At 50.5% G+C, this 133,238-nt stretch overlaps 2 protein-coding genes across 4 annotated transcripts; one reads left to right on the top strand and one right to left on the bottom strand.

The window, feature by feature from the left end:
- Nucleotides 1-22,081: 22,081 nt before the first annotated feature.
- POMC (proopiomelanocortin) lies at nucleotides 22,082-24,927 on the top strand. Its single transcript, XM_037066873.1, has 2 exons — nucleotides 22,082-22,237; nucleotides 24,139-24,927. Exons 1-2 carry the CDS (start codon nucleotides 22,106-22,108, stop codon nucleotides 24,769-24,771), a joined length of 765 nt encoding a protein of 254 aa, XP_036922768.1. The 5' UTR covers nucleotides 22,082-22,105; the 3' UTR covers nucleotides 24,772-24,927.
- A 3,873-nt stretch (nucleotides 24,928-28,800) lies between these two features.
- Nucleotides 28,801-107,247, bottom strand: EFR3B (EFR3 homolog B). 3 transcript variants are annotated; one of them, XM_037066823.1, is made up of 23 exons: nucleotides 107,053-107,247; nucleotides 77,278-77,354; nucleotides 76,136-76,263; nucleotides 62,408-62,558; nucleotides 52,709-52,830; nucleotides 49,000-49,149; nucleotides 45,887-46,021; nucleotides 45,374-45,452; nucleotides 44,609-44,744; nucleotides 44,180-44,341; nucleotides 43,252-43,363; nucleotides 42,861-42,912; nucleotides 40,637-40,809; nucleotides 40,106-40,181; nucleotides 39,617-39,778; nucleotides 38,383-38,514; nucleotides 37,293-37,360; nucleotides 36,436-36,563; nucleotides 35,607-35,698; nucleotides 34,420-34,468; nucleotides 33,199-33,305; nucleotides 32,003-32,052; nucleotides 28,801-31,645 (listed from the first exon to the last, which is right to left on the bottom strand). In XM_037066823.1, exons 1-23 carry the CDS (start codon nucleotides 107,057-107,059, stop codon nucleotides 31,540-31,542), a joined length of 2,454 nt encoding a protein of 817 aa, XP_036922718.1. In that variant the 5' UTR covers nucleotides 107,060-107,247; the 3' UTR covers nucleotides 28,801-31,539. The 3 variants fall into 3 exon arrangements, with proteins under 3 accessions (XP_036922718.1, XP_036922719.1, XP_036922720.1); XM_037066824.1 differs by having other exon boundaries at nucleotides 44,609-44,717; XM_037066825.1 differs by having other exon boundaries at nucleotides 44,609-44,714.
- Between the last annotated feature and the right edge of the window lie 25,991 nt (nucleotides 107,248-133,238).

Genomic DNA, 133,238 nt, shown 5'->3' with positions numbered 1-133,238 from the left:
TTGACGTAGCGGAGTTTGAATAGTTGGTTGGTATGGTTTCAGGTTCCACACCGTAACTAATCCTGAAGAAACCACCACTTCCGAATTGGGGTGCAGTCCCTAAGACTCGCCCACACAATTGAAGGGGCTGTAAAAACAAGAACTAACATGGCAGGAAGGCTCGCTAAGAGGAGTAGCACAGTGCCCCTTCCCTTGATTACGTGTTCCATGTATGTAACAGTCAGGCTGCCGTCAGCCTGTAGATCCCGTGGTCTTGATCCTTCTGGTGTAAGAGCCGTACATGGATGTTCAGGACAGACTGAAAAAGACCTGAAACCCAGTCCTTAAAGAAATGCTTTTCTTGTAGGTCACCATCCCACCGTTTTGTGACCCTTTGAAAAAGGCACAGTGTGACAAAGATGAGGAACAAAGAACTCTTCTTCAGTGTGAGGCTGGTACTTCGTTTCTCATTGTTATGTGATTCCATGACCCAACAGCAAAATGGGAGTTGCATTCCACTGTGCTGATTTGTGTTACCAATCTTCTTATAGGCAAGATGCAGATAATGAAAGAATTTAAAGAGGTTGAAAAGGCCAAAATGCATTCCAGATTTCCAAGAATTTCTAATTCAGGGTGTTTTGTGACTCCAAACGAGTGGCTTAGAATGCCTACAAACTACTTAGAGAGTGAGTTTTGTAAAAGGAGCAGGTAACAGTTAATATTGTAGAAATTATGGAACCCATTGGAATTGGGAAACTTTTTCTTGAGAGAATGACGCAAATTTTGTTACAGTTATTATTTTTTAAATTTCATTTTGCCATGAGAAGTCTACTATAAGACTTCCAGCCAAGATGGAGGCATAGGTAGACACACTGTGCCTCCTTGAACAACCAAAAGAAGGACAAAAACAATTTAAAAACACAAAACAACCAGAACTGACAGAAAATCGAACTGTATGGAAGGGAAGTGTGACAACCAGCTAGTTAAAGAAGACAGAGTCATCCAGACTGGTAGGAGGGGTGGAGACAGGCAGCCGGGCGGAGAAGTCTCATGGCAAGGCAGTGGCTGGCGGACCCAGTGACGTGGTGGATTGTGGAACGGGGGTGCACAAGGCTGCAGCTGGCCAGCAAGGCAGCAGCTGGTGGACCAGGTGAGTGGGCAGTCCCACATTCCCCTGCAGAAAAACTGGGAGGAACACTTGGGGAGAGGGACTGCTCAACCTAGGGCTCCAGGGGAGAAATAAAACCTCAAACCACTGGTTGAAAACATCTGTGGGGATTGCGACAGCAGTGGGAGAATCTCCCAGCCTCACAGGAGAGTTTGTTGGAGAGACCTGCAGGGCCCTAGAATGTACACAAAACCACCCCCAGAGAATCAGCACCACAGGGGCCCACTTTGCTTGTGGGAAGCAGGGGAAGTGACTGAAATCCCGCAGAGAGTGGAGCAAGCACCATTGTTCCTTCTTGGATCCCTCCCCCGCAAACAGCATCGCAGCGGAGCTACTGGGTTGCCCCACCCTGGTGAACACCTAAGGCTCCGCCCCTCGGTATGTAACAGGCACGGCAAGACAAAACAAAAATGGCCCAAATGAAAGAACAGATCAAAGCTCCAGAAAAAAATACAACTAAGCAGTAAAGAGAGAGCCAACCTATCAGATGCGCAGTTCAAAATACTGGTGATCAGGATGCTCACAGAATTGGTTGAATTTGGTCACAAATTAGGTGAAACAATGAAGGCTATGCTAAGTGAAATAAAGGAAAATGTACAGGGAACCAATAGTGATGGGAAGTAAACTGGGACTCAAATCAATGAAGTGGACTGGAAGGAAGAAAGAAACATCCAACCAGAAAAGAATGGAGAAATAAGACTTCAAAAAAATGAGGAGAGGCTTAGGAGACCAGCAACCTGAAACACATAATTACAAAATAATTTAATCACACTGTATGTATTGGGGGGTTGCGGAGGAGTACTGGGGTTTGGGAGGTGTGAAACAGGGCCCCTCAATTCAGGAAGCTTTATTACATGTACGTGACAAAGTGTGAGGAAAGTTCACATTTTCACAGCACAGGACATGCCTTTCCATTTATTTGAGCCTTCTTTTCTGTCGGTAAAGGTGGAGCTTTTTAAAGAAACATATTACTCTTTTTACATTATCACCTGAGGGTGTTTTTAAATTGATTTTGGGGGCTGGGGTAGAGAGAGAGAAACATCAGCTGGTTGCCTCCTGTACTCACCGGACTGGGGATCAAACCCACAGCTGAGGCACCTGCCGTGACAGGGAATCCAACGCACAACCTTTGGGTGTTAAGGGAAGACATTCCAACCAACTGAGTCACCCCATCGGGGCACAGGTTTCTTGTTAAGTGGCTTTACTCTTACGAATGGGCTCTTCTTCCCAGTTATGTTTGTTACAGGGGATCTTTCTAAAAGGCCATTCTTTTTTTTTTTTTTAAGATTTATTTATTTATCTTTAGAGGGGAAGGGAAGGAGAGAGGGAGAGAAATACCAGTGTATGGTTGCCTCTTGTGCACCCCCCCCCCCCGCTGGGAACTGGCCTGCATCCCAGGCATATGCCCTGACTGGGGATCTAACCTCCATCCTTTGGTTCGCAAACCCATGCTCAATCCTCTGAGCTACACCAGACAGGGCTAAAAGGTCATTCTTGCTCAAAATGTTCAACCCCTTGCAGGGGCTTCCCGTTGCCCTGAAATAAACCCACACTCCTAACTGGCCTGCAAAGTCCTGTGCGGCCTGGACTCCAGGTGCAGCACCTGCCCTCTGCCCGCCCTTTGCCGGCCCAGCCTGATCGCCCTTTAAGTTCTGAGTTTAAAGAGACCGCCCCAGGGAAGTGGGCCCCTCCGGTGTCGTCAGATGAAGGCGGGGCGCCTGCTTGACACTTCCGTGCGTGAGAACGGAGTTGGGATTATTTTTGTGGTGACGTCTCACACTGCCTTCCCACAGGAGGCTCTGCCTGCCTCTCTCGCTGCTGCCTCCCCAGTCACTGGACTGTGAGGTCCGCAGGTGGTCGCTGTTGAGTGAAGGGGGCGCGGCATTTGGGTAGAAGCCATGCGCGGTGGCTTTGCAGGCCCGGAGCACTCAGGCATCCGTGGCCAAGGACGAGGAGACAGTAAAAGTTGCAGTGACTTTTATCATGAGTTCATGGCGACGTAGGTCATGATAAGGGTGAAGCTACCAGGATGAATACAGAGTGCTGACAGCCAGGGGATAAGTGGCACAAACACTGTGATTTTTACGTTTCCTTCGCAGTCCCCGAGCGCCCAGAACAGTGCCTGGGACATGGTGGGCTCTGTAGAAACATGATTGAGTCGATGCATCAGGCATCGCGCAGGCCCAAGACTGGAAGTGTAAATAGTGTCCAGGTGTTCAGATGATGTACTTTTTATCCTTTTATGTTTTCCCAGTTTTTAAAAAAAATTTTCCTGCCTTGGCCTGCGTGGCTCAGTTGGTTGGGCGTCATCCCGCAAACTGAAGGGTCACTGGTTTGATTCCTGGTCGGGGCACATGCCTGGGTTGCAGGTGTGGTCCTAGTTGGTTCATGGGCAAGAGGCAACCTATAATGTTTCTCTCTCGAGCCAATGTTTTTCTCTCTCTTTCTCTCCCCTCCCCTCTCTCTAAAAAATAAATATTAAAAAAAAATTCCCCTTTAATTTTTTCCACAATGCAGTTCACTGAGTGGCCACCAGAGGGCAGGGTTGTGCTACTGCTGGGGATTGTAACCACCAGACTTTCTTTAAAGCCTGTAACTGATGGCGGAGGTTTGGCGCATGCCTGGGAAACTTCCTGGTGACAGGAATCAATCCCTCTTCCCCCTTACCTAGATGTCAGCTCTCTAGACAGGGGCAAAAGCCTCTCCAGTGTGCTCTTGTGTGAAGAGCACGTTTGTTGAGTGCCAGGCCCCGTGAAGGGCCTTTTGTGGGATCAACGGGATCGGGACTATGCTCTCCACGCGGAGTTTGTCCCGGGCCTGCTAACCTTCAACTCACATGGACAACTCAGGCTGGGAGAGATCCAAGCAGAAAAGGCCAAGCACTTAATTTAGGAACCTACCCTGTTGACTTGAATGTTCCTTCCGAAAGCTCGTGGACATGGGGCTTGTGGGAGAATTCATTCATTCCCCCCACTACAAACCAAGTGCCTCTTCTGCACCGCACTGCTCCAGGCAGGGGGGCAGCAGCAAGCCCTGCTCCCTGGAAGCTCAGTTTGGTGGCAGTGGGGGAACGGGAAACAGGACACGGTGTGAAGGTCGTGATGAGCTCTACGAAGGAAAACCAGCAGGGTAAGGGGATTGAGAGCGGTGAGTGAGGGGTGCTGCTTTGTATAACGAGGGCAGGGAGCCTCCTCAGCTGCAGGTGGCTTTGAGTGGAGACCTTAATAAAGTAAGAGAGCAGGACCAGTGGCCGTCCGGAAGAAGGCAGGGGGAAGAGCATGTGCAAAGGCCCTGAGGTGGGTGTGAGCTCGGGTGGGAATGGGTGTGTGAGGTAGGGTGCAGGTCCCGGAGGGGTGCAAGATCCCACAAATGCTGTGGCTGTTGTTGATTTTGTCTTTTGCTCAGAGTGAGTTGCTGTGCTGGGAAGAATCTGCAGATCCCATCGCATCCTTGACCCTCCCCTGACTGGGAAGGCTGCAACCTTGCCAGCCTCGGGTGAGTGCTGGGGTTCTGAGTCCGTCATTTCAGGTGGCCAAGCAGGACCCTCAGGTCCCCTGCGTGGGCAGCAGGGGAGTCTGGTTGTGAAGGAGAGACCCCGGTTTCCCTCTTCCAGAACTTCTTAGAGGCACCCCCCTCCACCCCGACTCAAGCTTCCCTCCTGCCTTTCTCCCTCCCAGGTGGCCTTCACATCCCATTACCCTGGTCTGGCCATCATTAGTGTCTCAAACCTACGTGGGGCCTCGAGTCACTGGGCTCCGGGGCCTTTGTTTCCATCCACTCCACTTGGAGAGCAGCAGGGTGAAGGCTGGGGAACAATGGCAAATGGCTCCCCTGCCTCCGGAGGCAGCAGGTGGGCTCTGCTGAAAGCGTCTCCCTCCCGTGTCTCCCTCCCTGAGCTCCCCCCCCCCCCGCCCCCAGGGGCCATCGGGAAACCTCCCTCTTCAACCCAGGGCCCANCCCCCCCCCCCCCCCCGCCCCCAGGGGCCATCCGGGAAACCTCCCTCTTCAACCCAGGGCCCAGCAAACCACCTCCCCTCTCAGCTCCTCCAGCTTTTTAGAAGCAGAGCCAGAAGATGGAGAGGTGACCACCCCTTTAGTTTTCCACCACCTCCCTGTCTTCTTCCTGGTTAGAGCGCCAGGCCACCAGCAGCCCTGGGGTCCCATTGCCACAGATGGAAGGTGGGTGCTGCTTGGGGGGCTGGGTGTGCGGGCGAAGCTGCCCCAGTCTGCTGCTGGGGCTGGTAAAAGACTCAGAGTCTTTGAGGGCACACAGGGCCCCCTTCCCCTCCTTGACACGGGTGTAACTGAACTGCGGAGCACAACGTACACATGGTGAGTGTAGGGGCATTGGCTGCTGACAAATGTGCACACCCGGGGACCAGCTTCCCGTGTAGACACAGAAGATTTTCTGAACCCCAGGAAGTTCCTCACGTCTCCTCCCAGGCAACCCCCCACCGCCCCCTGGGGCAACCCTACCTGACTCCTCTCACCCTGGGTGTGTTTTGCCCGTTGAAGGGTTTGAATAAACAAAACCGTGCGGGTGGAATCCTTCGGACTTCTCTCCCTCGACATGATGTGTGGGGATTCATCTGTGTTTTGTGGGGGATTCCTGCACGATCACAACTGGTCACCACGGCCTCTGCCCTGGAAGAACAGTTTGGCTCAAGGTTGAATCCTTGGCTCACACTTTTCCACGCAAATGTCACCGAAGTTAACATACCACTGACAAGTTCTTCCAGGAGGCAGCAGGGCAGCCCCTTCAGCAGTCACCTCCAAGATTTGGGTCTTTGTGGGGCCTGGACTGGCGAGACCCGTGCCCTCGTGGGCCGGCTCAGCGACACCACTGAGAATGTGGAGCCTAAAATCCAGGACAAGGAGGGCACCCTGCGTGCCCAGCAGCGTCTGGTTTCTGTGGGCAAACAGCTGGAGGAGGGCCGCCCTCCCCCACTGTGACACTCAGAAAGAGTCCACCCTGCACCTGGCCCTGCGTCCAAGGTGGCACCACTGAGCTGTCACTGGCCAGCTCACCTGGAAGCACCTCTGAGACAGGACCATCTGCCCCAAGGGGTAGCTTGCCCGTGCCCCAGAGCCGCCAACTGCTGCGGGAAGTGCAGCCCTACCAGCAACCTGCGCCCCAAGGACAAGGTTAATGAGGCCCCTGTACCATCTCCTTGGCCGAAGGGCAGCCTCCGGCCTAAAGCCCAAGACCCTGGGGCCCCAGTAAAGATTTCTGTTCATTGACTGGAGCAGTAAAAAAAAAAAAAAAAAAAGGAAAGAAAACATTGCTGACAAGAAATCTAATGCCAAATGTCAATCTGATATCCTTTTGCTTTTATTTTTATTTATATGGATTTAGGCTCAAGAAATATCTTTTTTTATAATTAAAGCCCAATGATTGTGCTGGAATATTACGTGGTATTGAACATTTTGAGTCAACTTTTCCAGCTATGGAATGCCCTTTCAATGTAAATGTTAAAATTTGTATTTCCAAGTCTTTTATTTCAGCAGCATTTCCTTGAATTACAGTTTTAAATATGTGTTTGTTCCCTTGCTTTGGTTTTCTCTGCAATGGACTTCCTTACATACCAGCTCTTTCTGTCCGGCTTCTTTATCTACCTTTTTCACTGGAAGCCCGCTCTTTCTTTCTCTCTCTCTCTTTTTTCTTTCTCTCTCTCTCTCTCTCTCTCCTACTGATTTTTCTTTTACCCATGTCTTTTTGCACTTTATTCCTTTTCTAGGTTTTTAATTATGTGTATTTCCTCTAATGTTAGTTTTTGTATCTCTTCTAATATAATCTTTATCTCTGAAACGTCCTTCTTCCTGATACAAATCTTATTTCGGTGAGCATCCTCTCACCTCTTTCTGGCTCCACCCCATCCGCCACAACTCCTCGTGGTGTTTGAACGCGCCCCTTTTCTATTTTGCATGTTGAGACAGAGTGAGATTTCCTGGACCGGTATCAAAGGCCTTCACAGAAGAAAGGACACATTGGTCTCTGCGCCCAGCTCCTGGCACTGCCCTGTGACTCTGTAAGTGACCAGGGCACGAGGAGCATCTTTCGTTCTTGTGAGTGGCCTCCGGGTAGGCTCCTGGGTGGCTGCTGGGGAGGGCTGGTCACCAGCAAGGCCACCATAAGAAGCTTGGAATTTCTAGCCCACCCCACCCTCCTGAGAGGGGAGAGGGGCTAGAAACAGCGTTAATAATTGCTCGTGCCTCCGCGGGGAAGCCCTATAAAACCCAGGTGTACGGGGTTTGGAGAGCTTCCAGGCTGGAAGCATGAGGAGGGTGACCCTCCCCAACTCCACCGGCCAGGTGACCCTGTGCTTGGGACCCTCCCAGACCTCGCCTGTGTATCTCTCTTCACCAGGCCCTTCACCACATCCCTTTGTAAACAGGCAAGCCTGTTTCCCTGAGTTCTGTGATCACTCTGGCAAATTAACCGAACCTGAGGAGGGAGTCGTGGGAACCTCTGCTTTGTAGCCAACTGGGACAGAAGCTGTGGGTCACCTAGGCACCTGCGCCCTGTGCTTGGCATCCGAAGAGGCTGGCAGCCGGCCTGTGGGACTGAGCCCCGAGACTGCGGGACCTGACGCTACCTCCAGACAGACAGTGTCAGAGTCAGAACCGAGTTAAATTGCAGGATGCCCAGCTGGTGTCATGGAGAAAAGCTTCATCACCTTAGGTGACCTGGCGTGTCAGAGTGAAGAAAGACACAGGAGGGAAGAACTGGGTGGTTTTCCTTACACAGGGGAAGAAGGTCGGCCGGGGGGTCTTCACAGTTTCACACTGGAGGATTCTCTCCTCCACGGCCATACTGGAAGGCTCAGCACGGGGCTTTCTCTGCAGCTACTTCTCTCCTTCTCTCTATCAAGTCCCTAACAGTGTTATTGAGATATAATTCACATGCCACACAATTTGCCCATTTAAAGTACACAATGAAGTGTTTTTTTATTATATTCCACAAATCTTTAGAACATTTTCATCATTCTCAGAAGATACCCTGTGCCCAGTGGCAGTCACTCCCCGTTCTCCCCAACACCCCCAGCCCCCGGCAACCAATAATCTACACTCTGTCTCCATGGATTTGCCTGTGCTGGGCATTTTATAAAATGGGATCATAAGGGATGAAGTCTGTGTGGCTGGCTCCTTCTGATTAGCATAATGTTTTTAATACCCATCTGTCAGGACTTAATTTCTTCTTATTGCTGAGTACCATTCCACTGGGTGGACATGCCACATGGTGTCCATTCGGTCATCAGTTAGTGGACACTGGGCTGTCTCCACTCTGTGGCTGCTGTGGGTATTCACGTGTAAGTCTTTTTTCTTTAAGATCAGCTCTTCTTGATATCTCCAATTCTACTTTATAAAACCATATTTTATTGATTATACTCTTACAGTTTTCCAAATTTTTCCTCCTTTATCCCCTCTCTGCCCTGTACCCCCCAACCCTCCAGCATCCCCCCTTAGTCCATATTCATGGGTTGTACTTATAAGTTCTTTGAGTTCTCTGTTTCCTACACCATTTTTCCTCTCCCCGCCTATTTTATGCCTATGAGTTATGCTTCTTACTACCTGTACATTTTCCTCCCTATTCCTCCTCTTCCTCTCCCCAGTGAAAACCCCCATGTGATCTCCATTTCTGTGATTCTGTTCCTGTTCTAGTTGCTTGCATAGTTTTTGTTTTCATTGCTTTTCTTTTTTTTCCTTAGTTCCATTTGTTGCTGTCATTTTACTGTTCACATTTTTTAGCTTCTTTTTCTTAGATAAGTCCCTTTAGCATTTCATATAATAAGGGCTTGGGGATGATGAACTCCTTTAACTTGACCTTATCTGGGAAGCACTTTATCTGCCCTTCCATTCTAAATGAAAGCTTTGTTGGATAGAGCAATCTTGGATGTAGGTTCTTTCCTTTCATGACTTCAAGTACTTGTTTCCAGCCCCTTCTTCCCTGTAAGGTTTCTTTTAAGAAATCAGCTGACAGTCTTATTATGGGAACTCCTTTGTAGGTGACTGTCTCCTTTCCTCTTGCTGCTTTTTTAAAAAATTTTTATTTAACACCTCTTGCTGCTTTTAAGATTCTCTCCTTGTCTTTCATCTTGGGTAACTTAATGATGACGTGCCTTGGTGTGTTCCTCTCTGGGCCCAACTTCTTTGGGACTCTCTGAGCTTCCTGGACCTCCTGGAAGTCTATTTCCTTGACCAGACTGGGGAATTTTTCTTCATTATTTGTTCAAATAAGTTTTCAATTTCTTGCTCTTGTTCTCCTTCTGGCGCCCCTATGATTTGGATGGTGGAGCCTTTAAAGTTGTCCTGGAGGTTCCTAAGCTTCTCTTCGTTTTTTCCATTCTTGTTTCTTCATTCTGTTCTGGTTGGAGCGTCATTTCTTCCTTTTGTTCCAAATTGTTGCTTTGAGTCCTGGTTTCCTTTCTGACACTGTTGGTTCCCTGAATATTTTGTTTTATTTCACTTTGAGTAGTCTTCATTTGTTCTTTCATTTTGCAACAAAGCTCAGTCAGTTCTGTGAGCATTTTGATGACCAGGGCTTTGAACTGTCCATCAGATAGGTTGGCTGTCTCCTCGTGGCTTAGCTCTCTTTCTGGAGTTTTGCTTTCTTATTTCATTTGGGCCATATTTCTTTGTCTTAGTGTACTTGTTAAGTTGTAGGGGAGCAGGGCCTTAGGTACTCACCCCAGCAGGGCAACCCTCCTTGCTGGGGCTGTGGTGCTGCCTGTGGGGGAGGGGCCAGAGAGGGAACAATGCAGCTCGCCTGCTTGGCTCTAGCCCACTTTTCAACGAACCCTTGAGCCCTCAAGTGAGACTGGACGTTTCTCCCCCGACGGCAACCCCCGCTGTAGTCTACAGTCAGCTCCGAGTCTCAGTTTCCAGTTCAGCCAGTCCTGCCTGCATGGTCCACCACCTCACCACAGGTTCTCTCTATGCTCCTCCTACCGGTCAGCTTGGTCTGGTTGACTGTTTCTTTGGTTGTCGCAGTTCCATGCAGTTTGCTTTTCAGGCACTTCTGGTTGTTTATTGTTTTCAGATTGGTTGTTACCCTCCTTTTGGTTGTACTAGGAAATGAATGGTTTCTACCTACACCTCCATCTTGGCTGGAACTCTCCTCATGTGTGAGTTTTGGGGTGTATACCCAGGAATAAAATTGCTGGGTCATATGGTAACTTTCTGTTGTTAAAAGATAATCTCAGGCGTATTAGAAATATGCCTGAGTTTAAGAGTTTATCTGAGCAAAAACCTATTTGAATTGGGCAGGATACACTCCAGCTGATAAAAAATGAGCCTTGAGGAGCTATACAAAATGAAAGACTTTGTACAGGCAAAAGGGAGCAGGGACAAGGAAATTATATTAACCCAAAAATGGGTAGGTTATTGCAAAGTCATTCTCCTTCAGGGGAAGGCCAGGGCCCACCGGGCAAACGGCCTCACCAGTGCGGACCCGTGGTTCTAACCAGCTGAATTAACGTTCCATTTCGGGGAGCTGCACCCTCTGGCTTTGGTGGGGCTCAGCTTGAGAAGCCCCATTTGGGGCCTGTTGTCCTGTTTTTAGCGATGTTTAACTTTTTCAGGAACTGAAAACTATGCTCCAAAGCATCTGAATTATTTTACATTCCTACCAGCAGCGAATATTCTGTAAGATTTTATTTACTGTCTCAAAATGAAATTCATAGACAATATAACCTTCCCACACCCACCATTAATAGAAAAAAATTTCAACATAAAGACCTACTGTATTATAAAGGAGAACTAACAGGGACCTGATTGATACAATTTTTTAAAAAAGTGACCCTGGGGTCAGAAGACCGGCCTTCTTGGGTGACTCGGGAACTGGTTTGGAGGCAGCTTCCCCAGACGGCCCGCCAAGGGGTGGGCGGGCCCTTCGCGTTCACCAAGGACAACTGTCCAGGGGATGCTTTGAAGGGCTTTGGCAAGTTTGTTAGAAAACCACATCAAACCACTTTTCAGAAGTCCTTGCACTACTGACATCACACACGCACGCGCGCACACACACACAGTGCACAGGCTTGGGTGCAAATGCCGAGAAATGGGTTCTTGGAGCCGCTGCGCAGCAGGTCACCGTGCGCCAGCTCCGCCGGGGCCTGGCGTCACTCTCCCAGGGCAACGGGCGTTCGGCAGGCGTGGGCTCTCTGGCCTCCCGCTGGCTGATTGAATTGCCTGTCCTGGCTGCCCCATGCCTTTGAGCGGAAATGAAAAGGGAAGATGGGCATCCGGCAGGTGGGGCCCTGGGGCAGTGACTGAGCTGAGTGCTCAGGACAAAGGCCACTTCAAGAGCCCTCCACGCAGCCATTGTTGGGTCTGGAGGGGGAGGAGAGTTCCGGGGCTTCTGAATGCCTCTCCCGTGCTACACTAATGGATGTACATCATCCGTTCTTCCTGGGCACCACGTCAAGCTCCCTGTCTCAGTCCTACCTGGCGAACGTGCATCCTTCTGGAAGAGCAGCCGGTGTGCCCGGGGCCCTAACAAAGGCCTTTCCTACGGAAGGACATTCCGACTGCCACCACATGAGAAGGGCGGCGGCTGGGGCCTGAGGTCTGTCCGGCCCGAGCGGCTGCAGGGGCACCACATAGAAGAGCCTAGTGTATCCTTAATGTCTGTGACATCTTCATCAAGACCCCACCTCCAGGAAGTCCACTCTGCAAAGTGGAACAAGCACTCACTCTGAAGAGGGGAATTAGGCCCTTGCTGGTGTAGCTCAGTGGATTGAGCATGGGCCTGCGAACCAGAGGATCGCGGTTCGATTCCCAGTCAGGGCACATGCCTGGGTTGCAGGCCGGTTCCCGGCAAGGGACACACGATACATTGTGTGTCCTCGGCAGAGGCAACCATGCATTGATGTTTCTCTCCCTCTCTCCTTCCCTTCCCCTCTAAAGATAAATAAATAAAATATGGGAATTAGGATAAGGGAGTGGTTCTGAAAGAACACACGTGATTCCATGTGGCCTCACACCCAGGTACAGAATGCAGGGGAAAAGAACAATATGTTTATTGCTTTTAGAGAAAGAGGGAAGAAGAGAGAGAAAGAGAGAGAGTGTGCTAGAAACATCAATGAGAGGAAATAGGTCGATTGTCTCCCATACATGCTCCAAGGTGGGACTGAACCCACAACCTAAGCATGTTTCCTGACTGGGAATAGAACCCCCGAATTTCTGGTGTAGAGGACAATGCTCCAATCAACTGAGCCATACTGGCCAAGGCCAGAATCTGACGTTTCTAGTGCAGAATAGTAAATACAAACTCCCAGGCATCTGTTCCAGGGCTCCACATGGACATTGGCCCCATGCAGAGAAGCAATCGCAGGGGGCTCTTTGCAGGGGGCTGGCCATTCTCAGCCCACCTGGGCCCCCCCCGGGAAGCCAGCTGCCCGTTGAAGAAAAGGTAATTCATGGAGTGAGCCCGTGGGCTTCCTTGGGGAATTGGAGTGGAATGAAGAACTGGTGGCCCACACCAGGGGGCTGGAGCAGGGGGGTAGAGTGAAACAGGGTGAGAGGCCCGAGAGAGTGGGAACAGAGCTCAGCCCCACAGCGCCCCAGGCCGGGCTGCCCCCACTCGAAGCCACATGTTCCACCATAGAGTGTGACTCTAGATCTGAGCTCAGCGACAGAGACCCCTTCTAGATCAGGCCTGGAAGGGACCAGGACACCATCTGGTCTGCAAACACCCTCCCTGCCAATGCTCAGATGAAGAGACTGAGGGCCAGGTCTCAGCCTGAGGCCAGGGTGCCCGCCCGGGGCCCAAGGCCGTCTAGCAACAGAGCTGGGCGGCTCTGCCCCGTGGCTCCTTCCTCCCGTCCTGACTCTGCTGCGGACCCTCAGGGGCTGTGGACGGAGGAGCCCGGGGTGGCTCCTGGGCTCTGGGCTCTCTCTGGCCTTCCCCGCTCTGCCCTGGTCCAGACGGGGCCCAGGCAGTTGCACTAATGCACGCATTAGCTTAGTGGATAAAAGCAGTCTCAAGGGTCTCTTCACAAGGCCCCTTTGGCTGCAAGAAAGCAAATTAAAACCCCATTGAAAGGTCAATTGAAATCGCTTTTATTCCAATTCTTTGCACAAATTGATTCCTCTTTGCCCCTGGGGTCAAACCGAAGGTCAGTGAGCGGGGCCCAGCTGCAGAGCTGAATGGGAGCTGGTGAAAGGGGCAGCGGCTCCACTGGGTGTGTGTGTTCCAGGGGGGCGGAGGCACCCCCATTCCTGGGCCATCTGCGGCACCCGGACCTTCTCTACCGCACTTCTGGCCTCGGGGTCCTTTTCTGGAGACGAGCTGTATACCTCTGCCCCGCAGCCCCATCCATGTCCCCTGGGAGAAATCCTGTTTCTGTTGACAAGACTGCCATTGGTTCACATTCCTCACACCTGCTCCTGAGCCCAGCTTCGCAAGAATGCTCTTTAGGAAGAAACGTGAGGTGGGGTTTCGAATGTTCCTGGGGAAACTCAGAGAGGTTTAGTAAGTTGCCCAAGGTCACAGAGCTCACGGTTTCCTCTCCAAACCTGTGAGCCCCTCAGTCTTTTCCCGTGTCTCTAAATGCACCTCCCGCTGCCCAGCTGCTCAAACCAGACACCCGGAACCGTCTTTAAACCCTCCCTTTGCTTCACTCCCACCCCGGCTCCAAGTCCTGCTGCCCCAACTCCCAGCAGAGGCTGCAGGGCGGGGGCCCTCTGATTGGCTCTCCAGGCAGCCAGAGCACCTTCTAAAGGAATTCTCCTGGATCCCATCTCTTCCTTGCTTAAAACCCAGCAACGGGTTCCCTCTTCGCTGGGCATGAATCTCAGCTGTCCCCGTGGGAGTGCCCCCAGGGGCCTGGCACTGGGCTGAGAGCAGGTGAACAGGAGCTGCTTCAAAGTCCACAGGTCTCGGCCATTCCCACCCCGAGTCCTCCCGCCTTTCTAGTCCTCCTAGTCTGTTCCCCAGCCCCACACCCAAATCTTGCCCGACCTCTCTGTCTCTCCCTCCCTCCCCCACCAGCATCCAGGTAGACCCCGAGGCCTGGCCGTGGCCCTTTTCTGACCTTTCCTTCCCGAGGTCCCCAGCCTGCTGCTTCCCCTCCAGTCCCTGTCCCCACTGTGCCCTTCTTCCCTCCTCCCCTCCTAGGGCAGAAAGTGCCTGCCCAAAGCCCTGGTCCCTCCATCAGCCCCACTGTACGCTTCCCTGGGACCCCACTCTCTGCCGCTAGGGCTGGTCTGCCTGGGGCTGGCTCCCTTCCTGTGCCCTAGAGGCTCCCCACCTGCTCAGCTCCCTTGCAGGCAGCCCCTCCTCACACCCCTGTGCACTGGGCGGGGAGCAGTCCTGTGCCTGCCTGTGGAGTGACGTGGTGTCCTCCCGCCTTTCCTCTGAACCGGAGGTGACCAGAAGGCAGGAAGCCTGCAGTGACTTAGGTCGGGGTCATGGGGACTCAGAGCCACCCCAAAGCTCTCCCTGATCCCTCCCTGGCTGCTGCAGCCAGGGAGGGTTGACCTCCAACCCCTCCCGCCCTGCCATCCCAGGACACAAACACAGGGGCGAATGCTGGGCTATTTCTAATTCACACACACACAATGTCAGCAGGGGCTGCCTCTCTGTGTTGGGTCCGTATATTCTACTGGGGAAGTCTGGAGATAATTTTAGAGAATCATGAGCTCCTGTAAACTGAGGCTTAGGAGTGGCTCCCTTCCTCACTCACTCCCACCAGAGGAGTGAGGTACAGATATTTCTTGAACATCAGTTCTGTGTCAGTACCTTGCCGGCAACTCTTCATGCTTTGACTATGGGAACCAGAGCTTTGCAGACCGGGAGTGCCCACTGAGCAGGCATGAGGCCACTCTGACCCAGACCACAGCAGGGATGGAGAGCTCCCTTCGACAGAGGTGGCAGAGGCTTCGCTGGGTCCCCGGAGCCCTGAGGAGGGACAGTTGTTCTAGCTTGTCAGGGCCTGCAGCCCTCTGGCTCTTGTGTGGACACTTGGAGAGGGAGGAGAGGCCGGCTGGGATAGAGCTGGGAGACCTTCCTGCCCATCCCTTCCTCCCACCAGTAAGGCCTGAGTCTGCCTAACACAGGCATAAGGCAGCCTCATCCCCAGGTCTTCTCTTCTTCCAGTGGAATGTCCCTTATCACCTGATCCCAGTATCTGGAAGCTGAGGGCAAGGCACCCTCCTCTTGGCCCTCCCCCTGTGCTGGGCTCTCAGCCACCCCATCCTTGGGGCTGCCTTACCAGCTCTTCCTTCTCCCCTGCGCAGGAGGCCTCCCCTACACCTGTCACTGTGACGCACTCACACCTTGGTGACATCGCGTTTCCAATTAAACCCTCAAAGGCAAAAAGCAGGGATGACGAGAGCAGCCTGGGCCCTGTGCCCGCAGCCAGGTGTAGGTGCACCAACCTGCCCCCGGGACCCTCACACTCAGGGTCTCCAAATGAAGTCACCAGCTACCTGTCCCAGCGACCTGTGTCTGCTTCTGTCTCCTTTCTCCTCTCCCTCCTCCTCCTCCTTTTCCTCCCTCTCTCTTTCCCTTTCTCTCCTCCCTTCCTTCCTTCCTTCCTTCCTTCCTTCCTTCCTTCCTTCCTCTCTAGGCAGGGATCTCTTGGGGTCAGCAATTGAATGATAATGAGGACAAGCATTAGCACTCTATAGGGCTAACTAGAGGCCAGGCCCTGCTCTAAGACTTTGCAGGTATTATGTAAGTTTGTCCATGTGATAACTACATGGGTTGGTTCAATCGTTTCCCTCATTTCACAGAAGAGACAGCTGGGTACAGAGAAGCTGGGAATTTGCTTGCAGTCACACAGCTGGGTGGGGTCACAACCAGGCAGTCTGGCTCCGGAGCTGCGCTCTTAACCATGACCCACTGCCTGTGCTACACGTGCAGCCACATCAGCCTCGGACAGGGGCGTGTCCGTGACTCCTTCCCCCACACTGAGGCCGCCTCTGTAGTGTTTCATGAACCTGCCTCTGCCTCACCGTCCCCTCACTGTTCTCATTCTGGCTGGCCGGGCCTCCAGGCCCTGCAGCAGGGCACTGGGCTTCTGGTCACCCTCTGCTGCCTCCAGGCCGCTTCCCCTGGTCACCCACCTCACTGCCACCGAAACCGGGTCCTCTTGCTCCTGACTCATCCCTGAACCATCTCCCACTTTCTCCCCGGTTGTCTCTGATGATTTCCAGTCTTCTCTCTCTCTCCATCTTCCACATGCACACGTGAGCATATGGAGTTTCTTCTGCTTTGAGCCCTGTGCATATGCCGTTCCCTCTGCTTGGAATGCCTTTCCTCTCTTCATCCTGGCGACCTGTTGCATCGGGGTTCAGCCCGATGCAGCATCCCTTTCTCTGGGAAGCCCTTGCTGACCACCCGCCCCCTCTGCCTGGCTGGGTGAATCGCCTTGACATGCAAGTTTGGGAGACCCGAGCCTACGTGTAAGCCCAGCTCCTCTGAAGCTGCCGACTGAAAACATCACTGGAAGGCTGCACGGAGGCCCCAGCCCCGCTTGCCCTGCCTCGGTTTGAGTCCGCCCCCCAGTCCAGGAGCCAGTTACAGGAGTGACCAGCTTGAGACTATCGAACACCCCAGCCTGTGCACTGGCCGGGCTGGGCAGGGACGTGGGGCTTGGCGAAGCCCTTGGCCATACTGCAGATTCGAGATCAAAATAAATGTTTCAGACCATTCAATTTTGGAGGTGATTTGTGATACAGCAGTAGAGAACCATTTTGTCTTCATTTCTATCTCCATCACTGCCTATATTTACATCTATTATATCATCATATTTCCCCCACTTAACAACATATAGTGGCCATTTTTTCTGTCTAGAAATGAATATCTGCATTATTATTTTAAATGGCTGCCGAGTGTTTCATTGTACAGCTTTACCATAATTTTGATTATACCTTACTACAAATGCTTGATTTAATTTCAGTTTATTGCCCCTGTAAATAATGTTGTATGAATAGTCTCCTTTTTTAATATTTTTATTTATTTATCTTAGAGGGGAAGGGAAGGAGAGAGAGAGAGAGAGAGAGAGAGATATCAATGTATGGTTGCCTCTCGTGTGTCCCCCGCCAGGAACCGGGAACTGGCCTGCAACCTAGGCATGTGCCCTGACTGGGAATCGAACCTCGATCGTGTGGTTCCCAGGCCCGCGCTCAATCCACTGAGCTACACCAGCCAGGGCGTTGTATGAATAGTCTTGAAGCAGCATTTAGTACAACTGCTAGGTCATTTCCCCAGGATAATGCCCAGGAAATTCTGGGTTAGAAGGTAAAAAGGTTGGGGTACAGACGAAAGTCCATCATGCCGCTGGGGCCTGTCCCAGGGGTCTGGGTCTGCCCCTCCCCTCCTCCTTCACCGCTGTCAGGGTCGAGGAAGCCCCTCCTCTATTTGTAGGCCAGGCCCTTCCTCTGGGTCTGCTTCTGCCTGAGGCTCGGATTATTTGGTTCTCCCCACTCTCACCTGCCACATCAGTCTCCCCTCTCTGACTCCCAACAGCATGCAACCAAATTCTACCACCTTCTGCCACCTTTACCTCTGACCCTCTGTTACCTGCTGCCACTGCCCCGCATTCACCATTAGATTTCTAGGAAGAGTTGTTTTCATGCCAGGACTAAAGGAATAACTAAACCAATCCACAAAAATGATGGGGAGATTTCAAAAACATACTTCAACCAGTGACTAATGGAATAAGATGGCACACAATTACAAAAGATACAGGTATAGAAAGGATGTAGAATAATTGAGCAAACACAGGGTACCTACGCTTCTGAAACGCCCCAGAAAGCGTTCATCAAAATGGACCACACATCATCAGTTCATTAAGCAGCCCCTGCCCCCAGTTTCAAAGGACTGAAACCAAACGGAGCATGTTTTCTGACCACAGGAGACTTGGGCTAAATGTTAGTTTCAAAATAAAACCAGAACCGTCCCCCACCCACCCCCCGTGTTTGGAAGTGAAACAGAACACACCTCAATAACCCACAGGGTTTCCGGTGGAGATGCTTCCGCTGTAGGTCGAATGCGGCTTCTCCCTGACCTGACACCGGGGACTAGGGCCGAGCCAGCGCTCCAGGGCCAGGCTCCGAGAGGACTGAGAGCCCCCGGGCCACTGTGCCAACAAGGAGAGCACTTCAGCTGGTCTTCAAAGATCACCCCCTATTTATTAATAGTCTAAGGTTAGCAGCACCTTCTCCTTGGGGTTTGGGATACAGGAGGGGCCCGCCCAGGGCTAGTGCAATTCCCATCCCGACTGGAGAAGGCAACCTGTTCTGGGCCTCAGGTGAGTGACTCCTGACCTTCTCTGTTACTGCCCACTCCCCAACCCCTGGAACAAGGGATTGTGCTTCCTGGGGACATCAGTTCCCGAATGCTGGGGAAATGTGAGGTATCCCTGACGTCCTCTCAGTGCGGTGACATCTACCTGCAAACGCGAACCAGGCAGCCACCAGTCAAAGCCCGCACACAAGCAACTTCACCCTCTCCTCCAGGGCCTCAGCGGGCGCGCCCCGCACCGGGGCGCTAAGCCGCCTGCTCACCCCAACTGGAGACCCAACACCGTCCTTAATTAAGTTCGTTCCTGACAGCCGCCAGGTGCGTCCTTCTGCGGGACGGTGTTAATTCCAGCCTCTGGGGGCCGAGATCCAGCCCCCTTTCCGGCCACGTCTGCCCTTGCGCTCAGCCTCTACCTGGAACCCCCCCTTCCGCGCCCCACGCCCCCCTTCCCGGGGACGGGGGAGTTGCTCGTTACGCGGCCCTGCCGGGAAGTTCGCATCCAGCGCCCACTCCAGCGAACCCCGTATAAAAGGACCGAGGAGAGCGACCGGGAATAGGCGGGGAGGAGGAGAAAGGACGGAAGGAAAGAGACCCCTCGAGAGAGGCCGCCGATCATCCTCGCTCCGGTGCAGCGGGAGTCGCCCAGAGAGCGGTGTCTCCGCGACAGGTAAGGGCGCAGCGGCGCGGAACCTCGCCCTCACCCAGGACGCCCGCGCCCGCCGTCCCGGGTCTTTTGACAACTTTCTGTGCTGAGTGCGGCGAGGGCCAGCCGCGGGGTGGCAGGAGGAGAGCGGCTGCGACAAGGAGCGGTGCCCCCCGGAGCTGGCGGCCGCGTGTCCCCCCGAGGGGTGGGACCGCGAGGACCCCCGAGACTCCCACCTGCTTCTGGGGAGAGCCCGGTCTTAAGGCACTTCTTCCGCCTGATTTTCTGGGTAGATGTCACTGGCCAGATGCCATACACTGTGGCGCAAATTAACGTCGGAAACTGGAGTAGGAGAGAAAAGGCTAAAAGTCACAACCAAGTCCTTGCATTTCAGACTTTTTGGGTTCAGACCCCCGAGTCCTTGTTTCTCTGCCCGCATGAGCGCTCCCGACCAGGCAGCGCCGAGACGGGGCCGCGGGCTCCTCGACGAGGCCCCGTTGGGTTTTGAAGGGGAGGCGGGGCAGGAACTGTCCGAGGTCCTGAACCACCCGCCGCTGCCCTCGACAGATCGCGGAGGGGACCCTCTGTCCGCAGACCCGAGATTGCAGGGGGCCCGCAGCCCCTGGAGCTGGCCAGGCGCGGGCGCGGGCGGTCCCCAGTGCTGGCGGGAGAGCCCGCGGGGCATTTGGGTGAGCCCGATTCCTCGGGTCTAATGGGGGAGGTGGTGGTTCTCACAGAATGGCAGAAGGAACCAAGGAAAGTAAAAGTGTGTGTTTGTTCCGTCGATGGTTAAGATATGTTCAGATTAGGGTTTATTTAATGACTTAATTCATCCTTTGACGCTTCTGTTTTAGGACTTGGAGCGTGTGTAACTTGGTGCAAGGACAAAACTGTGCATCTCTGCTCAGCTGATCTTTGTAGAAGGACATGGCCAGGGTGCAGTTTCGTAGGAACACAAAATGCCCTGTTTGGCTCACAGAGAATTCACTTACACGTAGGAAGTTCTAGTAAGTGTAGTCCTATAATAAAGCTCATGTCAAGATGAACAAAATACAGACTTCTATTTATTTTTCCAAGGCTTTCCAAACACTCTTCCTATCTACAGAAAGCACTATATTTGACATCTCCTCATTGCTATATTGCTTTAAAAAAATAAAGAATGGCACAAGGCAATATTTATTCAGTGTAGAAAAATAAAGACTACACACAAGCAAACAGAAGACGAGGTGATTTCAGGAAGCAACCTAACTCTGGAGCAGTAGCCTGGAGCTCTGAGAGGGTGTGGGTGAGACAGAGCCCATGTGGGCCATGCAGCCAGCGGGGTGAAAGGTGAGGCCTGAGATCCGGAGGTAGGTTTTGAGAAACTGGAAATCACTCCAGAATGGCCAGTTCTGAGGAGACTCGAAATACAGTTGAGGAAACTGTCAAATCTGTATGATCTTACTTCTTTCTCTACTAATATGTTATTTTACATTTGCCACAGTGAGACGCGGTTGTCCTTTTTCTGCTTCTAATGTAAATCCTGGGCACCTTTCTGGCCCGAGTGTGCCGTGTGGTCTCACAGCTTTAGTGCGAATCGCCTTGTCCACCAAGTTCAGGCTTCACACTTGGACCGGAGCATCAAAAGTCCACAACAGGAGCAGCCTCTCCCTGGTCACTGGACATCAGGTTGACCAATGCTCTCTCCCAGTTGCCTGGGGCGCTGATGGGCCGGCTCACTGGCTGCCAGCACCACCTAATGGCTGCTCTGAAAACATTCAGGCAGGACCTGGCCACCATTCAGAAGGGAGCCCTGAGCTGGTTCAGCTTTGGGGGAAATCAGCTCAGCTTTGGGTGGGGCAGAGAGAAGGAAGTGGCTTCCTGCAGTAGACAACTGAGAGCCAGAGAGAAAAATAATTTGGCCCATCCCTCCACAAATGAGAGGTTTCTTTCAGGCAAGCGTTTTAAAATGCAAATGTCCATTAGGAGAGACCATTATTCATCCTCACCTTTAATGGGGAGCACTTGTCTCATCTCATTAGTAGGTTTCTCCCCAACAGCTGGTTGAGAAGATCTAAAGCACAAAGTGGTTGTGGGGTTGGTGATGAGCTGATGCCAGAACGTGGGGCTGCCCTGGGTGGGGAGTGGCTTGGCAGCGTGGGAGCCCGAGAGCTGGGGGAAGCGTGGGGCAGAGGCAGCAACAGGCGGCTTCACACAGCCTGACCTCTTGACCTCAGCATCTGCAGCGAGGTACTTGAAAGTATCTTTGGTAGGTGTTCGAATACCTTTGCAAGGTCATTCCCTTCTACACCTGCAGCACCAGAGAATCAGAAAGCACGAGGTCTGACACGTAATGTGTTCAGAAGATGATTTGTTTTTAAAAGAATGGGGGTTGCTTTAAAAATAAATCTCTCCAAAGTCGCAGGGGTCTGGAAATAGCAATCACAGTCATCAATGTACAGGGCAGCAGATCGGGTTGGCTGAGGTTTTGGCTAATTTGGCCGGAGGTTTTATTTGCCTTTATACAAACCCACACTATTCACAGGAAATAGAGCTTCTGAGGAATGGTAGGATCTCGGTGGGGGAGGAGGGGAAGAGACCCTCTGGAGCAGGAGTTTCAGAGTCCTTGCGTTTCCCAAGTTACTCCTTGGGTCTGAAGTGTTACAACTACAGCTTCATGAAGATGGTGAAATAGGAAAGCTCTGTGCTAGAAATAGGAGAAGTTATTGTCTCTCTCTGGGCCTCAGTTTCCCCATCGCTCAAATAAGAGGCTGAACCAAATGACCCTAAAATGGTTTCCAGCCCTAATGTTCTTTGGGGCCTGGTTCTTAACAGGAGATAAAGGGGAAATTGCACGTGGTTGCCTGGGTCCTACTCCCCTCTTCTCTAGCACAGTTCGCACCACCTCCCTGCACACCAGCCTTCTCCAACTGCTCCTGTCCTCAAAAAGCCTTGCGCTCCACAGGTGATTGTGTTGTTAATGTTGGCTCCCGGTCCTTCCTGGTGAGTGGCCAACATTGTTCTGCTCCTTGCAGGGGTCCCACCAATCTTGTTTGCCTCTGCAGAGCCCCAGCCTGCCTGGAAGATGCCTCGATTGTGCTGCAGCCGCTTGGGGGCCCTACTGTTTGCCTTGTTGCTTCAGGCCTCCATGGAAGTGCATGGCTGGTGTCTGGAGAGCAGCCAGTGTCAGGACCTCACCTCAGAGAGTAACCTGCTGGTATGTGGGCCACAGCCATCATGTCACTGTGGGGCACCAGAGGGAGCAGGGGCTGGGGCTGGGGCTGGGGCTGGGGCTGGGGCAGTGTTCGTGGAAGTGCCGTGGTGAAGAGAAGTTCCTTCCGAGAGATGTGGGTAAGCCCAGGTCAGGAATAGACCCCCAAGGCGAAGTCAGCGTGGGCCCGAGGAGGGGAAGAAGCAGCTATTCAGAGATAGTGTCATTAAAATAACACTCATACTAACAATAGTAATAACAATGATTGCTTCTCAGTTGAGCTTACATTTTTAGTCTTTTAGCTCCCAAATTACTCCTGTTAAAGTAACCTCATATCATTTGCCATTTCATTCCATTTTTCTTCCCTTTCTACTACCAGTTACAATGTGAGCTAGGTATTTCCGCAAATCGTCTCTAGGGGGAGAAAGAATACCATTGCCATTGCCATTTTTCTCTAACTGGTGCCAAAAGTGTGGCATTTCTATTGGAAGACAGACCCACAGCCTGTACAGAAGCTTGTAAAGGTCCTTTGGGCCAGGTTGGAATTCCCTCCAGGTCGCCACAGGGTGTGTGTGTGTGTAGGCATAAATGAGCAATTACAGCATGTCAAGGACTGTAAGACACACTGATGGCATCAGTGACTGAGTCCCACCCTGCTGCCAGCACCTGCCTGGTGAGGGTGGAATGCATGTCATTACATTCTGTGTGTTGTCAGTGGAGACACTGAGTGAAGGTAAGACAGAGACGTCCTCACAAATGCAGAGCAGGTTGCATGTGGAATAGAAAATAGAGACAAAGAGCCCAGGGAATCCTGAGGGCTCTATTCAGGGACTCACGACAGGATGCCCACTGCACAGCCTCTCCCGTGAAGAGCTCACTAGGGAAGGGGCACTGGTCATGGTCAGTAGCCCGTGGGTTCTAGTCTCAGTTCTGTCACCAGTGAGCTGGGGAACCTTGCCAAGGGCCTTCTGCCTCTTTGAGCCTCCTGTTTCATATGTCCAGGGGAGAGGAGCATGAGACCATTTTCATTTTCCTGTTAATATTCTGTAGTGTTATAATTCCCAATCTGTGCAGCATGAAATTCCCAACTCAGCAGGATGAGTGGGAGCTGTCTGTTTAACCCCCTGCAGTCTTGAGTAACTGAAAACTCCACGCTACAGGCTATTTTCCTAAGCAACTGTGTATACCACAGTCCACTCATCTGGTCACAGAGACCCGGGCTCCGAGACTCGTGCAAGGGAAGTAATCCTGGCTTTCTCCCCCACCTCCAATCTGAATGAGGTGACAGGGAAATGAACCACTCCCTCCCAAAGTCTACTGATTGGAGAAAGCACAGGATTTTAGCTCAGAAGACTTGAAAGACACAGAGGAAGTGCCAATGGAGGTGGGAAAATTTCGAGGCATGGTAGGAGGAGGTGGCTGGGGTAGGGCATGAGGTAGGCCTGCAGATCACTGGGGTAAGGTTGAGGCATTACTGAAAATAAAGTTAGATTTCTACTTTTCCCACCTGGCGATATTCTTCCCCTAATTTCAGCCGTATGCTCCACTGAGACTCGTATGGAACCCTATTTATTTATTCAATATTTACTGAGTGCCAACAAATGTCACCTCCTGCCACTGACCGACCGGTTCCTATACACGAGGGTAAAAAGGTAGGATGTTGGCACTGCTCACAAAAGCTACAGGACCGGTAAGCCACGGAGGGAACGCTGTGTGCGTTGTAGTTGCCGGGCAGACAAAGGCACACAGGAAACAAGAGACGGTGTCCGAGCTCCTTCCCAGACGTCTGCGGGTGCCAAGAAGGCAGGCGGGCAGGCGCCCCCGGCCGCCCGTGGTGCAGGGGGGTGGGGAGGTGGCGGGGCTGCGCGGCGCCGCGCGGCGCCCTCACGCCCTTCGCTCTCCAGCAGGCCTGTATCCAACCCTGCCAGCCCGACCTGTCGGCCGAGACGCCCGTGTTCCCCGGCAACAGCGAGGAGCAGCCCTTGACCGAGAACCCCCGGAAGTACATGGGCCACTTCCGCTCGGACCGGTTCGGCCGCCCGAATGGCAGCGGCGGGGTCGGCGCGGGCCGGAAGCGGGAGGAGGAGGAGGTGGCGGCCGCGGGCGTTGGCGCCGAGCCGGGCCCTCGCGAGGACAAGCGCTCCTACTCCATGGAGCACTTCCGCTGGGGCAAGCCGGTGGGCAAGAAGCGGCGCCCAGTGAAGGTGTACCCCAACGGCGCTGAGGACGAGTCGGCCGAGGTCTTCCCCCTCGAGTTCAAGAGGGAGCAGGCTGGGCTGCGGCGCGAGCCGGCGCTGAGCCCTGAGCGCTCGGCCGAGGGCGCTGCGGCCCGGGCCGGCTTGGAGTACCGCCTGGTGGCCGGGGCGGAGGCGGCGGCGAAGGAGGAGGGGGGCCCCTATAAGATGGAGCACTTCCGCTGGGGCAACCCGCCCAAGGGCAAGCGCTACGGCGGCTTCATGACGTCAGAGAAGAGCCAGACGCCCTTGGTGACGCTGTTCAGAAACGCCATCATCAAGAACGCCTACAAGAAGGGCCAGTGAGGGCCGAGCAGGGCATGGGGCTTCTCTCCCTGGGAAGTTGACCCCAAAGCCCCCTCTCCTCTCCTGCCCTCCGCTACTCGCTCCGGTGATGGGAGCGGCAGGTGTTCAGTCTGTTAAAGCTGCCCGTAGTTAGGAAATAAAACTTTTCAAGTTGCACATCTGCCTCTGACTTGGAATGTTGACTGAGTGAATAAAATAAAAATACGTATCCATCGAAAAGCAGCATATAGTGGAGGAGAGACATAATGGTTTCCATGTGACCAGGCATCGTCGGTATATTTCATAAGACAGAGTGGGAATGGGAAGGAAATGTGCTTTCCTATCCCCTCAATTAAGTGGGTCTTAAAGGGGCCAGATAGATTGGTGCACAGGTGGCAAACAGAGGCCCCAGGCTGGATCTGGCCCTCCGCCTTGTGTTATCTGCCGCCATCTCCCCAGCTGCTGCACTGAGCTCCTTGCCCCTAGTTAAGCAGTTATATTTACACGTCCTAAAATTACATTAGGCTCTTTGAAGGTAACCGGGAGGCTGATGTGGCCCCCAGTGAGAATGAACGTGACACCCCTGATTTAGGGAACAGCTCCAACCTGCGCTGAGTGTGAAAAGACGCTCAGCTAGTAGATGCATCAAAAAGCACGGTTGCTACAAGTGACCCTGGCACCTGTCCAAGAGTCAGCCTGCCAGGCCTGAAGCTCAACAGCAACTGGAAGGGCACTCTGGGGTGCAAGGTGGGAAGCTGTGCTAATGTGCCCCAGATCTAGCTACCCCTGTGACCTTAGGCAAGCCTCTGACCTTCTCCAAGATTTAGTTCTTCCCCTCCCTTCCTAGTGTGAGGGCTCTTGTGCAAATTAATTTTTGAAATGAATTTGATTAGCCTGTTGTCACTGAGAAGCTAAGTGTGAGTGCTGGTGGTTCATGTCAGTTCCTATCTGGCTTCCTTCACAGACAGACATTCTCAAACACAGGGGCTCACTCACGTAGATGCACACCCACAGAGACACGCCTGTACAAATAACACACAACGTGCATGGAGACTTCCAGCCCCGTGGGCTCAAGCCTTGGGGTCTCTGTCCCCCCCACCCCCGGCCCAGCTCTGTCCACATGCTCCCCTCCCCATGTTGCCAGCCTAAGCCCTTCTCATCCTTCTCATGCTCCTGGCTCAGGCCTCCACTGTGGTAACAGCCTCCTCACTGACTGGTCTCCTTGTCTCCAGTCACTCTCCTCCCAGCCCATTTGATACCAATCCTTCATGGTCATGAATGCAAAATCTTGCTTTCCCCACAGTCCCTGGCTCAAGAGATAAAAAAGTCCCACCCCAATTTTCCACCAATCCAAATGAGAGGGCATGGTGTACTGGGAGCGCTTGTCGATGAAGTTCACGTCCCTCACTGAACCCCCTTCTCATGCCCCCACCTGCTGATCTGCTCCCTCTTCTCCCATCCTCCTTCACCCTCTGCCTGGAACTCCCCACCTTCCCCCATCACTCTGAACATTACCCCTGTTCCAACATGAGCCCAGGCTCAAGTCCACTTCCACTGGGAAAGTCGTGATCTCTTCCAGCTGCACCCGCTCATTTTCGGTGTTCATGCAGCCAGCCCCTCCTCAGTGGGGGGCAGGCAGTCAGGATTGGCTAGCAGCGTTCTTGCTGTGTGTGTGTGTACTGTGATCCCCTCAGGGAAATCATTAGGGCAGAGGCCATGGGCTGGGGTTCTGTTACATGTCCCCAATACGTTTTAACAATGCTGAGGCCATAGGTTTGCAGCCACACACATTTCTGATTCACAGGAGACTCACGGATACTTACACACACACAAAGAGAAGTACACATACATGTCAGCTGCATCAGACATACAAGTGGGCGGTATGATCAAAGTGGCTGGGAAACATCTGTGTACAGTGCTTACGCATGTTGTGTTCATACCACAGGAGTTCACAATGAAAGAAATGCCCTGATGTAAGAGGAGTCGGACGCCAGATTCCTAAGATAAAGTCTCCCCCACGATAATGAGGAAATAAATGGCCCCACCTTCCCTGGGAAGGTGCCCCCATGCTGGGAAGCCTGGGCTCACGTTGACTTCTGGCAGCATCCTCCCCCCACCCTCCTTCCTTTTGAGGCAAGTAAAGTAATGGCAGGTGGGGGTGGCTAAATGTCAATAGTTAATGTTGGTATTTTCAGATCCTGTTTGCATCTCAAAAACCCATTTACTTTAAAGAAATCAAATAGACAAGCATGTGGTGACAACATTAACATTTATTTGGAAAGGGCGTCATAACGGCTCCTAGGGAAATCACAACTAATCGTCCTAAATAATGCTTCCTACACTCGCCGGCCCCTCCCACTCCTCCTTCCCTTTCCTTAAAACTAATTTGACTCCACAAATGTAAAACACACAAAACTGCCACAGGCACTAATTCTTCACTCCCATATAAATATGTCAGCTATTATATACACATATCGTCAACTAGGAACCATATTGCACACACACGGGCACACACACTCTCAGCCAGGCCCTGGAGGTCAAGACGGACACAGACGTGTTACACTGTGTGAGCGGCAGCATCTGTGGAGCGAGGGCTCTGCTCTTCCCAGGCCAGAACCAACAGTCGAGGAGGAGGAGCTAACAGGGGAGGAGGGTGAGGCCCTAGGATCTCCTGGAGGAAAGTGCTGGTCATCCTGGCTGGTGCAGAGAGAGCACAGAAAGCTGCCTTCTGATCCCAGCAGGCCACTGAGTCCCAGCCACAGCCCCTGTGTCTTCTCCCCACTTCCCACCTGGCCAGGCCCATGACCACCCTTCTCCATGCAGCAGATGAGGCCACGTTTGGGACGAAGGGCCACTTTAACCAGGAGATTTCTAAGGTTAATATGGTGAAGAAGCAGCACACTGCCCTAAACTGTCTCCCAGAGATAAGGAAGATGTTTTGTTTCAGCACAACTGCCTGCTGGGTCTATGGGTCAGGGAAAGGGGGCATGGCCTGCCCAGATCAGCTGACGTCCTTGTCCATCTTCACACTCCACACTCAGCCTAACAGCTCTGGTCTAGTTCTTCCCCACGGCCCCCAGCTGACCAGATGCCAGTTCATGGTCATGAAGAGGAATGGGGAAAAATAGCCTTGCTTCTCAATGATAGTCTTTACCCAGGTCATAAGGACTGGGGACAGTGAAAGAGCAACTGGAAGGTATGGTGACCCAGAGGCCTCCACAGGAGCCTGGAGGTCTGGCCTTGGAGCCATTTAAAGGGACTCTAAGGCTGTTCCAATTCTTAAGCCAGCTGAAACACGTTCTCTGGGACCCAGAACATCTAGGGCAAAGGGCAGCATGTATGTGGCCCTCAAGTCTCGTCTTCAAGCACTTCAGTCAGTCCCAGCCCCACCTTTCCCCGGCTCATCCATTCGCACTGGTGTATGAAGTGGAGGGCTGGACAGAGGAGCGTATCTGAGGACTTTTCTAGTTCTTCTCCTGCCCCACTTGGGCTCCTTCTCTGGAGAGGAGGCATTTAGGAGTCAAGAAATCACTTATTTCCACTTTCAGAGAGAGGAAAATGGGAACAGGCACAGGGCACTGGGGACCCCACTGTGAGGCAAATGAGAGGAGCCTGCAGGAACACATTGGTGCTTCCTGCTGACCTGCTTCTTATGCACGGGCATGACTCAACCAAGTTAATAGAACTTCCAAATCTCAAACGCTTTCGTGTCTCTTAAGTTCTGCCAGCAGAGTGCCGACCCAGCCTACCCCTTGCTTGGAAGCAAGAGTGCTCAGGGCTTTGGGGAGCAGCTGGTCTGGATGGGCTTGCTGGCTCAGGATCACAACAGAGGAGGGTAGCAAAAAAGGGCCAGTCAGCCCTGGCTCGTGTAGCTCCGTAGACTGAGCACCGGCCTGCGAACTACAGGGTCACTAGTTCGATTCCCAGTCAGGGCACATGCCTATCTTCACAGGGTTGCAGGCCAGGTCCCCAGTTGGGGAGTTGTGAGAGGCAAACATACATTGATATCTCTCTCCCTTCCTCTCTCTCTAAAAATAAATAAATAAAATCTTTTTTTTTAAAGGGTCAGTCAAAGACAGTGCTGTCTGACGCTACGGGGCCTGGAAGGCAGGAAGCAGCGATGGCTGCGAGGCTGAGGGCCTGGGCACCCGCACACTCTGCTTTGCGTCCCTTCCCAGGGCTTGTGGAGGGGGGAAGGATGCTGCTGAAGGAGACTGCTTAATTTACTATTTAACTGCCTGAGTTAACACGCACCTTAAACCTTCTCATTCTGAGGTGTACTTGGCCAGAACCCAGGCTCTGCCTTCTGTTGGCAGGCAGCCTAAATTCTACTGCGTGCAGATTTAAATTGAAACTAGGAAGAGGGCACTCAAGAACAAAAACAAAAACAAGAAAATGGCCAGTTCTCCCAAAGAAACACTTCTTTGCTAGGTAGCTGTGATGAAAAAAAAAAAAGCTGCTTTGGACAGAGGAGAGAGAAGCTGAGTGTATGAAGAATGCACCCCATTCCCAGGGTGGGGATGAGGGACAGGTGCCTGAGTGGACCTGCAGGTCTCTGGTCCTGCGGCCGGCTCTGGAAAGAGGCTCCAGGGCCATGCCCCCCATGTCGCAGAGCCAGAGTCCCTAGGGTGGGGCTCAGGGGGAAGTGGCCATGGAGGTGGCCCCTACGGTCAAGGAGGCGCAAGAGAGAAGCAGGTTTTTCTCATCAAAGCCGAGCAGGGGATGCAGGTGGGAGGATTTGCGAGGAGACATGTTGGTGGCTCAAGGTTTAGACTTCCTGTGAAGTTCCTTCCCAAGGTTATTTGCCTTCCAATCTGCTCCAAAGTTATTTGAAATGTGATTTCTTCATAAAGAGATATTAAAGTAAGGAGAATTCTCAGTTCATGCTTATAAAGTTGGGTTGAGAATTAGCTCAGAGCCACGAGGGGAGCAGAAGCTGGGCCCCTGGGTCCTTAAATCACGACAGCCACGCAGAAGCTGCAGGCACAGAGGCAGTGACCAAGGAGCAAAACTCAAGGAACAAGAGCCAGAAAGCCCCCTTACTGCACAAGTGATGGGAAAGGCATATGTTAAATTTCTCCCGACTGGCGAAAATCCACCCATCTGCCCAGATCACCAGGCCCTCGCTGTGCATCTGTGCATCTCGCAGAGGTGTACCCCTCGGGCCCTGCAAGCCTGGGCCCTCTCAGCAGAGAGCCCATCCCTTCTGACCCCACCCACACCGCCTAAAACTGTACCCTGTAAGGGATTCCTTTGGGTCAAGAAATCAATTTGCACTCCCTCTTTTTGAAAAACAAATTCTCCACAGAAAAATAACTTGGCTATTCCCACCTCACTGTGAATGGAGTTTCACTGGAAGAGAGGAATTATTTGGGGCCGTAGGGCGCTGCCTCACTGCAGAAGAGGGGGCAGGGAGTGGGGAGAGCCCAGGTGGGGGGTCCTGTTAGAGACACGAAAGCCCCAGGGGGGCAAAGGGGAAGCAGAGGGCACAGCAGGCAGCCTCCCAGCCCCTCCTCCTAACCCAGACAGGCCAACCGGACTCAGGGGAAACGCGAAAACCCAAAGGGGCCTCCACCGCTCTCCCCAGGCCTGAAGCTTCGGCAGTGGGCACTGCGGTCAGACTTTGTCCAAAGAGTAAAAAGAATAAAAATAAAAAATCATTCCAGTATCAGGCGCCGGATCCTTCTTTCCTCAAATGAAACATCCAAAAGGTTGACTTCTGACATCCTTGAGTCCCAAAGAGCTTCACCGCCACTATCATCCCCTCCCCCCTGCAGCCCAGCCAGGCCAGGAGCCTCTTTGGTGGGGGACGTGGCGGGCAGGCCTGGGGCCGGCTGTTCCTCCTCTTTTTGAGTCATTAGAACCAGATTCGAGGGCGCTGCCCTCCCTCAACCCAGAGGCTGTAGAAACACGGTGGGCTCCCCAGGAAGAAAGGGGACAGAGAGAGAGAGAGCTCGACTCAGAGAAACATCCAGAAAGGGGAGAGCCATGGGAGGGCCAAGCCAGCTTCCTCCGAGCAAAAGAGGTGGGAAGACCCTGCACAGGGGTCTGCCCCCTGCTGCCCCTCTGGGGGGGGGAGCAGGCAGGCCCAGCCTGGGGAGAGCCTGCCCCCACCAGCCGCTGCCTGACCTTCATTCTCTCCTTTGTTACCACCCCACCCCCACCGCCCCACCACAGCTGTGATATCTCTACCCCAGCTCCTGCTATAAGGGCTCAACATTAATTAACAACAGAGAATCACAAAAAGACAGCTGGCAGGGTGAGCAGGAGAGTGGAAGAGACACTGGGGACTTGAGGGTCTTGGGACTGGAGGGAGGGGGTGCTCTGGGGAGACAGTCACCCCGCTCTCCAGCTCCCACAGCAGGACTCCCTCCTGACAGCAGCCCAAGGCTTCCTCTGACCACTGCGTCTCCACTTAGTCCTGTCGGGGTGGGGGAGAGGGCACCTGTGCCCTTCCCGCCCCGACACCGCGAAAGCCGTTCACTTGTCATATCATGTGGAGCTCTTGGGATCTCAGACGCTGCACAGTTATTGGCCCCGTGGCACAAAGGAGGAGACTTCAGGGTACAGGTGAGACACTTATGAGCCCTAGAGGGGCAGGTCCCCTCAGGGAAGACAAGAGGCAAACGGGAAGGCCTGAGAGTCCACCTTGCTTGGCTGGGAAGGGGCTGCCCTTGCCAAGATGACCTTTTCTGAGATCCCAGTGAGATGTGCACGCAGTAGGGGTGGGGGTGAGGGGGAGCCACTCCCTCAGACCCCACCCCTCTGAGAAGCTCCATGCCTGGAACTTCAGTACACACACAGATCTGGAAACTTCATCTCGTAGACGGGGATGGAGTGGTTCTGAGGCTGGCCGTAGGCTGCAGTGATGGTTCCTGATGGGCTTGGCGGGGGCCTGGGGTAAGGACACACGGAGGGCAAGGGCTGAGGATGGGGTCCCACCCCATGCCTTTGAAGTTGTTCTAGAACCTAGAGCTTCATGGCAGGCTCTGCTGCGACACTGTTACTTGAGAAAGTAGAGTCTCCACCTGGGAAACAAGGACCCCTGGCTCTCCTCCTCAATTCACTGAACTGTCTCTTGTCCCTCCCTAGCCTGTGATTTCTTTTTCTGGGGAGAGTTGGCTGATTCCAGCCCTGGAGACAGAGGCGGGAGAGAGGGAGGACTGCAGACCAGTGTGAGAGGAAGACTCAGGAGGGGGTGCCCACGCTGGACCGCAGAGGGAGGGGGCCCCCACCCAGGGCTGCCACTTACCGGATGGTGATTTCAAAGATCTGATTGAGCTTGCTCTGCAACAGCGATGCCTAGGCACAAACAGAGGGAGCGTGAGCCAGGGCGCCCCACGCCTCCGCCGGCTGTCACCAGCCTGCCTGTCCGAGGCTTGTACTGCAGATCCGGGCAGTGCAGCCTCGGGAAGGGAACGCTCCCTGTATTGTCTGGGCCCCTGGCTGTGGGGTCAGGTCGGGCAGAGCCACCCAGCCAGCCTGCCAGGGACAACACAGAGACCGGGGACACCAGGAGGGCTTCAGGAGGCGGTTCCTGAAGGACCCTTAGCTCCTCCAAGTGGGAAAGCGGGGCCTGCCGGGCCTGCAGTCAGGAGGCTCGGGGCTGTTTCCAGGTTTCCTGAACCCCAAAGAAGGAGTGGTGCAAAACTGGCGGGTTAGGGCGGATGCTCCCTCGGGTCCCTCCGGCTCCCATTGAGTCCTCTCGCAGAGTGCGCTGTGCGCATGTCCAGTAACCAGGCCTCCGCCCTGAGCGCCAGGGATGAGCGGCACCGGCCTCTCGAGAGGGTAGGGGAGCAGAGGCCCCCAAATCTGCCTTATACGTACATGCATTTATATATAATTATTATAGTGCATTAGAAATATATTAAGTATGTATATTAGAACATACATAATAGAAAAGGCTGTTACACGCATTTTTATGGAGAAGAAAAAGTATAGTAACGTATGAGTTAGTTGTAAATTTTGGACGTTAATAATTGTAACCCATTGTTACGAAGACGAGCACCATGACTAACCAACCCTGGCCCATACAATCAATTTTGAGAAACATTTGTGCTCCTCCGTCATGGCTGGTACCATCGTCACGGAACCAACCTGCAGAGAGGTCACCACTAGAATGAAATAAGCGGATAAATGCAAGATGTCCCGGTGTACGGTCAGTCCTGTTTGCATACTTGCTACTTTGATGATAGCTATTAGGGTCTGCCTGTCTGGCGCCGGAGATCCTGGGGCCGGGACTCCTCCCTCGGGAACCGTGAGGAGTGACTAGTAGCCACATCTTTCTGTTCAGGGGGAAACAGTGCAGAGCCAGGACACTGTCAGCATCTAAACCCTAATTTCTGGTCGACAAAAGTGCCAAGATCTTCTAGAACCTCCGGTCCCACCCTGGGCCCAACTCTGGGTCCCTGTGGTCCCCAGGACGCACCCTCACTAGGCCCCGCTTACCCTGGCCCCGCAGTGGGCTGCTATCTCCTCAAACGGCGCCTTCTGGAACTTCTCCACCACCTGCCGCCGCCGCTCACGCTCCTGCTCCTCGACGGCCACACTGTCCACTGCAGCACAGAGTTTGGTCAGCCTCCAGTCCTTCCCCCACCCCCATGAGGGCAGGGGCCGGAGAAGACAGAGAGCTGGGGGGACCCCTCCCTGGAGCTCCGTCTGTGACCACAGCTGGGCTCTGCCCTCTGCCCGTGGGCATGGAGAGCGTGGTGCTGTCCCTTGGCTCCCGGAGGGCCGAACCTTTCCCTGATTCCGCCTGAGGGCTCAGCCTCCTTCCTTGTGTGAGAGTTTGACAACCAGCAAAGCTGGCCCTTCAACTGGGCTTCTAAAGCCCCAGGTAGCCTCACTGCCACCAGGACTTGTCACCAGAAGTTCCCGGAACAGGAAGTACTCTAGGGGGAGGAGGCGGGATTTGGAAAGGGGCATCAGCAATGGAAAAGCCACAAAAAGTCCACAAAAGCCAATGCAAATCCCCTATGGCAGGGCGGTGTGTGGCCATTTAGGCTCCTACATACTCCTCTTGGAATCCAAAATGAGTTAGGAAAAAAGGGGAGGGGCCTCAAACCTGTCCATCATTCTCCTCTTAAGAAGGCAAGTTACTCTTAGAAAGGGTACCATCGATGACAACAAAAGAAAGAAAGGTTTGGCATTTGAAGATGTAATTTGTCATCAGCATCCAAAGAGTTCTCTCTTTTGGAATACTTCACTGTCCAGTCATTCAGACAGAAGACATGATACTGTATTTCAAAATCTATTGCCATTATGAAATAAATATTAATATGATTTGTTCTTAATATTCCTCATTGGTCAACTTGTTGTTTTGTATGAAATTCTATCAAAAAGCAGTCAAAGTACTTTTATGCAATTGCTCATTACCTACGTGGCTGTGACCCTCAGTGGGTCACTTTTAAAGGCCGCTGTCAGGAGAAAAAGGGCTTCCTGACCTGAGACACATGGGGCGCCCTGCTGGTCCCCAGCAGGTGAGCAGGGCTATTCACTGTGGCTTTAGACATTGGGATGGGTTTGGACGGAGGAAGCCACCAGGCTGTCCTCACGTCTATGCTGAATGGCCCTCCGTGGGCAGCAGATGGGGCTGCACACGCCCATTTGCAACCAGGACCCAGCTCTGCCCCGCCCCCCATCTGGAACCCCTGGGGGCCTCTCACTCACCAATGGCCTTTTTCAGCGTCTCATAGGTGATCTCCTCTGCAGGCACTCGCTGAGGGAGAGGGGACAAGCATTCAGTAAGGTGAGGCGGGGCGGGCGGGAGGAGGCAGCCCTGGCCCCCTCAGTTTCCTGGCAGCTTGTCACTTCGCAGGAGAACGTCCAGGTGGGCCGACACTCCCTTGGGACACCCACCTTCTCACCAAGGTCTCCTCTGGGAGCCCCCCAAGAGTAGTAAGGTGGGGGTGGAGGGGCTAATTCTCCCTCAGAGCCTCACCAAAAAGAACTCTCTGTTCCCTCCCCCTGGCTTGTCCCATTAAGCCTGGTGGGAGGAAAATGCTATGATTCAAAAACGTTTTCGGAGACCTAACAAAAAATATTGAAATCGAGAGGAGATTATTATGGCCATCTGCAAATATAATCTCCAACATAGATTTCAAGAACTGAGTAACATTTCTGAGGACTTAGGATATTAAATTACCCATGATGGGATGTGAATATTAAATTAAGTAACAAATGCTGAGGTTGGACCGAGGATCTGGGCCACAGGACCCCAGGCATCTGGAGAGCTATGAAAGGTAGTGGAAAATAATAAAACCCAAACAAGGGTGCTCTGTGGATGTGTGCCCTTAAGTCGGGTGCTGAAAACAGGGAAGGAGCTTGGACCAAACCCCAGGAATTCCCCAGAAGACTGTGGGCTCCTGGAGGGAAGACCCGTGACTCACTCATGTTCTACTGTTCCTGTGTGATCCTAAGTGGGAGAAGCCGGCATGGGGGAGAACGACTTCATTGACAAAAAGTCTGATGAGGGACATTAGTCAAGCTACTGGCTCCCGTGGTGGGTGGTGGGTGGTGGGGAGTTGGGGGGTAGTGCAAAGGTGGGACACCTGGCCAATGACACTGTTCTAGCCCCTGATCAAGGTGTGCACGCACGCGTACATCACGGGAGTATAGCAAGGAGGACGGTGGACACAATTATCTTTTCCAGACGGAAATGTCTACAAGGTATATGACGACACTGAGAAAATGGGACTTCCCTGGGAAACCAACTTTTTGTGCGACCTTAAATGTGCTGTGTAGGTGTGGGGACTTGGTGCACGGAGGGTCTGCCTGCACAGGGGGCCGGAGCGGGTTCCCCCCCCCACCCAGATGCAGGGCTCCCCCCGACAGTGCATGGAGAAGGAGACACTCACCTCCTCCTTCTCGGGGCTGTTCCGGGATTCCACCTCCACCTGCAGGGAAATGGTTTCTCCAATGCTCTTCCTCTTGGATAAGCGGTCCTCATCTGGGGAAGGAGAAGCCAGAAGCTCACGTTCCCAGCCCTTGGGAAGGGGAGCCTGGTCACGCCCCCAGTGCCACTTCTCAAGCCTGCACCTCTGCCTGGCGCATGGTCTTCCAAGGGCGCAGCACACATACAGGCTACCAGTGGTCTCTAGAGAGGGCCACAGCCTTCCCTGCCCACCTTTCGGTGGGGCGTTCTGGTCTTTAGGACTAAGACTCTGAAACCACCAGTGGGCACAAAGAAGCTGCTTCCGACCAGAAAGCCCATCTCTACTCATGTCAGCACCATCCACACTGAGCGCCAGGGGCTGTCGTTTCTGCAGTGGTTACCACGTGCGTCCACCTTCATCGTTTCCTGTGACTTTCCCGCCAGCCCTCTCGGGCAACTGCTGCTGATATCCCTGTTTTACAGTTGAGGAAACTGGGACTCAGAGGGGCCACAAGCCTTGTCTAAGATTTTCCAGGAAGTCAGTCACAGAGAATGGGGTCTCTGTAGCCCACACGTGGCACCATGGGGCCTCTCCCACCCACCAGCCAGGCTATCTCGTGGGCCAGTCGCTTCTCAGGACCCTGCATGGAGGAGGAGAAGTGGGGGGATGCAGAGGGCCTCCACTGTGTCTGCCAGCTCTCGTGTGACACCTGAGATGCCTTGGAAGGCGACTGACACGCCTTACACTCAGGCCCTTACCTGGCCACGAAAAGCCAGAGGCAGGCTTGGAAGTCCCTGAATAGAGCCCATACCTGTCAGCTGAGGGATGTAGGGCAGGCAGAGCCTGTCTGCATTGTAGCCGCTGCCCCCCAGGACCTCACTGATCTTGCTCTGGCGGAAGAGGAACTCGATCACCACGCCATCCAGGTTCTGGGACAGCCTGGAGAAGAAGGCGGGAAGGGGCAGGTGAGAACCATGGGTAACTAGGATGATTCCCTAAGGACTTTCCTTATCACAAAGGTAATGTTCATTACGCAAAATGACAGAGATGCAAGTGGAAAAAAATCACCCAGAATCCCACTTTCCAGAGATATCCTTGAGGGCACAGAATCCTCCAGCCGCACACACGTCTGTGATGCATGCACATGGCCCCACCGCCGTGCTCCTGCCCCAGCGCCCAGTTCGTGTGCCTATTCTACGTGACTATTTCACAGTAGCTGCTCTTCCAGGCCACTGTCAACAGCCACCAGTCGCCTGTCGCGTGGGTGGGTGCTAATCGATAAAGCCGTCCCTGCTGTTGGACATTGTAATTTTTTCAGGATAGCTTTTCCTCTGATGCTGAAGCGAGCCTGGTCCAGGGACTCTGACAGTGCCATGGGGACTGATGGCAGCGTCTCATCTGGAACAGCTGCTCCAGCATTGCTTCCCATGGGTGTGGCCAAAGCTCCCAGAGGTGGCTTCGAGTGCCCTATACGGTCAAGATGGCTCAGGGTGTGTGTTCCACTCACCTAATGAGGATCAAACTCGACCCAGGACCTACGAGCCACAGGCAAGGTCCACTTTTGGCTTTGGAGCCCACAGAAGCCTGAGCCCCTGCCTCAGACTGCCCGCCTTCCTACTCAGCTGCTGCCTTGGGTGCCCCGGACCACGCCCCAGGTGCGCTCCTCACCTGGGCCTCTCCACAAACACGTCCTCAGGGAGCATGTACGGAGCCTCTTTCTTCCTGGTCTCTATCACCTGGAGTTTGGGAGGAATCACAAGGTGAGAGCTGGGTTTGGCGGAGACAGGGCCTAGCGAGGAACAGCAAAGGAAAGAGCTGCTGCCACCTGCGCCCCAGAGTTACCCCTCCCACAATCCGGAGGCAGAGCACCCTACAGCTGGGCTTCTGAGGGAGAAACTCGGATCAACAGTGACTCCCAGAGCAGCCTGAGACGCCCAGGCAGTCTGTGCAAGCTACACCAGTGACACATGGGCACTAAGTGTCTTCCAAATGCAGGGGACTCCGCTCCTGAGGGACTGCTCTTTCTTGGTTCTGTGCCCATTCCCGTCTTCTCTGCAAACCCGAAAACTGGAGCAGAGGTCACACCACTTCCCGAGCCCTGGCGAGGTGCACACACGTCCTGATGGACGGGGGCCTGCTGCGTTTCCCTCAGTATCCTTTGCAAATTTTTGACAAGGAAGGTGAAAGCTATTGAGATTGTGAGAAGTGGGAGGAGAGTTGACAGGCAAGTATATGGGGGAGTCGAGTATGCGATGCTGCTACTGTTTTCACTGAGAGGGTGTCCGGCCTGGCCCTTCCCACACTCCCGCAGCAGCCCGGAGGTGGGGGCTCCTGCCCTGCTCGGGTGGTCTGGGGCACACGAACACAGCACGTCCCCCACGCCCCCAGCTCAGGCCAGCTGAGACCTGAGGCTTCTTGTTTCGTTTCATTTTTTCTAGTGCATTTTCCAGTGAATCCTAGACATCATATCATTCCACTTAGAAACACTTCATTATGTTCTAAAACGCCTTTTGTGACAGATGAGAACATTGGACTATAGCCTGAGTATTGGGTCATACTAAGGCATTGCCGATCATTGGGTTAAGCATGTCAATAGCAGGGCAATCACGTGGGAAGCTGTCTGTTTTTTTGGATATAAATACTGATCTATGTAGGGGTGAAACGACATGATAGCTGAGATTTTTAAAGTTTCAGCAACAGAAAAGAAACAGGGAAGGAGATGGAGGTGGCCCTTGTGGAAGAGACCTTCACAGCCCACCTCGTGGACGTGCTGGCAGAAGGCGGGCACGGTCGTCAGCTGGCTGATGAGGTTCAGGTAGGCAGCGCCCAGCGCGTAGAGGGCACAGCGGTTGTACACAGGCAGGTTCTCTTCGTTGGCCTGGGCCAGGTCCTGTGGCAACACAGAGGGGCCTCTTCGGTTTTTAACGAACAGTCATACAGGAGCTGCAGCCTCCACCAACCCTCTCCCCCATCATAAGGAGATGGCCCATCGCTCTAGGCTAAGCCTTTTTTCAGCATCTGCTCCATCATCTCTTGGAAGTCAGAGGCCATTCTTATTAAAGCTGAAGTGAACGGTCCCTGGAGAAATCCAGGGGAGCGACGGCCTCAACCCCCACTTGGCAGTCACAGCTTCAGTGATGTTGCCTGTCCCAACCCTCGTCACCTGCAGGACGCTGTTGCTGTCACTTCAGACCTGGGATGAGGCCTGTAGCACAGGATTGGCTTGCTAAATTGGGTTCACATGTTAACCCGAGAAAGATGTGGGAGTTACCAGGGAATTGGATATCAAGAAATCTCAAGGTCTGGAATGAAGACAATCCTGGCATCTGGGCTGGCCTTGCAGGATTCAGCACCACCAGGCAGGTGGCACTGCCAGGCAGGTGGCCTATAACTCGCCACCACTGAATTCCCAGGCTTGCCATGAATCAGGAAACAATGCCTGTCCAGCTTCAGGACCGAGGGACCCCTACCTTTGAGGTCTGAAGGGTGTACGCCAGTGGCTAGAGCAGGCTTCCACCCAGGCAGACCCTGAAAGCCTAAAGCCCTATGTAGTGCCCCACTGCCTGCCGACGAGTCACAGGGAGGCCTGTAGGTCCACAGGCCCTAGGCTTGGGGGCAGAACCAGGAATATGTATTTTTAATAAGTGCTTGAGGTGAAGCAGAAGCACAGCCAGGTTTGGGAACCTGGCGATTTGCTTTGGAGTCACCTGGGGCCTACAAGCACCCTCTTGGCAACCCTTGGAGTCCCAATCAGACCCTGCTGGAGGCTTTAACTACTAGGGGCTAAGGGGTATGTTTGAATGACTCTCTCCCCTGGGTCTCCATTAGCCTGAGAATGGGCTCCAGCCATGAATGAAGCATTTTTCACGGTTTGTGGTCTTTGTGGAGGAATGGCCAACTGAAGGCACTATTTTCCTGGGCTCCCAAACACATGTTAAGCAGTTGCTCCTCAGTGCTCTGATTAGTCCTCTCCCCTGACCCCACGTCCTGACCTGGACGGCCAGCACCAGGCGGATGAGGTCCACCACCACCTCCTCGTTGGCCAGCTCGATGCTGATGAGCGCCAGCAAGCTGTAGAGCGCCTCGTAGTGCTTCTGTAGGTTCGTCTCCTCCTTACAGCTCAGGTAGATGTGCCTGTAGAGCTGCTGTGAGTGCTGGAGACACGAGAAGGGTGCGGGCAAGGCCACGAGGCAGGGCGGGGCAGGAGGGGCCAGAAGGACAGAAAAACCAATCAGTGGGGGTGGGGAGGCCTTGTGCACCCCACTTCTGCCATCAGGGAGAGGCTGTCTTTAAAGCCCATGCCAGGGGGTGTGAACACGGGCAGGGGCTTGACCCCCACGCAGGTCTGCTGACATGCAGTGAAGGTGAGAGGAGACCAGCTCTGGGGCAGAGGTCAGCAGTGACATGGGTCCTGGAAGGTCAGGGCCAACTGGGCCTGGCCGGCCCAGGGTTCTCTGTGTCTTGAGGTCACATTCGCTAACCTTCTTCATGAAGACGGTGTCCTGTCGGGAGCACTTGTCCACTTTCAGCTTCAGGACAGAGATGTCACCCAGGGTACTGGAAGGGGACAGAGGGGCCACTTTAGCCCTTGCGTGAGGCCACTCAGAGCTCATGTGGTGTCACCGGGCTTTATCCCGATGTCATTAGTTGTCCCAAAGCCTCCTGGTGCTCCTCCAGCCCTGGCTCCTAGCCCGCTCTCTACTTTGTCCCATCTTCTCTAGTTCCTGTCCCTTTGTCTTAAAAGTTGTTTGACTCTCTTCTCTTCATCCTCACCTGAAAACTCCCTTTAGAACGTGCTCTTTATCTCCCAAATCTCCAATCCACCTGCGTCTCCCCCAGGTAAGCACCCTTTCTTTTGGTGGCTGCTCCCCTCACGGGACCCCAGGTCCATGCTGTGACCGGTTCTCCGGGGGCCTCACTGACTCTCCAAATCGTGCTCCTGTCTGCACGCGTGGCCCTGTTGGGAGTCTTCTCCCAACACACATCAACAGGGAAGGAAACCTCAAGTTCACCTGATGGACGAGAACTTGTGGCGGTTTCCGTGGCGATCAATGAAACTGATAAGGATCTCTAGAACGAAGAGACGGATCTCCGCGTCGTCCATGAGGGCGGTGGACAGGAGGCGGTCCAGGAAGTTGCTGGGCAGAGCTGACATCATGTTGTTGCACTGGAAACCTGTGGACACCTGCAAGGGAGCCCAGCACGGCTGTGCTCGGGAACGCTGGCCCTCTCGGCAGCCCGCGGAGGCTGGGTCTGAGGCAGCCATCGCCTCTGGCATCTCCCAGTCCAGACTCCCCAGTCCAGACCCACCCCAGGCCTGGGCCCTGGATGCCTTAGGCGACTTTTCTGAGCATGCCGGCGTCTACCTAGACAACCTCAGCTAAGCACAGTAGACATGTGGTTGGATGGGGAGCGTGTGCAGGAACACCATGTTGCTGAAAGCAAGCAGGGAATGAGTGCTGGTGGGGAGCAGGAGCCAGGAAGCCTCTGAACTTATTACATTCTGGGCCATCAGGGCCCAGCTGATAAAGACTCACTGTAAATACAATGCTTGGCTAAGCAGGCCCTGGAGGGCCTGGCAAAACCCAGCGCCATCAACAGTAAACCTCTGGGTTCCCCGAAGGGGGATGGATCGGAGTGTGCCCCAAACCACCACCTCGATAAGATGCCGAGTACAAATCAATGAGGGTAAACTCAGTAAAGAGTTGGCAGGGGTACCCAGGTGGAGGAGGCCACCAGATGTGGGCAGCGTTAGCATGAAAAGCTTTATGACAATAGATGTGAGGGGCGTGGGCTGGGAGAGGGGAGGGGAGACACACAAGTGGGAGGGAGGAGGGGGCTGGGCAGAGTGCCTGGGCTGGAACAGAGACAGTGGAGGCATGTGATGGGGGGCCTGGGAAGGGAAGGGGGACTGGAGACCTCCTGATGTCAGTCTGAGAAGACAGGCACAGCTCATTCTATCATGCTCCCCCTCCACACTTCGCAGATGCCCCAGTGTTTTACAGGTCGGGGGGAAGACCCTCCACCAGCACCAAGATCATGACTCAAAGGCTCAGGTAATGATTAGCATTTGTAGCAATACAGTAATTAATTAATTAATGAGAGAGGGGAAGGGGAGGAGAAAGCGAGGGAGAGAAACATCATCGTGTGAGAAAAACATCAGTCAGTTGCCTCTCCAATGTGCCCCAAATGGGGACTGAACTCAACGACCAGGCATGTGCCCTGACCGGGAATCAAACTGGTGACCTTGACTTTGCATGATGATGCCCAACCCACTGAGTCACACCAATCGGGGCACAATAAAGTGTTTTTTAAATCAGGTATGTATGTTGGGTTCTAGACATAATGCAATTGCATACTTAACAGACTGCCGTATACATAGTGTAAACAGAGCTTTCATATGCACTAGGAATCCAGAAAACTCGATTTCCTGCGATACTCGCTTCCCTGAGGGCTCTGGAACCGAGCCCACAGTGTCTCCTAGGTGCCCTGTGTGAGATCTGACTGTGTCACTGAAAACTGAGACCTATTCTCTAACAAGGAGCAACATGTGGGGAGCAGCATTTCTAGAAAGTTCTTGTGGTTGTATTTATGATAGGTGAGGAGGGATGGGGGTTGCCCAGAGTTTACAGCAGGCTGTGCATGAGTAGCTGGGGAGCTGGTCACAGACTCAGAGTCAGGACTCCACGCAGGCTGGCAGCTCAGAGTCTGCGGTTTAACAAGGTGGCTGTAGGGACAACACTTGAGAATAATGCATCTAGACTCCAGTCACAGCTGCAAAGATGTACCTGTATTTTTCCGCTTATAAAAAAGTGCACATTTATGTACACTTTTTGCCTAAATGTTTGAGGGAAGAATGAGGGTGTGCATTGTACCTGGGTACGATTGTTCGGTACCACAGCTACAATAATCCCGTGTCTGATGCACCCGCAAAGGCGGGTGCACATTATACTCGGCCAAACACGGTAAAAAGAGGGATTTAAAACCCTGGTGAAGGGGAAGCTTATGGTTGGGAGACTGAGTGCCAAGGGGGAAACAGAGCGGGGAAGGATCTGGGCAGGTCCCTAGAGGGGCTAGGGGCGGGAGCCAACAGATTCTGACTCAGTGCAGAGATGACAAGGCTCTCAGTATCCGATAAGGAACCTTCGTGCATATTTGAAACCGGCAACATCCCTAGACCTTGGAAGGAGCTTCCTCTCGCAGGGGCAGAGCGGGGGAGGGACAGGAGGAGCTCACCTGAAGGAGGGATTTCAGCAGCATAATCTGGGTCAGCCGGTTCCGGTTCTCCCTGCAGACCAGAGACACACATGCTCACCAGGATGGTGATTCGGGCGGACACTCCACACTTGCCTGCACAGTTCTCCCTCATGATTAGATAGATCTCCATGCGGCTTATCTTGTTGGGCTGCCCAGGGCAGTGCCAGGAAGCAGGCCAGGGAATTAATGGGTCCCCCCAAGGCGGGAGGTAGTGACTGGGGGGAGGTGGCAGCCCACGGAATTGCTGTGGGACCCAGGAGTAGAGAAAGAGAAAAGTGGGGGCAGAACCAGGAAGGCGAGAGCGGAAAACACGGGCAAGGGCGGCTGGGCCGGGAGAGGAGGAAGCGGGAGGGAAGCCTGGTGGACTCACCCCGTCCTGCCTGTCTCCACGGGGTGGTGCAGGGAGGGCAGCGGGACCTTGCTCATGATGAAGAGGATCACCTCCGAGCGCTGGTACGTGGGCAACGTGCTGGCGAAGGAGCCTGCGGAGAAAGGACGGTGGAGAGGGCTGGCTCAGGCAAGGCCACAGCTGCCGAGGTCTCTCAGCTCAGGCTTTCCGCTGAGCGAGCTCCTGCAGGGAGTGTGGGCTGCTTCTTTGGGGGTGGGGGGATGACAATCAACAACCCGAGGGAAAAACGATTCCGAGGGACTGGTCCAGGCTCCAGTTCTTCCACTTGTTACTCCTGAGCCTGAGGATGGAGAACCTGGACACTGGGACCCGGGCAGCAGCCCAAGGTGCCCACCTAGGCATGGTCCCTGGCTGCTCTGCAGGGTGCCCTTGGGTAGGTCACACTTCTGTGGATCTCAGTGGCTTCATCTGTGACTCGGGGATCAGGCCTGCCGGCCTACTTCTCAGAGCTCGCACTGGGGCAGGAAGGCCCTGGAAGTGATGACCCTCACCCGTGGGTCAGTTTTATAATTCTCTTCCACATCCATGTGCGTACACGTTTCTCACACTTCCTCCATTCCTTCTTCCCTTCCGTTTATTCTCCTCATTCCCCGCCCGCCGACCCTCCAACCCCACCAACCTGGAGGCAGGCCAAACGGAAGGGTTCACCTCTCTGAGCCTGTGATCTGCAGTCTCGGCGGAGAAGCCCATGAAGGTGGTCTGGGCTCTCACTCAGGCTTGACCCGGGGAGTCTGGGAGCTGCACACACCCGGGACTGACTCCACCCCACACCATGTTGGTGAGTGATGAACAGAGGACGACCTTACAATGGCCTGGACTGAAGTCCTCATGGGGGGCTGTTTCTGGGCCACAGCCCGCCCCAGGTCCCGCCCCAGCCCGAAGCCAGCACCTATGGTCTTGATGACAGCCTCCTGGAACATGCATTCCTCGTGCTCCTTGATGATCTTGGTGCCCAGGCTGATGGCCCCGTCGTAGCTCCCGGTCAGGGCGTAGTCGATGCTGAGCCGCAGCTGCCTCAGCAGAGTGTTGAACATCTCCAGCACCGTGGGCCCTGAGTGCAGCGCGGCGGGAAACCCAGAGTTCAGGGCTGGCACCCCTCGTTCATTCTTCCCTTGTTCATTCATCCCTGCCCTGCACTTCCAGCCGGGGGCTTGCTCTGCCCTCACCCTCCCCGCTGACCTCTTCAACCCAGGAAAGCCGGCTCTGACACCTCCCGAGCAGGTGCCTTGCCCTCTTCTGGGAGGGGAGGCAGCCTCCCACCAGGGGCAGCTCCTTGTCCTTGCAGGGCCCAGCCCCACTCCTTTCAGGGCCACCTTACCCACGGAGCCGGTGGCTGCGATGACGGCAGCCTCCGACAGGACCTCCACGATGCCCGCCCGCACGGTGGCCGCGCTGCGGCTGTTGGCGTCCAGGTGGCTCAGGAGCTGCTGGATAACCAGGTGGGAGTGCTGCGGCTGGGGGGAGGAAGACGTGCTGGCCCCAGACAGCCACCCCCACGTGGCCTCGGGCCGGGGCAGCCCTGGACAGGCAGGGCTGGACCAAAGTGAGACGGCCCCCCATTCCTTTTCCTGCGCCCCTCCCCCCTTGGCCCAACAAAGAACAGAGGCCAATCCCAGCAAAGATGTGGATTTCCACCATTTTCCTGGGCTTTTCCATCCCAAAGGGGTCAAAAATCAATTTGAAGATATCATCTTCCTTTTTATTTTCCCATGTCTTATTTAAGAGCCACGAGAGGCCACATGGTTTAGTCTAGTGCTGCTCAAAGTGTGGCCTGTGGTCTGGTGACAATCTGAGGTCTGACGCCCTATTTTTACTCAGAGCTAAGTGCAGCCACGGAGAGCGAGTGCTGAGTAAGCAACGCAATACCATAGCGGCAGCCAAGCCCGGTCTGGGGACTGTACTCTGCACGGATTTCTTGCCTAATTTTTCTATGCATTCTTTGAAATTGTACTTTGTTGGTCTGTGATGGGTTGAAAATAAGACTGAACTGGCCTTAGACAGCTGGCTTTGTCTATAGGGCCCTGACCTGCTCCTAGAGGTGCCCTTGGCCAAGGGACACGTGGGACCAGGGGAGCTGCCGTACCTGAATTGAATACATGATGATTTTAAAGCAACGGATGGCGAACACCTTGGGTTCCCACAGACAGTGGTTGTCCAGATGGCTGTGAGGGAGACAATATGGGGGAAGGGCTGTGAAATGCAAAGTGATTCGAGGGAGGAGAGCCTGGGGGGAGAGGGGCACCTCCAGGACCCGGCACTCACACAGGTCTCGGTAAGCGGGAGAAGGGGAGCAGGAGGGACCCGGGCCAGTCCCAGCCCCAGAGCTGGAAGGAGGTCAAAGAACAGGGCTCTGCAGCTGTGGATTTCGGAGTGAACCAGGTTTCTTCCTTCAGCTTTGGGGGCCCTCCTACCAACTCCTCTCCCCTAAACTGCACTTGGCCACTGTGTGGTGGCTTTTGTTGTCCCAGTGCAGGGGACACAGGCACAGAGAAGGACACAGCACCACAGCAAGAACACCTCCTTCCCTCCCCACCAGTCAGCAGGTAGATGCCAGATGGAAACCGTTCGCTTGGGGGAGGGTTGGGGAGGGACTCACATGAGAACAGGCTTGATGGCATTCTTGATGTTGCCGAAGGCGGCCCGGCCCAGCAGTTCCCGAAGGCACCTCTCAGCCAGCTCCGCAGGGTTCTCCTTTTCTTTCTCAGGCGCTTGGAGGGGCGAGGGCGAGCGGCTGTGGGGACACACAGCCCGGGGGTGAGGGGTGCAAAGTGAGGTGGGGAGCAGGCTTTGCGCGTGCCTGGGTCTCGGTGCTGCAGCCCTGCAAACCGTGATCTGACGCAGGTCACAGAGCAGACAGCACGCCTGTCAGAAGTTAAACAGGGTGAAGAGGCCCAGAGTGGAGGAAGATGGTGGGCGAAGGGATAAAGTTTTCTTGGAAATCCTGAAGGATGGGCCTGATGCCCCTCTGTCGGGAAGACAGACTCCCTGAGTGCCATGTGCCCGGTGAGGTACAGACCACGAGTGTCTCCAAGCTCCTGGGACTTTGGAAGGACAAAAAGAGGTGTGGTGCGAAAAGAGAAGGGCAGGATAGCAGCAAGCAAAATAAAGTGGGAGACAGGAGACAGGAGAGGGAAATGGGGAAAGAGAGAGGCACAGCGGCTGGTCCAGGGGTGACTTGGTGGTACTTGAGTCACTGGAGGTGGGCTCAGATCTGGTCAGAAGGATCCCTAAGACTCATCACCCTGAAACCACAGGGCGATCTTGTCAGTGAGGTGCGATTCCAGAAACAGCCACCAGAGGACACACGTACTCTCCCTGCCTGTGTAGCGGAAAGTGAGGGACCCAATCCAGCCAAGATGCAAGGGATGGTGAACACTTCCCTCCATCCCATTCTCGGAGGGAAAGAACAAGGGGTGGGGACAGGTTGCATTCCCGGTCTGGGGGCTTCCGAATTAAAACCCAATGCCTGCGGACTTCCACCAAGATGGAGGCATAGGTGGAAACACTGTGCCTTCTCCCACAACCAAGTTTGAATAAAACAAAGGTTTGGAGAAACAAAGACACAACCAAAGGACAGAAAATTGAATTATACGGAAGTCCGACTACATCTAACCGTTCAACGGGGACGGTAAGAGGGGCGGAGCCAGCAGCGAGCAGGGTCGGGCAGGACAGGGCCCCCGACCCAGGCGCGCAGGCAGACGAGAACCAGTTGGGGTGCGGGGCAGACCGCGGGCACATATTCGCGCACAGTGAGACAGACCACGCAGGCCCCAGGGGGCGAGGGCTGACAGCGGTGGCACACTCCCGAGCAGTGGGACGAAACGCATGGGCCAGGTGACGGCAGCAACTGCGGCACCGGTGAGGGCTGTGGCAGCAGGCTGCGGACAGGACGCCTTAGTCCCTCTTTGACCCTGCCCCCACATACAGCGTCACAACCCAGCGACTTAGTTGCCCTGTTCTAGTGAACACTTTAGGGCTCTGATCCTGCTATGGAACAGGCACGAACAACCCGAAAGATGGCACAAGAAGAACTCAAAGTCCAAGAGCCAATTACTCTAAGGGACCAAGAAATTGCCAGCCTCTCAGAAGCACAATTCAGGACACTATTTATCAGGATGCTCACAGAACTGGTAGATTATAGTCACAAATTAGAGGAACAAAATCACAAATTAGAGGAATATATGAAGGCTAAACTAATTGAAATGAAGGGAGATGCACAGGAAACCAATAGTGATGGAAAGGAAATGGGGACTCAAATCAATGGAATGGACCAGAAGGCAAAACAAAATATCCAACCAGAAAGGAATGAAGAAATGAGAATTCAAAAAAATGAGAAGAGGCTTAGGAACCTCCAGGACATCTTTAAACGTTCCAACATCCGGATTATAGGGGTACCAGAAGGGGGAAGAAAAAGCCACGAGTGAAAAACATATTTGAACAAATAATAAAGGAGAACTTCCCCAGTCTGGCAAAGGAAATAGACTTCCAGGAAATCCAGGAAGCTCACAGAGTCCCAAAGAAGTTGGACCCAAGAAGGAACACACCAAGGCACATCATAATTACATTAGCCAAGACCAAAATGAAGGAGAGAATCCTAGAAGCATCAAGGGATAAGGGGACAGTCACCTACAAAGGAGTACCCATCAGACTGTCAGCGGATTTCTCAAAAGAGACCTTACAGGCAAGAAGGGGCTGGAAAGAAGTATTCCAAGTCATGAAATCCAAAGACCTACAGCCAAGATTGCTTTATCCAGCAAAACTTTCATTTAGAATGGAAGGACAGATAAAGTGCTTCTCAGATAAGGTCAAGTTCAAGGAGTTCATCATCACCAAGCCCTTATTATATGAAATGCTAAAGGGACTTATATAAGAAAAAGAAGATGAAAAATATGAACAGTGAAAGGACAGCAAACACACAGTTATTAACAACCACACCTAAAACAAAAGCAAACCAAGAGGACAGCTAGATCAGGAGTGGAACCATAGAACTGAAGAACACATGGAGGGTTAGAAACAGGGGGGTGGGAGGGGGAGAAGGGGGGAGAAGGCACAGAAAATAGCATAGGCAGTAGGTAGAAAATAGATAGGGGGGAGGGCGAGAATAGTGGGGGAAATATAGAGTCCAAAGAACTTGAGACACGTGGTTATAAACTAAGGGGGGCAGAATGGTGGGGGAGGGAGGGTGCGGGTGGAAGGGATTGAAGGGGGGGAATAGAACAACTGTAATGGTATAATCAATAAAATATATTTAAAAAAATAAAAATAAATAAAACCCAATGCCTGCGATCTGTGTTGTGGGGCTGCTGGAGGGCACATTTTAGGAAGTGAGGGGGAAGGAAGGTCAGGGAGGCACAGTCCTCAGTCACTGGAGCCATCCATGCAAAGCATTTTAAAATCGCCTTGGCCTGCTGCTTCCAGAGAGACAGCCATCACCTCAAGACATGGTTCTTTGCTCTCACCAGCACACTCACCCCTGCAAAGCCGCACCATTACGGTCCTTCCTTCACGAACTCAGACCTTAACAGGTACAGCAGGCGGGCAGAAAGCCAGCCCTGGAGTCTTTGCAGACAAGCCACCCAAAGCCAAGACCCTCAGCCTCACAGCTAGGTGCCTGCAGGCAGCTGGAGCCCTGTGAGGCCAGTGTGGCCGGCAGGCAGTCTGCGGGGAGCGCGTGCGCCTGTGGCCCGGATCCTGCCCTGGGCGGCCTACCTCTCCGCCTCCTCCACGTGCTGCAGGTTGAAGAGCAGCGATGGGACGATCTTGTCCATGTGCTGAGGGTCCCAGATGTTGGCCTGCAGCTCGTCGTTCACTGTCTTCCTCACCACCCCTTGCAGCCCTTTGATGCCCGACATTCGGATTCTGCAAGGAGAGGGTGAGGTGAAGCCAGGAAGCCCTCCTACTCCGGGAAGTCCAGTTTCTGTGGCAAGTGCGGGGGTGAGGGATGCATGCAGAGTGGGGCCCACCTTCTACTCTTCCTGCAGCTCGGGCTTCTGGCCGGCTTTGTGTGCCGGTGGGCGCAAGCCCAGGAGACCATGTTTTCTGGCCGCCTTTGCCTGGGTACCACCCAGGCTTCACCCCTAAGGCTCCCTCTCTTTAGTGCTCAGTTGGGTTTGTTCCAGCTCGAGCCCAAGACACAGGAGCTCACAGCGATGAGGCCGATCCAGGGTGAGTGAGGCACACGGGGGTGGGGGCTGGAGCGGGAGGCACAGGGCTCCCAGGCTCTCCTGGCACGAAAGAGTTTTGACTACGGCCAAGCTGGCTGAGGAACCACAGGGAAGCCGAGTCACAGCACAGCGGAGGCCCTTTCGCACACACCCCTGGTCCCCACTGCGCTGGCCCAGGGTCAGCGCGGCTCTGCAGAGGAGTCCCTCTTGGCTGGCCTTTTATTTCAGCCTTATGTTCCTTTTTTAAAAAATCAAACTGCTTTTTCTAATTATAAAGTAACACAAGCAAATTATAGAAAAGTATAAAGGAGATTCACCGCTACCGTCACGACTCATCCATAACCATTACTGGCCTTCGGGTGCCTTTCCTTCCCTCTGCAGGTGATATACAATAGCCTTGAGAAGCTATGACATGTACGATGTGTATTTTCCCCATAACATTTTATCGTAAGCATTTTTCTGTATCGTTAACTCTTCATAACAGGCGAGACGTAGTGTCATAAGAACTTCCTGAGCGGGTCCCCTCCTGGTCCTGTAAGTTGTTTCTACATTTTTTTGCTGCTGCAACAGCAAGACGAGGGACGTCACTGGATAAAAGGCTTTTTATCCAACATTTCAGATCATTGCCACGAGTGGAATCACTGAATTGAACCTGAGGAACGGAGGCCTCTTGGCGCTGCTAAATTCCTCTCCAGCGCCGCACACGTAGCGGGCCAGTGCCAGCCTCACTGCTGTGCGTGGGTCCCGGGATCTCATTTCAGCATCTGCTCTAATTTTATGGCTCAGAAAATTCCTCCCATTTTGCAGCTACTTCAGTTTGGATCTGTTTGATGATTAGTGGAGCTGAGCAGTTTTCCTAAATATGCAGTTGCCATTTGCATCTTCAGCTTCAGTCTGAAGTGCGGTTAGCAGGGTGCTCCCCGGTCCTTACCCAGTGACCGTGCCTGGGTGGTGAGAGGGCCTGACAGCACCAGGGACCTTGGCCCAGGACCGGTCTGGGCTGCTGACAATGGACAAGGAGTCCCCAGGGAACCCTCAGCCACTCTGACCCTGACCCTGACCCTCTAGTCAAGACCCTGAGGCAGAGGCTGCCCCGGCTGGGGAAGGAAGCAACTGGAACAGTATTCCACTAACCGTCCTGGGCTCTGGGTCAGCGGGGCTCCCTGACGCACTATAGAACAGATCTCAAACCTGCTGGACACCTGTGCCACCCCAGACAGCCTGGCTGGCAAGAAAGCAGGCCCAGTGGGTGGAACATTTTCTTCCCAGGGCTTCCTCATGCATGAGTGTGAATTAAGTTTTCTTCTTGCCTTCAGCCTCCCCAGAGCTCCTTCCACACGTGTATACAATTCACTCCACGACACACAGAGCCGACTTACCCTTTCAGAGTCAATTCCTAAAGACCAGACCTGGGGGACAGGAAGCCTCTCACTTCTCCTTGTCAGGGCTCAGTGCAGGCCCACACCTGCAAGTGGCCCAATGTCTCCGAGCCCCAGGGGACGACGACACACAGACACACACACCTATTTAAGGGACCCAAGGGTGGTTCTTGGAAAAAGGCTCTGGGCTCTGCAAAGGCTGAGAATGAAAGGGGGGGCCTCTGGGGAAAGAGGCTGCGGGAGGTTGTAAGACAGACAACAAGAGGTAGGGAGAGGGCCCATGCCAGGACCTCAGCGCCCCCCGCCGCCCCCAGACCTTCCTTGCTTGCATGGATGGCAAGTGCCAGGCTGTGGGTGCAGAGAGCACCGCCCGGCGGCTGGGAGCAAACCTGAGCAATGCTTCCCCCGACCTTCCGCACGCTCCCAACACTCAGAATGCAGCACTGGCCGTGGCTGCTTCTGCGCTTCTGCACCTACCACTGTGGACTGCGTGAGTGTGTGTGAATGAGTGTGCAGTTGTGTGTGTGTGAGTATATGCACGGATGCACGAGTGTGTGTGATCATGCAAATGATTGTGTGCGAGTGTGTGACTGCATGAGTGTGTATGTGGGGGGGCATGAGAAGTGTCCCCTCCACCCCCACTCCTGAAAGCTTGGCATCACCTGAGAGGTCGCTACCTGTTACAGCGTCACCTGGATACCGTCCTGCACCTTCCCTCACACCTGCTTCTGGGCAGGCCCCACCTGCTGCGGGCCCCTCTGCCTCCTCACAGCCACTTCAGAGTGAGGTGGCTACTGCAGGGGCCAACACTGGGGAGAGGACAAGGGACTCCTTTCTTCCATGGCCCCGACTGGCCTCCTCGTGTGCACCGAGGTAGCACAGCCCAGGGGGCGCACAACTGGTTCAGGGGAATGGAGACTTGGGACTGGCCCTGTAGTCACTCCGAGGCCACAGGTTTGGAAGCTTTGGGAACCAGCAACCCAGGGGATGGAGGGATTCACTCCTTGTTTCTCTAATCCAGACCATCAGCTGTGGCAAGCAAGCTGTTGTTAGGGGTGCATGGGGCTCCCCAACCCTGCTGTGGTTGCACAGAACTCGGGGCTCCTCTGAAGTGCTGAGGCATCATCTGAGTTCTGGGACAAGCCCCTGGAGAAGCGGTCTCCTGTGCGCACGCTGGCCATGCGGCCACTTCACACCCCCGTCTTTCTTCTCCAGCTCCCCCCGCAGCTTCGGTGAAAGGACAGCCTAGCCCCTCTCCCTCCTGCCTTCTCCTTTTGAACACAGTCTCTAGTTCCCACAGCAGTGACCCACTCCTACCCCTCGTGGGCCCTGTAGTTCCGAGGACAATGCTTGCCACACGACACCCGCGCTTCATCAGTCCGACGCCGGGTCCTGCTCTACCTGTGTCAGCACACGTTCCTGTCATTCTTTGATTTTATTTCAGGGGTTTTGTTTCTGTGTGGATCAGTGTATTATTGTGAGTTAAGTATTTTTTTTGTGCTTGAGTATGCACATGTAAATGTATTCTGTAATTCAAGATACTTATCTGAAAACACCCACCCACTCATTCATTCATGCACAGAACAGGTTTTGACTGAGTCCCTGCTGTCCCCCGGCCACTGCTCTAGCCCTTGGGAAACATCAGCGAACCAAACAATGGTTCCCACCCTGGCAGAGCTCACATTCTAGGTGGCGGGGGGTTGGGCAGACAATGGACACGAGACACAGTGAGTAAGTTATGAAACACGTTTGAGGAGGACGCAGGCTGCAGGTGGGGGGGCGGCAGGATGCGGGAGAAGGTGAGTGGGGATGCTCAGGGAAGGGCGTCATGGACCAGGGGACCTTGGGGTCGAGGCCAGGCCTCCCGCCACTCACTTGGTCTTGATTTCCACGTCGTCGTGGCTGGAGTGGCACATCTCGCTGAAGCGGGACACGAAGAAGTCGTAGCTGCGGTGATAGGACGGCGTGTCCTCCTCGATGTTGGCGAACTTCACGAACTGCCCAGCAGGAGAGGGAGGGAAACGCAGGTGAGAGGCGACCTGCTGTGCTCCTCACCTTTGAGATCTGGGACTTGGCATCCCCAGGGCTCCCCCACCATGTTACAGCCAGGGGAGCAGCTTGTCCTGGCAGCCCCACGTCCCAGGACGCAGCGGTGGCCTGCCTCCCAGAGCGCACTGGTTCCAAATCCTGCTCACAGTCCCCGAGTTCCTGGCTACACAGCGAGACAGGGACCCGGGCCCTTTTCGCCCTCCCCTGCTGGATGGAGGAGCAGAGGGAGACAGTGAAGGGGGCCCACGGACACTCTGGCTCCCACCACATCCAGGGCTGCACCAAGGACAGACAGGGGCCCTGGGAGGAACGACACCCAACCAGAACAAAAGCCCCCTCTCATCAGAGCATGGGGCACGACTCTGGAATGTATTTGGGGAAGCAAGGACAACTCTGAAATTTGATTAAAAAGTGTAGTCACATTTGATTGTTCAAAACGGGTAAATTTTTAAGTCTGCCTCTTCGTTTCAGTAAGTCTTGCTCGGCACTCCCAGCAGCGGGTGCCTTCTGCGTCACCACACGCGTGTCACAGGTCTAAGCAGGGACGGACTTAGTTTCAACCGAGCCCCGCAGAGGAGAACCACGGATTAAGTCGAGTCAAATTACTAAAACACAAATATAATTCTCATAGGTTATTTCATCTGTTGTTATTAACTTCGCAGTGCAAACAAGTCTAGAAAGACCAGACTTGAAATGTATCCTCCATTATTCTGACTCGCATTATTCAGTTGCTACAGACATTTTTAAAAAATATTTATTTATTTATCTTTAGAGGGGAAGGGAAGGAGAGAGGAAGAGAAACATCAATGTATGGTTGCTTCTCCTGCATCCCTTGCTGGGAACTGGCCCCTGCCGGGAACTGGCCTGCCACCCAGGCATGTGCCCTGACTGGGAATCGAACCACGATCGTCTGGTTCGCAGGCTCGCGCTCAATCCACTGAGCTACACCAGCCAGGGCCTACAGACATTTTTACGGGTTCAAAAAAGATGTACGATTGAGATTGTTCTAGTAGCAAGTCCAGTGTGTGTGTGGTTTCCACAGCACCGACACTCAGTGCTTGACTCCAGCTGGTGCCTCAGAATTCAACTCTGTGCTGACATTATTCACCAGCGATCGCATCAGATCCATGGTTAAGGGTTCGATCTCGTAAGACTGCCCCGCTCCGGACTCCTGTGGCAAATCCGGGCCGTCACCTGTGCTTCTGACTGACCAGCTGTGAGTGGGAGGTTCCCACGACCCCTCCTTGGGTTTGAGTTATGTACTGGAGTGGCTCTCCGCACTCAGAGAGCATGTTAGTTACTACATGACCAGCTGGTTACAAAAGGGCGTATACGACGCAGGACCAGACAGATGGCAGAGACGTGAAGAAGAGCCACGTGGGAGGGAGTGTGGCCCTTCCATGCCCCCTCCAAGAACGCTCACTCTCCGCATCTCCGCCCTGTCACTAACCCAGAGGCTCTCCACACCCCAACCTTCTGGCTTTACACGGAGGCCTCATCACACAGGCCCGACGGGTGAAATCCCTGGCTAAAAGGGAAATAAATCCCTTTTGGTCTCCTCCAAAAGTCACCTCATTAAAACAAACCCGTTGGGGTGGAGAGGGGATTGTTTGAATGACAAGACACACGTTTCACCTTCGGGGTGCTCGTCACTGAGGGGGTTTCAGGGGTTTTAGGGGCTCTGTACCAGAAACGGGGACTAAGACCAAGTACACATTTCTGATTACACACCACAGTATCACGACTGCTATAAAGTGACCTGGTCAGTGCGCCCTCACAGCATTCAGTGTTAATTGTCCAACTATTTTCCCATTTAACTACTTAAAAGTGGTTCATGAGGGGTTTTTTTTTCTGGATGAAATTAGCAATTTCCAGAAGCATCATTACTATTGTAGTGGTTTTTTTCGTGCAATAATATATATATACATTTATTTTCTGCTGACTGATAACAACCTCAACATGCAAAGCTGATCAGCTGATCTTTCCTTCTAAGATACATCTAAAAGGCTAACATACATTTGCAAGCAAATGGTCTGATATTAGCAATGAACCCCAATGACAGGGCTGGCACCATTGATGTGGTTACCCAGGAGAGGTCTGGTGGAAACCACAGGATCACAAGATCACCGACTAGACGCAGGCTCAGGAGTAGTTCTAGACATGACAGTGAGGCCAGCCCTTGGCTCTATGACCTTCATAAGGCCTCCAAAGGCTAGAACACGCAGACTTAGACTGATATCAAGGCTGAAGCTAAGTTTGTCTGAAGCTAAATTTGGGTGCATTGCTGCCCTTGACCATGAACAGGATGTTCCCAGGCTGCACTCCCCACAGCAGACAGCAGAACCCCCCCCCAGGGGGGACATGCAGCTGCAGGGGGTTCTGACCACAGGTCCGTGTTGACTGGTGCGGTGGCCTTCAAGGGGGACATGCAAGTTCTCCCACATTTTGGTTTTCCCATTTATAAACCGAGCAGCCCACTCTTCATTCAAAGTTCTGATTTTTTTCACTTGTACTATATTTCTTCCACATATGACGAGGCAGCTTAAAATAAGACGACTTGTGTGGATGCAAAAGTGCGCACATTTGAGACTCATTAAAATAAAACTGAAAAAAAAAAGAGGCCACCAATAAAGAGGGAGAAGCTGTCCAACCAAGACTTTGCCCCTGACAGTGACAGCATGGACTCAATGCATAAGAATGACCCAAGTTCACTTTCACTGGTTTGGGGGTTTATGGGCTAATGGCAATGAAAGTTCAGAAGTTTCTACATAGCAGGTGCTGCCTTAAGCATTTTACATACATCATCTCTTTTATTTCCTAAAATGACTCTAAGCCAGAGAGCTACTATTATTACTCTCATCCTACAAAGAGACCAAGACCCACAAACACTTAGTAACCTGCTCAGGGTCCTACCCGGGGTAGCCCGGGGCCACCCTGCTGTAGCCTCGGTCACAGGCTTCGTGGGCCAGAGCTCTGCCCTGAAACCCTCTCCTGGCTTTTGGGCCTGCTGGCTGCTTCCTCTTGTGCCTCTGGCCAAGTGACTCAGGACTGTGGATTGAATGGTGAGGGATGGTGGATAATGTCAGGGAAGGACAAGCAGAGGAGCGGCCAGGGTGACCTTCCCTGGGTCTTATGAAGGGGGCTGGGGGAGTGAGGACACTGCTCTCTAGACACTATGGCCGAGCAGAGCCAAGCGGGCTTGGAAAGCACTCATATTCCTGCCACCAGCCGGACATGCTGGGCCCGTCTGGGACAAGGGCCAGGCATTTACCTCTTAGCAAAGTCCTGGGAAATGCTGGTGGCTGGTCCCACGGTCTGACTCCTGTGCTTGAGAGACAGCACAGGGTCAGCGCCAGGCAGCCTGGTGTCCTCTCTTCCTCTCCAGCCCCTCTCCGCACCCTGACGCTGCTCTGAATCCATCCCTATCTCTGTGCCGTGTGCCCTCAAGTCCCCTTTCAGCTTTGACCTTCCCCAAAGTGCAGTGGAGCCACGAGCAGGACTTGACTGGTCAGCTGGTGCGGCCTGGTGGCATGGCCTGGGCTGTTGTCTGTGCTGTCCAGGCCACTATAACCAACCCTCCCCGACCCCCACCCCCATCAGCTGTAAGAACAGAGATTCCAATAAGTTTTTAAAATTGGAGAAATCACTGACAGCCACAAAGGGTAGAAAACAGGCATGGGGGTCCTTTGTCCCTTTAAGTGAAAGCTCAACCAGTAGACATGGAAATGTCCTGAGGCAGCCAGGAGGAACAAAGCTTGAGCAGTTTGCTGTGAAAACATAGGGAAACTTGTCCTTGGTAGTGGACGTCAGTCAAGGCTGGAGAGATAACCACCTCCTTTGAACTGGAGGGCTGTGGGCTTGAACCAAGGACTGGGAGGACGGCCCCGCCCTGACTCTGTCTCTGGGGCCCAGTGCTGGCTGGGAGGCTGCGGCCTCAAGGTTCAGGCTGTCGACCAGTGCAATTCCCGCGCCCACCAGGACTCTTGCTCTGCTACGAAGCCTGGTAATGAGATTGCACTCAGTGCCACACAGAGGGTGTGTGCCTTGTTCATTACAGTTTGGGTGGCACCACGTGAGTTAATAAAATAAGCCCCTTTTTGGTACGAGGGTCTCCGAGCATCCTTAGAAACCCTAGGTTTGATGGCCTGATAGGAGGAGCTTCCCTTCTCCAAGCCTGAAGGAAAGACAGGACAGACCCACTAGCTCCGATGACCTTGGCCTGCGGCGTCCCATGGGGGATGCTCCTGAAGAGCCCACCTGAAGCTGTTTCTGCATCTGCCAGGAGGGGGCCAACATAGCTTAGAGGGTGAGACTGGGGTGCTTCGTGGGGGCTCTGGTCAAGGGGCCACCCTCGCTGGGGAAGGAAGTCCGCTGGGGAAGCGTGCTGAGCTGGGGCGGAGACTCGAAGGTGCTGCAGTGAGTGAGGGCTTCACTCCCCCACAGCAGGTGGCACAGTGTCAGGGCTATGAGGAGGGTCTGGGGCCCAGTCCCACTTCCGAATCCCGGCGCCTCCACTTATTAGGAGGCTGACCTGGGGCAAGTGACCCAGGCTCCCTGGGCCTCAGTCTCCCATCTGTGCAACGGGGCTCTCGAGAGTAGTGGCTGCCTTATAGACTCGGTGTGACCAGCCCCTCACAGTTAAACAGCTGTAGCCTCCCCCTCCAGCCCCCTCTTGCCCACTACCAAGCCAGGGCATTTTGGTTTATGGTCAAAACTCCATGAGTTTTCACTGGGCCCGCTTACCTGTGCACTGGTCACTCTTTTTTGATGAGTAGCAACTGTCTGTCTCTTTCACCCCTACCATTACTGTCCATACCTTACAAGTAGCTTTTATAAAAGGTTACTTGCTAAATGATGAGATTGTGAAATAATAAAGTTGGTTTCTTTAAAAAAAAGATATTACAATGATGTGAAAGGTCTCCATAGCAACGAACTGAAAATCCTGAACACGTGACACTTCAAAGGCCATGCATACGGCTAGGGCCACCCTTTCAAGATCAAAGTTGCGGCCTTTCCTAGGCCCCAAAGGGTGCCCAGCTTGCTGGAGCAGGTGGCCATTGCTCCGGTGCAGACGGGAAGGAGCCACAACTGTCTGAAAAGTGAGAGGTACCAAGGACCTGGGTCAACAAGAGAGAGAAGGTCCAGATACTGACGCCACAAAGCCGGCTCTCCATGCCTCTGGAAAGCGGAAGCTGAGCTGGCCGACCTCACTTCGGCGCTGGCCGAGCCTCCTCAGGCAGAAGTCAGCCCTTCCTCCCACAGACAGGCATTCCGGGCCTCGCAGCTCCCCGCTGTCAACAACGGAACCGCGGTTTCAAACGCTGGGCAGAGGGAGAAGGCCGACTCTCCCCTGTCCAGGACTGCAGGCCTCTTTGCTGTGTTTACCTACAGAAGCAGGAACGGAACTGCACTTTCGCTTCCCTAAGCAATTCTAGGAGACCGGCTGGTCCCCAGCAGAGCTGATTTCTGCACCGGTGTTGGACCTGGTAGCATTTCCATTTTCTGGATGACAGTTTAAAACACAAGAGAGGATGAGATTGTCCGTGGGTGGCATATAAGCGTGAGAAGAGGATGGAACCAACCTTGGGGACCACAGACACTTCAGGGGCACATAGAGGAAGAGAACCACAGAAAGAAACGGCACTGGTTTCCTGTTGCTGCTGCAGTGAATGACCACAGTTCTGTGGCCGAAAGCAACACAAATTCGTCATCTTACAGTTCTGAGATCAGAAGACCTAAGTGGGTCTGCGGGGTGCTCCTTCTGGAGGCTTAAGGGGAGCATCGGTTTTCTTACCTTTTCTAGCTTCCAGCAGCCACCAATATCCTTGGGCTCACAGTCCCTTCCTCCACCTTCCAGGGCAGCAGACTGGCTCCTTCAACTCTCTTTCTCTCTGTCCCTCTGATTCCATCACCATGTCACCTGTCTGCTTCTGATCCTCTGGCCTCCCTCTTACACAGATTCTTGTCACTAAGTTGGGCCCACCTGGATAATCGAGGATAATCTCCCCATTTTAGGATCCTTAACTCCATCACATCTACAAAGTCCTTTTTATCATATAAGGCAATATTTATAGATTCCAGGGATTAGAACATGCACACCCTTGAGGGACCATTATCCAGCCAGCCACGGAAACTAAAGAAAAATGAGCCATGTGGGAAGAGCCAGTGGGCCAGGAAGTGAAGGGAGTATGGAGGAGATGCAATGGGCAGGGAGAGATGCCACTGAAGATCAAACGTCAGCTGCGGGGCGAGAGGGGGATGGTTATTTGCACAGCTGCACAAATTCCTAGCTGCAAGGACAAAAATGTGCTTTTCCAGCAGAGCGACCCCAAGTCACCCTGCTAACCCGGGATTGCACTCGGCATCCGTGAAAGTGCGACACCAGACACGGGTGTTCTTGTTGCGATACTCAGCGTCATGCCCAGTGCCTCTGTGAAGTAATGTGGCAAAAGTCTTGACCTGTATCCACCCAAGACGTCAGAGCTAATTCCATGTCTCAGGAAGTACAGGAGACAGCAGACAAAACAAATGACACCACAAGGAAGTAACAGACAAGCCTGGAATGTGGGGCCCCTTACAAAGCAACTGACCTGGTCTCTTCAAAAGGTCAATGTCGTGAGAAACTAGGGAGGTCAGGAGAGTGGCTGGGACTAAGAGGTGTAAGAGACACAGAAAACAAAGTAAATGCATGATCCTTATCAAATCCTAATTGGAAAGTGAGCAATAAAAGACAATATGGGGACTACTAGGAAAATTTGAATTGGGACAAAAAATATTTTTAAATCAGGGAATGATAGCTTTGTTAGGTGAGCCACAGGTATTTTGTGGCTATGCAGAACATATCATTTTGGTTTTTTCTTGTTTATTTATTTTCACACTGGATGATACTTGAACTTATGTTTGGACTCAGGGAAGGAACCAGAGGGAAAAAAGGGGTGGAGATATGGAGAAACAATAGATATAGGGAGAGAAGGAAAGGAAAGGAAGGAAGGAAGGAAAGAAGGGAGGGAGGGAAGGAAGGGGGAAAGTAGGGGTGGAGAAGGGAACCCTGCACAGGTAAGACTGCAACGAGTCAGAGGTCCCCAAATCTGCTGCTAGTGCCACCAGGGAAACGAAACCCAAACTCCCAGGCGCCCCCTCCAGAGACGCTGACTAGTAGGCCTGGCTGAGACCTGGGAGTCTGCAGGCGCCCACGGCCCTCTGGGAGACTCAGCCATTGGCCAGGTTTGGGGCCTCAAAGGGGGCTGGGCTTCCGAAGACCCTCTGCAGAGGGAAGAAATCTGCCCCGTGCTGATCTGGGCAGCAACACGGGGACCAAGGGAAAAGCTACAGGAGGCTGGGGTGAGCGTGAGGCAGGGAGGCTGGCGCCAAGTTTGGGCTCGAGGGACCGGACCCACACTGGGCGCAGCCTGGGGAGGAGAGAACACCGCCACAGGGCCCAGCAAATCACCACAAATCACCTCTAATGCCAGCGCTCCCGCTGTGGGGTGCAGACGAGCTCCTTGACTTTCTAGGGGCCCCGTTTCCGGGTGGAAAAATCCAGCAAAATGGGGGTGGTAGGTGAGCTCTAGTTTTCTTTTTCTTTTCCTTCTCTCTCTTTCTTTTGCCCCTTCCTTCCTTGTTTCCTTCCAACTTTCTGGCAGGGAAACCCTTTATGCAAAAGAAATGTTGCAAGCTTCCACACAGAGCCCTTCGGTTCCTCCTCCTGCAGCAGCTCCCGCGCCCCAGGGCCCCCCAAACGCCTCCACCTCCCCAGGAAAACCAGTTGAAACGCCTGGGCTCCACTCTCTAGGATTATACCAAGCATTCACATGCTGGCAGTTCTAAAACGATGAGGAGCAAAAGAATGTCCCTCTAGTGAAGGTCCAAGAGGCTTCCAGGTTAGAGAGCGGGAAAGAGCATTCAGATGAGCGACATCACTAGCAGAGGCGGCCTCCGAAGCTGGACTCCGAGTCGGCTGCAATTATGTGGCTCCGTGTACTTACAATTGCTTGTCCTGACACAACCCTCACAGTCTGCTGTACAGATCATTAGTCAAACTTGCTGCCTTGCAGATGCAATGATTCCCTGTGATAGGGATCTAGCAATTTGCAGGGCCCTGAATTGTCAGGCATATAATTAACAAAACGCCCACCCAGGGCCAGAATCTGCTGTGGGGAAAGCAAGAGCTGGTGGCCACCTGCTTCTGTGTCCCACCTCCCTGTTGTGGGGACACGCCCTGTAGATGACTGGTTTATTTTCCATTGAGATGTTCTCTTCTAGACCATAGTTATCTGAAACAGGACAAGTAAAATAGTATCTGAAGCTGTTACCAGGGTAACCTGACAAAAGACTCCGCCCTCAGCTACTGTACATGTAATTTATCAAAGGCAGCTGGACCAAGAGGGAGGAAAGAGAAGGGTGTTGGTTGTGACTTCCGTCTTAGAGAGAAAAGTCGGAAGACCATTTTCTGGGGACGTCAGCTCGTGCAGAACAGAAAAGCAGTGTGACCCGTGCAGTGAAAATTCAGAAAAGTCAGCAGGGGGATGCTCAGGGGGGAAACCTTAAACAGTTTTGGGGTGATATCTGTAAATGAGTTGCATATCAGAGCTTTTAACACCAAGCTGCCTGAGGACTGAGCTGAAAATATGCCGTGAAGGGGAACTAAAAAGAAGGAAGAGAAATCGCAGAAGTTCTCAACTCCACAACACTCAGTACGAGGGTACATGCGGACAGTGGACAGCCCGACACCCGTGTGAAGCTGGGAGTCCTGGGCACATGTGGTGGTTTGGCCCCCCCAAACCGTCACTCTCCCCGGCCCCCCCAGGACAGCAGTCACAGTTTGAGACCCGTGTTCTAGAGCTTGGACAGTTCGCTGTGCTCTCGGAATCCACGGGAAGACTGAGGCCCAGAGATTAACGCTGTCGCGCTTACCCGTCCGCGTACGTACAGGCGGGACTAAGTCAGAACCTGCATTCCTGTTCCCCCGTGATCTCTCCCTTACCTGGCACCTCTGTGCTGTAAGTGTCCGTTTATTCTGGTCCTGAAAGGGGCGCAACCAGGGCCAGGTTTCAAAGCACGCCCTGTGGAGCGGGTTGGGGGGGGGCCGGGCTGTGAGGGCACCAGGCTCCCCCTCCCATCCCTTCCCATCTGTTTTTACCTCTCTTAGGGCCCCACTTAGAATTATTTAAGGGGAAAGTAAAAAAAGTCCAAAGATCACCAGTCTAAAGGTAAATGTTGACTATCTTGGATGATGGCAATGGTCGCACAGCCTTGTGAATGTACTAGAACCCTGAATCATGTGCTTTAACACGGGGAACTTTATTTTTAAAATGAATTTTATCTATGATATAGTTATATAAATTATAATATAGAAATAAAATACTTATAGTCAAGTAAAAACTATATGCAGCCTTAGTCACGCAAGAGGGGGACAGTAGGACAAGCACTGGGTTGTGCTCGGAAAGCAAACAGGAATGGATCTGAATGCTGGCCCAGAGGTCCCACCCCCGCCCCCGGACCCCAGCCCCTGGCGCCGCTGCTCACCGAGTTGGTGCCGAGGATCTGCAGGTTGGGCTTCTCCGACTCCAGCAGCTTGGCCACCATCTTGAGGAAGCTCTCCACGAACAGGTTGATGCTCTGGCAGTGGCAGGCCATGAGCAGCTGGTCCAGCGCCTCCATGGCGATGCACACAGACCTGGGGAGACAGCGCCCGCGCATCCCTCAGCCGCGCGCACCGCGTGCCGGGGCGGTGACTTCCTGGGCAGCGTCCGGGAAAGGGGCCCGTCCACAAGCTCTCAACGGCCAGATGCCATTCTGCCCAGTGCAGCCCAGCACAGAGGACTGGAGCTGGCAGAGAGCCTAAGGGCCAACTCCTCTGGCCCCGCGCGTTACTGCTGAAACCATGAGGACAGACGAAGGCACCATTTCATGAGGAAATACAAGCAAAAGGACTGGTGCCCGGAAGAGCAAAATCTGTCCCCAAAGCCAGCGAGATCGAATAATTACTTGGTCCCAGTCGAGAAGCGTTTGCTGAGCACCCACTGAGGAAAAGCGCTGTCCCAGGCAGGGCTGGGGGTGTAAGGATGAAGAAGTCCTTCCAGTTAGAGAGCCTAGAGGCTGATGGTGGGGTAAGCACAGAGCTACCTCTTCCACAGGGAAGACAAACGCTACAAGAAAATCAGTGCGGCGTCCCACGAGGGCTCCAGAGGAGGAAAGGGATGGCGCGAGGTGGGAGGCCATGAAGAACTTTATGAGCCAAGTTTATGAAGAATCTGAGATGGGCCTGGACCAGCCAACTGCAGAAGTCACGCAGCATAAAGTTTGCAAGTTTTGTATTTGAAGATCTCAGATGTTCTATGACGACCCGCACAAACAATACGGTCGGTGGCCTTACCACGTTGGGGTGACAGTTACCCTACCGAGGGAGCATTGTTACCTCACGGAGGATAAGAGAGACGAAGAATTAAAGTGCTTTTCACCTTGTGAGGAAGGTGGTCTGTGTCAGTTCTACCCCCCTGGCTTGTCAATTTTTCTAACCTCTAAAACCTAAGTGACAACCTTCAGCACCAGGAATACGCAACAGCCGATGGTGAATAGCTTACCAGTTAAGTCAGCCCATCCTGCTTTTTGACAACCAAATAAAACCTCTTTAGCCCTGGCTGGTGTGACTCAGTTGGCTGGAACATCATTCTGTAAATCAAAAGGTTGTAGGTTTGATTTCTGGTCGCGGTTTGAGTTCCGGTGAGGTCGCAGGTTTGGTCCCCAATAGGGCAGGTACAAGAGGCAGGCGATGGATGTTTCTCTCTTCTTCCCTTCCCTGCTCTCTAAAGTCAATAATCATGCTAAAAAAATCCTCCTTTATTATTTCAAGCAAGTCCTAATAACTTCTATATCCATTCATCACAATTCTACTTTCAGGAGCAGCAAGAAAGAGGGCTGAACCTACCTGCCAGCCCTTCAACCCCTTGGGAAAAAAAATCTCATTTTTCTTGTTCTTCTCGTCTCCACGCTAAACACACCAATCCTTCCTAAACCATCCTTCACAGGACAACCTCCAATTACCCCACTGGTCATTGTCTTCTTCAATGCCTCTCCTACATCCCAAGAAAAAATGCCAGCAATCAAATGCCCACTGAGAGTTAGGAGTGCTTGTGGAAGCTCACGCCAGCATTTGCTCCATGGTAGTGGCGGAGCGAGCACATGGTCAGGGAAGGAAGTGGGTGAAAGACACTCCCCCACTTACAAACCATGTGTAATGTAGAGAAAACAAGGTAGACATTCATCTGTTTTATTTTTACTTTTATTTAATTCTTGTTCAAGTACAGTTTTCTGTCTTACATTCCCAGCCCTGGTCCCCCCAGTGCTCCCCACCTCCCTCCCATTTCCGCTCCCCCACCTTAGTTATTGTCCATGTGTCCTTTATACTTGTTCATGTGAGTCCATCCCCTTTTCCCCTGTGATCCTCTCATCTGTTTTAAAAAAGCTATCTTTTAACTTCTAATGAAGAGGCTGCTGCAAATGTGCCAGAAATTATGTTGGTTTAAAGGTTTATAATTTTCTTTAAAAAGTCAGGTTTCTAGGGCAGAATGCTAGAGGTCACCCCTGGAATCCCTTTCTCCCCCTTCCCGTAGAGTATTAGAGTTCAAGCTGAGTTTGCAGCTGCTCACGAGGAGCATTTCCCAGCCTCTCTTGCTGCTGGGTGAGACCACATGACCAACATGCTGCCGTGGAAGTGAGGGGGAGTGAACTAAGCAAAGTCAACATCACTTGCTAAAAAGATGAGATTGTCCTCCATGTCCTCTCTGTCCCTCCTTCTACCAGTTGCGAAGTGGTGACAACTGGACACCCAGAGATGAAAGCCCCTGGATGGCCGCATGGTGCGGAGCCCACAGACCCAGTGTGGACCGCTGCACGAGAGAGAGAAAGCCCACTCGCATATTGCTGGAGCCGCTGTGTTTCTGAGTCTCTTTACCCGCCGCATCTCACGAGGACCTGAGAATCAGGCCAGGATGGTGCAGTCTGAGTGGTACAGAGATGGGTGCTGACCGGTCCGAGGCAAACCAGGTGACTGACTTCACAGGAAAGAGAAGTGAGAGTTGAAACGATTCTGTCGGGCCAGAGTGGAGCACTTCCCAAGCCTTCATGGACTCAGAGTGTGGGCCTGGGTGCCCATCACAGGGGTGCGAGTCCTCCACCTGGAAAACCACACCGTGTGGAAAAGAGAAGCACTTCCCCGCACAGAGGAAACGCAGGGGAGGCCAAGTGAACGGAGAACTCCCAAACCTCACTCAGGTGCTAAGGTCCGGTTAATACCCCTAAGGCCAAAGCAAGTAGCAAAAGACCCCTCTTAGGATTATGGTAGAGAGCTCACCATGGGCTTTTAAGGTGTCAAAGCCACCTGTCACTCTAAAGTCAGGTCCAGACACTGCATGTATTCTAAAGGATGGACTCAAAGACTTATTCTTTATGTTGCAGTCCAAATCAAATCCGCCTCTGAATGTCAGGCAAATATTGAAAAATCCTTGATCAACTAGTCTTTGTCTTCTCAAATGTTTTTCTTTTATTAATTCTCAAGAGAGGGGAAGGGAGGGAGAAAGAGAGGCAGACAAATATCAGCATGAGAGAGAAACATCGATCGGTTGCCTCTTGCATGCGCCCTGACTGGGGACCAAACATGCAACCCAGGCATGTGCCCTGACCGGGATTCGAACTGGTGACCTTTTGGTTTGCAAAATGACCCCTAATCAACTGAGCCACACCAGTCAGGGCTGTCGTCTGTTTTGTTTTTTGTTTTGTGTGTGTGTGTGTGTGTGTGTGTGTGTGTGGTGGATGACTTTTTAAATTAAATTTAAGTATAGTTGATATACAATCTTATATTGGTTATATTAGTTTCGGGTGTATAATTCAGTGATTCGACATTTTAAAAAATATTTTATTTATTTTTAGGGAGAGGGGAAGGGGAGGAGAAAGAGAGGGATAGAAACATCAATGTGTGGTTGCCTCTCATGTACCCCCCCCACTGGAGACCTGGCCTGCAACTTAGGCACATGCCCGAGACTGGGAATCAAACCAGCAACCCTCTAATTCGCAGGCCTGTACTCAATCCACTGAGCTATACCAGCCAGGGTGCATTTTTATATTTCATAGGGTGATTGATCACCTAATAATTTGAGTAATCACCTGTCATTGTGTAAACTTATCATAATATTATTGACTATATTCCCCTTCTCCTTTTTACTCATACTCCCACCCTCTCTCTTCTGGTAACCGTCTTTTGTCTCTGTTTCTATTTTGTTCATTTGTTTTGTTTTGTGTTTTTGATTCCACATATAAGTGAAACCGTATGGTATTTGTCTTTCTATACCTGTCTCATTTCACTCAGCATATAGCATAACATCCTAGATCCATCCGTGTTGTCACAAACGGCAAGATTTCATTCTTTTTCATTGCTATATGATATTCCTTGGTGTGCATGTGATATACCACATCTTTCCCCCACATCTTCTTTATCTACTCATCTATCCATGGACAAGTAGACTGGTTCTATATCTTGGCTATTGTAAATAATGCTGCAATAAACAAAGGGAGGTGCATGTATCTTTTTCAATTATTTGGATAAATACCCAGTAGTGGAATTGCTGGGTCATATGGTATATCTGTTTTTAGTTATTTGAGGAATCTGTTTTTAGTTGTTTTCGATAGGAATCTGTTTTTAGTTGTTTTCGATAGGAGCTGCACTAATTTGCAGTCCCACCAACAGTTCATGAGGGTTCCCTTTTCTCCACGTCTTCACCAACACGTTATTTGTTGACCTTTTGATAATAGACAGTCTGACTGTTGTGAGGTGGTATTTCATTGTGGTTTTGATTTGCATTTTCCTGGTGATTAGTGATGTTGAGCATCTTTTCATCTGTCTGGTGGCCATCTGTTTTTAAATTTATTTTTTATTTTAATTAAAAATTTTTTTGCCATCTGTATGTCTTCTTTGGAAAAATGTCTTTTCATGTCCTCTGCCCATGTTTTTTATTGAATTGTTAATTTTTTGTTATTGACTTGTGTGAGTTTCCTATATATTTTAGATATCAACCTCTTACCAGAATATATCATTTGCAAATATATTCTGTCATTCAGTAGGTTGCCTTTATGTTTTGTTGAAGGATTCCTTCACTGTGCAGGTTTTTAGTTTGATATAGTCCCATTTGTTTATTGTTTTCTTTTGTTTCTGTTGCTCGAGGGGATAGTAACAAAAAGATATTACTCAGACTGATGTCAGATAGTTTACTTCCTATGTTTTCTTCTAGGAGTTTTATGGTTTCAGGGTTTACAATGAAGTCTTTAAGCCATTTTGAGTTTACTTTTTTATACAGGATAAGCAAGCAGTCCACTTTTCCCAACACCGCTTGTTGAAGAGAACTTCATTACTCCAATGTATAGTTTTACTTCCTTTATCGTAAATTAGTTGACCATAAAAGCAAGGGTTTTTTTCTCAGTTGTCTTATTTTAAAGACTTTATTTATTTGTCTTTAGCGGGGAAGGGAAGGAGAGAGGGAGAGAAATGTCAATGTATGGTTGCCTCTTGTGGGTCCCCTGCTAGGAACTGGCCTGCAGCACAAGCATGTGCCCCGGCTGGGAATCGAACTGCGGTCCTTTGGTTCACAGGCCCGCGCTCAATCCACTGAGCTACACCAGCCAGGGCAGTTGTCTTCTATTCCATTGATCTGTGTGTCTGTTTTTGTGCCAGTACTATACTGTTTTGATTATTACAGCTTTGTAGTATAGCTTGAGATCAGAGCACATGATACCTCCAACTTTGTTCTTCTTTCTGAAGATTGCTTTGGCTATTCAGGGTCTTCTGTGGTTCCATATAAATCTTAGAATATCTGTTCTAGTTCTGAGAAGAATGTCATTGGTATTTTGATAGGAATGGCGCTGCCCACAACACAAGGTTCCACAATAACTCAGTTTCATTATTGTGTGTCAAAACTGTCATGCACATGAGTCAGTTTTGCAAATCCAAGCATATAAATTAATAGCAGTCATGGCATCTTCTACATTTTCATTTTGAGACACAGAAACCATCTCCTGGGTACCCTTCAGCTAACTTCTACATGGAGCAAACATAAGGAACACAGCCTCTCTACTGGGAAATTTTCCTGTCCACTTTTATATAATGTTTATTTCTTTTATCTATGTGAACTTTCAACCATGGTTAAATTATTATTTAATATTATGAGACTAAAATATTATTCAATATCATGAAATCATCATCTCTGGGCACATTGGCAAATGGATCAGTGTATCTTTTAAATACAAAGACAGCACTGGGCCTTTGAGCTCCTTCAGTGAACAAAGTTGCCATTCCTCCCTGATCTGGGGGCCGGCCGTGATAGCCTTGCCCTTCTTGTTACAGCTTTGACCTTCAGAGGCCATCATAGCCACAGTCCAGGAAACCTGCTGTGCCTTGCGCATCCAGTCCCAGCATATCTCACATCCACTGTGTGGGCCAGCGAAGCAGACTGAATCTTACAGGCCTGGGGCCCTTCCAAAGGGGACAGACTGTCCCTGCAGACAAACCCGGACACATTCTGGTAACCAAACATGGCAGGTGGGAAATGAGGGCAGGCAGTGTGGAATTCGCTTCACTGATGAATCATCCCAGAATCCTTCTGTATGAAAGTTTCATCATTATTTTACAGTTTAAATGGGGAAAAGGAAGGGATAGAGTAGAGTTTGGCAAGAGAAGAAACTAGAAGGCCTCTCAAACCCCAAATCTTAGATTGCTTTTTTTCCTTTTCCTATAAAAAGTTCCCAGAAAAATCCTGATAAGAAAAAACTACGATCCTTTGCAAGAAAGAAAAATGGCTACTGACCAAGAGTGGAAATTTTCAGGAAAAGTCAAAATTATGGGAGAAGTGAAACTGAGAAGTAAAGAAGATTAAGGCCTAGTTCTTTGGACAAACTACCCTTCATTCCCTATCTTCGATTCCAAGTCTGAGGATGGAAGGATTGTAATTATGAACTTGACTTTTCAAAGTGTCTTAGATTAGAAGAGGTCAATGGAACCTTGGAACTCCTGAGCCCGGGGCTTGCTGCCTCGGTCGTTCCATACCATAACCTTCCAGGGATGTCCTACAGTTGCACAGGAAATAGAGCACAGGCTACTCATGGTGCCACCTGATGGAGGGGGCCAGGCTCAGATGAGCGGGTCTCTGCAGGGGTCTGATTGGGGCTTTGCATCCTGGAAGATGTCCAGGGTAGCAAAAGATCTGGGAAACCAAACTGGCGGACCAGGTACTTGGAGCAGAATGGAACAGGGAGGAGGTGCTGAGGGTTAGTCCATTTCAGGGGCCAAGGGACAAGGCAAGGACTGTTATAAACCACAGCAGCAGGTGACAAACAAGGGCCCCGACACTGGCAAGACTTCCCAGCAGGTGAGGAGGGCGGGACCCAGGGGATTTGGGGTGGACTGCGGTTCATGGGCAGCAAGCAAGCTCTGGAGAGTACACTTGGCAGGTTTAACAACCGGAACTCAGGGTCAAGGGTCAAGGCAGGTGAGTTATAACAACTGAGGAAAACACAAAGAGGCTCTGGTGTGTATGAATGAGGCAAGAAGTGCCTCGAATTGAACTCCAGAATAGGTAGCTGGTTCTCCTTGAACACCCTGTCCTCAGTAAGGGGTGGCCCCAGGAGCCAGCTTCTCTCGGGAAGGAGAAGCAGGCAGACAAAATCTGGGAAGCAGCCTTAGTCGGAGAGGAAAGACAGATCCAGGCCTGGAGATGAGGCCCAGCAGGCAGGAGAGAAGGGGCAGCTTTAGCAAGGCCAGCCGCTGTCCAAGAGTCACTCAAAAAGCAGTGTCCTTGACAAAGAACTTCTGGGCCACTTGAATGTGTTTGATCCGCCCCACTCCTGGGCAGAACCTTTGGGGTTTTAGGGGCCCCAAAATTAGTGGCTGACCTCAGCCAGTGGAGGGAAGGATGAANAGGGTAGCAATAGATCTGGGAAACCAAACTGGCGGACCAGGTACTTGGAGCAGAATGGAACAGGGAGGAGGTGCTGAGGGCTAGTCCATTTCAGGGGCCAAGGGGCAAGGCAAGGACTGTTACAAACCACAGCAGCAGGTGACAAACAAGGGCCCCGACACTGGCAAGACTTCCCAGCAGGTGAGGAGGGGGGGATCCAGGGGATTTGGGGTGGACTGCGGTTCATGGGCAGCAAGCAAGCTCTGGACAGTACACTTGGCAGGTTTAACAACCGGAACTCAGGGTCAAGGGTCAAGGCAGGTGAGTTATAAAAACTGAGGAAAACACAAAGAGGCTCTGGTGTGTATGAATGAGGCAAGAAGTGCCTTGAATTGAACTCCAGAATAGGTAGCTGGTTCTCCTTGAACACCCTGTCCTCAGTAAGGGGTGGCCCCAGGAGCCAGCATCTCTCGGGAAGGAGAAGCAGGCAGACAAAATCTGGGAAGCAGCCTTAGTCGGAGAGGAAAGACAGATCCAGGCCTGGAGATGAGGCCCAGCAGGCAGGAGAGAAGGGGCAGCTTTAGCAAGGCCAGCCGCTGTCCAAGAGTCACTCAAAAAGCAGTGTCCTTGACAAAGAACTTCTGAGCCACTTGAATGTGTTTGATCCACCCCACTCCTGGACAGAACCTTTGGGGTTTTAGGGGCCCCAAAATTAGTGGCTGACCTCAGCCAGTGGAGGGAAGGATGAACCTCCTCCTCTAGTAGGAATCTGTGGTATCTCTGAGGGTCAACTCTGTCTTCCAACCAGGTTCAAGGTTCTTCTGGGGAATGTGTACCTTTCGGGAGCTCTACCAGGTCAGCTCTGGGGCCAGGCTCCCCAGGGAGCAGCCCATTCCTGTTGGTTCTGCCCCACCCTCTGGGGCTCTGGACACCGAGGAGCTTGGCAGAATGTAAATGGTGTCTGTGCACAGTCAGCGCTCTCTGGTCATTGTCACCCGTCCCTGCAGCACTGCTGTTTCTAAGGGTGTGCAATGTGACGGCTACACTGGATGGGAAACCCACAAAGAGGAAGGAGAGAAGCATGAAGAGTTTTTGCTTTTTCCTGCTCTTCTTATGCACTGCCCAGCACCGTCCATACTGATGAAAAATGCCTTGAATTTCACTCTTTGTGTCCTCTGCCCACATCTGGTTGCCTTCCCCGATGCTAAACACACAAGGACGCAGCTTCACACACAGCTGGAGCTCGGCCGTGCTGCAGGGGGGTCGTGGGGCAGAGGAGGGCGGCTTCACCACTGGGTCTAATATCTGAAGATCGTGTCCATGTGGTCAAACCGTAAATACGGACGCCTGCACAAAGGCAAGGAGACACAGCCCCACGGACCTTCTGCACACAGATGTTCCGCTCTTCCAAACCATCAGCCACAAGGAAGGGATGGTGATGAGCGAGGTGCTGGGTAGGAGAGGACCGGGAGGGGGAGGAGAGACCTCGGTTCCAGCAGATTTTTCTTCTCTAAATGTTTACAATCAGAGCCCCCGGTGAGGCTTCCAAGGCTTCAAATACTTAGATGTGGCAATGGCTATTTTTAACAGAATGATGCCAGTTTTGAATCGCAGTTCTGAGGGCCGTGGAATAATGCTAATTGGCTCTGCTGGCCACAGAACGTTTTCACTGAGACGGCAGGCAGAAGCGATACTAAATGTTTAATGTTATTGCTCACCTACTGGTCTTAGGTCCAGTCTAGCACAAAGTCATTTGCACGCGCGGGAACCTGCTTTGTTGCGATTTGTTGGAACCTGCTATGTCAAGGCGATTTATATAATCGACATGCGTACTATATTTGTATCCTTTTTCTTGAGAGTCTGACCTAATTTGATTATTAAAACAATCATAGAAAGGAACAGTATTTGGCCCTGCGTTTATACCAGGGACAGCTTGGTTTTGGATTTGCCGGGTCCTGCAGTGGTGTGGACCGCCACACGCTGTCAGTGCGATGTGAACCTTTTCTCTCTGTTCTCTGTCCATCTTCCTCACCAGCAGGAAGTGGCCTTGCAGGGAGGTAGGGCTGATGGGCCGTGGTGGGGGCCCATGGAGAAGGTCAAGGGGAGAGAGCAGAGAGCTGGAGGGAGTTGACAGTCAGTCCATCTCAAGTTGGTCCGGAGCAGGTGAGGCGGGCGAGGCGGGCGAGGCGGGCCTGGCAGGCCTGGTGGGAATGGCTGGGTGGAGTGATGAGTTAAAGAAAGGTTGGGGAAGACTCTGGAAGTCAAGTTGAAGAGCTTGGATTTTATTCTAAGGGAGCTGGGAAAGCCTAGCTTCAGATCCTGTTTTAAAGATCATAGCTCGAAGTATTAACGGAAGGACCAGACCGGAAAAGGTGGGAAGCAGGGAGACATTTCCAAAGCCATTAACATAACCCACACTAAAGGAGAGTAAGCGTCCGCACCAGGAGAAAGGAAGGATGGCGAAATAGAAACAGACTCCTCGACAGGGGGCAGGCCGACAGCCTGCGGGAGCTGGTGAGGGAGTGGGGGGGTTGAGCAAAACATTTAAAAAAGAGAAAACCCTCATGGGACATGGACAACAGTGCAGTGACTATGGGGCAGGGCAGCGAGGGGGGAGGAGGGTGTGGGGGAAAGTGATGGACGGAGAGTTGACTGGGGGTGGCGAGCACACAATACACCGTACAGATGATGTTTTGCAGCATTTCCACCTGAAATACGTAGAATTTTGTTAACCAGCGTTACACCAAGAAACTCAATAAAAAAGGCCTTGGGGAGAATGGAGGCCACGGGACTTGGGAACAACTGCCCGAAATCCGCCCTTCCTTCCTCTCCACCCCCAGCCCCACGGGCAGCGCCACCAGCGACAGCAGACGGTTCTTCTCACACCAGCCCCGCAGGGAATTGTGGTGCGGCAGGGGGCGTGTCCCTGCTCAGCCTCTTCGCTGCGCAGGCAACACAGGCTCAGTAGAGAACCTTCAGGAAACACACCCAAAGGGGAGCCAGAAAAATCAAAACCAACAAATCCCGGCCATACCGCTCACAAAATGAGGACTCTTAACATTTATGGTATATTTGTTTTTACTCTATTTTCTAGGCATTGAGATTTTTTTCAAAAAGATTTTATTTATTTACTTTTAGAGAGAGGAAAGAGGGGGAGAGAAACATTGATCAGCTGCCTCTTGCAGGCCCCCAGCTGGGGACCTGGCCCGCAACCCAGGTGTGTGCCCTGAGTGGGAATCAAACCAGTGGCATTTCGGTTCACAGGCTGGAGCCCACTCCACTGAGCCACACCAGCCAGGGCTGAACTGTACTCTATTTTCCATTTACTTAAGGAATTTTCCACATTACATGGAAACTGTGGTTATAAATACCATTTTATTGACTAGACAGTAGTTCCCCAGTGATAAACACCATAATTTACTGAACTGTTCTCCTCTTCCTGGACATGTAAGCTACTTCCCCATTTTTGTTACCATAACAAGCCAGCGGGATAAACATCTTTGTGTGCAAAGCGAGGCGATAGCTACACCTCGTTCCTGGGAATGGATGAATGGAGGGGAATCACGGGGTCAAAGGGCATAGTGCTTCCAAAGGGCTTCACATATTTCAAAATTGCTTTCTAGAAAAGTCCAACCAATTTGCACTTATTCTAGAAAAGAGTGAAAATGCCTCTCACATTGCCAGCACTCGGTTCGTACTCAAAATACCACGGACTTAGAAAAACGATCTGATGGGTGGAGGCAGTGTCTCAGAATTGCACCCGCGTTTCCCACTGGGGGTTCGCCGCACGGTGCCCCAGGCCTGCTGCCACTTCTGGCTCCTCTTCTCCACATTCGTTGGCTGGGCCTTGGATCTGCCGGTGCCTCAACCGCCCCGTTCCACCCCCCTATTTGGTAGGTGCCGCTAATAAGCGTTTGCACCCTTTGTCTGCTGTGGAAAAAAACTGCTTCTTTTCATTGTTTGTCTTTTAAATGTCGGTGGTTTCTTTTTTGACATCAAATATCTAAATTTTTAAACAGTTGAATCTATCGATTAGTCATTTTCTTAAAGATTTCTTTTCTCTGCTAAACACAGCCAGTCCTTCTCAGAAGACTGATAAATATTTCACTTAAGAGTATTTTCATGGGAGACTTCCGCCAAGATGGAGGCATAGGTGGAAACACTGTGCCTTCTCCCACAACCAAGTTTGAATACAACAAAGGTTTGGAGAACATAGACACAGCCAAAGGACAGAAAATTGAATTGTACGGAAGTCTGACAACAATGAACCGTTCAATCGGGACGGTAAGAGGGGCAGAACCAGCAGCGGAGCAGGGTCGGGCAGGACAGATCCCCTGACCTAGGCGTGCAGGCAGCCTGGACCCAATGTGGGTGTTGGGCAGACTGACCGTGGTCGCACATTCGCGCACAGTGAGACGGACCACACAGGCCCCGGGGGCGAACCCAGTGGTGGAGGGCTTACAGCGGTGGCACGCTTGCGTGCAGTGGGACGAAACGCTTGGGCCCCGTTGACGGTGGCAGCTGCGGCGGCAGGAGGCGGCAGACAGGACAGCATTACTCCTCTTTGACCCCGCCCCCACATACAGTGTCACAACCCAGCGACTGAGTTGCCCTGCTCTGGTGAACACCTAGGGCTCCCATCCTGCTTCGCAACAAGCACGAACAGCCCAAAAGATGGTGCAAGAAGAACTCAAAGTCCCAGAGCCGATAACTCTAAGGGACCAAGAGATTGCCAGCCTCTCAGAAGCACAGTTCAAGACACTGTTTATCAGGATGCTCACAGAACTGGTTGATTAGAGTCACAAATTAGAGGAACATATGAAGGCTAAACTAATTGAAATGAAGGGAGATGTCCAGGAAACAAATAGTGATGGAAAGGAAACTGGGACTCAAATCAATGGAATGGACCAGAAGGAAGAATGAAACATCCAACCAGAAAGGAATGAAGAAATGAGAATTCAAAAAAATGAGGAGAGGCTTAGGAACCTCCAGGACATCTTTAAACGTTCCAACATCCGGATTATAGGGGTACCAGAAGGGGGAAAGAAACAGCCACGAGTGGAAAACTTATTTGAACAAATAATAAAGGAGAACTTCCCCAGTCTGGCAAAGGAAATAGACTTCCAGGAAATCCAGGAAGCTCAGAGAGTCCCAAAGAAGTTGGACCCAAGAAGGAACACACCAAGGCACATCATAATTACATTAGCCAAGACTAAAATGAAGGAGAGAATCCTAGAAGCAGCAAGGGATAAGGGGACAGTCACCTACAAAGGAGTACCCATCAGACTGTCAGCGGATTTCTCAAAAGAGACCTTACAGGCAAGAAGGGGCTGGAAAGAAGTATTCCAAGTCATGAAATCCAAAGACCTACAGCCAAGATTGCTTTATCCAGCAAAACTTTCATTTAGAATGGAAGGACAGATAAAGTGCTTCTCAGATAAGGTCAAGTTCAAGGAGTTCATCATCACCAAGCCCTTATTATATGAAATGCTAAAGGGACTTATATAAGAAAAAGAAGATGAAAAATATGAACAGTGAAAGGACAGCAAACTCACAGTTATTAACAACCACACCTAAAACAAAAGCAAACCAAGAGGACAGCTAGATCAGGAGTGGAACCATAGAAATGAAGAACACATGGAGGGTTAGCAACAAGGGAGAGGGAGGGGGAGAAGGGGGGAGAAGGTACAGAAAATAGCATAGGCAGTAGGTAGAAAATAGATAGGGGGAGGCGAGAATAGTAGGGGAAATATAGAATCTGAAGAACTTGAGATACATGGTTATAAACTAAGGAGGGAGAATGGTGGGGGAGGGAGTGTGTGGATGGAAGGGAATGAAGGGGGGGAATAGAACAACTGTAATGGTATAATCAATAAAATATATTTTTTAAAAAGAGTATTTTCATGGGCAAATTACCCCTACTCCTGCCTTCTCTGTAGCATACAGACAGACCTCCTCGCTTTGTGAGTCAGTGAGGTGAACGAGGCAGGGTGGGTCTGAGGAGAAGAGGGCACGTTCAGGGTCAGACCAGCTTTCCAAGGCCCCAGACCGTGTGCCCAGACAGGGTACATGGATGCTGGACGGGATGCTCCCGGGAAGCCAGCCCCCGCTTCTTCCCAAACCTTGGTGATAGTGTCAACTTTTAATCCCCTTTAGGAGGCTCGTGGGACCCACCCCTCCGTCCCAGTCCCCATTTTGTCAGCCCACTCGGTCATCCCGTCTACTGTCATTTTCATAGGAGGACCCTATGCTTTACTCTGAAAATGTAACACAGTTTCGGAAAATATTTTTTCCACGTTCCCATACGACTTACCCGTATCGATGACGACCCACATCACGGATGAGCCTCTCGGAGAGGTAGGCACCGATCCGGTCCAGCTTTTCCGGAGCCGAGAGGGCGTAGAAGGTCAGCTTCTCCATGTTGGTCTTCACCAGGCCATCCTGTAAAAGACAGGCCATCTCTGCTCTCCCTGGGCCTACTGTGGCCAGAAGGGTTCGAGTCTCAAGGTAAACATTAACTCAGTTTAATCGACATTTAGTGGAGTGACATTGTGTGTGTGACCAAGAACATGCAGATTTCAGGGGTACAGAGATGACTAAGACACAGTTCCTGCCCCCCCCCACCCCGGTGCTCACAGCTAAGCCCAGAGTGTGTTGGCTGTGACTGAAACTACCAAGTGATGTAAATGAACACACAGTCTGTGTGTGTATATGGGTGTGCATAAATGTATGTGTATAAATGTGTCTATATACATGCATGTGTACATAGGTACATGTGTGTGCACGAATGCTTCATTGAAAGTGACTCAGAAGTAGAAGGTGTTGGATATCCAGCCCCAAGAAATGAGCAAAAAGAAGGCAGCTCCGTAACTCAGGGGATTCTCCAGAGGGTGCTGGAGTGCGGCCGCCCACTGCCCAGCACGAAGAGGCCACTGATTCCCAGAGAGCAAGTCAAGCACGTCGGATCCGACATTCCCGAAACCACACATGGAATGCAGCCCGATGGGGGAGCTGAGAAGCAAGATGTCCTGTGTGAGCACACCCAGACACCTGGCAGACACCTGGCCGACACCTGGCAGACGCCAGAGGGAGCTGGGAGAAAATCTGGGCTCCCAAGCCAAACCCCAGGAAGGGAGGTGCTCACACTGAACAGCAGGAAGTGGTACCATTGAGAGAGTCAGTGAGAGTTAGCAGCTCCAGGTACTGTCACCCAGAGAGCCAGGAGTGACAGCGATGTCTCAGTTTGTTCAGCAACGTCCAAAAGCACATCAGAACCAACTTTCAGAGCCCCCTGCAGACTCTGACTTCAGGGAGGTCTCAATCCCCCAGCAGCTTCTCGGAGGGGCCTGGGACAAGGGGCCCTGGAGGCCCACCCTCCCCCGTTGCCGCCCTCAGAAGCCCGGATGGGCTGAGATGGAAAGAATGAGCACAATGCCAGCCGGAGATCTCACGCACCTCAGGGTCCTCAGGGAAGATGTTGTCAACCAGCCGTTTGTACCTGGGGCGCAGGGCGCCACAGCAGCCACACACACCTGGAACGGCAAGGAGAGAAACTTGTGAGCACAGCCCCCCAGGCCAGGTGGAGGTGACCTGGGACTCAGGCCAGGGTGGCTTGTAAGGAGCCAAGGCCTCACTGGAAACAGAAAGGCCCCTCTATTGGAGTCAGGGTCCGTCTCCCTCAGGGCTGGCGTCTCCCACTACTTCTCCGCTTCCCCAAATGCTTGTCCTGCTAGCTTCACATCTTTTGCTTGAGGTTGTACACGGTGTCATATGCAAGGACGGTGCCAGCAGACCAGCACCCGTCCATGGCGCCAGGCCACAGAGGAGCATTCTGAGGGGGGAGGCCTTGAAGTGGGAACTACCTATACGTCAGCCACCGCCCGCAGGTATTCCACTGTTACCTGCACACGCACACACACGCACACTGTGAAACCGAGACGGGGCTATAAAACTGCCTCCCGCAGCTCAGGAACCCACTCCAGCCCCAGAAGAAGGCACAGCTTGGTGAATGGCAGCTCTTCCCATGCTGCCCCCTCACTTGCTCCCCACTTCTTTCCTTCCCTGCGCCTCCATTTTCTCTCCCACTCCCTCTCCAGGGACCATTTCCATTATAGAATGTTAGGTGGAACTGTGATAAATTAACGTTACCATTAATTATTAACATTTGAAAATGCATCTTTGAGGCAGCTCGTCAGTGGTGTTTGGAAACCGTGGTATCTGAGAGCTGGGCAGGGCCTCGGGCTGTCAGTCTGTGCGGCTCAGTGCAGGCCGCCTCCACCCTCCAGGCTGTGGCCCAGAGAAAAATGGGACACGCTTTCAGGAAGCTTTTGGTGCTGTGAAATGATATAGTGTTAGGAAATCAATGACAATAAAACAAACCTTGGGAAAAGCCAAAGTTGACCTTTTTAGGTCAACTTCCCTCCATCAAACGTTTGCAATGGACAGAGAAAACGGAGCTGTGGGGAAGCACTGCTGATCGGTAACCCTTCCCCACCCCCAGCCGACCCCCTCCCCGGAGCAGACCCGCCCCCCTGCCCCCATCCTCAGGCACCACCCGGCACCCTCAGTGCCTGTGGGGAACTGGGCCCTGTCTGGGGAGGAGGGGAGAGGAGAGCAGGGCGGTGCCTGGGAAAGTCTCCTTCTCAAACAACCGCCCCCCATTTCTACCAATCAACACCGAATTCTGCTTGTACCAACTCTACTTGGAATGCAAATATGCCCTGGAAGGACCAGGTCCCTGGGCTGTTCAGAAAAGAATCAAGTGCTTCAGTGGGAATTGCTTTAATCACACAAAGAGCTTCACACAGGGCGGAGAAGAGGGCTCTGGGGGCTGTGATTGGCTGAGGGGGAGGGCAGCGTTGGGAGGAGGAAGGACTGGAGATTGGGCTGGAGGGGGTGGGGTGATTCCCCTATGAGGGAATAGGTGTATCCTTGGGGAAGCCCAGGGGCACCCCAAGAGGGCAGGATATCAGACAGCTGGCAGATGTGTGACATCCCTCCCCAATCCCAGGGCTTGCTGTGTGCCCCCAGCCTCCCTGGGGCCCTGGCCGTGCCTGGGGATGGCAGCTCTCCAGGTTCTGTCCTGCTGGGCTGGCCTGGCATCCCTGCCAGGGAGAAGGTTGGCACTGGGTTACTTCTCTTGATAGAACAGCTCCTGAGGGCCACTTGGGCCCCAAAGCCCGGGAGCTACCCTGCCCTTCCGCCAGCATCACCATCAGGCAGCCTCTTCCCCAGATGTCCCAGCAGCCTCCCTCCTCACCATCCCCTTTGTGTGTTAAGGGCGTGAGCAAATAGAAACATGGAGAAGCTAGGACTTCAAATACCTGTGTCAGTCCCTTCCTCGGACCTCTGGAGGGCCCAGGAGCCGGAGCTGTAGCGGACAGGGGCCCGGCTCACGGTTGTGGGAAACCCAGACTTGTTGAGAAAGCCCATTTCGGTTGCTTGGGGTGTGGGGACCTCTGTGCAGGGCTGTGGGGGCGGTGGGGCTCTTAGTGCTGGGGTGGAGCGGGGCGGGAGCAACTTCCCAAATACACCTCTGCTTATTACTTCGACAACCCATCTGATCCACTTTAGACACGGTAAACGTGATCATGTGGTGAAAGTGATTTTGGGGACCTTGGCCAGACGACAGAAAGCTCAGAGCAGCGCCCCATACTTCCCAGGTGGATAATCAGAGTCTGACACGGCAGATAAAGGCCTCCTCCCTGATGAGGCAAAGAGCTGGCACAGGCACCCCCACGAAGCTTCCAACCAGAAGAAGGTGAATTCAAAGTAACCATAAACAGGCCAGGCCAGGGGAGGGATGTGTGTGTGTGTGTGTGTGTGTGTGTGTGTAACACAAAGAATAGAAGACATTGAAAAGTAATTGGAAATAGTTCATTGTTACTAAATATTAAGGGATACATTTTATATATTTAATCTTGCTTCCGATAGTATTCTTTTTTCTGAGAGAGAGAGAGAGACACACACACACACATCAATTTGTTGTTCCACTTATTCACACATTCATTGGTTGATTCTTGTACGTGCCCCGACCAGGGATCAAACCCGCAACTTTGGCACATGGGGCTGGTGCTCTAACCAACTGAGCTACCCTGCTGGTATTTATTCTTAATGTTAATACATAGAAAGAGGTGCAGCTTTAACTCACAGCCATGTTCCTGTAAGAAAAAAAAAACCCTTTAAAACTCTGAATCCTTTTATTTCTTTTTTTTCCAATTTTTTTATTTAATTATTTTTCAAGTACAGTTTTCTGTCTATTACTCCCATCCCATCCCACCCCCCATCCTCCCCCCTCCCTCCCATTTCCACCCTTCTCAGTTGTCCATGTATCCTTTATATAGGTTCCTCTAAGTCCCTCCCTTATTTCTCCTGAAATTCCCTCCCCTCTCCCCTCTGATCACTGTCAGCCTGTTCTCTATTTCAGTGTCTTTGGTTATATTTTGATTGCTTGTTTGTTTTGTTTTTTAGCTTCCTGTTAAAGGTGAGATCATATGGTATTTGTCTTTCAACACCTGGCTTATTTCACTCAGCATAATGCTTTCCAGTTCCATCCATGTTGTTGCAAAAGGTAGGAGCTCCTTCTTTCTTTCTGCAGCATAAAATTCCATTGTGTATATGTACCATAGTTTTTTGATCCATTCATTTACTGACGGGCACCTAGGTTGCTTCCAACTCTTGGCTATTGTAAATTGTGCTGCTATGAACATTGGGGTGCATAGGTTCTTTGGGATTGGTGTTTTAGGGTTCTTAGGATACAATCCCAGCAGTGGAATTGCTGGGTCAAAAGGCAAGTCCAATTTTAGTTTTCTGAGAAAATTCCATACTGTTTTCCATAATGGTTGTACCAGTCTGCAATCCCACCAACAGTGGACCAGAGTCCCCTTTTCCCCACACCCTCTCCAACATTTGTTGTTTATTGCTTTGTTTATGATAGCCATTCTCACCGGTGTAAAGTGGTATCTCATTGTAGTTTTAATTTGCATCTCTCTGATAGCTAGTGATATTGAGCATCTTTTCATGTGTCTCTGGATCCTCTGTATGTCCTCCTTGCAGAAGTGTCTGTTCAAGTCCTTTCCCCATTTTTTAATTGGGTTAGTTGTCTTCTTAGAGTGAAGTCGTGTGAGTTCTTTGTATATTTTGGAGATTAAACCTTTGTCTGAGGTATCATTGGCAAATATGTTTTCCCATACAGTTGGTTGTCTTTTTATTTTAATGCTGTTTTCTTTAGCTGCGCAGAAGCTTTTTATTTTGATGAGATCCCATTTGTTTATTCTTTCCTTTATAGTCCTTGCTCTAGGGGACATATCAGTAAAAATGTTGCTGCGTGAAATATCTGAGATTTTCCTGCCAATGTTCTCCTCTAGGACTTTAATGGTGTCATGGCTTATATTTAAGTCTTTTATCCACCTTGAATTTATTTTGGTGTATGATGTAAGTTGGTGCTCGAGTTTCATTTTTTTGCATGTAGCTGTCCAGTTCTCCCAACACCATTTGTTGAAGAGGCTATCTTTACCCCATTTTATGATACTGCCCCCTTTGTCGAATATTAATTGACTGTAGAGAGTTGGGTTTATTTCTGGGTTCTCTATTCTGTTCCATTGGTCTATGTGCCTGTTTTTATGCCAGTACCAGGCTGTTTTGATTACAGTGGCCTTGTAATACAGTTTGATATCAGGTATTGTGATCCCTCCTACTTTGTTCTTCTTTCTTAACATTGCAGCTGCTATTCGGGGTCTTTTATGGTTCCATATAAATTTTTGAAGTGTTTGTTCTATGTCTGTGAAATATGCCATTGGTACTTTAATAGGTATTGCATTGAATCTGTAAATTGCTTTGGGTAGTATGGACATTTTGATGATGTTAATTCTTCTCCTTTTATTTCTGAGAGAGCTCTTTATCTCTCCAGCCTCTTACTCTTTGGGGATCACAGCTGGCAGGTCTGAAATGGGCCCCTGAGAGTCGATCCATGAAGGAGGCTCTCCTGTCACTCACGTGTTCATACCTGTTTTAAGTTTGAGAGGGAACGTGATACGGCCAACACTGCTGCTTGGGGTTACTGAAGAAGTCGCCTCAGTGGGGATTAGCAGGGTGTCCAGTGACAAGATTCCCTTGGCTTCCTCAGCTTTAGAACTCTAATTATGGTGAGCCGTGCCCCAGCAGCCCTGCCCCTCCCGCCATCTCCCGACGGTTCTCCTGCCCAGCTGCAGGGGCCTCCTTGCACCGAATATCTCCCATCTGGAGTGTTCTGCCCTACATCCTCCCAGCGCCCTCACCACGTGCCCCGTGGAGTCTGTCTCCATGTCACCTAGCTGTGGAGAACTTCCCTGCCCACCTCTCTCTCTTAATTTACTATCCCTCATCTATTCCTCCTCATGACTCTGTTTACCTACAGACATGTTTCTTGTGTGTCTACACTCTGTCTCCTCCAGTAGAAGGGAAGTCTCTCGAGACTTCCAGGTGCTTGCAGGACAGTTCTCCCAGGAGGGACCCAGGGCAGCTCGGCAGGAGGACTGCTGGGTCCCGGTCCTGAATCCTGCCCAGCCTCTTCTGGGGCAGCCATCACCTAGGGCTCTGGAGGCTGGGCACAGGGAGCCAATCGCTCTCCAGGACAGGCCTGGGGGGAAAGGTGGGGTGGCTTTGGGCGGTGGGTAGCACAGGGTCAGGGTTCCTTCTGCTCTGCCCTGCCACAGGCTGGCTCCCTGCTCACTATGCCCTAGGTGTGGCCTGAGGGCAGCGTTCCTCGGAAGCACCCTTGCACCTTTGAGGAGGGGCCAGAGGTGTTCCTCTCGATCCTGGCGCACAGCCAGGAGGAGACAGTGGCCCAGCTCTTCGCCTGTGCAGCGAGGAACAGCTGCGGCTGGCAGCCCCGTGGGCTCTGGACCTCTGCTCTGGCCTGCCAGCCGCATCTGTCTCCCCACGGCTCTCACACATCGCAGGCCTGTTTCTCGTTTGCTCTGCCTGCCTGATCCCGCTACCTCGACTAATCTGTGCTAAGCACTAGGCTGAGCGCTTCACAAATATGTCAGGTGATTTTCATAACAACCACTAAGATATTACTACTGTTCGCATTGGACGGGTAAAGAAGCAGGATCAGGCCCTGGCTGGGTGCCTCAGTCGGCTGGAGTGTCATCCTGTGCACAAAGCACTGCAGTTTCCATTCCCAGTCAGGGCACACACCTAGGCTACAGGTTCGATCCCTGGTCGGGCATGTGCGGGATGCAACCAATCAATGTTCCTCTCTCACGTTGATTTTTCTTTCCCCACCCCACCCCCACCATTACTCTCTCTCTCTCTCTCTCTCTCTCAAAGAAATAAACATATCCTCGGGTGAGGATTAAAAACCAAAAGGATCAAAAAGGTTAAATGCCCTACCCAAAGTCCCATAGCACCTACCTCGGTGCCATGAAGCCCCCCTGATTCTCCTAGCACTTTCCCCAAGACATATCCTCAACGATTTCTTAGATTCATCCTGTGCTCTGCTCTGCCATAGCCACCGTCCTGAGGGCATTTCTTTGACACTTGAGATCCAGTCCTTTCAAATGTCACTGGGCCAGTCTCCTCACTTCGATTCATTCTATGTGTCGTTTTAAGCAAATTTTGGCTTGATTCCGTTTGCTTTACAGTCAAGCAGTTCAGGAGACTCATGGTTACGTTAAATGTCAGCCCTTCAACTTAGTATTCAACGAGAGATGCCCCACAGAGGTGTGTGTGTGTGTGGAAGGGGGGCGGGCTCAGCCTTCCTCTGCCATGGCTGGGCCTCAGCAGAGTGAGAGGGCTGGGAAGGTGGTAAAAGAAGTGGATGGGGGACGGGGGCGGGGGAGCCCTGCAGCCCCAGAGAGTCCCACAGCTGTGGATGGCGATATGCTCTGGTGACAGGGACAGGGCAGAAACTAGAGATGGCAAAGGGGCAGGAGGGTCAGAGCCACTGAGCCAGGGCCTTGAAATGACCCCACCAGGGGGGCCCCAGACCCTGGCACCTGCTGAGCCCCCCTTGGAAGCCCTCTGGTTAATAACCCCCACCCCAACTTAGGCATCACTGCCCCCCCCCCAGCTCCCTCCTGTATGCATTTTGCACCACGTCATTCTATAAGCCTTCCACCACTGTGTGCTCAGGCTAAATTATCCCATATCTTTGCCCTGCAGATAAATTGTGCATCCTTCAGGTCTCCCTTCCTCCTGACCTCGGTATAGTGTCTGGTGCCCAGCAGGCCCCGAGGAGAGCGGCATGCTGTGTGAGGCCTTTGATCAGCGTGAGACCCCGGGAAGTCACCTCCTCTCCTAGCCNGCATTTTGCACCACGTCATTCTATAAGCCTTCCACCACTGTGTGCTCAGGCTAAATTATCCCAGTGACTCATATCTTTGCCCTGCAGATAAATTGTGCATCCTTCAGGTCTCCCTTCCTCCTGACCTCGGTATAGTGTCTGGTGCCCAGCAGGCCCCGAGGAGAGCGGCATGCTGTGTGAGGCCTTTGATCAGCGTGAGACCCCGGGAAGTCACCTCCTCTCCTAGCCCCTGGTTTCCTTTTTATAAACACCAAGGCCAATAGCCTCGTGCACTAAGAAAAATGCCTTTTTGCTCAAAATAGCTCATATTTATTTTCTTAACTTTACAATCCCCTTGTAGAGGCAAGGGTTGGATCTGATCATCCCTACCAAAGCAAAATGAATGCCTTTTAAACAATTTACAATGAATTCTAACCCAGGGCCAATGGCACAGGCACCCTTTTCAATGAATTGGAGGAAACAGAACAAAGCTCAGAGGGAAAGGCCATCAGACTCAAGTGCCTCTGATGAGCACCAGGCCCTGAGTCTGGCCGATGTTACTGGAGCCTCAGTTGTTTGCACTGCACTTGCTGAGCAGGGTGAGGAAGGGGGGGGAAGTTAAAAATATATAGGTTCTGACGTCAAAAAACTCACTCTCTATTGAGGGCACAAGACAAACACATACATTTAAAGTTGATGATATATCACAGTGAGACTAAGGAGTTCATACAACTGAAGAAATCTCTGGGAGCCCAATAAGTCCAGGAGGCCTTCCTGGAAGAGGCAAGACCTGAGTTGATCTCTAGGGGTGTAGCAAGCTGGTAAGTGCTGGCAAATCCATGAAAGCAAAAACCAACTGCCCTTCAAAGGGGAAGACATTTAAGAAAACTAAAAAGGTTCCCTTTTCTCTTTTTTCCTTTCTCCCTACTTCTGATTATTAATAGGACTACATGCTCGTGCATAAGTCTGTAAAATAAGAAACAATAAAAATGAATGTAAGCCCTGGCTGGTGTAGCTCAGTGGATTGAGCTCGGGCCTGCGAACCACACGATTGCGGTTCGATTCCCAGTCAGGGCACATGCCTGGGTTGCAGGCCAGTTCCCGGTGGGGGACTCAAGGGAGGCAATCATACATTGATATATCTCTCCCTCTCTCTTTCCCTTCCCCTCTAAAGATAAATCAATAAAATCTAAAAAAAAATCTCTAAAAAAATGAATGTAAGTATCACTTACAATCACACTATTCATGGTTATGAAAATTTTAGTGCATTTGTTCTAGTCATTGTTTCTGTATTTAGGCATATTTTTACAATATATACATAAAATTGGGATCACATGGTATAGTGATAAAACCTACTTTCTTCTTATACTGTGAGCACCTATCTTCCCATTAAATATTTTTCAGAACCTCACTTTAATGGCTACTTACGATTCCATCTTTTGACCAGACGCTGATTTATTTAATCACGTCCCATTGCTATTTCCAATTTTTCATTATTCTGAATGATGCGGCAATTTGCCCTTGGTAATTAAAGCCGGGAACCAAACAGGGAGAGCCCGGTTTGGTTTTAGTGGCGATAACGAAGTCAGATGGTGCCACGTGGCTGCGGCCACGGGTGGGAGCAGGGCAGGCGTCTGCTGGGGCCTGGGCCTGAGTCCCCTTGCCTGGGGGAGATTCCGGATTGGAGAGACCAAGCGGAAGTGCCGAGGAAAACGAGTTTGGGGAAGGAGGCAGAGTCCGGGTTTCCAGACAGGTTGCATTGGAAGTGGAATTAAACGGCAGCTGACTTCTCCCTGGGGAGACACTGTGGGCCAGCGAGTGTCTGCGTTTCCAGTCGCTGTCAGCAGCCTGACCTTTCGGTGCTCTCTGGGCTTCTAACACGCTGGCTGCTTTCCAGACGCGCTGGCTTATCTGATTGCCACCTTCGTTGAGGGTGGCGATTTAAAAAGAGAAAGATGTGTCTCATCGATTTAAGGTCAGGGCTTCAAGTCTTTCCTAATGGTAAGCTTCCCCAGGCTTTGGTAAAACTCTTTGAGCGAGTCGTAGATAAAAATAAACAGAATGTTTTTCCATTCCTTGTCTTTAGAACCACAAAGAACAGGAAAAAATTTCTCCCCAGCTCTTTTTAGGAGCCAGGCAGGCTGGCTTCCCACCCCCGTGCCAGCTCTCCCAAGCTGTGCAAATGCAGGCATGGTGTTCAAGCCTCTGTGCCTCGGGCTACTCATCTGCGAAATGGATATACCAGAACCTACTCCATAGGGTTGTGGTGGAGATAAGTTAACACAAGAGAGTTGTTAGAACTGTTCCTGGCACATACGAAGCACTCAACCGTGAGTAGCTATTATCATCATCGATGTTATGACGATGATTATTATAAAAACCTCTTTCCCAACGTAGGCGAGAGAAGGCAGGATAGAATAAAATGGAATTTCAGAGCAGGAATGGCTCTCAAAGTCTTTTGGTTTTGTTTTACACTTGGAGTGTGAAGCAGAAACAGCTGTTAAGAAATCAGAGGTAGCCCGACATCGCCTCTCAGATGCCCAAGGACGAAGCTCCCAATAGAAACAACCCCAGACGGTGTCAGCGTGGGCAGCGGCAGCGGCCCTGTGTTTCCAGCTGGTCTGGGCCCCGCGCTACCTGTGCTGACTGTTTCCCCTGCCTTCGTCCATTTAATCTTCACAAAAAAGCCTGTGCGGTCGATACAATTATTCTTGTTTTACGGGCGGTGCCAAACCCAGGCTCTGACCCAACACGTCGACTTATAGAAATGAAAGCACCGAGGTGTCCGCCTTCAAAGACCTTACGTGGTTGACAGGTAAAAATAGAAATGAAAATGTATTCAACAGGCATGTGGCACCTGTCACCAGCATCACACTAATTAACTGTTGCACACACAGAGAGCGGCCTCGCCGCAGTAGCTAGAGACGGGCTGGGAGAGTGTCAGGGGAGACTAGTTTTGCACGTTACCTAAAAGGGACGGCTTTTATTGGATCGTGAGGAGAAGGGGCTTGTCGTGCATCAGGACGGTGGGGAGGAAGTGCTGATGCTCTCTGGGTGCCTGTTAGCTTGTGTGCCTAACTTAAGCACTTGGCTAAAATATCCCACAGGGTTAGTATTTTCAGATGAGAAAACCAAAGCTCAGAGAGGTTAGTTAATTTGCCCAAGATCACCCAGGGAGCGAAGAGCAGAGTCAGGAAGAGCAAGAGAGGCCCTCTGACTTCAGAGCGATGGTGTGGAAAGATTTGAAGTGGACTAAGTATCCAGGCAGGGATATGAAGAAAATGTGCTCAAGTGGGATAAGATACTTTCTAAGATGGATTCTTTTGTTTAAAGTTATGTGTAACTGGTGATGAAAGCTGAACCAGCTTTGTGGATTGTACCCACGTCAGTTTCTCGGTATCGATGCTAAACTGCAGTTATGTAGGCGCTAACATCGGGGAGGCTGGGTGAAGGGCGCACAGGCTCTCCCCATACATTTTTTTGTAATTCCCAGTGAAAGAATATTTCAAAATAAGAGGTTTTTTCAAACTTGGCATACAACAAAGGCAAAGACACTTCCTCTGAGTAGAAGTGGTAATGGGCGGAAGATGTGAACATTGTTCTCTGATGGGCTCATGGGGAGGGGCACAGGGCCAGCCTCAGGCCAGTGCCTCTCCCATGGCCCTTTGAGTGACCGCCAGCCCCACCCAAGGCTGCTGCTGGAGGGAGAAATAAGGTTTGACAACACATACAGGGTGGGGCACACGTAGGTTTACAGTTCCCGTAGAAAAGAATACAATTGATGAATAATAACATACCCTGGCTGTGTTGCTCAGTGGATTGAGCACCAGACTGCAAGCCAAAAGGTCGCCAGTTCAGTTCCCAGTCAGGGCACATGCCCGGGCTGGGGGCCTGGTCTTCAGCTGGGGGCGTGCAAGAGGCAACGGATCGGTGTTTCTCTCACATAGCCGTGTTTCTCTCCCTCTCTTTCTCCCTCCCTTTCCCTCTCTCTAAAAATAAATAGATAAAATCTTTGAAATAAATACATAATAACACAAAAGTAAACTCTCTGCTTTGCATCCTCATGACTATAAATCTACTTTTGCCCATCCCTGTACACTGAGCTCCTAACACGGCGCCTGGGGACCTGAAGCATTAACAAGACTCAAGTCTGGCTTTCAGGACCCTAACAGTCTAGATGGAGAGAAACAGCACAATCCATAAATAAAATGGAAGCAGGCCTGGATAGACTGACGTTTCTCCCGAGAAGTTTCACGTGTTACACTGGCCCGAAGGAGAGAGAGCATGTTGCTGAGGTGGGCTGGTTAAGGCAGGGCCTCGAAGGATGTGGGCTGAGCAGACACACACTCTGCAGATGAATTGTATCACCACGTAGGTTCAGTTTCTCTTTAGAATGAAGCCAAACTGGGGCCATGAGCCCTGTGACCTCAGCCAGGTCATTCAAGCCCTGGGTTGGTTTCCTCACCTGTGGAAGATAAGCAAAGCACCTAGCATGAGCTGGTACACACAGTAGGTGCTCCATAAAGGTGAGGTCTCTGGGCCCTTCTTCGCCCTATTTTCATAAGCATTTTTCCGGTTGCTGAATTGTCCTCATAATGATCATTTTACCATGGCTTAAAATTCTGGGAAGAAGGTCTGTGCTAATTTACAGATCCTTTTTCCTCTTATTGGGTGGGTACCTGTCTTATTTACACTTCCATGCTATTAAAAATAATGTTGGAATGAGAGTGTGTGCATCACAGTGTTTTCTACTTTCTGAATTATTTCCTTGGGATAGATTTCCAGAAACTGAATCAAAAAGTAGGAATATTTTTCAGACTCGAGAGTATGAATTGCCTCTTCGGGGACAGAAAGTAGAGAGAATGACGGAGCAGCGTCACCGAGTGCTAAGGCCCCGAAGCTCTGACCTCCCAGGTAAGGACTCAGTCTTTATCTTCCAGGTGACAGGGAGTGACCTGAGGGTTTGTTGAAAAGAAGATGTGAGAAGTTGAGAAGAATACTGTGAGAAGACCAACCAAGAGTGATCTGGCCCAGTGAACTGGGGTTTAGAGAGAAGGGAAGCAGGAAGTCCACCAAGAAGAGGAGCAGGGACCAGAGCAGAGGAAAACAAGGGCCAGGGCAAGGCGGTGGCAAAAGAGAAGAGACCGGAAGGGCAGTGGGCCGTGCCCCAGTAAGGACAACCTGCAACTGTGTCAGCAGAGAGGGAGGGGAGATCCACAGCTTAGAATCAGTGACAAAAATAGGGACCTTATCCCCCACCGCAATGGCACGTCACTAGCCACACTGGTCCTGGAAACTGGATTAGAAATCCCACCCCTGCCCACGGGATGACAGCATCAGTGACGTGGGTCATCTGAGATCAGCCACGAGAAAGTAGGTGAATGGGGAGCCGGAGTCTGAAAACTGCCCCGTGAGATCAATGCAAACGCTGATGGAAAATCTGGAGGGAAGACGGTGGAGGGAGCCTCCCAGCATCAGCCGGTTTCTCAGATGTCCTTTCGTCACCAGCCCAGGACACGCTCTCACCGAGGCGTCTGTAAACAAAGGAGCGTGCAGGGAAACTTAGCCAGCTGGCTGAAAGGCATCGGAATAAGTGAAGTGCGGGCCTCGCTGGCGTGATTTGGAAGGCGAGGTGACGTCACGGAAAAACTCCCCGGGGGAGTGTTTCACGGGAAAGGTCTGCCCTCAACTCCATCTGCAGTGCGCCCCAAGCTGTGGAACTGATGCTCCGACGAGGGCGGGGGACGTGGGGAAGGAGAACCAAACCACAGCGAGTTTTCTCCTCTGTTTTCATTTCTGCGGACGCTGTATAGGTAGTTCCCATTTACACGGCACCCCCCCCCTCAATTTTGCTCGCCCGGCAGCCTGAAGAGCAGCGTTGGTTCCCTCTGAGCCTCTGCTCCCCTTACCTATTCCCACTTTCCCTTCTTTCTTCAGCTCCTCCTCGGACAACGCCGCTCCCATTCCTGCCCATAGGGGTGGGGGTGGGGGGGGCACTTCTAATGGAAAGGACGCTGCTTCCTGCGTCCTTCCTTCATTCTCCTCCGTTTTTGATCCCAGCCCAGTCATCCCTAACTCCTCCAAGATCGAATTTTAAAGTCACCACTGGGAAAAAAACTTGGAATCTTTAATAATTTGTACTTCGACAGGCTTTGAAATTGGGGCGGGGGGGTGGGGGCACGGGATGCTATTAGGTGTAGCCACCAGAAGCCGACCCTGCCTTCTCTTCTCACTTTGACTCACAGCGACCAATGGCCGTTCCGAGGCCCGGGCCTCCTCTGCGTCATTTAGAGAGTGGCTCTGATACAGATCACACCGCGCATCTTCGTTTTACTCATTGTGCAGTACCCAGTAGCAAATGCCTGCAGACACACAGGCCTTTAAACCTAGTTGTCTTCTATTTGTGCCCCAGGACAGGTCGCATGAATGTGGTTTGAGAAATCTAACTTAAAAGTGTGGCACAGAACATTCCAGGTTTTCCTCGAGTCTGCATGGGACTCAGCCCGCAGAGGAAGGCCACCTGTGTCTGTCATCTTCCAATTGTTATGAATGTCTGAGTGTTTTCAGAGCTCATCAGGGCCTGTGTGATTAAAATCTGGGTTTCAGCTTCTCAGTGTGGGGAGTGAAAACAGAGGTCAGGGGAGAGCGGGGCCGCCAGCTTTCAACAAAATGATAATAACGGTTCCCCAGGACCACCCCAGACACAGGGGCTCGACCCCATGGGAATCGTGGAGGAGAACCAGACCTAGGAGAACCACAGTGGGGGGTACAGAGGGGGGGGGCAGGAAACATGGGTCCCCTTCCTCCCCTGGATTCAGAAGTCCCGTTCACAGTCTCCACCATTGCTCACATGCACAGTGAAGCAGGTAAGGATGGATCGGCGGCTTTGGAAACAACCTAAGTGCTCACCAGTAGGGGACTGTGTAAATAAACCAGGGAACCTCTTGCAGTGGACACTATGCAGCAGCTCGAATAAATGAAGCAGAGCTACAAGCGCTGCCCCGGGGAGCTCTCCAAACACGCTGTCAGTTAAACAGGAGGCTGCAGAACACGTATGGCAGGGGACCATTTGTGTGACACACTCATGGGCCAGACACACTGGGCGTGCGTGTAAATATGTGCATAAAATAGGCTACAAATGCACAAAGACCCATAAAGACACACAGTGCAGGGCTATCAGTGGTCACGTCCAGTGTGGGGACTGGAGTTGGGGGCCTGGGGGTGCTAGGCACTAGTCACCTCTGGTTATTTAATTCAATAAAATTTAAAATTTACTTCCTAGGGCACACTAGCCACGTGTTATGAGTTCAGCAGCCACATGTAGCTGGCTGTGGCCACCCTGTTGGACACACAGACATAGGACATTTGCATCGATGCAGAACGTTCTCTTGGACAGCTCTGACTTAGAGCTTCAGCTTTTATTTTCATTTTCTTCCCTAACAAAAATGTTTTAGGTATTACTCATGTAATTGAAGAGAAACAGAATTTTGAATGTTTCTGCCATTTTCTCTTCAGGATAAAGCGGCTCACAAAACCTGATGAGGATAATTCACTGTTCAAAGATTTGGAATCCAAGAGTTTAAAACACACACACATACACACACACACACACACACACACACACACACACACACACAGAGTTTTCTACACTTGCTCAGCTTGGGTCTTGCTGGAGCTGATTCAAGAGCCTCGAGTCATTTCATGGATTCATGCTCGAACGTGCGTGCCATGCAAATGCACCGAGTACATCAGAAGATGAAAAAGAGCAGAATGCACAGTCCCTGTCCCCTTGGGCGTGTGCTCAGGCGCACGTAGCTTTGAGGATAGACTTAGCATGAACAGAGCACTGTTGGTATTTTATTTCATAAACATTTTTATCAGCTTAGCTAGTGTATGGGTTACATATATGGAAGGAAGCACTTTGCTGGCCTTCTAAGCCTGGGGAATTGCAATAAACGAGAGTAAGAGGGGAACTAAATGCTTATGTGTGTATCTCTCTGTGGGGTGTTCTGAGCTCAGGGTGGAAATTCAGTCACCCAAAATTCCTCCATCGGGAATACCTGCTACTCGGGGCACCAAGGCATTCGGTTTTTCTGTTAAGTACATGTGAACGGTGGGGATACGAAGGCTTCTGATAAAAACTTCCTGCCTGCGAAGAGCTTGCAGCACAGAGAGTGGAATCTATCACATGCAGACCATACAGGGTTAGAAATTTCACTGGAGACGTGGTGTAAGTGTGGAGCTCAAAACCAGAAATCAGGACTCAGGATTTACAGCACACTCATGCTTTCTCCACTCCCACAGTTTGTCCAGCTTCCTGTTGTGGTCGCCAGGAAGCCTGTAAAAAGCAGGGTTACTCACCTCTGGGTTTCCAAATGAACACATAGTGTCAAATATAGAAACCAGAAGAAGCTTCATTGTGACGGAGCCAAACTGATTTGGAGCAAGTGCGAGAGCTTTAAATACACAGACGAACAGACAGATGAAACCGCAGAGCCGTCAAGGCGAAGAATCCAAGATCAATCACTCAGAAGTCCAAACCTGTAATCAGCGAGTCTGTCCCAGCATGAGTGGTGGTGCCGGAGCAGGGAACAGGCCCTGTGCCCACAGCCTCGAACACACAAAGCTCGGCCCAGGGTGGTCGTGGAGCCAGGGGGAAATTTCCGAAGCAACACTTTCGCAACTCAAAACAGAATCAAGAGGAAGCACCAGAATTCAGCAAAAATGCAAAATCAGTGCTTAGTTGAGCCGAACGAAAAATGCCAAGTAAGCGGCAGGCAGGCCAGGCCTGGCTTAGACCCCTTTTTAGTGAAGCAGTTCTAGGGTGCCCGGGCATCCTGGAGGTACCTGCACGAGGAAGGAACTCCTCCCAGCAGACTCTGCCCACTGCAAGGAGCAAGAAGCAGACGGAGCGAGCCAGCAGCGAGAAAGCAGCTGAGCGGAGTGGGTCTCCAAAAGCAGAAACCTAGCTGGAAGGGGCAGCTCCTTAGAAAGCTCTAAAGAAGGACTGGAGGAGGCTTCCTCTGAAGCAGATCCTTGGAGCCCTGTTACTGCTATGTCGCCATTTGAAAGGATCCATTGACAGTAAAATGTGCATGTTGGCCTCCCCCATTAATACCAGCACCAGCTGACATTAAGCTCTCATTACGCCTCGGGAACATTAAAAGGCTGGAATGCATTATTTTATTTAATCCTTCCACCCATATTGAAGTGGGGTTTACCATTCCGAGTTACAGATGAAGATGAGGCTGAGCCCAGTTAAGTAACTTATTTAAAGTCACACAACTATTCCGTGGGAGAGCTGGGATTCAAACTCAGGTCTGTCAGAACCCAGGGTCTTAACCCCGGGCTACACAGGAGACCCTGAGATTTACTCACTTCAATGTGCCACTAGGAAAAGAAAGTCCTTTTGTAGCGAGGGAGATGTAGATCTTTGGGCAGAAATATCCCAGCCAGCACATTAGTAAGAAACAGATAACAAATAAAGTCATTAAAGGCTGTGCACTCTTAGGAGAATGACATCACTTGAGGGCTGCAAGGTCGCAGAAGCCCCTGGAGAAAAGGAGAAAATCAATCCTGCACAGGCACCTGGCCCTGCTCCGCCATCGGTCCTGCCTCTGTTGGTGCTGAGACAGTGCTGCAGGCCTGCTAACACCAGGCTGTGTCTGTCATTTAAGGTCCCATTAGAGTCAGCAACGCCTCACAGGCCTCGCACCAGATGGCCCTCTGCTCGCTGCCCTGCTGGCATCACCAGCCTCCCGGACACCAACGGCAGGCGGGACTTCCTGGGTCAGCTTCCTCCACTCCCTGCTCAGCACATGAAGTGTCCAGCAGCCTGTGCCCTGCCCAGGTGCTCTCGGGGGCCCTGTTCCTGGGGCACCCGGGACCACCCTGGGCAAGCGCCCCAGTGCCAGCTGGCACAGGTCCTGGGCTGTCTGCAAGCACCCTGCCTGCCAGCGATGCAAAACAGACCGCGATTGTTTGCAGGCATGTTTTCTTCTTTTCCTGGGGCTCCTGTTATCTTATTGCAAAACAATCAACATGCAATAAACGCACAGGTCTTAAGTGTTCACAGCCTTGAGTTTCCACAACTGTTTTTATACTGTATGACACCACCCAAACAAGACAGGACGTTGCGATCCGCCCCCCCCCCCCCCAGGAAACTCCCCTTTCCAGGCAAGCTCCTCATGCAGCCACTGTGTAATTTCTAATTTCTATCCTCACAGGTTTGTTTTTGTATGTCTTCCTGCAGTAGCGTTTCTAAAATGTAATTAGAAGATTCCAGGTAACCATCCACAGGTCTTTGATGGTGAAAATCACTTTTAATTATATTTATTGATGTTCTGCTGTTATAATACTCCATGCTCACTATATAAAATGAAAAAAATTTAAAGTGTCTTTTAAAAGAAAATGTGAAAGTTTCCTGCAGTCCCATCATCCTGAAATAACCTCTGGTCATGTTCTAGAGGGTTCCTTTCAGGCAGACAGGCATTGATTATAGGCTGGCTCCCTGGTGCGGCATTATTAGCTTTTTGGTGAATAAATAAAGCATGCTGCTGCTCTCCTTGGAGTAGGCCATTTGGAGTTACTATGTGCAGGGGAGCTCGATCCAAAATCGACCTGCCAAGGAAGGCGCCCACCCTGGAGGTTGAGCTGGGGCCGACATCGGAATTCAGGGTTTCCTTTCTGCCTGCCTCCGAGCACTGGCAGCCACACGGACCCCTCCTGGGGCCTTGGTCTCACTGCTCAGAAGGGTAACAGGCAGCTCCTTGAGACACACCCGCCCATGCCACCCACTCAGACCATCCGTACCACAGCCTTCAAATCTGATCGTCATTCCTCCAGCCAGTCATGGAATGCAACAGACATGCCCTTGACCTTACCGATAGGAATTTTCTTTCTTTCCCCCAAATGGTATTTGAACGGCACACTTAACTTGAGTTGGCATTTTCCGGAGATCCAAAGCCCGTACTGATGTCAGTGTCTGGGTCTCCTGGTATAGGCGCTCCTGAGTGGCAAGAGGACTAGGGCTAAGTCATCTGCCCAGCCTGACTTATGCCACTGATGAAGGGCGCGGTCAACTCCAACCAGGGTGTGTGTGTTATGTGTGTAGGTGGGTGAAAACTTTGAAAATTGTGGTCAAATATACATAACATAACATAACATCGACCACTTTAACCATTTCAAGAGTACCACTCAGTGCCACCAGGTACTTTGTCGTGCGGTACTCTCCACTGTCCTCTCCAAAATGCTTTCCTATCTTGCAAACTGACCCTCTCTCTGCCCCCCACCCTGTCTCCTCAGCTCCTGGGAACCTCTGTGCTATTTTCTGCCTCTATGAATTTAACTAACTGGGTACCTTGTGTAAGCGGAATCCTACAGTATTTGTCCTTTTCCAACTGGTTTATTTAACTTAGCAATGTCCTCAGGGTCCATCCATGTTTAAGGCTGAATAATATTCAATTGCATGTGCATACTACCTTCTGTTTATCCATTTCCCTGTTGATAGGCACTTGGGTTGCACCCACTTTTGGCTAGTTTGAAAGGCGCTGCTGTGACCGTGGGTGCACCCACATCTTTCTGAGGCCCTGCGTTCACTTCTTTTGATACATACCCAGAAGCAGAATTATTGGATCCTCAGGTAACTGTGTTTTTAATAGTTTTAGTAACGGCCCTACTGTTTTCCATCATGATGGCACCATTTTTCATTCCGAGCAATGCACACGGGTTCCGATTTTTCCACATCTCACAACACTGGTTATTTTCTGATTTTTTTAATACTAATCATCCTAATGGGCCTGAAGTGATATAGCATTGTGGTTTTGACTTGCATTTCCCTAATAACAAGTGATGCTGAGCATTTTTTCATGTGCTTCTTGGCCATTGGTGTATCTTCTTTAAAGAAATGCCTATTCAAGTCCTTTACCCATTTTTAAATCAAGTTTTTTTTGTTATTGTTCAATCGTAGGCATTCTTTCCATATTTTAGATAGTAATCCTTTATCAGACACATGATTGCAAATATTTTCTCCCAGTCTGTGGGTTGCCTTTTCATTGTTCATCGTACCTACCCTTTGGTGCACAGAAGTTTTAGATTTTGATGCAGTCCAATTAGTAAGAGTGTTTTCAGAGCCCAGGTGGAAGAAAAGAGAACAAACAGGGCTGGCTATTTGTTTGGCCACTTAGTGAGCGGGGCGACCCTGGACAAGGCATTTCACTGCTTCGGACTTCATCATCATTACCTGGAAATGGGAGAGGGACTAGAAATACCTACCACACCAGATTTTTGTGAAATATGAATGTATGTAAAGCAAGAATCGTAGCGCCCAGCACACACCACACATCTCCTCCACACCCAGCCTGGCTGCCCATCAGCGCCCATCATCCCACTGAAAAGGACCCCGGGCTCTACACAGTTTGAACTGGTGAAGCGGTCACGGTCCCCACCTTTCCGATGCGGAAACGGACGCCCGGCCAGGTTACATAAAGAAGCTGGGATCACAGTGCCTGTAATACCACCCAGGTCTTTTGCAAATCCCTGCTGGGGGTATAGCCGCAGCCCTGCTTTCTCACCCACGGGACAGACGAGTCGCTCTAAACCCTTAAGAGGCCGTCCAGTCCAGCTCTCCCAATGTGGGGAGTGAAACGAAAGCTGAGAGAGACGGAGAATCTTGCCCAAGTTTATCCAGCAACAGAGCCCGAGTCAGGCCTGACAGCCAGCCTTCCCTCCCAGTGCAGAACGGAGGGCCCTGAAACGGCAGAAGAACAGCCTTGTACCACGTCCAGCCCCGCCCACGCGTCTCCTGAACAGTCAGCCCTGTTCTTCCCCAGCAGCTTGTCTGGGGGAGAAGAGCACATTCCTAGCAGTGCCTTCCATCCTCTTCTCCTTGGGGTGAACCTTCTCGAGACATTCCGATGGGCTCACTGATTTCACCGACCTCTGGTCCTGGGCTGCTGGTAGAACCAGGTATTTTCAGGCACTTGAGGGAAGCTGGGAATACTCTGATGGTTTTTCCTCTTCTGCTCCGTCTGTGTACAACCCTCCACCAAAGCCAGCACCCCTGCCTTTCTGCCCGGTGCCCCCACACTCCACGCAACCCCCAGACTGAAGGCACACTGAGCTAAACGGTGGTGGATCCTGGAACACGCTGGCCAGGTGCCTCCTCACAAGAACCAGGTATTTCACTGCATTTGCCTCCAGGGGCCTTTGATCTTTCTTGTTTGGTAAACGAATAATGTACATGACAAACGATATGAGTGGAAACCAAAATGCCTATAATTCTGCCTATAATTATAGCACTTAAGTGACCTTGGCTTTCTAAAGAAAAAGATTACAGTGTTTAATCTGAGCTCTGCAAACCAAGGAGGAAATCTGTGAGAATAATTTTCTATCTGTCTCAACCATCCTAGTGGGCAGGCCAAGCAACTGTTTCTCACAACTAATGCCATCGGAGCCAAGAGGGAAAGTCAAGTGGTTCTATTCTGACATATTCTCTGTTCTATGTGGAATTATAATCAATGGGGGAAGGCACCCTAAAATGATGAAATATTGCCATTGTCACTACGGGCTTCTTCCTGAAACCTCAGCCCACTGCCATGGGCACCCTGGAAACAGGGCTGCTAGGTTTGTGTGTATCGATGTATGACTGACACTTAAAACTATTCGATAGTTTAATGCAAACGTCTGAGCTCTTACTACGCACCCGAGGTCTCTGCTAGATGCTAGAAAAACAAAGATGATTAAGATAGAGGTTGTGTCCTCAAGAAGTTTGCAGATCTAATGTATAAGGAAACAAATGACAGTCGGTGTGACAAATAAATGATAAAAATAACATCAAAGTATCAGATACAGTGGGGAGACAAGAGACACTTGGCAGGAGGCTGCAGAGCCCCAGGTAGTTCCAGCGTTCATCCCGCCTGCTTCTGTTGCAGGAGCATCCTTCCAGCACAAGACGTGAGAAGCGAGAAAGGGCTGGAAATGCTTCATTCTACTGCAAGTAGCGCCTTTACAAGTGATCTTGTTCTTGTAATTTAGGGATACTTCTTCACATGATTTATAAATGTTATTTCAAATGCTCTCCACCTAAAAAGAAAGTTGGGACATGGAGAGGAGTATCTCTGAATAATTTTGATGAAGCTCAGGGCCCTGCCAAGCTAAGAATCTAAGGCTGTTGATTCCTGGATGCTTTAACTTATCTGGGACCTTCTGGAGTGTAATGAGAGAGTTAGCCTTTGAACCCAGAAATCCTGTAGTTGGACCACAGATGTGCCCTAATCCTGTAGGACACTGGGCTCAAAAGTCCACTTGGGTGGCTGACACCCATATTCCTGGATGAGAAGTTACAGCTAAACTACCCATATTGCACCGTGTATAATGCACAGTTTTTTACCCAAATTTTTGAGGGAAAAATAAGGATGCACATTCTGCATGGGTCGTGCCTGAAATACCTTGTATCTGTTCTTCTGTTTTGTAATTATTTGTTCCACAAAATTTCTTGTACCATAATATGTAAAAAATATGTTAAAAAATAAACCCCAAAATTCCTTTATGCTACAAAGAACCAGTATCTATATATAAATAGCAAATAATTGAATTAAAAATTCAAAATGAAAGGAGGTTTTTTTCCTTGGAAATTTGGGCCCCAAAACCTGGGCATGCATTATTCACAGCAAATTATAGTATGTGAAATCTACGACAGCATTCAGTTTGGGATTATTCTCTTGTAGTGAAATCTGCTGTTTGGCATAAGGCACATGGAATTGCCATCAGGTACAAAAGCAGCGTTTTAATCCCACAGGAGCTCTGTGAACGTACACTCAGGAGACAATAGAGAAAAGGGACTTCCACCTGCTGCGTGACCTTGGGCGAATTACTGGACTTCTGTAAGTCTGTGTCATTGGCTCAAGCACAGAAATGATGACATCTACCTCCGAAGGGCTGTTCTGACTTCAGGCAATGGATTGAATGTCGTGGAATGAACATTGCTGAATTTCAGTAATGCATATGGATTTAGGCTGGTATAAGGATTTAGCCGAAGACATCACGTCTGTCCTCTTTGCATCTAAGAGACTTTTTCCCTCTTCCTGATGCAGGGATGGAGAGACCCTGTCATGGACTGCCAATCTGCAGACGGTACTCTAGGAGACAAGAAAGCGCTGCACACCACCAGCATTGCAGGTGGCCCCTTTCAGGGACCCCACCCAGCAGGCTGACTTCACAGAGGCAGATGCCCAGCTCCCCAATGTGCCGGCAGCTCTCTGTTTTCATCCTTATCACCAGACCCTGTGTCTAAGGATTTTAACAAACACTGGCAGCGATCAGTTTGCCATGGCCACAAGGGCTGGACCTGAAGAGGTAGGGAAGAGGCTTGAACTCATGGCCAAACTAGCAGAGAAGCAGAGCTCCTCCCGCTACACATGATCCCGTCTCTGCTCTCCTCCGGCCCAGCACTGACCAGGGAGCGCACCATTAGGAACACTGTCACTGAGGCACGCGTGTACGTGTGTGACTGCTGGTGTGACAGCCCGTCTGCCTGCCTGCCTGCCTCTCCCTCCTCTCTGAGATGTATGCTTGTGCCTCCTTGTTCTTCATGCCATCCTTGGCTCCCGCATTCTGTCCTCCACCCTCACCTACCTGCTGTCCTGGCTCCTCTCTTATTAATCTATCCTCTTTTAGGTCCCCAGGGCTCTTCCCGGAGTCCTTTCTCTCTCTGACAAGGTGAAAACAATGCTAAAAAAGGAGGGAAGGGTCGCAAGAGGCAGGAGCTTCAACCAGAAGTGATAGCCCCCAGGGTCCCTGTTGACTGGCCCACGTCTCCCTCAGGTCAGCCATGCCTTCTATGCTCTCCTGCTCTTCCCAAATTAACACGCCAGACTGTGAGACATAGCGGGCTCTGCAAAGGAGACACCTGTGTTCTCAGGAACATTCAGAGTATTCTAGAGACAGTGGGTGTGAGAGGGCAGGAGAGTCCACACTCTGGAGCGAGGATGCCCAGGCTCAAATCCTAGCCCCTTCACACAACCGTGCAGCGTGGGCAGGCTACTCAGCCTCCCAGTGTCTCTGTTTTCTCATTTCCATAATGAGAATAATTATCCCTAACTCACAGAATTTGGGGAAGGTTAACTCAGGTAACACATAAAAAGTGTGCTTAGAACAATGGTTATCACATAGTAGTGCCACACGGATGGAAGCTAAGAGAGCAATAGTTGCATTGGTCTTCATGACACAGGGAAAGCCAAAGAACGTAGAGGGTCAGAAGTCACAAAGAGGTGAATTGTTAGACCACCTCTAACTCCGCATTCCTCCCCCCCGTCAAGGTGCCTTGAGCACCTCCTCTGTCCCAGGCAGTGTCCTGGGCCGGAGACTCCAGATACGTTGGAGTCTCAGGGAACAAGAGAGATGAGCTTCCTGCTCTCACTTTCACGGGGCTGGAGGTGAGTGGGAACCAGGACGAGAGAGCAAAGTGAGTGTGCAGAGAGCTCAAATAAGACGCATGAACGAGTCACCAGACAGCCTCCCCTGGTCACGAAGGGAGGGGCAGCTTCCCCAGCAGACTCTCAGAAGACACATCACTGAGGAAGGAGAAATGACAGCCACAGCTGCAAAGGGACCGGAGCCTGCGTGTCCTGGCTCGCGGCAAACCAGGCAGGAAGCCCAGAGCAGAGCCCATGGCGATTTCAAAGTGAGGAATCGGAACCCACAGACGCATTTGGAGCAGTCTTCCTACTCTACAAACTGGTACAGAGCAGATTGAGGGAACTGTATTTTTAAAAGAAAAACCTAATTTAGACCAACATTTATAAAATACTCCTCTTTTATGAGGAACTCAGGGAGGAATTTCTGTCAGCTCTTAGCATCTCCAAAAGCTGTATTTGTCCTCAGTAACCACATTTTAAAAAATTTTATAGATGCTATGAGACTTGCAAATGACTTTCTCCCTCTTTGGGGGCCTGTGGGAAGCTCAAAACTGAATTTTCAAAAGGGCCTGCTGACAGGAGCTTTTTCCTGAAATAACCTTATTCTTGGTTTTTTTTTTCCTGTTTTACTCATAGATTTTCCTTGATGTGACCCCTTTATTTATTCTAGCACAGGTGTGTACGTAAAATATATGCTGCAAATCCTCTTTAGAACAAGTTAGATTATAATACGTTTAGAGCTCTAGGTAATCTAGCACTTATTTCTAAATGCATCATTTTCTATACCTGCTTATATAACCCACACTGAACGTGTCATTGGAATGTTTCTTTTTTTTAAGTTTCAAGTCACCTTATCCCACATCCCCATCTCTCCCACCCACCCAGTCCTACTGCTTTTTTTTTAAAGGAGCACACACCTTCCTCTGCATATGCACAACTGGAACTGGTCCAGAGATTTCTTGCTCCCAGGGCCCTCCCCTGTGGGGCTGGTCTCTTCCACTGCCACTCCCCCCCCATCTGCACAGTGCCCTAGCATCATTTCCCTGAAACATCCATCGACCAAATAGGCCCTTTGACAGTCTAAAACCTGCAGTGGCTCCTACTGCTCACAGGGGTAAGTGGGAACCCCTTCTCCCCAACATATCTCCTTCTCCATCACGTCACCTCCCCCTAAACCCCGCCCAAACCCAGGACTCTCCCTCCCCTAACTGTCCCTGGACAGGTCCTCTCTTTCCCCACCTGCGTGCACTTACACTGGTGCCCCCACCTGGCACGGCCTCTGTCCCTTCCCCACCCAGCTCAGAACCCTGCACAGATGCCCACTCTCCCCTGAAGCCCTCCCAACAGGTCCACCCTGGAGTGGTCTCTTCCACTTCACGACGTTGCTGCTGCCCCTCATTTGATGACTTACTCCAGCCCACCTCGCACAACTGTGCGATTTTACAGAATCTGTCTTTGTGTCATTAAATTTCTCGCACATTGAACAACCTGTCTGAAACAGAAGTCCTCTTGGCGGAAAGGACTCCTATGCACTCCCGTGTCCCCCATGATGGCCTTCAGAACACAACATATAAAACAAATGACAGACAAATAGTTAACTATATTCTCAAGAAATAAAGTTCTCCTGACAATTCACTACAATGCAGATGGTTAAAAAAAAACATGGTCCGTGTTTAACTCCACTAGTCAGAAAGAATGCAAGTTCAAATGATCTAACTTTCCTATCACATTATCAAAGATTGGGAAAAAATCTCGGTATGTAATGCTTTTGAGAGCCCGGGGAGACAGGAGGCTTCTCACTGCCAGGGGTGGTGGAACTGATACAAATTGAAAGCAGTTTGACGAACTGTAACAAATCCTTAATATGTTTGTATTCCTCAATCAACCCATTTGGAGGGCTACAAGATAGGGAAATATCCCAAAATTTAGAGAAAGCTTTGGGTACCAGGTACTCTTCCCAGGATTACAATACTGAATCTTTATGTATAATCTAATATAAAATAAGTAAATTATACATCATCTAGTGGACAGTTATTTAGTCATTAAAAATGGCATCCGACAAGTTTTTTCTAACTTGGGGGGAGGCTTATATTCCAATGTTAAGTAAAAAAAAAAACTGGAGTGCAAAATTAAGTACAATTAATATTTCCAACCACATAAACAAATACATGGAAGGAAAGATACCAAAACAGTAAAAGCAGTTATACTTGTTCGTAGTTGACTGTGTTTTCCAGACTTTCTGGAACGACTGAATAACTACCAGGAAAAACAAAAGGGTGCTTTGTAAATTAAATTTTCCTCTTGTTTGATACAAGAAACAGTCTTACAAGCGCTGACATAAGTTTGTTTATTTTAATTTTTGCCCCTTTTCAAAAAATTTAAGAAACAGGAAAGGGAAAGTTGAAGAAAGGGGAGGGGACAGTGGGGACAGCTCTCCCATCCTGATTAATCCCTGCCGTGGAGGGGACACTGTCATCTTTGTAGAGCCAGGCAACAGGCTCAGAAAAGGGCCAGGCCCGAGGTCATGTGAGGCCAGTTGCAGGCTCCCTGCTGCTCCTTCGCCATCGTGCCTGGGTTAACACAGACAGGATCCCAGAAGAAAGAGAAGGGAAAGGGCAAATGCAGGCAAGCACGAGAGCCTAGTGGTAATTTATATAGTAGTATATAAAAGGTTGGTTTTAGTAGAATTCTGGATGGTTTTTTCCCTCCTACTTTCCTGTCCAGATTTTCTCTAAGGCAATATTAACTTTTTATTTTTATTTATGTGCAAGAAGAAAACTACAACTGTTTGAATTCACTGAACTGTGGGCAGCAAGAGAGAGAAAACAGCTCCTTCCAGGAGGAAAGGAGTTGGGGGTGGGGTGGGGGGGAGTGCCGGAGGTTGGACTGTGCACGTGTGTGCGCGTGTGTGTGCATGAGTGTGTGTGGCTGTGGGAGGGGCAGCAGGACCCATGGGACTTTCCCTGAAGGTAAGCCTTTGCACCCTGGGGAGTCAGCCCCATGCTGCAGTGTCGCCACACCATCCACATCAGTCACAGTACACATGTGCTCTGTGAGGCACACTTACGCAACGTCGTAGCCATGGCCACTTTCCCTAAAGTCAGCACTCTCAACCACGCAGCGGGAGAAAATGCACTTGTTGGGGATGAGGCAGCACCTGCAGGGGAGGGGGATGCGTCAGGCAGCCTCTGTTTGAGTGGGACCCGGCCATGCAGACTGTGGCTTTGAGGAAATCCTTTCCAATCCTCTACTTGGCCAGAGGCCTAATGCTGAAGGGCGGCCTTTCTCAGACAGCTTGGCCTCGCCTCAGTGGGTATGTGGGATGCTCCTGGCCAGGCCCAGCATGGCTCCAACAAAGGAGAGAGGAATAGGGACACTTCTGGTTATACAACTCCACCACAATGAAGAACAAGTGGGAATCCATTTTTGCACAGAATTTGCCCACAATCTTCCTACCCACCCCCGTGCTTTTATTTTTTCAGGTTCCTTGTCGATCTGTGTTCAGAGGCATAAACAAGACTGTGGGAAGTCACCCATGTCCTTTTGGATAGCCATTTCCAGAAAGGGACTGAGGTTTAGAAATGAGCGAGTGGTAAGGAGGTAGCTGGCCTGAGTTTGGTGGCTTGAGTGGCTATCGAGGTCCAGGGGACTTGTGTGTTTGAGGTGGGGCGGAAGGTGGCACAGACACGCATGTTCAGAGCCGGCAGAGAAGAGAGAAGGGGAAAGGCCTAAGACCACCTGAAGGGGTCAGGCTCTGGAGCAATCTGTCTGGTGAGCGCAGAACCTCTTCGGGGGCCCTGCCAGGGCCAGTGTCAGGCTTTGGACTCACAACCCACCTGGGAGGGAAATGTACCTCTCACCATTTTCTCCTGAGATACCATTTGCCCAAGAGACAACCCATGACCCATGAGCTGGCTCTGGACTGAGATGGGCACACCCCAGAATTCTTTCTGTCCCAGATTCCACTGTTTCCTCCGGCAAAGACGAAGGGTCCTCATTCCCCCCAAAGACAGAGGGAAAAGGTGGAGGAGACCGAGGGCACAGGGAGACTGAGTGGCCAGGGCAGAAGTTAAGGTGAGGAGGGGTGAAGAGGGGAGATGAAGATCTGTCCAGGATCGCCGAGCAGCTGAGAGGTGGGGACCAGAGTTAGATTACATGAATTCATAATGGATCAAGTCACCAAGGTGGGTAGTCAAAGGGTCACTGTTACCTAAAGTTCTTAGGTGACCTTTGGCCTACATGGGGGAGCTCACTGCACATCAGTTAGTAAAATCCGGGGTGGCCTTTTCCTAATGAGACTTTACTTAAGGCATTATGGGGGCGGGGGGAGGCACGTGGATCTAGGAAGCCCCAGTTTGCATCTTGCACTGTTCTATCTAACCATGTTACCTTGGACAATTTACTTGGGAGATATGGAAAAATAAGAATGAAATATAAGAAGTCTGTGATTCTATGCCTTTCCAACCTCCCTATCTTTATTCTTTACTCTATTGATTTCTGGGGAAAGAATTATTACAAATGTCACACAGAACCTTTCTTTTCATGGAAGTCAAGAAAATACTAAAATTCAGACTGACGAGCCCCCCGCCCCATTGAAAAGTGAGCTCCCTCTCACACCTCCAAAGACAAGGCTTTGCCTAAGTGAGACACAATAATAATCTCCCAGCGGGCACTGGTGTGACTTTCCTTTGCTGCAGGCAATTGCCCAGAGGATTCCCTCTATAATCTTTCTATGACTCATTCAAGGGTAAGTACCATCTCTGTTTGCACCTGGAGGAATAAAAACACATTATAAAAGAGAAATAAAAATCTGTGCGTATCTGAAAATAGCACCCAGGTACGTTGGATTCTCAGTTCACTTTTCTGTACCATCCAGCTCTTCCTTCACTTGCTTCCTACAGTAGAGGCAGACAGGGACCCCAACCGACTCAGACTAAGCGCCACACAGGGGCCTTGCAGAACTGAGTTCCTAGTTCTTACCCAGTCCGCTGGGCCCTATCCTAACTCTGTCCCCACTGCAGGTGCCCCTGCAGTCACATGCTTTTGTCAAGTGACCTGCAGCAGCTTCAGGCTGCTTACTCTGCAGAAAAGAAGAGGGGAAAACAGGCTAAGAAAATACAGCTCTCTCCTGGGAACCTCACAGCCTCCTAGCTTATAAAACAACAGCCTTGTTACCTTTCTCCAGAGTCCCCGTGGCCAGCAGAAGAGGCTCTGAGCTCAACCTCGCCTCCCACTCTACTGCCCCCCTCGGATCCACCTAAGAGCAATACTTGCTGAGGGGATATGCTGATGTCTTGACCTGGTTCAAAAGTGCAGATGTAATACCAACTGGGTAGAGATGGAGATCAATGAAAAGGTTCTCTCTCTCTGCCAACAGTGAGGCCCACTGAGTGCTGAGTCTTTGCACTAAGCTCTCAGCTTTTTCTACCTCCAACAAAGTTTGTGACTCATAGTCTATTTGCCGTGAGGCAGCAGAGCAGCCACAGTGGTAGGTTAAATTGGGAACGCACTCTTCTCCCAACACTCACCCCTCAGGTGCGCCCTGGGCCCCTACCTGGCAGTGGAGATGGGAGGTGATAACAAGTCCAGTTCCTTAGCTGGCTGGGGAACAGCTGTCAGAATCTAGGTTCTGATGGTCTTATGTCCATCTGGATTCTCTCTCCCTCCCCCCCCCACCCCCACACAGGGCAGTTCAGATGCTCTGTAATGTGGTTGATTTCTAGTGCTCTGGGTCTGCTGCTCCACCCTTTAGAGCTGGAATGTGGGACCCAAAGCGCTCCCTTTTCCTTCACCCACGCTGCCTCCAAAACCAGAGGAATTCTCGCCAGTGTGAAAGCAGACCTGTGCACCCTGAGGGTCTGACTAACTGTTGCACCTCAGTTAGGGGATGATTGAAGAAGACAAGAGGGGTCAGGGGACAGGCAGAAGGAGGCTACCCAGAGCTGCGCAGTGCCCTCACCAGCATCTCCCTCCTCTGTCACTGTGGAGGGCCAATCTGCAAGTTAGGGAACCTGGGTCCCACAGGCGGCAGGGACAGGCAGAAGACACATCCATCCTGGGAGCCAAGGCTCCCAGGACTGGCTGGCTCCTCAACCCTCTGCACTACCGGAGCCGCCTCCCACATCCCCGCAACCAGGCATAAGGCGGGCAGCGAGCGTCCCCACTGCAATCTGGGACCGGCTTTCCGCAGAAAACTCCGCAGCACCACCCGCTTTTGTTAATTCTGCAAATGCTGTCACACATGACCACCTCTCAGCTCCAAGGGAGACCCACTTTCCCCAGCGCCCAGGCTCACCCAAGCTCCCACCCCACAACTGACCAACGCCCACCGCCCCTGCGCCTGCAAACCACCGGCCCGGAGGACTCCAAGGACCCCAGGGTGCCCGGCCCTGAGCATCTCTGTCCTTTCAGCACAAACACGCGCGCACAGAGCAACAGAAAGAGCCCAGCCGGGCTCCGAGCCCGCGCCCCACGGCCTCGTCGGAGCCCCGCGCGGGGACAATGGTCCGCGTCCCGCAAGTTTGCCAGCCGAGGCAGAACCCTCCTTACCGTACATCTCCGTGGGGCCAGCGCCTCCCTCGAGGCCCCGTCGCCGCGTCGCCTGCAGCCAGCCCCCGGCGGCGCCTGCCTTTCATTCACACCCAGCGGCGGATGACGGTGGCCGGTGGAGGCCGGACGCGGGAGGGCCAGAGCCAGGAGCCGCACGCCCAGTCCACTCCCAGGCTGAGCGCGGCGGGCCTCGGCTCAGGCTTCTGGGCAGGGCGAGCCGAGAGGGGAGGGACTATGCTAATGAGACATCCCTCCCCCGCGGCTCCGCCACTGCCTGGCCGCAGACCCCGGCCCGGCTCCGCCCCGCCCCAGGCAAATCCCCGCCCCCCTCCGGCCTCCCTCAAACCCTGATCTCAAGGTGCCTGGGCGGGAGTGTCTAGCTGCAGCGGTTCTTTGGGGAAGTCACCCACCGGAACTCCTGGCCCCTGGGATGCTCAGGCCGTTAACCCAGGGCCGAGGGCCAGCAGGGACGCGGGAAGGTGTATGTCTATTCCTCCTCCGGATTTCTCCAGGATTCGTCGGGTGAGCCAAGGGTGCAAGGAAGATGAATTGGGAAATAACCCTGACCCTCTCCTGGCCCCCTTAGCTAAGCCCCATTCTCTAATTAAACCTTCAGCTTTGCCTCTCCCAGCCACTCTCTGACCAAGTGATTGCTACCAAACCGCGTCCTTACTAGGTCAGGTATGCAGGAAATGCACCCCACCCCACCCCCTAGGTGCTGCAGGAAGTCAGCTTGCTTTTTCTCTCCCAGATTTATGCGTGTCATTCACAAGCTTTGTGGCAGGAATCCTCTCCACCCGTGCCCCAGGGCCCACTGCCCCATCTTCCTGACCGTGGGAGAAACAGATCCAGGAGGGCGGAAGGCACGCCCCACACTCTGGGCTCGACGCCCCCAGCCCAGCTCGGGGCTTCTCAAAGGCTTATCACTCAGCCTCTACATTTCACACACTCACCTTTCAATATCCACTCCTCAGTTCCTCCTCTTGCCCCATGGTTGAGGTTTCCACAAGAAGTTAAGGAGGGGAGGTGTAATGTCTCCCATTTTACGGGAGAGGAAACTGAGGCTGTGAGAGGTTGGTTTGTGTTCTTTTTCCTAGATACACGGAGTTGTGTGTCTATAAGCCAGTCATCTACCCTCTCTGAACCTGCAGGACTTTTGGGAAATTGATATAAAACCTACATGACAGTACACAGTGGGCATTCTCACATGTATCTTTTCTCCTTCCTCGCCCAAGGCAGGGACAGAGCCAGAAAGAGAATCCAGATTCTCTGGGTTCCTGGAAAAGTGGTCTCTCTGTTGTACCCCAAACCCATGTTTCATGTTTCTCCCTGTCCTACCATCTCCTATTTCCTTGTTGTTCCCAGGTTTTGTTCCTGTTCTCTCACCTCTTTCCCTCTCTTAGCGGCACATGGGCATCCTGGAGCCCCCCCACCACCACCACCACCACTGCCTACCCCCCGGGAAACCCTGGGAAGGTTCCCGGAGCTCACATGTAGTCTGGGCCCTCTGACGACTCACAAAGGCGCTCTGTTTCTATTCTCCAGTCCTAGGCCCAAGTCAGGTGGCTCTGAGATCTGCTGACAGTCACATCTGAACCAGGCAGAAAGGGAAATCTGGAGACTAGCTTGGTCTGCACATCGAGGATACTCCCACCCCACAGTCTGTTCAACACAAAGTGTCCTCATTATTCCCAGGTGTCTTCAGCACCGTGGGAAATGCAGTGTCTGTCCTCAGGAGTGAAATGGCTAGCAGGGACTACAAGACAAACACCGATTAAAAAAAACATGACAAGAAAGAACATAGTAAACTGTTCACAAGAGGCACAGATCTCTATTTAGACACCCATATGACTGGTAGATTAATTCATTCTTTTAATGAAATATTTAGTAATCACTCCTGATTACATGCTAGACAATGTGAAAGGTACTCAGGAGACATGCAAAAATTATATAAAATTTAGCAAGTTCTAAGGTGGAGGCTCACAGAAGGAGCAGGGTTGAGTTTCAACCCTGAAAAAAATTTTGAAAAAAAATTCAAGATGATCTGTGGAGAATGGGCAGGATTTCTCGATGAGGAGATACAATGTAAATACTGCCATTCTGGCCAGAGAGACAATTTGCAAAGGTCCGGACGGTGGAAGGGAGAGAGTGGGTGGGGCTTAACCTAGACTCCGCCTACTTGGAGCAGAGTGACGATTGGGAGCCGAAGCAGAAAGGGAGGCTGGAAAGTCACGGAGGGCCGCACTGGGAGGGTCTGGAGTGCCCGACCCAAAGGCCTTCGTGTTAGATCTAGGGTTGCCAGATTTAGCAAATAAAAATACAGGATGCCTTTGATTGCCAGGAGGTGGAGGAGGGAATAGGGGGATAAATGGTGACGGGAGGAGACTTGACTTGGGGTGGTGAACGCACAGCACACTGTACAGAGGGTGTGTTGTGAAACAGGGCACCTGAAAACTGCATAATTTTGTTAACTAGTGTCACTCTAATAAATTCAATAAAAAGGGGAAAACAGAAAAATACAGATGAATAAACAAAATACAGGGTGCCCAATTAGATTTAAATTTTAAAAAATTCGTTTGATGTATGTTTCAAGCAATAGTTGGGACGTAACTAAACTAAAAAAGTTTTCTTGTTTATCTGAAATTCAGATTCAGCCCAGGCTTCATCGACACTTTAACTAGCACCATGCTTCGAAGGGTGCTCCTGGATCCTCATGAGTGACCCAGGTCTGCAGTGGTCCTTCTCCCTCCCCTAGTCTGTGTCCCCAAATAGAACTGTGCCGAGCCGGTATGTGGCTCCCAAAGGCACAGGAATGGGACCACTCCAGCTGGCCTGCAACATTTGGCATGGGGCTTTGCCAGAGGGCTGAGGTTCCCCTGGACTCTGTGTGTCCAGTGGCGAAGGACTCAGCTCACACCCAGCCTCTCTGAGGCGTAGTCAAGATGTTGAAGTGACATTTGAGCAGGAAATGGCTCTGCTGTAGAAGTCGAAGGTGGGGGTGTCACTCCCAGATGAGGAAGCTGAGAGTTGGGAAAGTATAATCTTCTCACTCATGACTCAAAAGAGCAGAACCCAAGGGTCCCAATGTCTAAAAGAATGTCACCAAGAAAAGACACCATGCAGGTAATCAGTTATTTAGGCAGATCAGGGGAAGAAGAGAAAGTCAGAATTGGGATCCCTATCTTAAATAGCTTCTTACTTATCCGCAAAAACCTGAAACACAGTGATGGGCATGACAGGAAGCAAAGTGGGAAAGAAATAACATTTACCATGTGCGCTGTCCGCCACGGGTTCTGCGCCTGGCACACCGCACAGATTATCTGATGCAATACCTCAGTGACCTGGCAAGATCAGTGCATTTTCAGTTTACAGCAGGGAAACTGAGGCCCGGAGACAGGAGACTGCTCTTTAGCAGTGGAATTCAAGCCTGGGGCACTCCACCAAGACCCATTTTCTTTCCACCACACATGAGGCCCTGCAGTCCTCACCGACACCCACACGACACCTGGACTTTCAGCAGAGTTCTTCCTAACCATCTGATGTCCCAGGCCCCCTTCTCTCCCTTAACCGCCTTTGCTCTCCTTCCTCATCTATATTTCACTCCCCCATTACCTGGGTTTGCAGGGTAGAGATTAAAGAGAGCCTCAGGCTACCCAGACCAAAACAGGGCTCTAATTTCCACCCCCCTCCTAGACCATCTGCACTGGACATCCTGTGGTGTTGGCCAAATCCAGAGCCCAGTGTCCTCCTGGGATGGGTGGGTCAGGCTGGAGGAACTAAGCCTTAGAAAAGGCCGTTATTGTTTGGCCAAAGTACACCCTACTTAACACAGTCACCATAAACAATGTCTTTTGCTGCAACAGCTCAAATGATCCCATCTGCCATGAGTTAGCACCATAATTTCCAGTTTTGATATGATCCAGAGGTTGAACTTCCCTGCACAACAGAGAAAGAGAAGCTTAGAATCGAGAGGCAGTCTACAACCGTCACATAAAACCCAGGACCCTCACTCGCATCCCAGTATCCAGGGCACAGCATCAGGCCTGTCCTTAAGTCCAGGAGCCTGGCTCCCTGACCCTCCAGCCTCACACAGCCCCACCAGCTGCACTGTGTCTGCGCAAAAGCCTCTAATCTCCCCACCAGCCACCCAACTGCGGCAGCTCTGGCTCCCAGCACCAGCCTTGAGCAGCCAACAGCTTTAAAGGGCCTTCCAGAGGGTGCAAATGGGGAAGAAGATGACAGCCCCAGGGGATATAGCTTCAGAGAAAAATAAATCACCAGACCTAGAGAAGGGCCCAGGGAGAACCAGAGGGAAGAATGTGCCCCCAGAGATTGTCTGGTAGCTGATTAGCTGTGAAGCCTGAAATAGAACTCAGGATTCCTGACTCCAGGCCGGATGACTTGAACTCCTGGCACCTCTCCCTTAAAGCAGGTATCTTGACCTACTTCTCAGAAGCCGCAGGGAAAGAACAGCCTATAAAAACAATACCTAAGTATAGGAGCAGGTGGGTAAACAAAGCTGGAAGAATGCATCTTCACAACGCAGAAAACAGCTCGGAGCCAGGTCAGTAGGACGTACTCTTGGCACGGTTCCTGGGAACAGCCGTGGGTGTGGGAGGGACCCAGTGGGGACAGAGCTGCCATGAGATCAGGGTTTGAGCATCCGGGTGGAGGAGGCTGCTGCAGACACATTTTACCCCCTGTGAACCAGATTTTACCAGAGAGGGAGTAAAGTTGGAGATACTGATTACTGACCTACTGAGGTTTAAAAGTACTGAGCAAATTCTCCCAGCCACTGTCCTCTCCACTGCCTTTGGTTTATCCCATGTTCACCCTCCAGAGCAGGGCCAGACTCCCTCTATTATCTGTGGCTCCCTATGGTTCCTGGAGAGGAGGCTCCTTTCCCATGTGAAGCTCAAATCCACGGTAAAAGCTCAGGACTTACCATGCCCTTAGTCCTCACTCCCATCTTTTTCCTCTCTCCTGGCTCCTAGCTGTCAGGAGACACCTTTTCCCCACCCATCACCTCCTGTCTTCAGCCTGATACCTGTCCCCACTGAGAGACCAAACCCACCCACGCTCTGAAGGACCTGACGGTCCCTGGTATCAACTTTGTGCCTGTTGACAGGCATAACTTGAAAGAGAAAAGAAGACGTGGGAAGTGCCCAGCTGGTCAGATAGATGATCTCAGAAAGTCAGATCTGGCTTTCCAGGCCGTGGCTAAGGAGACCAGCATTGCACCACAGCCGGGATGAACAGGCTTGTCCAGAGGGTGGCCAACCCGGTCAAGGAATGGTTTAAATGAAATTGGAAGACAGTGAGAAAAACACCTCCAGGAAACTGTAAGCCTGGCTGCTAGAGAGAAGACTTCTGAGATGCTGACCTTCAGTCCTGAGACTTGGTGGTGAAGGAGGAAGGGCTCTAGGACTTCAATGGGGTCAGACGCCAACTCTCCAAGGACGTTGCTCCAGCCTGCCCAAGCCAAACCCCAGCTCTCCAGCCTTGTTTCTTCATAGCCTCCACTAGCTTCAGACCCTGAAATCACCCCTCCTGCTTCCCTATAGAGTGCTGGCTGTAGCTCTCCCCTGCTCAGCCTTTGGTAGCCCTGCAGTGAGGAACCCCTCACCCATTTCCCCCTCCCTGGACTCTGCTTAGCCACAGGAATCCTCTTTTGTAGTCAGCTCCAATTCTCAGCTTCTAAATCCCTAGCCCAGTTCTCACTTTTCTGGCTCAAGGGATGTTGTTAGCTCATTTCACTTTTACAACAAAATGCTCAGCAATTCTCAGATGAAAATACTGAAGAATTTAGACATCTTATACCAACATGCATATAATGAAGAAAATCAATTTGATTTTGAAACCCATTAGTATCTGATGTCTTGTAGGATTCACTCATGTTCTCATTTATGGAACATGCATTTATTGAGAGCCCACTATAGGCAGAGACTGTGTTGAACGCCATGGAGAGAGAAATATAAAGACATCCTTCCCATTCAGAAAACTCACATTCTAGTAAAGCAGGTAAGTTAAGACCAAAAAGTGAAGTGTTAAGACAAAGATAAAAATAGACTTCTAGAAATTAGACTCTGAAAACTCTAAACTATTGCTAAAAAAATGAAAGAAAATCCACACAAATGGAAAGGCATTCTGTACTCATGAACCAGAAGACAGTACTGTTATGATGTCTATAGTATCCAAAACAATCTTCAGACTCAATGAGATGCTTATCAAACTTCCAATGGTATTTTCCTCAGAATGAGGAAACAGAGAATCTTAAAAATCATATTGAACCACGAAAGACTCTGAATAATTAAAGTATTCTTAGGAAAGAACAAACTGGAGGCATCATAGTTCCTGATTTCACACTATATTAAAAAGCAATGGTAATCAAAACAGTATGGTACCTGCATAAAGACAGACATACAGACCAATAGAATGAGTAGCGCAGAAATAAACCCTCACATATATAGTCAGATGATTTTCAATAAGGGTGTCAAAGTCCATTCAGTGGAGAAAAGACAGTCTCTTCAACAAATGCTTCTGGAAAAGCTGGATATCCGTTAGCAAAAGAGTAAAATTAAATATTTATTTTATGCTACATATAAAAATTAACTTAAAATAGATTAAAGACTTAAATGTAAGACCAGAAATCATAAACTCCTAGAAAAAAATTTAGTGAAAATTTTCTTGACAGTGGGCTTAGCAATAATGTTCTGGGTACGACACCAAAAGCATAAGTGACAAAAGACAAAATAAACACATTAAAAGGCTCGTGCACAGCACAGGAAGCAGCCAACAGAGTGAAAAGGTAACCTCTGGAGTGAGAGAGAATGTCCACAAATCATATATGTGATAAGGCATTAATATCCAAAATATGTAATACAACTCAATAGGGGGAAAAAACCTGATTTAAAAATGGGCAAAGGATCTGAGTAGTTATTTTCCCAAAGAAGGTATACAAATGGCCAACAAGTTCACAGAAAGGTACTCAACATCACCAATCACCAGAAAATGCAAATCACAACCATAATGAGGTATCACTCCACATCTGTTAAGTCGGCTGTCTTCAAGAAGACAACTGATAAGTGTTAGTGAAGATGGGCAAAACAGGGAACCCCTTTGCACTACTGATGGGAATTTAAATTGGTATAGCCACTATAGATAACAGCACGATGTTACTTTGAAAATAAAAAATAGAACTGCCACGTGACCCAGCAATCCCACTTCTGGGTGTATATTCTAAGGAAATGAAATCAGTATTTTGAAGAGATATCTGAACCCCCATGTTTACTGCAGCAACATTCACAATAGCCAGAATATGGAAACAACCTACGTGTCCATCAATGGATAAATGAAGGGATAAAGAAAATGTGACATGTATATGAATATCCATAGATATAGGAATATCACGAATATAACTTTGTGGCCCAATATATCATCTGTCCTGGAGAATGTTGCATGTATGCTTGAGAAGGTGGATCCTGAGTAGCCAAAACATTCACATACACACTTCTTCCCAAATTTCTACCACAGAAACATAATGCAACAATTTCTCCTACGATTAAAAATCCTTATGTCCTTCCAAGAGGAGAACACACTAAGCCTGTCAGTTCACAGGCTGGCACTCAATCCACTGAACCACACCAGCCAGGGAAGAATGTTTTCTTTCTTTGGGCCCTACTCAAGACTTGGAAGTCTTTCAAATCACTTGGCAAACAGCTTGAAGAAGCACACCAATATGTGGTACATGTGACTTGGAAAGTAACGTAAACAAACAAACAAAAACCCCAGTAAGCGTTGGACCTCTTCCTTAGTGATGGCAGTGTTCTTCATTTTGTATGAGCTGCGCTGACGTGACTTAGACCTCTGAACCTCCAGAAACTTTGCTGAGTGTCAGGACATTGTATGTCTCAGAATTTCCCTCCCTTCTTCTCTCTTCCTTTTGCATGGGTTACATTGAGGTACCCAGGGTAACCGACTGATCTAGGTCTTCAGGTCCTATCATGATGAGGTCATCAATATTTTACTCTTGCATGATGTCCAAAGGGATAGAGAAATAATCAGTGTCACATGTATATAAAGTGTTGTACATAGACAGAGAGATGAGCTAATGCTGTAAGTACGGTTTATTGCCCTACCATTTTTCTACCAAGTGAAGCAACCTTTTTTCTGATGTTCTCTAATTACTGGAAGAGAGGACATAAGAGCACCAAAGATGAACTGCAGTCTTCCAGGTCCCAGAGGCTATATTGGTTTGATCTTGCAGGAAACCCCTTCTGGAGCAGCAGATAAAATAGGAGGCACCACCTCATGAAGCTCGTGATAATCCAGGGGTACTGAGGACTCGTGTTGTTCTCCAGGATTCAGCCATTTTCTCCAGTCCAATTAAATAGTTCATGGAAACACGATGGACTTCTGCATCTTGGATCTAACAGGATATTATAGTGGCAACTGTATTAATGACCCCCTTGGGTATGTAGTATTGCTTTTGACTAATTTTGATGGATGGAAGGGATTGAGGGTTTAGCCCTATTTATGGACAGGTCTTATTCTATAGGTGAGGAATCTGTTTCTGTAATTATTTCAATCTCTGAGAACATGTAGTCCAACTTTATACTCAAGAAGTGAAGAAATAACTATGGAATGGACTTAAGGTCATAGAGTTCACTGCGAAGTAGATTCTGGCCAGAATTCCACTTACGACTTGATTCTCATAGGCCACTCCCCACTCTGACCAGGGAGCAGTAGGAGTATCAGGTGTTCTGAAGCATTTGTGTTAGCTCTAAGTCAATGGCCAGCAACAATCCCTGAGTGATCTCCCCACACCCCGCCCCCAATTACCTTGGCAAATGATCGCAATTCCCTTTCAGAAAGAGCCTGTACTTGTGGCTGGACCCAGGTGTTGTTCCCCCAATGCACCCCGGCCTTCCCTTTGTCACTGTGTTTCGGATCTAGGGGACAAGATCTGGGGAACAAGATCTGGGGTAACTGGGGACAAGGCTGTCACTCTACTGTCATGACTTGGCTCAGATTTTTTTTTCTCAGCACACCTGGAGTGTGGTTTTTGAATTTTTGAATTATTTATTTTAAAATATATTTTAAATAAAGTGGGATCTTAGAGGCTAATGACTTATATTGCTGCTGAGGACCCTTAGCCAGAAAACCTTGAAGGTTCTGGTTATTGTGTTGGCCTTGCTGCCCAAGAAGGAAATCACGTCTTCATACCACGGCAGCTATGTGCTGTCATTTGGCCCCTGCTGAGCCAGGATCTGTCCCTCCGGCCTACTTAGAGTAGCCACTCAAGCACTCTCAGAGATTTCCTTCATGAGTATTTTCTAGGCCACCTTCGGGATATGGAATGAGGGCATGGTGAGTACCCTCCAATGGTTCTATCTTCCAACATCGAAGAATTCCCTCCTCAACATTATACCACATTGTATTTCAGTCTCATTTAGCAGTATTCTCTATTATGGCTAGGTTTTAGGCAACCAATCAGGAAAATATCTAGTCCTGACTGGTGTAACTCAGTGGATTGAGCATGAGCCTATGAACCAAAAGGTCACAGGCCCAGTCAGGACACATGCCTAGGTGCGGGCCAGGTCCCCAGTACAGTGTGTGCGAGAGGCAACCACACATTGGTATTTCTCTCCCTCTCTCCTTCCCTTCCCGTCTCTCTAAAAATAAATAAATAACATCTTTTAAAAAAGAAAATATTTAGAAACATTTCCAACTATTCAAACCAGAATGTTAACCCAAATTTCTAGAAAATACACCCACATTGATAAAGTCAGCCTGAATCTAAAATTTTGCTCTTTTCCTCCTTAGGACACCCATTCCTACATGTGTTTCCTCCACACTCATGTAAATCAGCAAATCTTGGTGTGTATGTGAGCCTCATCCTTAGTATCAGCTAATTACTAACTCCTAGGTTGTACTTTGTAATTGGGCCCCTTGGGCATGCTGGTACCTAATTCTAGTTATATGTTTGGAGATAATGAGGAGTGAAGGGAGTAGAACATACAGATAATTGGCTTCCTTTTGCAAGGTTACACCTTTAGTTGCATCTTCAGGTAAAGCAATAAGGGCCTCGTTACACATAGGGACAGGTTCTGTTTCGGCTGGTCAAAACAGACCAGCGGAGGCTCAGTGAGGGTTAGGGGTACAGGGTTCCCTGAATTCTTCAGATATTTAGATCTATTTCCATTCCACCCCTGGCTGGTGTGGCTCAGGGGATTGAGTGCCAGCCTGCAAACCAAAGGGTGGCCAGTTCAATTTCCAGTCAGGGCACATGCCTGGGTTGTGGGCCAAGTCCCTAGTAGGGGGCATGTGAGAGGCAACCACAGAGAAACAATCAACCACATTGGTGTTTCTGTCCTTCTCTTTCTCCCTCCCTTCCCCTCTCTCTAAAAATAAATAAATAAAACCTTAAAAAAAGTAAATCTATTCCCACTCCATTTCCTGATGTACAACCTTTTCCCTGACTCTCAAGCAAGAGACCTAGTGAGGCTGTGAATTCAGCTGACTTTGTAATTTGGCAACTCATAGAGTTTGGCTTTCAGTTTTTTCTGTCCTGAAATGAGTTTCTTTTCTCTGCAGTCTTAGATAATAATAATTCAGTGTGCATCGTGACATGAGAATTTAAAGATTTGAGCTCGTCATTCATTTTTGTTTAAGCAAACCAGAGCCAACAGAAGAAGTCACAGCACCCTGAAGTCTGTTCATTCCCTCTGACTTCCCCATAGTTCGGCAGGAGCAAATGGCGGCCTCTGAAGAGCAGTGAGCAGAGGTGATGTGTATTGTCTAATTTTTCCTACCATTATGCATCATGGACACATCATCCCTTTACAGCAACAAAACTTTCACTGTGCTCAGCCCTAAGCAACCAGGGAGAAGATTCCCTTCCCACCCATTTCCCCGGGGGTTCTGTTGCCTGCAGCTGTCTTTCAGCATCGACTTCTCTGGGCTCGTCAAGGTTCTTGGTCCTGAAAACATAAAATAACTCCGGCAAACTGAAGCAGGAAAGAAAATCTCTGGAATAATATAGGATCCCAGAGTGAAGGGGAAGCCCAAGATCAAAACCCAGCCAGGAACCAAGAGGAGCTGGGAGGCCAACTACCACCAAGATCATGCCTCCAAGATAAAGCCATCACCACCGGCACTACCACCCCGACGGGCTGCTTGCTGCTGTCCTCTTGGCATCACTGACCAGGACACCCATTCCCCCACCATTGCAACAAAAACCTCCCACCTTCTGTAGCTTCGCACTATTTCCTCAATGCAGTCGCATAATGACGTTTTGTTCAACAATAAACCGTATGAATAAGGGCAGTATTTCATTCAGCCTAGGTGTGTAGTAGGCTATACCGTGTAGGTTTGTCATTGTGCAAATGTACAGTAAAAAAACACCTCAGGATGCGTTTCTCAGAAGGTATCCCTACTGTTAAGCAGCACGTGACTGCATTCAAAACCCTGCACAGTCGCATCTGCTTCACCCGGCCTAAATCCCGCGTTAACGCCTTTGGTAGACAGAACATGAGAAGAGCTGTCCCCTTGGTTTTCACAGTGGGAGGTGGAGCCCCGTCTCCCAGTTATTTTGGATTCTCTCACATGAGAAGAGTATTGGGGTGCTAGGTAGTCCCACTCCACACCCCTCAGAACAAGTCTGCTAGAGTCTTTAACTGAAAGAATTTAAAATAAACATTGCAAAGAGAAAATGAAAGTCTAAGGTAAGTAATGTACCAAAAAGAATTATTTTAATAAAATCAATACAGTTACTTTAATAAATAAAACCTCCATTATTCAGGCAAATTTCTTCCTAAGATGCTAAGAAGACTTGGAAAAGGAGTTGCAATGTAACAATCAATAAACTTCAAAAATTCATGAGGAACTAGAGAAAAATTGAAATTGACTTTGTCTGCAGGAAAATGGTGAGTTCCGATAATTACCAGTTTGGTAAACATGGACAATTAATAGAATTACCTGGTGAAATAGGGTTGCTTGCTGTGAGCACCTACAAAATAATTAAGTGAACAGCTGGGGCCAGTATGAATTTATTAAGGACAAATCACAGTAGCCACCTTTATTTCCCTTTTGAATCAAGTAATAGATTTCTAGACCATTGGTAGACAACATGAGAATGATATAGGCCCTACATGTTTATAAAGTTAAAAATACCTTTATTAGTTTTTACTGTAAAATAAAACATGGAATTATAGAAAAGGTAGATAAAGTTTCCTAGTAAAATCGCTCCCAACCATTACCCCTGCATCCTTCCCACTAAAAACCACAAAAATTGTATTAAAGGAATAAGAAAGATAAAAATCTGTAAGGATAAAGAAATTAAGAGAGGAGACAACAGGACCAGAGATGACAACAAAGTTATAGAAGGTGAAAAATACATGGATGAGTGGTGACTGAGTTGGCCTTTGTCTTGTTCCTGAAATTTCTCACTTTATATGAGAGCAAGTGCCTACAGGTGTTAATGAGAGCGAGCCTCAGTTTACAGGTGGGTAAAATTGAGTCATGGGTCACTAAGTAAGTTGCCCAAGGTCATGTAGCAGTAAGTGAGAAAGATTGGAGATTGCCATCCGCTTTCTCTCTCTCTTTCTGTCTCTCTGTCTCACTGTCTCTCTCTCTCTCTTTCATACACACACACACACACACACACAGCCTCTCTATTTTGGGAAGCAAAACTGAGCAGGTCTTCGGCAGTGCCATATCTGGCTGGCTAGCTAGGCTACATGCACAGGGTGGTTATGCATTTGGCTTTCCAGGTCTTTCCTATCTGAATCTAGATACTTGAATATTTTTCAGATTGCAAGTTATCTGAGAAAAGATTCTGATGAAAGGGGGAACTGCTCAAGGGTGCGAGATGGTGGAATGTGTTTATTTAACAACCACTTACTGAGTGCTATAAAGTGCTTGGCAATGTGGTGGCCCTGGTAATACAGCGATGAAGAAGTTTCTTCACCCCAACACAGTTCGCCTCCAATGGAAGGTTGAAAATAATGAAATAAGTGGTGGCAAGTAGTCGGTGAATAAGGCAACAGACAGAACTAAGGAACCACATGCTCAGAAAACCTTCCCCAGTCTTCTGGGGTAGGAGCTTGGAGGTGGGGTTACATTTCCTTGGGAAATGAAGGCCAGGTTGAAACTTGAAGAGCGAGTCAGATTTTGTCCAGAGACAGACATGGGGAAGAGGGAGAAAGTTTTCCCGGAGAGGGGAGCTATTTAAATAATTTTAGTAAAAGGCCACGATGCCTAACGTATGGACTTAAGAGTGAACGGTGGATGAATTTCTGACCAGAAATGGGACGGGCGGTGGAGTTTGCAGAGGATGGAGTGCATACCACCAATCAGTGCCTGAGCTCATTTTAGGCACTTCACAGATATATACTATACTCTTTTACTATTGTGTTTATTGTAATATATGTTAGAAAAACTGCATATCAAAGCTGTGAGTTCCCAGATTGTATTGTTTAAGATAAAATTAGATACTTGAGTTTTAAAAAGAAAGTCAATTAAAAGTAAGCAAATAGCCTGGCTGGTGTAGCTCAGTGGATTGAGCGCGGACCTGCGAACCAGACAATCGCGGTTCGATTCCCAGTCAGGGCACATGCCTGGGTTGCAGGCCAGTTCCCTGCAGGCCAACTCCCAGCAGGGGACGCGCGAAAGGCAACCATACATTGATGTTTCTCTCCCTCTCTCCTTCCCTTCCCCTCTAAAGATAAATAAATAAAATATCAAAAAAAAAAGTAAGCAAATAATGGTACTGGGTACTCGTGGCCTTGTATTTAAAGGGCTCTTACTGTGGAGAACAAAGCTGCAAACCGCTGGAGCCTTGAAGAGCCTAAGGGCATTCTCGCCAGTAACAGGGAGGGACCTTCTTTACAGTGCTCACCCCAAGTCTTGTCTTCCTTTGCCTGGTTCCTGAAATTTCTCACTCTGTCTGTGTGTGAACAGCTTTCTTTGGCGAACTCCCCAGTATTAGTTTTCGCAGCCCTCTAAAGCAGGCTGCTAACATGACTTTCAGAGCTCTTAATAGCATTTTTTTCTTTTAAAAATATATATCCTTCTATCTTCAAGTTGTAAGTACATCTTCTGGAAAGCACAGTGGTAGACCTCCTTTGCTGGTTCCCCCAGTTCTCTTCCCCTCCCCACACCCCTTCTCAAGCCCCCTGGACCTCCCAGCCTCTCCAGCATCATTGTGAATTTTTATCCGGGTCACAGTCTTTACAGCGAAATTAGGGGTGGGTGGGGGGCTCCATACTAGCAGCCATAACCTCCCGTGGTCCAACAGCGCAGAAAGGCTGAGTCTGGGAAGGCGGCTCCGCAGCCACGTGAGGCCCTCCCTCTCCGCTGCTGCTGCGACAAAGCGTGCACCCAGACGTTACAACTCCTGAACACAACTGAGTACGTGGGGCCGCTCCCCAAGTGTAACACGCAGCGGAGGGTGCGGACATACGGGCAGCACGCACACACGCAGAGTCCCACCTGAAATGACATTAAAGATAACTTTCTCCTTGAACCCAGGGTCTGCCTCAGACCTCAGGCTTCCAGCCAGGACCGTGTGCAATGCCTGGTTCAGGCCCAGGATATCCGAAGGGAGACAACTGTGTCTTCGCAGGGTCCCAGAGCAATTATGTCGGAGTCAAGGAGAGCCGCTGTCTGCCCTTGCTTTTTTTCTCCCCCTGTGACCCATAGGCACAGCTGGGAATAATTATTTCTGGCCCCTAGCTGCATGGTTTAGGGACAGGCAGAGATTTAACTCTGAGAAAGCGCGATGACCATTTTAGAACAAATAGTGGAAAGGAGGAGTTCTAATAGCAATATCCCCGAGGAGGGACAGCCCAGCTCTCAGCCAGCTCCGCATGGAGGCCACCGTCCTAGAATATCCCCAGCTGCCCTTGAACCTTGAGCCAACTGCATCTAATCCTCCTGCTCCCAGACCAGAGGATTCAGGTGTTTGCAGTTGCAAGGGGTGACATGCAGGTTTCTAAGGGCAGTAGGAATCTTTGGAAAGGAGCCCATGAGGACTGCCTGTCACATCCTGTCTTAACATCCAAAACTGGGTCCTATAAAATAATGAACTGAACAAAGTTTTACAAGGAAAACAGAATGTAAAATGATTTGTAACAAGTATAACTCGTAAAATCTTACATTCCTAAAAAAAATCTAGATCTCATAAAAATTTAGATGGCTAATTCTTAGCTTCTACTTGGCAATTGATCAGAGTATAAAAGGACAAGAACAGGCAATTTTACACACAGGAAATAGATAGAAACCATAATCTAAATCATTCATAGAAATTAGATAAATACGAATCAAACACCCCAGAGGTTCTATTATAAACCTACAGGTCCAGCAAATATGAAATAATAAAGGCCAGCATCAGTGAGACTCAAGCCAAAAAATCCACAAGAAAAAAATTATTTGCACAATGGTGCATTCAGAGTGTTACTCGTGATGCTTAAAATAATTTATAACAACACCTAAAGCTCTCACGATGAAGATATGGCACACCAATAAAATGGAATACAATATAGCCTTCAAGAATAAGGGGTGTTACAGTCAGTGAAATGTGTATATTTGGGAAAATTCAGGAAGACAAGGAGTGTGTACAGTGAGTGTGTACATTCTAATGAGGGTTAGAAGAGAGTTCAGAGAAATGTGCTTGGTTTATGGGATTCCTTTTTCTGTAAAGACAAGAGCTCAATAAAAATGTAAGCATATCTAAACATATATCATATAAAAGAGAGTGGAGAGTAATTTCTTCTTTCTCCTCGCTTCCCATGGGAGCCGTGAGGATGAATTAAGTGGTTTGAACTTCTTGGATCAAAATATTAGATGCTTGGATCAGTGAATGGTTCAGGTTCTTCCTTGGAGACACTGAAGAGTATCCATCTGTCAACTGCTATGATGTTTTGAATTAATTTAGTGACATTAGAAAATGCTCATGATTAGAGCTATTTTTGACTTTTAAAAAAGTTCTAGAAGGCATGCCCCTTCACACTTCTCCTCCATGGCTTTCTCTCACATACTCGCATACGTATATGCACACACACAGGACACTGAAATTAGACTTGATTACCTGGCATTAGTAAGGACAGCAGAGAAGGAATCTCCAAAGCCGTTACCACAGGTGCCTCAACACCTATCGTCTTTAATTCACTTCATGCTCCCCTACCTGGTCTCTCCCCTAATTCCCACCCACACACACTCATGCAGATGCCATCATCCCTGTCCAGAAGGGGCTATATGAACCCAACACTGATGCCCTGCTATCATAAACTGAGAAATTCTAAACCAGTTTCTTCCCCTTGTCCTTTCTCTGTCCTCAGATTTCCCCAGTAGTTCTGAGGAGGTAACAGGCAAGCCTTCCCTCAGAACAGGAAGAAACGGGCAGAGCTGCCAAATCATTTGGAAAATGTGTGAAAATGATGAAGCTTTTCATCATATAAGGAGATACAAATAGTGATAAAGGAACGTATTAAATATTTAACTCGAACATATTTCATCTTAACATATTTAATATTTCATTTGTTTCGTCGCATATCATGAGTATTTAATGTGTCTCATTATATTGAGAGGTGTTAAAAACGAGGTTCCAAAATGACACCCCAAGCTCATAAAATTCTGAAAAAGAAATTACAGAATGGTGATCTGTCCCATTTCCCCACAAGAGCATGCTCAAGGTATGTTATTAAGTACTTAAAAATTGGATTACAAAATATGTATAAGAAATCAGCTATGACACACCCCACCTACAATGAAAGGGTGAAATTGTGAGCAATTTGAATTTTCTCCTACACAGTTTTCCAAAATTTCCACATTCCTACCAGTAGTGTACGTTAGCTCTATACCAAAAAGAAAAATCAGAAGAATTATTAATAGAAAGCAATTTCCGAGAGTCAGGGGAAGGCCCTGCCCATTAAGTCAAGGGGCAGATGGAGGCAGACGCTGGCAACTATTCCAGCTCCTCCTGAGAAGCAATGTCCAGGGAGGGTCTCCACTAGCCGAGGGCGGGCTCTCAAGGGAGGGGCCGAAGGGAGACAGAAACCAAGACTGAGAGAATGAAATGGCGGAAGGGACGAAAATCTCATGAATGCTTAGCTCAGAAGGCTCGGAGGAACATCAATAAGGAACAGTAATTACAACTTGACCTTTCACAGGTTAGACGGGACCTCAGAGGAAGTCTGGTCCAATCTCCTTTTCAAAAAAGGGAAGCCCCAGAAAGGCTGCGCTCATTCGCTCATAGCTGCTTGGCAGTGGAGCTGGGATTAGAACTCCTCATCCTGAGTCCTGGTCGGTGCTCCTGACTCTGCAGCTCTCTGCTTCCCAGGGTGTGCTCCATGATTTGTTGTGGTGATTGTGGCCGCTGTTGGTGGCACCATGTAAGCTTTGACCAGTCTGCAAATCCTGACTGGGTCTGCTTCCCTGGTGTCACACCGAGGGATCCTCAAATGTTATTCCAAATACAACAAATCCCCGCTATTTCTGCATTTCTCCTGACTCCAACCTTTCTCCCTGAACTTACTGCCACTGTCTTGGGGAAACCTCCAAAACACGGAAATAATGCCAGAACTCTAAGGTATCCTTCTCCTAAACAAAAGTAACATGTTACCACCTCTCTCACCTTACACAGCACATATATGTAAGAGCATCTCTGTGTCACACATATAACATACATGTAAAGGCATCCACATATATCCCATGCAAACAGATATACACATTATACATTTCCTTGAACCATGGGGAAATAGGCTGAAGACATAAGAGACTTAATTTCCCAATTCTCCAGTATCACCTGAGAATAAAGGCATTATTCTACACAGAAATATCATTATCACACCTGGGAAAACTGCTACCTAATATTTAGTTCCTGCTCCAGTTTCTCCAAATGTCCTGAAAATATCTGTTGTAGTCGTTGCAAGATTTTGATCAAGAATTTCAGCAAGGTTACGTACTTTATGGGCTGTTAGGTCTTCTTAATTCCTTTTCAGTTAGAACAGTCCTCTTGCATTTTATTTTTATTTCTGTTTTTCATGACACTGAACTTTTGAAGTATTCCAGCCAGTTTTCTTAGATAATCTCCCACATTATGGATTTGTTGGATTGTTTTCTCACAACTAGGTGTGGCTCGAACACCTTTGGAAGGAATACTATATAGGGGATGTTACTCGTTTCTCATTGCATTACATTGGAAGGCACATACCATCACAATGTGCTAAGGGTGGCCTTTAGAATAAGCTGATGACCACAAATCTTTCACTGCAAATGCAGTTTCCCCTTTTGATAATCTGTGGAGTGAGTCTTTGAGACCATATGACTATCTTAGCATCTGTTGATAACCACAGTCAGTCCTTGCTCGAACTGGGTTTGCAAATGGTGGTTTTGCGAACTCTCCCATTTGATTGGCTGGCATTCTCTGTAGAGAAGAAGTGACCCGCGGTGTGCTCTGCCCCAGCCGTCTTCTGACTGCTCCTCCAGCCTCCAGTCCGGCTCACTCCGCTCCACCTGCTATCAGAAGAAGCACGCTTCACCGCAGATCTGGACGCATCCACTCTCTGTTCCAGATCCTTCAGGGACACGCTCGAATCTGTGGGCCTGGCACAGGCGCATTGTGAGGTGGCTCCTTCAGGTTCAGCTCTCTCCGCACCCCCTCAGGTACTCCACTGAAACGATCTACGGTTCTCCGACCACAGCGCCCTACTTCACAGCCCTGTGCCTCTGCACATGCTAGTGCCTCCGCTGTCAACCCTCCAACCTTATCTGACCCTGACTTGTTTCTCAGACTTTGGTTTCATGGCTCAGCTCCTCTGAGCTGAAGGCTGAATAGATGCCTTCGAGCGGGGTCTCGTGACACTGTGCACGCATGTGGTCTTGTATTGAAAATGTTGGCCGATTTGCATCTATTTTCTTCTGAGGTCAACAGCAATCTACTCTGCTTCTGGAAGCTCTTTTTTATGGATGTCAGGTGTCGAGGGCAGAGTAGTAAGGATCAGGGCCACCTCCCAAGACAGAAATGTAGACATCTGCTCAAAGAACCCATGAACGTAACAATGCTGAGTGCATTTCAGGGAATCATTACTGCAGATATTTTCTGCTCTCACCTCAAGTTTCTGGGAAAGTTCTCAGTGAGGTACAAGAGGAGGGGAGAGGCTGGCCCTCTCTCAGGTTGCTTACAGGGCTTGCAGAACACAAAGCAGGCAGAAGAGAGAGCCTGGGTTCAAGGAACATTCTCTCAAGTCCAATTTCCCAATTGGGTGTTCTCTGTGGCTCTGTGTAGGAGTCAGGGGAAATAGCTAAGCTCTTTAAGAGGAGCATTTTCCTGATTTTAATTTGAATTGGTTTAATTCGATGCTTTTCTCCTGACTATTATCTAAGATAAACCACTCCAAGGGAACCAGAGCTGTGATGAAGTATGGAAGGAGGAGGAAGTCATTTGATAGAATTCGCTCCTGACCCGGGAGGTCTGGCTGGGCACTGCTGGCCAGAGCAGGACGGGGACACAATCCCCTAGATGACAGAAAATGTAACGAAAAGGAGGAAGGGATTAGGAGACACAGAAAAGAAAGGAGGATATCCCAGATGAATCACAGGTTCTTCACAATTTCACTTAAGGCTAGAGCTGGTCCACCCCAAATCGGTCCTTTCTACAGATGCAAGAGTGAAAAATGCTAAGAGAGTCCACCGTTTTATGTCTGAGTTCGGTGGAAAGGGAAACGACCACCCCCACCTTTATCGTCTAGGAGTCTATTCCAACCTTGAACTTTAATTTTTCAGATGCTTGCTGTCAAATGTCCTCCCCAGGAAAGAGGCTCAGAACAATGAAGAGACACCGACCGAGAAGGGCAGAGTTTATCTCCTCAGAGCTATTTCCGTGGCCCACCCATGCCCCCAGGAGGAACCTGTCTGTCAGACGACTCCAGGAAGCCACAGCCTTCTGGCCACTTTCAGCTTTTGTGTCCCCTTTACACCACAAAGCAGGGGTCTTGCTTCTGCCCTGGTGAGCTAGGGGAAGCAAGGAAAAACGACTACACCGCCTCCCTGCCTGCAGGACTGGGTTCGGAGAGCACACTTACTGCCGGAGTCCCCTGGTTTATTCAGTATAACTCGAGTACCTGGCGATTCCAGAGCTTTACTTCATACCAACTATTTAAAAGTATCACGCACATGCACACACACACACAGTTTTTACAGAGGGAGTGGGTAGGAGGGATGAAGAGGAGGGATGAGAACTGAGGCACCGAGGAGAGAGGCAAGGTTACGGGCCTCGGCACTGGCACTGCGCATCATGCCCACCCTAGGGCCACGTGACACCACAGGAAGACGATTAGCTTAAGCTCCGCCCTGTGGGTCAGGTTTGGCGGAGGTTTCTCCAGGCAGGCCAGTGATAGCGCTGACCCGCCATTCCACTGGCGCAGCTGCCGGGACTGCATGCACCTGCCCTTCCCGCCTCCCGCACAGCCTCTGTCAGCTTCCAGCACCTATCCTCCTGCTGTCACTGCTGCCCCTCACGCCCAGCCACATCGGGGGGGAGAGGGGGCCTGGGCTGTGCCAGGCGTTGGAGCTGTGCCTGCGGTCTCCCCGGATACCCACGGAGAGCCAGCTGCCCGCACGCAGCGCTCCACAGCCAGGGAAAACCAGGAGAGGCTGGGCCTGCGTCCCTGACTAATGAGCGAGCCTGCAAGGCAGGAGGAAGCCTGTGACTCAAACTGTGGGGGCACAGCGAAGAGAGGAAAGAGTGGGAGGGAGGGGGAACGGAGAGGGAGAAACAGGTTGGGGGGCTGCTCCCAATATTCCGAGGGATGGGTGACGGGGCATTCACAGTGATACTGCTTGTGACACACCCAACCACATGGAAAGCAAGTCAGGCTGTGATCTCTCTGGGCTCAGCCTGGCTGGCTCTCAGATTCCTTGCCTGGGGTCAGAGGGCACCTGCGCCCCAGGCCCTGGGACTCACTGGCCAGCTCTGGCTTACAGGGCAGAGGTCCAGCCACGCTCCGTCCTTTGCTTATTCAAGCCTTCATTCCTCCCTCTGCTCTCTTCTCTAAGAGCCATCTCAGATTCTTTTTCTCTTCTTCAGCCCTGAATAATACACCAGTACCGAGAATTCAGTAGGGCCCGTGAGGCTGCCATTTGTCTTTATCATACACTCTCAGTATATAGTCATTCTTACATCTCTCGATTCCAGTGCCCGGATCCTCCGGGCCTTGCTCCCTGTGGAGAGCCCACTCTCGGCCTCCCAGGCTTTCACTCCCAGACCAGTACATGGGCGTGTGTTGACCACGGCTCAGGTACCTTTCTCAGATCCCCGACCTTGCCCTTCCTGGAAAGTTCTTGGATCTCTGGCAACCGTTAGTCTGAAGCACGATAGCAGTGCCGCAACCGCTGGGGGGCCTGGGCTCCGGTGGCGGTGAGACGAGTGGAGCTGGGTACAAGCCTGGAACCGCCATGGCCTCCTCTCCGCTTCCAGCAAAAGGCAGGGTAAGATAGTGTCTGGGTCGCAATTACACAGGGGGATTTTTTGGTTTCCTCAATTTCTTATGATTATTAATTTGATTCCCTTTCTGGAACCAAAACAGTCAGTGCTAAGCACCATTCTCTCCTGGCTTTCGGAGGTATTTCATTTTGCAGCTGTAGCTCAGCTCTGTGCTTCTTTTGCCTCACTTTTTAGCTGCAAGTCTTTGGCGAGGTCAGAAGGCCTGTCCTGAAGCACACTCATCCTGGGCACCATGAGGAGCAAGCACGCTGTCCCTTGCCACAGTTCCTTTGGGCTTCATAAGATGTTGCATGAAAAAATCCAAATTCTGGTTTTGGACACCATCTCATCTGCCGTTTGTTTCCAATAACATTGCTTCTCATTACTTTCTCTTAAGCCTTTATATTTTTTAATAGTCGATAGCTTCACATGGTGTAAAATACAAAAGGCTTGCGGTGGACAGTCTCCCACTCTCACCGCCCAGCCCTCAGCCCCCGTCCTCGGACGCCCACTGTCACCGATCTCTCTGCACGTTCCAAACCACCAGAATGCATACGTGATGGCGTCAGTCTGCACCTTGCTTTTTTCCTTGTCAGTCTTTGGAGAGAATGTCCCACCCCCAATACCGAGCTGCCTGATTCTTTTCACCAGCTGCCCCTGGTTGTACTGCCATGGAACCGAAACTCCTCCTGGTGCACATACAGGTTGTTCCTGAGCTCTCAGTCTTTGTGTTCATGGTCAAACTGTTAACCGCATGAAGAAAGGAGAGAACAGCTCCTGTGTACCAGCAACAACTTCCAGGGTTTCACTGGGCCTGTAGGACTTTATCAGATGATGTGACATTTCCCATCCAACGAAGCCTGTGGGTGTTTAATGACTCTTGGCAGGCTTTCCGGCAGATCTTGGATACACGCTCAAGGAGACGAACCCCCCCATGAGGTGTAGCAGGTGCACATATGGCCAACACCAAACGCCTATACCTAGGTTCCCCATTCCCCTTCTTCCTCACTTTTTGGATGCTATGTATGCTAAAAATACCAAAATAGACAGTAGAAACAATAGAGAGAACTGAGAGTTTGAAGGAAAATAATCACATGAGCTGGATAAGAATATGTATAGCTATATGAGATTTTGAAGGTAGTATTTGAACCGCCAAGGATTGTTGGAATGAAGAGATCTGTGAATTGAAGGTAAGGAAAAGGGAAAGAGCAAAGGCCGAGGTAGGGGAGGGGGCAGCTCAAATTCAGGAGACCAGGAGGAGATCACACAGACTGGACAAGTGTTTCATGCGGGGGTTGGGAGGGTGGACCATAAGGTGTGGAGAAAATCTGGGGCATGGACGATTCAGATACACGGTTGGGAAGTTTATACTTAACCTTGGAGGGTCTAGAATAAGTCTTGCGATCCATTGGGGCACGTTTCCCCCATTTCTTTTTTTTAAAAGATTTTATTTATTTATTTATCTTTAGAGGGTAAGGAGAAAGGGAGAGAAACATCAATGTATGGTTGCCTTTTGTGCGTCCCCTGCTGGTAGTTAGCCTTCAAGGAACCGGCCTGCAACCCAGGCATGTGCCCTGACTGGGAATCGAACCGCGATCCTCTGGTTCGCCGGCCTGTGCTCAATCCACTGAGCTACACCAGCCAGGGCTGGAATTTCTTAAGTATCAGTCCTTTACTATTCCACATAAAATTTAGAATAATTCTCTCAACTTCTTTTTGGGATTTCACTGTCATGGCCTGGATTCCGTAGTTTTAAGAGAAGTCACATCTTCATATTTTTAATTTTCTTAATTTTGGGGAGATCCTTACAAATAATTTTTATTTCTTTCCTCTCTTTCTTCATTGTTGTTCAGATACAGTGGTCTCCATTTTTCCCCCTCCACTCCCCGCCACCCCAGCCGTCCCCGCCTCCCTCGATCCTACCCCCACTTAGACTCTGTCCATTGTCCTCTATTTGTGCTCCCTGACGACCCTTCATCCCTCAGAAAACAAATAATTTTTCAACCTAAAGCCAGAGATAAGCAGCCCTGGACAGGCAGCTCAGTTGGTTAGAGTATCATCTGATACACCAGGGTTGCAGGTTCAATCCCCAGTCAGGGCACATATAAGAATCAACCAATAAATGCATAAATAAGTGGAAAAACAAATCTCTCTCTCTCTTTAAAAACAATCAGGCATGGAAGGAAATGAGACAGCTTGAGTGCGAAAACAGACCAACAAAGACTTCAGATGTAGAACCTTTAGACACAGATTACAATATAATGATCCTTATTATATTTAAATAAGTGACACAATAGCCTAAAAATATCTGCAAGGATAAGGACACTGTACAGGTTGGCAGAAACTTGGTTGTGTTCACCGCTGTGTGCCCAGTGCCCCGACCATTTCCTGGTGCACAGGTGCTGAGCAAATATTTGCTGAGGGAATGTCTGAATATCCACACCCTAGGTCCCCTGTCTGGACTCTGGTGACATATCTCACTGCCTGCTGGTCATCTTGTTACCCTCAATTCATTTCCAACGTATCTGAAATCTGCAACATGTTCAAAACAGCTCATCAGTGTTTACATTATTTATCCTCATGCCTCCTTATTTCTGTCAGCATTTTCATTCTCTCAGTCTGCAGGCTCCAAAACTTAGGGTCACCCTTTCTTGCTCATCTGCTACCCACATACCTAGCAGTTACCGAGAGGCTTCTACTGCGCTTTTTAATCTCTGGACAGTAATCTTTCATTACTGTCCATTCCCACTGCCACTGTAGTCCAGGTTTCTTATTACTACATATCTGGGTAACTACTGGGCTTCTGATTGCTAATCAGCCCTAGTCCTGTCCATTCTTTTTATCACTCTTAAATTAAGATTCTAAAACGATATCCATCCAATTCTTCAACAGGTACTCATCAAGTTTCTATTCTGTACCAAACTTTGTGCTAATTGCTAGCATATAAGTGAACTCCAGAGACCTAGTTCTTGACTTCAGTTAATTTGTTGTCGAGAGAAGAAGACAGCCACTTAAAATAACAATTACAGTTCAGTGTGACAAGTGTCACCATAGGGGAAGTTCACAGGGAGTGTCAAAGCCCAGAGCGGAGGCAAATGTGGGGGTGGGTAGGTACAAAACAGCTGTGAAGGCTTCCCAGAGTGAAGGACTTTTCAGCTCATTTCTCGTTACTTCCCTCATTGCAACTTTCTGATCCACTCATCATTACGGCCCCTCTGTCTTCTCTCTTCTCCAACTTCTTCCCAGGCCCCACACTCACGGGGACTATCTCCGCAGCCCTAAGAGTAAGACTCACGGGGTACAGAGGCCACACCAGCTTGATTCTGTGGGTGTGCATGCACACATGTACACACATATGCACGTTAGGTTGAATCATATGGACTTGACTGAATGTTTAACCATTTTTAACTCACAAAGCGGTCATTCCATATGGTCCGACCATAAGACTTGACAGTTTCGCCGAGGGCTCTCCCTGCATAAACCCATGATATAAACTCACAGGCACTAACTCACAAGCAGCCCCCAAACGCTCTCCAACCATCCTGCAGATTCCATAAGCGTAAGTTCTGATTTACATATTTTACATCTGACTATGTGTGTGCATAAACACAGGAAATGACAAACTCACTCACAAATGTCCTCATGTACCGTACACTCAAAATATAGACACCAACCGACAGATGCACAGAATGCAAATCCACACGTGCTCCCTCTCGCACACTCTTCACAACCGACACATTGCTGCACACATCGACTGCCACACCTGCACTCGCATACACACGCTCTTATCCAGGCCAACACAGAATAATTCACAGACTTTACAAAGCCAGGCATGTGTACCCTCAGGGGAAAATTTTACCCACCCGTGTCTGTTTCTTTGTAGACCTAGAAAGTCAGCAACAAGGTGATTTGACCATTTCCAATGAGAATTACCCAACTCTGAGGAAGGATCTGAAGATCTCTGCTTCTGCTCTAAGTCAAGTGCTCAGGGGCTGACGCACGGACCCTTCAACACCCACTGTCCTTCTCCAAGGCCTGTTTAGCATCACACCCTGAGTAAGCTTCCACTTCAGGGCTGAGGTTACCTCCTATGTGACCTCTGGGTGGAGAGGTGTTAGTCTGCCTCATCCAGAGATGGCCTTTTCTATTACTAGTCCCCGCCAGGTCAAACTTCCTGGTGGGTGGAGTAAAATGGAAACTAGTAATGGAGAGGGTGAGCTGGAACTAGTTACAGTGTAGATTCCCCATAAGTTACCACAAGCACTTGTCACAGTTGGCAGCAGCGGACCGTTGCCTTAGCAGGGAAATGGCTGTAGCTGGAGTGGGATCGGTAAGTACCGAGGAGAGAAGACGCCTGCCAAGTGTCTGCTCCTTTGTCACGTGTGCTGATTCCCCAGGCTCCATCCCTTCTTCCTCGCTTCCCCATCACACGCTCTCTGTCTAGTTTCCATGGACACCGAGATCTATCACAAGAACAGCATGAGAAGCACTGAGCAGAGAAAAATGATCAGACCAAGTCTGTTTTCCTACCTCTTAGGCCCTTGTGTAAAAATTAGGTAGGAAGTATTTTTGCAAACTTTTTATATTGAAGTATAACATACTACGGAGAAGTGCATACATAATAAGTGTGCACCTCAATGAATTTTCACAAAGTGAATACATCCATGTAACCACCACCCAGACCAAGATAGGAAACACGACC

Source organism: Sturnira hondurensis, unplaced genomic scaffold (genome assembly GCF_014824575.4).
Source record: "Sturnira hondurensis isolate 20B ecotype Veracruz unplaced genomic scaffold, ASM1482457v3 Scaffold0016663, whole genome shotgun sequence".
In the NCBI taxonomy this organism is placed as follows: domain Eukaryota; kingdom Metazoa; phylum Chordata; class Mammalia; order Chiroptera; family Phyllostomidae; genus Sturnira; species Sturnira hondurensis.
Note: the sequence above shows the minus strand (reverse complement) of the source record. Positions and strands in the feature narration are given on the sequence as shown.

What these genes read in the sequence shown, in the direction of transcription:
- POMC (XM_037066873.1), top strand. Translation starts at nt 22,106, where the DNA reads ATGCCTCGATTGTGCTGCAGCCGCTTGGGGGCCCTACTGTTTGCCTTG. An exon ending in CCTCAGAGAGTAACCTGCTG is followed by an intron (nt 22,238 to 24,138) that starts GTATGTGGGCCA and finishes GCTCTCCAGCAG; the next exon opens with GCCTGTATCCAACCCTGCCA.
- EFR3B (XM_037066823.1), bottom strand. An exon ending in CACAAGTTCTCGTCCATCAG is followed by an intron (nt 40,182 to 40,636) that starts GTGAACTTGAGG and finishes GTCCCCTTCCAG; the next exon opens with TACCCTGGGTGACATCTCTG. An exon ending in ACACCGTCTTCATGAAGAAG is followed by an intron (nt 39,779 to 40,105) that starts GTTAGCGAATGT and finishes TCGTGTCTCCAG; the next exon opens with CACTCACAGCAGCTCTACAG.